This window comes from Camelus ferus, chromosome 2, assembly GCF_009834535.1.
Source record: "Camelus ferus isolate YT-003-E chromosome 2, BCGSAC_Cfer_1.0, whole genome shotgun sequence".
In the NCBI taxonomy this organism is placed as follows: Eukaryota; Metazoa; Chordata; class Mammalia; order Artiodactyla; family Camelidae; genus Camelus; species Camelus ferus.
The window spans coordinates 28,367,398-28,472,325 of record NC_045697.1 but is presented as its reverse complement, the minus strand read 5'-3'; the positions used below and the strand labels follow the sequence as shown (position 1 = coordinate 28,472,325).

The 104,928-nt window shown below is 36.8% G+C and overlaps 4 protein-coding genes, 1 non-coding gene and 1 pseudogene across 13 annotated transcripts; 2 read left to right on the top strand and 4 right to left on the bottom strand.

Moving 5' to 3' along the window:
* Window positions 1-11,232: 11,232 nt before the first annotated feature.
* UGDH (UDP-glucose 6-dehydrogenase) lies at window positions 11,233-33,086 on the top strand. 5 transcript variants are annotated; one of them, XM_032496029.1, is made up of 13 exons: window positions 11,233-11,540; window positions 12,681-12,822; window positions 14,702-14,865; window positions 20,327-20,428; window positions 23,270-23,470; window positions 23,724-23,921; window positions 24,374-24,521; window positions 26,400-26,494; window positions 27,969-28,099; window positions 28,332-28,465; window positions 28,887-28,978; window positions 29,097-29,207; window positions 31,757-33,086. In XM_032496029.1, the coding sequence occupies exons 2-13, from the start codon at window positions 12,717-12,719 to the stop codon at window positions 31,865-31,867; spliced, it is 1,593 nt and encodes a 530-aa protein (XP_032351920.1). In that variant the 5' UTR covers window positions 11,233-11,540; window positions 12,681-12,716; the 3' UTR covers window positions 31,868-33,086. The 5 variants fall into 5 exon arrangements, with proteins under 5 accessions (XP_032351920.1, XP_032351935.1, XP_032351922.1 ...); XM_032496044.1 differs by lacking the exon at window positions 12,681-12,822; XM_032496031.1 differs by lacking the exon at window positions 12,681-12,822 and having other exon boundaries at window positions 14,667-14,865.
* LOC116659419 lies at window positions 15,967-16,073 on the bottom strand. Its single transcript, XR_004314798.1, has one exon. It is a non-coding gene; the product is annotated as a U6 spliceosomal RNA (small nuclear RNA).
* A 6,766-nt stretch (window positions 33,087-39,852) lies between the features above and the next one.
* LIAS (lipoic acid synthetase) lies at window positions 39,853-52,510 on the bottom strand. Of its 4 annotated transcripts, XM_006188975.3 has the most exons (11): window positions 52,355-52,492; window positions 51,218-51,390; window positions 50,150-50,243; window positions 49,455-49,535; window positions 47,475-47,631; window positions 47,331-47,388; window positions 45,746-45,874; window positions 43,960-44,105; window positions 43,234-43,304; window positions 42,423-42,534; window positions 39,853-40,504 (listed from the first exon to the last, which is right to left on the bottom strand). In XM_006188975.3, exons 1-11 carry the CDS (start codon window positions 52,397-52,399, stop codon window positions 40,452-40,454), a joined length of 1,119 nt encoding a protein of 372 aa, XP_006189037.1. In that variant the 5' UTR covers window positions 52,400-52,492; the 3' UTR covers window positions 39,853-40,451. The 4 variants fall into 4 exon arrangements, with proteins under 4 accessions (XP_006189037.1, XP_032351965.1, XP_006189038.1 ...); XM_006188976.3 differs by lacking the exon at window positions 45,746-45,874 and having other exon boundaries at window positions 40,452-40,504; window positions 52,355-52,510; XM_032496058.1 differs by lacking the exons at window positions 39,853-40,504; window positions 42,423-42,534 and adding an exon at window positions 42,553-42,959 and having other exon boundaries at window positions 52,355-52,510.
* A 25-nt stretch (window positions 52,511-52,535) lies between these two features.
* On the top strand, window positions 52,536-56,807 carry RPL9 (ribosomal protein L9). The gene is made up of 8 exons (XM_006188978.3): window positions 52,536-52,638; window positions 53,072-53,118; window positions 53,207-53,322; window positions 53,887-53,982; window positions 55,076-55,208; window positions 56,041-56,121; window positions 56,343-56,457; window positions 56,705-56,807. The coding sequence occupies exons 2-7, from the start codon at window positions 53,073-53,075 to the stop codon at window positions 56,447-56,449; spliced, it is 579 nt and encodes a 192-aa protein (XP_006189040.1). The 5' UTR covers window positions 52,536-52,638; window position 53,072; the 3' UTR covers window positions 56,450-56,457; window positions 56,705-56,807.
* Window positions 56,808-58,732: 1,925 nt separating this feature from the next.
* On the bottom strand, window positions 58,733-90,628 carry KLB (klotho beta). Of its 2 annotated transcripts, XM_032496024.1 has the most exons (6): window positions 90,278-90,628; window positions 89,660-89,803; window positions 72,113-72,623; window positions 70,117-70,385; window positions 64,091-65,231; window positions 58,733-61,380 (listed from the first exon to the last, which is right to left on the bottom strand). In XM_032496024.1, exons 1-6 carry the CDS (start codon window positions 90,395-90,397, stop codon window positions 60,992-60,994), a joined length of 2,574 nt encoding a protein of 857 aa, XP_032351915.1. In that variant the 5' UTR covers window positions 90,398-90,628; the 3' UTR covers window positions 58,733-60,991. The 2 variants fall into 2 exon arrangements, with proteins under 2 accessions (XP_032351915.1, XP_006189050.2); XM_006188988.2 differs by having other exon boundaries at window positions 89,660-90,628.
* LOC116667825 lies at window positions 76,537-79,392 on the bottom strand (annotated as a pseudogene).
* Window positions 90,629-104,928: the final 14,300 nt, after the last annotated feature.

Sequence of the window (104,928 nt, the reverse complement as noted above, 5' to 3'; positions counted from 1 at the left end):
AAGATGTCTGTTGAAAGGGAGGAGCGAGATGTCTGGAGGTAGGAAATACAGAGGAGCAAGGAAAAATATGTGTAGTTTTAAGAATAAAGCAACCTTCATATCAAATAAGACTTTTATTCCCTTATACAAAACTCTGCTTTTTTATAGGAAATTTAGGAATGAGAAAAAAATTATTTACAATCCTTGCAATGTCTGAGGCTTTGCCTCTTAAATATATGGTTCTACACTGCTCATAAGCTCATATACTCAGGCTATGTCTTGATAAAGGATTTGAATTGCATTGTTTCTATTCATTTTGAAAAACTGAGCAGAATTAAAGAATACAAATACTACATAGCAGACTCAGCATGATGGAAGAATCTCGTATTTTGTTTTTAAAGAAATGTATATGTTACATAGTCACTCATTAATTCTGTGCCTAAAGGGGAGGCACTTTACGTACAAAAGGAATTACAGATCCTAGACTGAATGCAGCTTTCCCTGATAACTAATTAGTATGTAAACATTAAACTTTAGAATTCCGGGTATCTTAAAAGGGATTCCTTACAATTAATCTAGCAAGTACAGTTTTGTGGTGACAACATACAAAATGTAAATCTGACACCAGAACCAGCCCAACAGATGGATTAAGATTTACATCCTTGCAGATGTTCTTAGCCTTCATTTTTTTATCTAACAGTCTTAAAGACTACTTTTTACTGTTTTGTGTCACATTGCAGTTTTGTCACACTCCCTCATCTTCCTGGAATTTCACTAACAATTGCCTGTTGAAAGCTGGCTATGTTAACCAGAGCTAAATCAGAAAATAGATGGCTTAAGGAAATCTTGGGCTAAATAAAGTAATATTAAAAATTATAGTTTCTCCATTACAGAATGAGTAGGGCTTACAGTTTTCCCCCTCCACAACATCTAAGGAATTTTTTCATTACATCACAATATTTTGAGAACTCAGCCACATATGTGTAAACTGGCAACAGTTAAGGTTGAATTCTGTGTCTGCTTGTATTTTTTTAATATACATTTTTATTGAAGTATAGTCAGTTTACAATGTGTCAGTTTCTGGTGTACAGCACAATACTTCAGTCATATAGGAACATACATATATTCATTTTCATATTCTTTCACCATAGGTTACCATAAGATACTGAATATAGTTCTGTGTCCTCTTGTATTAATTTCTGATGCTAATCTCTGAGAGCATCAAAGATATTCAGAGTGTTTCTATTGAAGAGATAGCTGACATTGACCTTCTTTATCATGTATTCTATAATTTTCATCCAGCTCTCAGACTTCTACTTTCATTGTACCAATCTTCTCGTATTTAGTATTGTAATAATGTGTAGCCTTGGGGAAAAAGTGCTAAATGAGCTAGCTTTGCGTAAGCCGTACATAATGTTAAGGTAAACAGTTTATTCAGATTTTTAGTTTTTGACACAACAGGAAAAAATAGGCCAGAGGCCAAAGCATACAGTAATAACTTACAGAGATCCTCAAACTTTCCAGTTTGGGGACCCCAAAGAGATTTTGTTTACATGGGTTATATCTATCAATATACATACTATGTCCAAGATTAAAACTGAGACCATTTATAAGTATTAAGTATTTTAAAACAATAATACACCCAATACATGTTAAAATATTTTTGATGAAAATAACCATTTTCCAAAATGAAAATTTAGTGAAAAGAGTGGCATTGGTCTGCATTTTTGCAAATCTCTTTAATAGCTGGCTTAATAGAAGCAAGCTAGGTCATCATTTCTACTTCCACATTCAGTCTGTTACAATAAGTTCCCTTCTTACGAAACGTTAGTTTTCAGTAACTAAAAGACTAATGGCATTTCAACCAGCCTGTGCCTTGACTAAGGAATACAAAGCTATGTGGCCCTTCAGCAGTCTGCTTAATTCGGAACATTGCTTTCCTTGTTTATTTATCAAGTATAATACTACTTTCCACCAAACTAAAGTGAGAAATGAAATGTGTGTAAAAATGCTTTGTAAAGCATTAAACATTGTTATGTAAGGGCCTTCACCATCCCAACACACACACACACACACACACACACACACACACAGAGTCCCTTTCTAAAACCTCTGTATGGAAACCGTGAATTTCAGACACTTCCACTGAATTCCCATTGGAAGGAAGTCACCCTACTAGCAATGAACAATCACACCTTTAGGTCAGTGCCTGGCATGTGAAAAACATTAAATATCAAAATATTAAATAGAATAACACAATTTCCAATCAATAGTTTTAAATCCTTGGAGGGTAAAATGGAAAGCAAGTAAATTTTGACTAGTGAAAAAATCCATTGCAAGAAAAGCTAAAGAGCAAACTATTAGAGCAGACTGCACACTGCACTCATCTAAAGAGCGTTAAAAACCACTGATGCCGTGTGGCCACATCTCAGAGTTTCTAGAATGGGGTTAATTGGTATGAGTTTTGGCCTAAGCATCTACAAGTGATTCCAGTGGCAGCTCTTAAGGGTGAGAACCATGAGCTATAAAAAATGTTAAATACTGTATTTAGTTCTGGAGATGAAAAAGAAAACAAAAACAAAAGTAAAATTAATCATTTCCTTCATACTAACTGATTTCTATGAATGGGCAGGGAATTCACTGAAACCTTGAATTCTAGTGCAATAGAATTGTTTTTAATAGTTTTTCCTGATGCCTAAAAATAATGCTTTTTTGTCAAAAAAAAATTTTTGTGGGAATGAGGTAGGCAGGATGTCATCCTTCTTCATGGATGGCCCTAACAGAAGCCTGTTCAGTAAATGTGAAAGTTCTGTGTTAAAAAAATAAAACAGGCCAAGTAAACAAAAACACCACTGTAATAACAAGGAATAAAGGTCAAATTATTAAAATGAATTCTCGTAGTGCTAAGGTCATTTGTTTTTAGTCCTTGTCCTCAAGAAGTTTGTATTTTATTTACAGTGGGCAAATACAAAAGCTAACAAATAAGATTATCCCAGCAACTATTAATTGCTAAAGAGAAGTTAAATACAATCATGGTGAAAGAGCTTTCTGAAGAGATGATATCTGAATGAGGCAGCTACGCAAAGATCTGGGCAGTTTTCCAAAAGAAAAAAACAAGTGCAAAGGCCCTGAGATTGAAACAGACATGACATTTTCAAGGGATCAGAATAAGGCCAAATGACTGGTAGAATATGAGATCAGAAGTAAGATCCACATATTGTAGGATCTTGGAATCCAAAACAAGGACTTTAGATTTTATTATGAGTACAGAAGCCACTGGGGCAGGGGGTGGGGAATGTGTGACCTGATTTATGATTTATAATCTCACTCTGGCTGCTGTGTTGAAGATGAACTGTGTGCATCAAGAAGGGAGGCAGGAAGCCACTGAAGTCCAGATAAGAGATGCTAGGGGCTTTGAGTAAGGTGGTGTCAGTCCAAGTTTTAAGAGCTCAGATTTGAGATACATTTTGGAGGTAGAGCCAATAGGTCACAATGATGGCCTGGCAATGAATGGGAGGGAAGAGAAAACAAGAATGGCATCTAGTATGGGGGCCCGAGCAACTGGGTGATTGATGATACAAATTAAGACGGAAAAGGTTTATGGGAAGGGAAATGAAGGGTGAGAAGGAGCAGATTGCGAGCAAATATTAGTTAGCATAGGGTTAACTTGCTGGAATAAAGAGACTCCAGTGGCTTAAACCAGACAGACTGAAGTTCTCTTTCATGTAGTAGTTGAGGGATACAAGCAGTCCAAGGGTGATACACCTGCTTCAGGTGTTCAAAACTCAGACTGTCTTGTTGCTCTACTGACCCCTAGAGCAGTGGAGCTTCTCAAACTGCTTGTCTGTGGTCCCCCCAACGTAGTTGTTCTCTGCATAGTCAAAGATAGTTCCAAAACAACACCCAATGGGTCAGTGTTCCAGCTAGAGGGGAGGAGGGGAAGGAAATAAGGAGGGCCTGCCTCTTCATTTACGGGATTGTCCTAAACATACATATCCCTTCTGTTCATATCCCCTTAGCCAGGACTTCATCATGTGACCAGACCCAAAGCAGACTAGACATTGTAGTCTTCATTACAGGAAGTATCTGTCCAGCTAAAATTTGGGAATTCTGTTACTAAGTAAGGGCAGTGTGGCTATTGGGGTCAGCTGGCAGTCACTGCCACAAAGGAAAAACAATACTTAAGTGTTGGCTAAAATGATCTGACATCCAAGTGGAGATCTTGAGTAGATTAGAGTGTGTGGAGCTAAGTTTCCATCGTAAAGAGAGATACTCTAAAAGCCAAAAAAATACAGATAGTATTTGAATCTCTGGGACTGGATAAAATCACCTAAAGAGACAATAAAGACAGAGATGAGAAACAAACACATGTATCAATGGAACAGAATAGAAAGCCCAGAAATAAACCTACGCTTACATGGTCAATTCATCTATGTCAAAGGAGGCAAGAATATACAATGGGGAAAAGCCTCTTCAATAAATGGTGTTGGGAAAACTGGACAGCTACATGTAAAAAAAACTGGACTACTTTCTCAAACCATATACAAAAATAAACTCAAGATGGATGAAAGACTTACATATAAGACCTGAAACTATAAAACTCCTAGAAGAAAACATAGGCTCTTTGACACTGGTCTTAGCAAAAAATTTTTGGATTGTTTCCTCAGGCAAGCAAAAATAAATCAGACTACATCAAACTAAAAAGCTTGCACAAGTTTTTGGAAAACTAGGAAACTACCAACAAAACAAAAAGGCAGCCTACTGAATAGGAGAAGATGTGTGCAAAAGATGTATACAATAAGGAGTTAATATCAAAAAATACAAAGAATTCATACAACTCAATATAAAAAAACCCCAAACAATCCAATTTAAAGATAGACAGAGGACCTCAATAGATATTTTTCCAAAGAAGATATACATATGGCCAACAGGCACATGAAGATGCTCAACATCACACTAATCATCAGGAAAATGCAATTCAAAACCACCTCACACTCAGAATTACTATCATCAAAAAGACAAGAAATAACAACTGTAGACAAGGATGTGGAGAAAAGGGAACCCTTGCACACAGTTGGTGGGATTGTAGATTGGTGTAGCATCTATGGAAAACAGTATGAACTTTCCTCAAAAAATCAGGACTGCCATACTATCCAGCAATTTCATTTCTGGGTATTTACCTGAAGAAAACAAGAACACTGACTTGAAAAGATACATGCACCCCCATGATTATTGCAGCATTGTTTTCAGCAGTCAAGATATGGAAGCAACCTAAATGCCCATCTATAGATGAAAGGATAAAGAAGGTGTGGTATATAAATAAAATAGAATATTACTCAGTCATTAAAAAAAGGAATTTTGCCATGGATGAATCTAGAGGAGATTATGTTAAATGAAGTAAGTCAGACAGAAAGACAAAAACCATATGATCCTATTTATATATGAAATATAAATAACAAAACAAAATGAAAATAGACTTATAGACACAGAGAACAAATTGTTGCCAGAGGGGAGGGACTGAGGTAAGGGGCAAAATAGGTGAAGGGGATTAAGAGGTACAATTCTCCAGTTACAAATAAGCCACAGGGATGTAATATACAGCATAAGGAATATGGTCAATAGTACTGTAATAACTTATTTCTGTAATGGGGACAGAAAATTCTAGTAACACTTACTGTAGTGAGCACTTCATAATGTATGTAAATGTCAGATCATTATGTAGTATACCTGAAACTAACAATACTCTATGTCAACTATATTTCAATTTAAAAAAAAAAGAGAACCCCAGGACTGGGACCTGGGGTACTGCAACATTTAGAGCTGTGGTCAAGAAAAAGGAACCAAAAAGTAGACTGAAAAGGACCACCCTGTGGCAGAAGAAAATTCTGTGAGTGTAATGTCTTGGAAGCCTGAAAAGAAAGCAAATCTCTAGAGGGAGGAGGGCTCAGCGGTGTCAAATTCTACGGAGAAAAATCATGGGGATGGAGAATTGAACATTTTGACAGAAAGAATTCATGGTGAACTTGGTAAAAGATGTTTTGCTGGAGTGATAGGATGACAAACCTGCTGGAGTAGTTAAGGAAAGAACTGGGGGTAAAAAAGGAGAGACAAAGTATAAGCAACTCTTTGGAGGGGTTTCGCAATGAGCGAGTATAAAGAAATGTGGTAGTAACTTGAGAGGAATATGGGTCTAGGGCAAAAGGGAGAGGTTTTTATTGCTGTAGTTTTGCTAGATGTAAGATAAGAGTATCTGCAGAGTTGTCAGGGTATACCCACAGAGCCCCCTCCACAGTGGTATCACCCCTTTATTAGCCTCAGCACCAATGTCATCATGTCTGACAGGAAGACCCACTGAGAGCTACATGTTTTTGCCAAGACTCCCTCAAGCCTACCTATCTACTCCCTCCCTGCACTAATGGTCTCTCAGTGATAACTGGCTTTAGAGACCCTACCATGCTCTTTTCTCCTGTTTATATTGGCATCCACTACAAGTCCAAGACTCCCAGGCCATCACTCAGCCACTCCCCCAAGCTGATTCAATCTCATACCCTTCCTCATGCCCCAAACCTCCAAAACTCAAGGGTCATCATCAGCAAACGCCCCATATCTTCAACCTCTTCTCTGAGCAGTCCCTTCATCAAAATATGGCATCTCCTTAAGGGCACTGACTCTCTCACTGCCCTCTCAAATGGAGGCTGTTTTCTTTTCCAGACCATATAACCAAAGATGTAGGTGTAGAGTGAACTTCACAATTCCTCAGTGTGGCTGTCAGGCTATTGTTTTCTCCTCCCTAAAACTCTCCAACTCTTTAGAAGCTCATGCTGGCAAAGTATTCCACTTGATACCGTATTTTCACAGTCATCTATAGGCCTCTGGATTACTCCTCATTCTTTGAAGATTTTAGCATTGGACCTTCTGCCTGTCTTTTCAACACTCCTCCTATTGAGATTCTATTAGAAGGATAGACAATCCTTCTAATACTCAGTCCCTTAACCTTTCCTCCAGTAATCTTGCTTTCTACACAACTACAGCCATCCAGTCTCATTGGAAAATCCTAGACCTATAATTTCTAATTTATTGCTTGTATATTCCTAAAAGAATTTTGAAAAATGACATACTATCTTATACATATTTTTCCCTTTTAGAATTCCAATGCAAAGCATACTTGATACTCTTCCTTAACATAGGTTCATATGTGTCCTTCCCACTTCAATCACTGTATGTTGATGTCATTTAATTCTTTTTTCTCTACTTGGCCAAAATACACAAGGAGGCAGAAGAGGTCTAAGCATTGACTCATACCTTTTCACCTAAACTTACTTGGCTCCATCTGTGAGCAAACCAAATAGAATCTCTACTCCAGATTCAAAATCACCTTCATTTGCTTTAATACAATCGTTGGGTGAAGCCACTAGTGACAGCAAGATCATAATGCAATCTTACATAATCTTACAAGAGATTTTGTAAGACTTGCAGACAACTGGTTAGCTCCAAAGCATTAAGAGAACTATAACCTCAGCTGCTGTCCTTAGTACCACAATAAATGTGATTAAACACCTTAGAAATTTTGGAGAATGGCTCTGACTTTGGTCAATGCTTAGCACATTTTAAGTTGACATTCAACATGTTTCCAGGTGTAATGAATATAGTTTTGTTAATAAAAGTATTAAACATTATATAAGATGAAACCTACAAGTGGAAAAAATATTAAGATTTGATATAACTAAGTCGAACTACTTTACTGAATAACTCTTGTAAATTTTATCCATGTCAGTTTTATCCAATATCTCTTAAAATTTTTCACAGTCCTGCAAAATAGTTGTTTTTAAAAGAATCAAGGTCACTAATTTATACGGAATCTTCTATTTGGAAATTAAACTGTCCAAAATGTCCTAACTCTGAACTTCAGCTTTAACAAAAATAAATACAAAAGGAGGAAAGGCAGATTTGAATGGTCTTTATTAATCACTACAGGGGATTTCCCCAAAACCAGAATTCAATTTATCCCTTTGTTTGGCACCCAGAATTTTACCCCTGGGTAGTGGATCATAGTAGGTTCTGTTTGGGTGAAAGGTAAGCCTTTCTTTTATAAAATGGACTGTTCTTGGGCAGATCAATTTTGGGAATGAGTACCTGTGGAAGTTGAGGGGCTAGAAATTGATTCCCTTAAATATATCTGTGCAAGGCAAAACTAACCGTTACTATTGAATCCAGGATAGTGCTATCCTTGGTGTGAGATGGGGGCAGGGCTGATGAGGGATATTACTAAAGTTGTATTGCTTTTATTCCCTGATCACCTCTTGAATCTGTTCATTTCTCTAAATTTCCATGGCTACTACGCTGGACATACTGCTTCTAATTCTTGATGACGGTAATTGGCTCTGAATTGCTCTCCCTACGTTCATCCTTTAATTCCTCTAGCCACCTTTTTTGTTTTCCCTAGTTAATGCCTATGTCTCCTTTAAGAGCTCAATTATCACACCTTGAGAAAGCATCCCTGACCTGCTATGTTAGATACTTCTATTGTGTATTCCTACAAGACTATGTATTTTTCCTTAATAGAGTTGCAATTTTACATGTATCTGTGTGATTGTGTTTCCCCATAGAGAGTAACATTTATGAAGGCAAGGAATATATCATTTTTCACTCACAATTATATTCCTAGTGACTAGCACAATCCTATCACATACTAAACACTTGGAGAAAATACTTATGGAATGAATAAATCAATGATTTTTAAATTTTAAGAGGAACCAGTTTATAAATTAAAATTCTATATGAAATTTTGACATATAAAGCAGAGAAACAGATAAAAGGAGAACTGCTCTGATGTGGAGCAGAAGGAAGTAGGAGACCCAGGGCCCTGTTTGAACCTCCCACTCATTCTCTTTTTCACAGATTGACATACCACCAGAGAAACTTAAAGCTCCACAAAACATAATCTGAAAATAATTGGCCTACCTCAAGCAGTTCTCAAACTTTTTGTTCTCAGGTCTCCTTTATACATCTAAAACTTGAAGACCCCCAAAAGTTTTTTCATATTAATTATATCTATTGGTATTTACCCTATAAGAAATGAAAACGGATAAATTATAGAAAACACATCAATTCCTTCAAATTAACAATAATAAATTCATTTTATGTTAACATAAATAGCATACTTTATGAAAAATTACTTCTAAGTAAAAAATTAGCAAGAAGATTGGTATTGCTTTACATTTTTGTAAATCTATAATATATGCCTCGATCTGTTACAATATCACATGTCATACAGTCTCTGGAAAATTCCACTGTATGCTTATAAGAGAATAAGAGTGAAAAAGGTGACATATTAGTATTATCATAAAAATATTTTGCCTCCTGGATCTCCTGAAAAGGTCTCAGAGACTGTTAGCACAATTTGAGAACTGTTGTCATATATACAGAAGCTCATTCTAATGAATATTGATATTCTGATTTAATTTCTGAGAAACTATTGTCTGTTTTAAAGATTATGATTATTATCAAAATATTAACAAAGAATGTGAAGTCAATACTAGGTAGAAAAATGTTGAATTCAACATAAAGAGAATAATAATAGAAAAGTAGCTTTTATTAGAAAGCCAACTGTAATAGGAAATTTAAATCTATGTATATGTCAAGTTCAAAAAGATACCTCTATTATAGTATTTGTCACATGTATGCAATGACATATTCAGTTATCTCTACTAGCCTATGAGCTTTGGAAGAAGGAATTGGGTCTTTAAAAACTTTTTTTTAAGTATAGTTGATTTACAATGTTTCAGGTGTACAGCAAAGTGATCCAGTTATAGATATATATACATTTATAAATATGTATTTTTTCAGATTTTTCCATTATAGATTATTACAAGATAGTGAATATAGTTCCCTGTGCTATACAGTAGATCCTTATTGACTATCTATTTTATATACAGTAGTGTGGATCCGTTAATCACAAATTCGTCCCTCCCTTGCCCCTTTCCCCTTTGGTAACCATAAATTTGTTCTCTATATCTGTGAGTCTATTTCTGTTTTATAAATAAGTTCATTTGAGGAATTGGGTTTTGATCCACTTCGCATCTCCGGTCTCTAGGATAATGTCTAACACACAACAGGCACTAACTGTTGGATAAATGAACTTAATTGCATAGAATGTAAAAACCTCTACATATCTTATCATACATTCTACAATCCACAGCAAACGTGTTTAATCGACATTCAACAGCTTTCTAGTTGTCATCATGCTCCTATCAAGAAATCTATCATCTATATGGTATTTTAATGCACCTTTATAAATTTCCAATCACTTTAATGATTTATCCTAAAATGGTCTTTAATTTCAAGTACAGATTATATCACTTGTTGTAATTCTTAATTTATTAAGACCAGTTATGATTTTCCTTTTTTCTTCTTAGATTTGAGGTTTAATATGATCTTCTAGTGGGGAAAGAGGAACAGAACTGTTCGCCACATTAAAAGTGGAAGGCTCCATACGTTAATTTTACTCTTTCTTATACACGGCACTTACATCTTGCATGCTCTCTGCTATACATCACGCACGGACATCTCAGATCCTTAATTTGGCAGGAGTATCAGGAAAATGTGTCTGGAGGGCGTGGCTGTCCCGCTTCTCCACCCAGGGATCAGGGCGGGGACCACTAACTAGTCCAGTCATGATGGGATTCAGTAGCCTCCAGACGTGAGGCGCCTCCTTCCCAGAAGCGGCCGGTCGGACGTAAAGTGACTAAACCCTGGGCCGCCAGCCCGGAGGGTGCGGTAGATCTAGGAGCCTAGAAGGGCGTGGGAGTGGAGTGGGCCGCTGGCAGCGGATCGACTGGGTCTAGGGAGCCGAAAGTCGAGGCCAGCCCTCTAGGTTGCTGGAGAGACCGGAAAGGGGGCGGGGACCTTCCGGTCTCCTCGGGACGCAGCCCGCCCAGTACCTTCGTACCCCTGGCGCGCACGCGGCACCTCCTCAGCGCCGACTGTCAGCCAGAACAGGGATACAGGGAGGGAAGCGGGGGGTCAGACGGCAAGACCGGGGCTCGGACCACAGGGTACTACTGACTGACCGAGACGGTCCCGCTGACCCAGGCCCTGTCCTTGGCTGACTGCTGCGCACGCAGTTCCACCCAGCGCCACTCGCGGCAGGGGCGGGGCTGTGAGCTGGCCCGAAAGGATTTGCCCAAGCTCGGCCGGCGGGCGGGGCCTGACTCCTCCCAGCCACGGCTAGCCACGCCCCCATATCCACGCCCCTGGGCCCGCAGGAAATAGGGGCGGGCCGCGGGCCTAGCGTGGCGGGAGGTGGAGCAGGGATGCGGCTGAGGCCAGAGTCCAGGAGGGCCTGGCTGCAGGGGAATGAAGCCTCCGCCTTCTTGGGTAGAATCCTTTAAATACGGGCTTGGGCCCAGGACTCGGGGTGCGGCGCCTGGGAGCCTTAGAGGGGCGTGCGGTGAGGGCAGATCAGACCGAGCAGGGCGCGAGTGCAGAAGCTGCGGCTGCGCGGCCCAGAGCGAGGAGCTGTCCGAGCCGTCGGAATAGGAGCGGTCGGTGCTTGGTCGTAGGTAAGCGCCTTTCCCAGGCTGGCCCAGCCGCCCCGTGGGGATGCTCCTGGGTCCCGGCGGGATGTGCAAGGAGCCAGGGGGATGTGCGCGCAGCTTCCATTCGCGCCTTGCGCTCGGTCCCGGGCTTCCAATCTCACGACCCTCGTCTCCTCTTCTGGGTTCTGGGCGGGAATCGTCTTTTGGATCTGCTGCCCAGGAGGAGGGCTAGCTTGGCTTTTTATTCAAGACTCGCGAGTTTTCCAATCGCTTCTCTTTCTATTTTTCCCCACTTTCCTACTTAAAACAAATGAGATTTCCCTGGCGCCTCTGAAACCCAAATATCCACCATAGGAAGTGGTCTTCTGGTTGGGGACCCCATTTTGGTCTCAGAATCGAAGTCTTTTGTTTGTGTTTGGGGTCTGCTCATATGGAGGGCTGCTGTTTTCCTCACGTCATTGGCCGCCCTAAAGAAACTAAAGAGAAAGTGAACCAGAGAGCCCTTTTAGGGCGAAATCCTAAGACATTGATTCTATCGTGACATCTGTATGAGCTGTCTTGGAATGCTTTGTTGGCCACCACACCGTATAAATGGCTTTATTTCATGTTAGGGAAGGCCTTTCTTGCGTTTTCAGGAGATCATGCTGTGTGAAACCTTGAAAAATTATACCTCTTTATATACAGGAAGATAATGGAGTAAGGTTGAGAATTTTGGTATATGAAAAAGGGGGATTCACTGAGAGGGAGCTTTTCAGGGATATACAGAGGAGTAGCTGTTCATTGACTGCCCTCAAAGACACAGTGAGCCTTTGAGTTTCGTCAAATCCCCTAAGAAATGGACAACAGTAGTCTGGTCTGTTTCTTGGGGGTGAGGGGGATGGGGAGGTAGGTGGGAGGGGCTGTTCTGGAAATGAAAGATCTTACTGTCTTCTCTGAGACGTGCTTTTCAGTACCCAGCATCTAGTCTAAGGTAAGTGGTAGACACCCGTTACTGAAAGGATTTCATTTCTTCTCCCATTGCTGTACTTATTTCTCTAACATAAAATCTATAATTAATAAGCATACTCCATCTTCTGTCTTGCCATTTCCACAGCTTTACATGGTACCCTATAGATAATAAGGTTAACAGATTTTCTTACTGATTGAATATTTTTCCTCTGTCAGGCATCTGTTACTGTTTAATTTTTGGAAATATCTAAGATGATGTGTGAAGTTGATGTATCCAGCCATAAGGTCTGTTGCCTTAGCTACTGGATAATTAGTTTTGGAACAGCCTGGTTTGCTGTGACTTTCCCAAAACGCAGAGGTAAAAAAACTCATTTCAAACTGACTTATTCAGTGAGCAAATATTCCCATTTCCCTGACAGCACAGTAGAGGGTCAGAAGGTACATAAAAGCAGAAATTGAAAATGAAATCAGAAGAGACTGTGTTGGGCAAATTATTTATCACTAACACTGTATCAAGCTCCATGTTAAAGCTTATTGGAGGTTTTGTTGAAACTCCCAAGTGGCAGTTTATTCAGACCTGCACAGATTGTACATCTAGCTTCTTCAGTAATTTCCCCATTGTCATCTGCAAGTTCATACTTCATGTGAAATAGCAACGTGGGGATAACCGAAAAAGTGGAGGGTAGCAAAGTAGACAGGAATGGGGTAGGCGCAAGTCTGAGTGTTTACCTTGTTATACAGATTTAATTTTTGAATCGTGAATTATTACTTATTCAAAACAAAAATAAATTTTAAATATTTCTTTATGCATTTATCACAAAGAATATTGCTTTCTTTCAGGGACTCAATTAGATCCCATATTTTGTTCATACTTACTATTTTACTAAAATTCCATTTTTTAATAGTTATAAAAAGTCATTAGAGATCAGACTGTGAGTTGATATCTGCAAATCATGGCTATGAAAGATTAATTTATAAGCCAGATTACTTGTTTGTTAATACAGACCGGGAACCTCAAGTGGGTTGGTCAGCTCATTCTCTTCCGACAGGGAAGTCTGCCCAGAGAACCAATGAAGATTAGAACATTGCTTAATACATGCCAAAGGGAATTGGATCATCTTAATTCTGTACTTCGTGTATCTTCTTTCATAATAGGGATATACTTGCTAGGCACTGTAATTAGATCCTGCCTTCCAGAGTACCTTCTCTGATCCATGCAGGAATATACTAACAAATTCTTAAACTCGCTGATTGCCATTTTCCTTCTCTTTGGAATCCATGAATGGGTTAGATCAAATGATGTCTGAGATTGGATTTAGTTTTTGGCAAGGACTAAAATTCTAAGAATCTGAACAGTTTGACAATTCTTGTTCTCATTACCGAATAAACTAACGTTCTTAGTATAACTCAGTCCCTTGTCACTCTGATTAGTGTGAATCGGTTCACCTAATGGCTTTTGAAAAACCTATCAAAATCTATGTAACAGCTTTGCTAACTACAAAAGTTACTTTCCTTTAACCATCTTATGGTTTCTGATTAAAGTTGAGATAGAATTTAAGATCATTGTCAAGAACCTGAAAATAAATCGCTGAAGCCAAATTGTGTAGGGAATATAATCTCAGAGGCCAATTCTGGACTTTGGAACTAATCTTAAAACCGATTATTTTAGTCTAAACCTATCATAAAGCTGACCTTTGTGTACTAGCATTTATTTAAGCTCGAATTGCATTGGTGTGTTCACCCTTGAATTTTCCCTCAGCAATCAAAGTTACCCTAATGTGTTAGAAGACTAAGTAAGGTTCTATTTTGCTTCCTGACTTTCTGAATTATAATCTTTGTGACTCTTCTCCAGTAATACCAGTTACAATAATTTTTTCCATGTTTCATGCTAGTACAGCCGAAAACAGGCTAGGTCATCCAGTTTTTGTTATTGTTGTTGTTGTTGTTTTGTGGAGGGAGTTAATTAGGTTTATTTATTTATTTATTTAAATGGAGGTACTGGGGATTGAACCCAGGACCTCATGCATGCTGAGCATATACTCTACCACTGAGCTATACCCTCCTTCTATTTTTTAAATCATTGCTTTCATAAATCTTATTGAGTGTCAATATAGGAAATCTTTCCAGATATTTGTCACCTTGACAGTTTTTATAAAGTGTGACGAATGTGCAGTGTGATCTCTTTACATTTTCTGTTTTCAGTAGTGAACAGTCCTACTGTTTCCCTCCTAGTACAGCCATGTTTGAAATTAAGAAGATCTGTTGCATCGGTGCAGGCTATGTTGGAGGACCCACGTGTAGTGTCATTGCTCATATGTGCCCTGAAATCAGGGTAACGGTTGTTGATGTCAATGAATCAAGAATCAATGCATGGAACTCCCCTACACTTCCTATTTATGAGGTAAACAATATTAAACAACACTTTGTTCTTATACTCTTTGTTTTGTTACTATTTTTGCTAAATTTATTTTTTATGTAAAAATCTATGACTGCAACTGATAAGAAATTAAATGAAAAGATCTAAATATACAATGTTATGAACATTATAATTATGATTATGTCAAATACGCTGAGGGAAAATGCCTGGAGAGAAGTATATCAAATATTAATAATGGTTGTATTAATACAATGAGGTTGTGAGTATTTTTTTCTCTTCTCTATTTTTTACTTTTGTCTGTTGGTATGGTTACCATATTGTAATAGTAAAATTTAAAAGTGGTATTCTGTAAGAATAAAATAAATAAAACTGGATGTTTATAAAATATAAATGTAAATGTTTATATATTCATGTAAGGCTATTATATTTTTGGATTATTGTATTTATATTAGGGAAACCTTGGATGAATAAATGATGTCTTTCATATTCAGTGTTTAGTATCCCAAATTTGTTTAATTGGAATTTTAAAATTTCTATGAACTTAAAGAATTTATAGTTAGGAAAATATGCCTTTATCTTATTATTAACTATTATTATTTATTGTTAAGTTACCAACTATTAAGCAGATTCCATTTTTTAAAATTTTCACTGTAAAATGAGTTCATGGTATTATGTTTTTGAATATTATTTGACAGTATTTACTAAAGTTGAAAATATGCATAGTTTGACCCAGAAATTCCACTCCTAGGTGTATATCCAACAGAAATACATTCATATATGCACTAAAACACAGGTATTAGCAGTGCCATTGATAATGACCCCAAATGGGAAACAACCTAAATGTTGTCAGCAAATGGATACATAAATTATAGTATGATCCTGCAATAAAATACTATACTGCACTGAAAAAAATCAATGAAACTACTGCTGCAGGCAGGCAACTACTATTTCTTTTTTTTTTAAATTGAAGTATAGTTGATTTACAATGTTGTATTAGTGCTGGTGTACAGCTTAGTGATTCAGTTGTACATATATATATTTTTCATTTTCTTTTTCATTAGAGGTTATTACAAGCTATTAAATATAGTTCCCTACTGTTAAACAACAGTAGGACCTCGTTGTCTAAAAAATATGGAATGCTTTATGAATTTGCATGTCATCCTTGCACAGGGGCCATGCTAATCTTCTCTGTAGTGTTCTGATTTTAGTACATGTGCTGCTAAAGTGAACACAGAACTACTATTTCTATTTGAAATCTGAAACTCTTTTTCCTGTGACTTCAGGGCTTTTAATTGTGTGTTCTACAGATATGGAAAACAAATTTGTCGTTACCAAAGGGGAGAGGAAAGACAGGAGGGACAAATTAGGAGTATGGGATTAACAGATACAAACTACTACATACAAGATAAAAGCAAGAAGGATATACTGTAGAGCACAGGGAATTATACCCATCATCTTGTAGTAACCTACAATGGAGTATAATCTGCAAAAATACCAAATGACTATGCTATAGACCTGAAACTAACACATACTGTAAATCAACTATAGTTCAGTATAAATAAATAAATAACAACCAAGAAACCTAAAATAGAAACAACAATAAGCCACAAAGGAACTGTGAGGATGATCTGAATTTCCCATGTAATAATCTTGTTGCTTTTTAAAAGTTAAAAGTTAAATTCTTCCAAAAATATAGTGTGTTCCTCATGGATATTGAATCCAGTTGGGATATGTAGTTAGAGTAAAAGAGTTAAGATCTAAAATGATTTTTTTTTCTATATCTTACTTGGGGAAATGAACTGTGCAACCCAATTATCCATTTCAAATGTATGTCAGGCCTTTGTTCCATTTTTATTTCTTTACTTTATATTGTAAAACTACTCTTGCACATTTTCTTGGCCATACTGATATATGAAATGTTATGTGAAATGTCAAACAGGAAGAACCATGAAAGAAGAAAAATGAATGGCAGGTTTAACTGGAGTTCACACTGCTTTCTGGATTCCTTTATTGAGTAGCTTATACATATCATTACTAGTTGTAATTTTATACTTACCTACCTTGGACAAAGCAAAGAAATATTTTTATTTCCAGAGAAATCTTAGATACCTTTGTAATCAATTTCCACCTTAAATCTGTATCCTATAATGCATTTTAAAATATACAGTGAAATTGATACTTGTTTTCAGTGGTGGTATAAAAATCTATGGCATCGGTTTTTCATTGTAAATACCAGGTTTTCATATCAGAAAGTCTTTTCATGACTAATATTTAACTCCTGATCACTGATAAAGAAATGATAACTAATGTGTATTTATAATATTTAATGAGTTCTTTTGAGTGCACAACCTTCTTGAGAGTTGTTCCACCCTCAGTCTACCTACTCTGAGAATCACAGAAATATTTAGAAGGAAAAATGATAGGATTTGATTGTTGATTATATAAGAAGGATGAAAGAGAGGAAGGAAGCTAGAATGATATTCAAGAATTCAGGGCTGAAGATGTAAAGTTAAGGTTACGCAGGTAGTTTAAAAAAAAAAAGATTATGCAGGTAGTAGTTAAAATTGGAGTAGTTGAGCTCTCCCAAGAAGAGCCTGTAGAGAGAACAGAGCATGGGTCAAGGACAGAACCCTGGCAAATGCTAATATTTGATGTTGAGTGGAGAAGAAAATGCCATAAAGGAACAATGAAGAGTAGTTCAGAGAAGGTGAACCAAAACCCAGAAGTATCGTAGTACAACCTCCATAAAGATACATGTCTTGATTATGAGTGACTAACACAGTGGCCAGTACTTAATAAATGCTCAACAAATATCTGCTGAATGAATGAATAAGCTGTCAGTTATGCCAGATATAGGAGAAATAAGATCCGAGACATATCCATGCAATTCGGTATTATGGGGGCCGTTGTAACTTTTACAAGAACGATCACAAATGGCAGGAGATTGAAGAAGTGAGAAAGTGTAGAAAAGGATTAAAAGTCTTCTTTTAAAAGGTTTAATTAGAAGGAAATAAAGGGGGTGGTCACTGCAGAGGGGCAGAGGGGAAAGTGATTTCATTTATTTATGTTCTTTTCTATGGTTGATAAAGGATCAAGCATGTTAGTAAACTACAGTAGACAAATCACATAGAGAAGGAAAGGTCAAAAGCTTAAGAATAAAGGGTCCAGTTGGTGGAATAAAGTCTAGAAAGATAGCAAAGGTGATGGGCTCCCAAGCACAAGTAGAGGGATTGACCTTGAAAGTCTCTTTCTCGGAGACAAGGAAGTAAACAAGGATGGATAAAGATACAGACAGTTTTGTTGGTGAGGACATGATATAAAAGACACTGACACATTGGTCATCTCAGCTGTCTGAACGTGGGAGGCAAGATGGTTTTGAAGAAGTTATAGTGGAGGTTGGAGCAGGAATCTCAGAATGAGAGGACAAGTGAAAAGATTATGAAGGCTACATTGAAAACCCAGCTAAATATACTTAGGGTAGACGAATTTATGTTCATTGTGGTTCTTTTCTTGTTTTATTGGCTTATGTTTTATGGGTCAAAACTATATTAGTAAAAGGGTAGTCATGTTCACTGCCTGAGAAGGAAATAGTAATGACTATCATATAAAATATGGTAATAAGATATTCAAGTTTTTACTCAGAAAACAGCACAGTAGATACTGTTAATATTTAACAATTAAAACATTTTTGTTTCGTGTTACCATATTTAATGCTTTTTTTAACTTTGTTCATTGAAAAATAATAACTACTTCCAAAAACCCAAAATGGATAATTTGCTGTGCTTCTTTTGAGTAACATTTTACAGTGTGAAAGGATTTGAGTTCTTCCATAAAAAATACCATGTAAATCTTAAATATTAATTATGATAATTATATAATGACTCTAATAAGAGGTAGAACCTATATCATTAATTATCTCTACATTTGTTTTGGAGATTTACAAATACCCCAGTGATTTTAACAGAATAATATAGTTATTCATTTTGAGGTGTTATTAAGACAAAAAAAAAAACCAGTATAAATTCTGCATTGCTCTGATTTTTAGGTGACTTTAATTTAAACATTAGGAAATTATATAGGATTGAATTAAATTTTCTCTGAAAAATTCCAACTCTGTAACCATTTACTCTCACTTTCTAGAATCTAGTTAAAATGATCAAGCAAACAGTTGTTATAATTGGTGACATTCATGGTATAGTGGTTCATGTATTTTGCTGGTTCTGTTGTACATTTTAGTTAAACTAATAGAAATTTGAATTTACTTTTACACTTTCTCCATTTGCTTATGTTAAAGTGCCTCAGAACCATGAAGAAAAGTGGATTATCTCTGGATATAATTCCAGACCTTTGGTCCCTGAAGTGGCTTTTTACTTTGCTGTATATGGTTTTCTGTATGTCCATAATATTGTGGATATTGTTTGAACCTTCTCCTCCAGGAGAGGAGAAGTTCTGTTTTGCTTTGGTTTTTAAGAATTCTTAAACATGTCCTTCCTCCCATGGTTTATTTGAATCAGGATGCAAATAAGATCCATATATTACAATAGATTTGTATCTCTTAAGTGTCTTTTAAGACCACAATATTTTAATCTCTCTTTCTTTCTCTGTTTTTCGCTTTAGTTTATTAATTGGAGAAACCAGGTTGTTTATCCTGTAGAAATTTTCAGTCAGGATTTTGCTGATTGAACTGATTTGATCAAATTTAGACTTGACTTTTTTGAGGGGGTGGGGAGCAAGAATACTTGTTAGGTGGTGTTGTATAGTTCAAAATTCTTTTTGGGGGGAGGGGAGGTAATTAGTTTTTTTCTTTCTTTTTTTTTTTTTTTTTTATATTTTAGTGGAGGTACTGGGGATTGAACCCAGGACCTCATGCATGCTAGGCATGCACTCTACCAGTGAATGATACCCTTCCCCCTTCAGAATTCCTAATAATATCTCCTGTTAAATTGTATGGGAAAAGTAGCACGTTTTTAATAGAAGTGTTTCTTATAATAGGACTTAGAAAAAATATATTTTCATGTATGTATAGAGTAATTATTGACTCACAACCAGTCTAAATGGCCTGTGTTCTATGACCTAAATTCTTGGGGGTAAAAACCTGTATTCATAATGACGATGCAAAATCAAATGTTTGCTTGAAATCACAAAAGACTTTGACTTTACTGCTGATTGTGTTGACACTTGGAGTTAATTGTTAACACTTATGAAACAGTCAGGTGCGTGGTAAACAGTGACATGCGTTTAACTGATCTGCTTTAATTGTGGCAGGATCAATTTTGCTTTGTTTGTTGTGTCCCATCATGTACACTTGATGGTCTTTGGTACCAATATGATCTTTGATTTTTCTACAGAGGTGTTATTTGAGAGCAAATCTAGACCTTTAAATTATAGCATGAGCTTCCTCTTAACGAATGTAATCCTATACTATTGTCTTATTTCATATTACTGATAAAATGTATGTACAACTTCTTTTCTTTTCCCTTTTTAGCCAGGACTAAAAGAAGTGGTAGAATCCTGTCGAGGAAAAAATCTATTTTTTTCTACCAATATTGATGACGCCATTAAAGAAGCTGATCTTGTGTTTATTTCTGTAAGTATTTTCCTTTGCTGTGTGAGTTTTAATGTATTCTTGTCTATATAGAAGTTTCATTGAATTCTAACAGTCAATCTATTGGTATTAAGCCACAGCATTACTTAGTATAGAGTTGTCCAGTTGAATTTTGGTTATCACTAACTTTTTATCCAACACTTTACCAAACCCTATAATCATCTGGTAACTTCAGATCATTGAACAAATAAATTCAAAGAAAGTTCTAGTCTGAGATCTAGAGTTAGAAAGCGCTGGTAATGTGTGAACACAGTGGGTGATAGTATATATATTTCATCATTTCTTGTTTCCACTGCTTGATGGAGGTGACGTAAAAAGAATCAGATAAAGTTTGCTTGTAAACTTATAGGCATCTCCTATCTAGATGCATTTATGTTCTGAAAATCATTTTAAATTGTTTAGAACTTGGTTAGGTTGTTAGGCTAGTCCACAGACACCTGCAGCTCATAGCTAAACTGTTGTACCTTTGTGATGAAAAAAGTAGAATCAATGCTTGGGAGTACATTCTGGTAGTCTAATATTTGAACCTCAAGATAATTTTTTTCTTGCTGCTCTGGTAACCATCTATTCAAATATTCTGTGTGATAGTATAGTTATAACCAATTGGTGGCTGAGCTGGGATGTTATATGACTCTAGACGTTTAGGACCTTAAGGAATAAAGGGTAAGCCAGTGGTGTGAGCTTTGCCTGGGTTCCACAGAGCATAGATGCTGTTGAATTGACTATGCTTTGAGACAAAAGCAGTGCTGTGAAGATATGTGAACTCCAAAGGAAGTAGTAATGAAGCCCATAGTGAAAGTGTGTCATGAATTCAGTCTCTCCTTTTGGCTTCCCTAATTACTTCAGAGAAATTAGTGCCACTTCTATGACTCACCTACCCAGTCGCTACTTAATTCTTGCAGAAGGTTAGGGTAGAGGCATAGAAAAGGAGACATTATTTTGGAGTATCTAGATGCTTGGAGAAAATCAAGAAGTTACCTTAGTCTAATATTTGGATAACCAGATCCTGGAATGGGATTTTCATAGGGGAAATTTTCAGTTAAAAAAATTTTTTGTTTAAAGAATCTATTCTTAGGCAATAGAGTCTTCCTTAGTCTGATCTAGCACAGATAGCTGATTTTACACTTGTTTCTCTGCCAGTCTAGCCTGAGCTGCCTTGAATCTTTTCAAGCTATTATTTTATGTGCCTATTAGGGTAAATTATTATAGTATTACTCTCTAGATTTGCTTTTTCTTTTCTTTTTTAAATTTACATGTATACTTTTCACTGTGGAAAATAACAAACTTCTACAAAAGATGAAAACAACAATATAGTGAACCCCTGTCTACCCATCCTGCATTCTCAGCAGTTATCATGGCTGGTCTTGTTTTATTTACTTCTTCTCTCCATTTCCTCCCACTCCAGCTTAATTTCTGGGTAGGAATCGTTTTATACTATCGAATCAGTTTTTTTTTTTTTTGAGATAAAAGGATTTATTTTATAAGACACAAAAATCAAAAAGGAAAACATTAAAATTTAAAACTTTTTCTAAAAAAAAGTAAAACGCAAGTAATAAAGATTAATATTTGAAATATATAAAGAAAATTTTTAAGTCAATTTTTAAAAGGGACAAAGAGCCCAACCAAAATATGAGTAAAGACTATAAACAACCAATTTACAGAAGAACCCTGAATATCCAATATGCATATGAAGATGTCTGGGTCTCACCAGTTACCAGTATTCATCTGAAACAAAGAAATGCAGTGGAACCAGTTTTCAAGTGTTATCTTCAGAGCTCCTTTATCTGGGCAAGCCGTCTGATCATCTGTCTGCCTGTTCTCTGGCCTGTTTAATGTTATCCCATCAGCCGTCTTTGCCATTCTGTACTCCCTTACACCCTGACTTCCACATCTAAGTCTTTTCCTAAATTGTTCCATGCATACAAACAACTTTTTCCTCCTGCTTTTCACACTTCAACTCAATCTTCATGTTTCGATTTATTTTGGCTTGATTCCTTTATTTAGTCTCCTGTTAAGTTAGGAGCTTGTCAAGAGAAGAAAATTGGTGCTACTGACTGGTTCGAAAATTATTCCTATTTAGAATTTTAGACTTTTCAGAGAACGTTTATTTTTATGAGAGCTCATGTGTTAGATTTTAGAGAGCATGTTATCCTCATTTTCCAGTGAGTTCATTGAGGTCATTGAGGCAAAGGCAGCCACACTTCCCTGAGGTTTTATGATACACCTAAGCCAAAACTAAGTGCCTAGATGCTGGACTCATGATTTATTTTTCTATTTTGACAGTCTTTGTCTACATAGTATTCTGTATCCTGAAGATGCTAGATAATTTCTAGCTTTAATGAGCCAAGAAAGCATTTGCCAATGATACTGCAAACATTTTTGAAAACCTGTTGATATAGGTCTATAAAAAAGAAGAGTGAAAAGGAGTTTAAAGTTTGGTTTTAAAGACCAGGATAATATATTACATACCACCAAGAGAGGAAGAAAGAGAAAACTTATATTTCAAACTGTGAACTCCTTTCGGAGTCTCTCATCTTTCTATCTGCAGGCTTAGCTTCGAACCTGCCTGCCTGGTTCTGACACATATACAGTAACTTCTCAACAGCAATTTATTGAATGAGTTTTCCAGGTGCTTCATGCTGTTCCCTCTGGTATTGTATTTATGAAATGTAGTATTTCAATGGAACTAATAGAGGGTGGAATCAGGGCTACTCATGGTAGTTAACTTCACACTTGACTAGTCAGTTGATGGTCCAGGGCATGTCGTGAAATGAGGGAATATCTCACCAATCCTCTGTTCTTAATCCCATATACTCTCATCAGGTGAACACTCCAACAAAAACCTACGGAATGGGAAAAGGCCGTGCAGCAGATCTGAAGTATATTGAAGCTTGTGCTAGACGCATTGTGCAGAACTCACATGGGTACAAAATTGTGACTGAGAAAAGCACAGTCCCAGTGCGGGCAGCGGAAAGTATTCGCCGAATATTCGATGCAAACACAAAACCCAACTTGAATTTACAGGTATGAAAAAAAGAAGCATTAGAATCTTGTTCTTCTTATGTAAATATCCATGCTGTAAAGTTGTCCATATATTTTTTTTAATGGGGGAGAGATAATTAAGTTTATTTATTTCTTTATTTAACAGAGGTGCTGGGAATGGAACCCAGGACATCGTGCATGCTAGGCATGCACTCTGCCGCTGAGCTATACCCTCCCTCTAAAGTTGTCCATAATTAATGCCAGCTTAAAACTTTCCTTTGCTTTGGTATTCTAGGTGCTATCCAACCCTGAGTTCTTGGCAGAAGGAACAGCCATCAAGGACCTGAAGAACCCAGACAGAGTCCTGATTGGAGGGGATGAAACCCCAGAGGGCCAGAGAGCTGTGCAGGCACTGTGTGCTGTGTATGAGCACTGGGTTCCCAGAGAAAAGATCCTCACCACTAATACTTGGTCTTCAGAACTTTCCAAACTGGTTGGTATATAGCACTCAACTCTTTATTAAATTTAAAGCTGAGGACTTACTTCTCTTAACCCTGATTAGCTACACAGGTACTTTCTTAATATTAATAAAAAGGTATGTTTTTGAAGATAATATTCTTGTACATTATGAAATAATTTTCACAAGGGGGATCAAATATTTGGGTATAAAATATCCTGTAATATGTAAGAGAAAATAGAACTTTACATTACAATAGTAATTTAAAAGATCACTCTTGCCCTTCTTTTACTTTCTTAATCATCTTTCTTCTCTAATTTAAAACATCTTCCCGTCTCAGCCCATCCATTGCCTCCTCAAACTAAGCCCATCAGTAACTTTTATATCTCCCTCAGTAATTTGCATCAACTCAATGAAATATAATGCAGAAGTATACAATTCCTATTTTAGCTCACCATAGTCTTCCTTTTCTTTTTTTTTTTTTTAAGGCAGCAAATGCTTTTCTTGCCCAGAGAATTAGCAGCATTAACTCTATAAGTGCCCTCTGTGAAGCAACAGGAGCTGATGTAGAAGAGGTGGCAACAGCCATTGGAATGGACCAGAGAATTGGAAATAAGTTTCTGAAAGCCAGTGTTGGTAAATTGAAAAAATTTCTGTAATTAAAAGTAGGTTTATTTAGCTAGGTCTCTAACTTTAAGGAAGACTTTGCTTAGCTTAACTCCCTTAAAATAAAATAATGATTCCATTATACATGTAGCCTCAGCCTATTAATTTATATTGTATAATAATTACTGACTGATTAGTAGGATAAACATAGGTCAGTGTTTTAGGAGGATTATATTAGTATTTAGTTAGAACATTTAGGACAAGTAAGTTTGGGAGACCACATAGGATATGTTGTTACACTTTACTGAAGCAAGTAAGGAAAAATTCCCTATCATTTGCTTTTCCTACTAATGCAGTTTTGGAAATGCAGCCTTGGTGAAATACAGTTGATCCTCATTATTTGTGGATTTCATATTTGTGAATTAGCCTACGTGCTAAAGTTTATTTGTAACACCAGCGTCAGTGCTCATGATGCTTTTGTGGTCGTTTGCAGGCATGAACAGAGCATTAAAAATTTTGAGTCACCCAACACATACATTCTCAGCTGAAGATGAATAAGGCAATAATGTTATTTTCTTGTTTCAGCTCCCACAAAAAACATTTTGCTTTCTGTGGTTTATTTCTTGCCACATTTTTTGCATTTTTGTGTGATTCCACTGTTTAAAATGGCCTCCAAGCATATTGCTCAAGTTTTGTCCAGTGTTTCCAAGCACCAGAAGGCTGTGATGTTCCTTACAGGGAAAATACATGCTGTTTAATAAGGTTCATTCAGTCAGGCATGAGTTACTAGTGCTGTTGGCTGTGAGTTCAATGTTAATCCATCAATCATATTTTAAAATGTGTCTTTAAACAGAAACACACATAAAACAAGATTATGTGTCGATCAGTTGACAAAAATGAGACCAGAAGCTCGCAGGCACCTAATGCTGTCTTTTCCCTAGGAACAATGCTTTAGTATATGCTAATTCAACGTTTGTGGCAGATTTGTAGAACATAACTATTGGGCTTAAGGAGAACTATTTTTGGATATAAGTTAATAAGGTTGATGTCAAGGTAAATAGAGACTTTTAGAGTTTGGGCCATAGGGAGCCCTTCCTATATTTTTGGGACCTCATGCCATTTCCTAGCCTTTTAAATCTTTCTGATATTTTCTTCTAGTGACCATTTAATAAAAATAGCTACTATTTACTGAAGGCATATTATACATCAAGTTTTGAACCAGCACTTTATATTATTTATTAATCCTTACAACTTATTACAGAGGTGCTGGTATTTACATTATAGAGATGATTAAGGATCAGAGGTAATTTTTATAACTTGCTCAAAGTCATACAACTAATGAGTTCCTGATTCCAAAGCTCACGTCCACCTTCACTGTACAGTGCATTGTGCTAGAAAAGAGGTGGGCAACGATAGCCCTCAGGTCAAAACTGGCCCACAGCTTATTTGCTTATTTTTGTAAGTAAAGTTTTATTGGAACATAGCTATGCCCATATGATTGCATATTGTCTGTGACTGCTTTTGAGCTACAAAGGCAGAGTTGAATAGTTGTGCCAGAGACATTATGGCCCATAAAGGCTAAAATATTTACTATCTGGCCTATAAAAGTTTGCCAGCTGTATGGTAGAATTAGAGATGTGGGGCAGTGATACCAGATGAATAAGGGAAAAAATAGAAAATATCACCATAATAAAACTTTAGCTAGAAAACTCTTTGGAAATTATCTATAGGGTTGATTGGTTGCTTGCAAATTTCACACAATTTATAAACCCACTGATTTTCCAACATCCAAATTTTATCATTAAAAATCCTAGCATAGGCTGATTAGTATGACAAAGAAATTTGTTACATGATTCAGTTGTGTGGTTCCTAAATGAAAATATTGTCTTTTTTTTTTTCTTTATTCAGGTTTTGGTGGGAGTTGCTTTCAAAAGGATGTTCTGAATTTGGTTTATCTCTGTGAGGCCCTAAATTTGCCTGAAGTAGCTCGTTATTGGCAGCAGGTATTAATCTTTAGAGTCAACAAGTTATGATTAACTTCTAATTAAAACATGTTACTTTATCAAATGTTTTTGATAGGATTAATTTTTTTCCAGGTACTCATTATTATATTCAGTTTGTTCATTTTAGGTTTATTTATTGGGCTTCTGTGTTTATAATTTGTGTTTTTTGGTAATCAGCTGTGATGGAAGTTTATGATAAAACCAGTATTCCTTCAATTTTATGACTAAATTTGGAGTTAGAGTAAAGCAAGAACTGCCACTTTCAATTATAATTCTTCTCTATCTTGAAAGGCGTAAGATAAAAGTAAAGGAAGAACCTGTATTGTAATGCTTCCAAATGGTTGAAATTTGTTTTGTCTCTTCCCAGATTCACAGAGCTAAGATTAGAGACCCTTCTCAAGATGGAAATAGAGTTAATATTTATTGAGTGCTTCAACTCTGTGCCAGGCACCCTTTTAAGCACTTTACATGTAGTATCTTAGTTCTCATCATTAATATTATCCCCAGTTATAGACGAGGAAGCTGAGGCTTAGCGATGTTAGTAATTTGTTCAGGATACCAGCCAGTGTTCATACCTTTTGTAAATATTTTTTCCCCAAGTCTATGGTTTTTCAGATTTTGGCAGTGAGTGGGAATGTAAGAAAATGCACATTTTCAGGGAAATGTACACTTTTAAGTTTATTTCACTCAGTCCATTATGTTGGCTTTATCTTACTGTCCATTGTAGGGAAAATGCAGATAAAGACTTGGTTTTCCAACACTTTGGACTCACTTCCCAAGCTCTCAGCCTCTGAGACAGCTTATAGAAGCTTAGAGCCTTAAATAAAATTCATTCCTTATATTCATCTAGTCACCAATATGTCATCTTGTTTATAAACTCTTAGGAGAATAACAGATTAGGCAATCTGACACTTTTATGCATAACATTGAATTACAAACTTTGCCAGATGTTCGTGGTGTTATGGCTCATCCAGAGGCAGCTATAACTTTGTGCATTGTCTTGACTATTCTCTGTTCATTTTCTACTCACACTCAGTTTTGGTGAGGGGTCGGGGGTAAGTGTATGAGGGAGTACTTTGGGATTTAATTGCTTCCACAGGCTTTGGAGAAGTTGGCTATGGAGAACACTGTGTTCTGTTTGCCTTTTTTAGGCTGGCCTCATGGCTGGACCTCAGATGGGACTGAAAGCAGCTGTGCTCCCTCCCTTTACATCCGTCCCAGCCTGATGCATGGGAAGTTAAGCCAAATGAAAATTAAAATTATCAGGATGGCTATAAGGAAGGGGGGTGGATGATGGGTAATTCTTTTTTTTTTCCCCCATCTGTAGATACTGAATAGGTTGGTTAATCTTTGCCTCCTGTTAATTTATGAGGCTTGTATTCAGACAAGAATACTCACCATGAAGCCGTGAGCAGTGTGTGGCACAGGCTGCACCTCTTAACTGATCACTGCATAATTGTACATGTGATTTCAGGTCATAGACATGAACGACTACCAGAGAAGGAGGTTTGCTTCCCGGATTATAGACAGTCTGTTTAATACCGTGACTGATAAGAAGATAGCTATTCTGGGGTTTGCATTCAAAAAGGACACTGGTGATACAAGGTATCAGTTCATTAAAATACTTCAACCTTTTTGAGAATGTGAACTCCTCTCTGATTTTTGTGATGGTGGATGTGTGTGAAATACATGTATGTATGAAGTATAAAGAATAAAAATGAAGTGAGCAGCCATATCCTCACAAGAAATAGAATCTTACCCGGTACGATTAAACCCCTTAGGTATTAGAATATGTGCCATTTAAGAGCTTAGCAATACTGACTTTTTTTCCCTTCAGAGAGTCGTCTAGTATATATATCAGCAAATATTTGATGGATGAAGGTGCACACCTCCATATATATGATCCGAAAGTACCAAGGGAACAAATAGTTGTGGATCTTTCTCATCCAGGAGTCTCAGAGGATGACCAAGGTAAGTAAGGCTTTGTGTCTCATGTGTCACTTTGAGTTTGGGCCCCCAAACTTGTTTGTTCTCTAGAAACCTTTGATAATTCAGTTTGTATCATTTATATCATTGGTAGGCCCTCTTTTCAAACTCATTTCTTTAAAATTAAACTCTCAGACATTGCTTCCATCAACTTTGATTTCAAGTAATCAGCTGTGGGTTAGTCTAATGATTTTCCAACATATTCTAAAAAGCCCCAGAGATTCTAAGGAGATGCTTCTGGGGCAAGATTAGGGGTACTTCAGGCTCCCTACCACTATCCTCACTCACACTTCAACCAGACTTTTCCACTCTGTCAGACCTCCAACTCCCACTGCAATCCCAGTGTTAAAATGCATAATTTCAAATCACTCCTTTCTTATTCCAATTTTTTGTTGGATTGTTACAGTGGCCCGGCTTGTGACTATTTCCAAGGACCCCTATGAAGCATGTGATGGTGCCCATGCTGTTGTTATTTGCACTGAGTGGGACATGTTTAAGGTGAGGTGACATACATGAGATGAAGGAGGGTTTTAGAGGTGTTCTAGTATCAGTTGGGGTTGAGTATGTACGTGTGCATGTATGTGCTCTGATTGTTTCTTTGGTTCTGTCTTTACAGGAACTGGATTATGAACGCATTCATAAAAAAATGCTGAAGCCAGCCTTTATCTTTGATGGACGGCGTGTCCTGGACGGGCTCCACAATGAACTACAAACCATTGGCTTCCAGGTAAGCATGACCCTGGATTGGTTTTGTTCCATTTGTTTGGTCATTTGCTTTTTTAAAGGCTTTGAGTTTTAGAATTTTAGTATTTTCTCATTTAGCAATAACATAACTGTGGGGCAACATGTCAGTCAATTCTCTGGGAATCTCTGGGGTATTTGTGAATTAGTCCACTCCCTCCTTAAATTTATGATCTAAAGGTCATTCAGTATGGGTCTCTCTTACGTAGTATCTAGGAAGTCATCAGTTGCCTATCATATAGGGGCAAGATATGCCTTGCCTTGCCTCATATAAATGTCAAGTAAGAAAATAAATTACAAATCAAAATTTTTTTTTTCCTGGAGCCTCCAAAGCTGCTCTGCAGAACTGTCTGCATCACACTGACCCCCTCAGAAGCCAGGTCACTTATTGCTATGTGAATGTTTTGAAAAGTACAGTACTCAGTATAATTGTCACATGTTGGTACAGGATCCTGGACCCTGAGTGCTCAGCACTGTGCTGGTGCTGGGAGAGGTCTGAATGAGGTGCGAGAGATGCAGGGGCTCCAGCCCTCTTCTGATTCAGGGTTTGTCAGCTAATTATGGAACATTTAGAGCGCTGACCGAAACCTGAACAGTATGTTTGATGTTGCATCTATTTCAGTTCTACCAGGGGCCCCAAAAATGTTAAGAAAAGGAGCTACTTTCCATTTCCTCAGAGCAGTGTGGACATGGAGTGGGAGGCTTGGGGGGATGTCAGGGAGGATAAAGAAATCTGCCAGGAGGTTGCATCAGCACGGTCCCCAAGCAGAGCAGCGCAGGGCTGTGTTCAGAGCTGGCTGTGTGCGTCTGCTCGACACCAGCTGTCTTGGAGAGGTACTGAGAAGGCCCCTTGTGCTGTTCGAAGTATTTGATCTGGTTCTCTTGTCACTGACTTGTTGAAGATCCTTATTTAGAATTCAGTGCCCATTTCTCATTCATGAGAGATTAACTTACAGCGAAACTCAGATGGCATCCTTGTCCGTGCACACTCCGGCAAGGACCCTGGGGGCTCTTCTGTCCCAGCCCTCCTTAGTGAGTTAACATGATTGTTTTTCCCAGTCATGACTGAAACTCAGCAAGGTTTTTTTGTTTGTTTGTTTTTTAAGATTATCTGCAGGCACAGACACATTTTCTCTTATTCCTGTTTTACTCATCAAAAGGAGAAGATACGTAGAGGATATACATTAAAATGAGTTTGAGTTCTTATAAAAGAACTTATAACTTAACTTTTGCTAGCAAGGATTAAAAAAAATTAGGATGGAATCACTAAAGAAAGTGTATTTACAAGTCACTAAATAAGATTTATAATTGATTATTGTATAATTGATCAATACGAAGCAAAAACCCTTTGTGGTATGAGTCAGAATTAGATATTATTTTTAATTAAAAAGACATTTATGAAAATTGTGTAGTATATTTAACTCTGCTGTAGAGAGGAGATAAAGCTATGACTATTAAAAAAGGAGTGTCTTTAAAGATAAGACTGATGATTTTGGATAGCAGGGAAAAGATTTAAAATGTAATATGCAAAATGAAAATTCACTACCATTGATTTATTGAAGGCTAACTTCTTTTCTGCCAGACACTTTGCTGAGCACTATCTAGTTGAATTCTTACCACAGCCTTTTGAGGTAGGTGGGTAACACCACTCACAAATGAGGAAGAAAGACCTTAACAAGTTTAGGAAACACAGCAGTTATCAGTCAGGATTCCAACTGGAGCCTTTTTAGACTCTGAAACCCGAACTTCTAAAAACTATGCTGTTACAGCTTGTGCAAGTTATTTTAGAATAAGGAAAACAGACATTAGAATAGTGTTGGAAAGAATGTGAATTAACATTCTGGTCTGCAAGGTAATCACATAAATAAGCACAAATATGTAGTACATAATTAAGAGTTTTGATAAATGCTGTCAAATTGTATTCCAGAAGGGTTGTGGAATTTTATAGTCCCATTAGCAATATAAAAAAGAGATGGAAAGTGTGTATGTGTATTTGTGTATACTTGTGTTTATATACATAAATTATATATATAATTTATACATATAATATATAATCTGTGTGTGTTTCTTCTAGTAAGGTGACATACTACTTAGCTTAGGTAACTATACTGAAGTAACCAGCTATAATAATAAATAAAACCTAAAATTGTAACGGCTTAACATAATAAAAATGTGCTTTTTGCTCATTAAAAAACAATCTGGTCTGTTTACTGCTTGCGTGTGTGCTACTACGATGGTAGTGGCATATGCCTGCCTACTCTGAACGGGTCTGGTGCTGAGAATGACAGGAGTGAGCGTGTCTAGATACGAATATGAAAAATGGAGTGTAGACTGGTTCTAGAAACATAAAAATTTGGAAGGAACTAAAGATCTTTCATATTAACCCAGACAACTTGAGAAACTTCTGCTTTAAAAAAAAAATCACTTAGGTTTTCCTCCTTATTATACTGCACTATAGAGATTTTACATTTATGTATTGTAATTGTTAGTAATTTTCTCTCTAAAAAGATTAAAAAAAATTTTTTTCCCCTCTAGATTGAAACAATTGGCAAAAAGGTGTCTTCAAAGAGAATTCCATATGCTGCTTCTGGTGAAATTCCAAAGTTCAGTCTTCAGGATATACCGAACAAGAAACCCAGAGTATAAACATTGCCATTTTTATCTGTAATTTTTTTGGTACTTTAGGATAGCAAATATTTATCTGATATTCAATGGTAAATGAACCAAGTGCTTTTAAGGAAACAAAACTATTTTTTTAATAATCACATTTATACTAGTTGTATGGGAATTAGCGTATCTGGTAATTATGAAACTAGAATTTTTTTACATATTTTTATAATATTGTTACCTCAGTGATTGGATGAGTAGAAAATAATCATGTTGGTTTTAATGGTGTTGATTTTTGTAAAATTAAACTTTAAACACTTTTTACTTTATAAAATGTCTTTAGGCAGCAGTTTAATATCACATTTTAATGGGAACGGCACTCTTGTTTTTCTGATCATTTATTTACTTGTCATTAAATACGTATTTTAAACCATAAAATTGCTATGTTAAATACTAAGCTACACCTGTTGACTTTTCCAAAGTGTCAGGGAAATTTAGAGATTTCTGGATTAATTGAGTGAGGTGGCCTCCACTGCCATTTCTTGTCTCTCTGAACTTAGAAGGATGCAGTGGACAGAATGAGGTCCAACTTTTCCCCCCTGTGCTTCCACATTAGAAGTGACCCTACAAGTATCATTTGGTTATTGTTCCTTTGCTCCTTTTGTTTTAATGAACTGCATCGTTTTTTTTTCTCAGTCCAAAAAGATCATCACTGCCCATTTCCAATCAATCAGTAAGACTAAAAGGCAATTTTTTTTAACATGAGATCATGTGGTGAAATGAAAATTTACTTCAGTCCTCTTCACTTCTCATTTATCCTCACAGATCATTAGTTTTTTGGTCCAAGAGCCAAAAATATGTGTTACCTTTACTTTGCATTTTATTCCTGTAATTCACTGCAGTTTCCCCCTTTGCCTTTAAGTAATAAAAACAGTATAATCTCATATATAAACTTAAAGAAGTAGATATTACAAGTTATGTATGGCATAATCCTGAAATAAGAAATTTTGTGTTTTCATCTGCTTTTTTTCTTGTCTCTTGTTGACTTTGATTTTCTCTTGTGTTTATCATTATTGAAATATGTCAGATGTCCCTTTGATGCTTGTGCTCCGCTGAGAGTGTACAAATTGTATTAAACAGATGCAAGTCTCATCCTTTAGGAATTTTGAGGTTCAATAAGAATCTAGAGAGATAAAGATGAGGACAGAGACATCTGTACAGATATCAAATACATAAATAAAATACTCTGTATCAGCCACTGTGTGGGTGTATTTTTTGTCTAGTACATGTAACTAATGAGTCATGACAGTCTGACATTAAATAGGAAAATATCACTCCTTACTTTTTTGAGAAAAGGGCATTACATTGTTCTTTTAAATGATGCAAGAAAGGGAGGGAATTTAGCAAATAGACTAGGTATCAGCAAATTAAAGCTCATGGGCCAAATCTAGCTAGCTGCCTGTGAGCTAAAGATGTCTTTTACATTTTTACATTTCATTTTAAGTGGTTATATAAATTGCTATCTGGCCCTTTAAGACAAAAGTTTGCAGACCAGAGAACCAGAAGCAAAACACCAGAAAGAGACAAACACCAGAGTATTTGAACATAGATGAGCCATAAGACTGAAGTGAGGATGAGCTTATTAGTTAGAATTTGCTTTACATTTCTGCTTGAAAATATTCTTGTATTCTGTTTAATAACCTTATATTAAAGGGATTATAACCCAAAGATGTCTTGCCTAAAGGAGATAAAATTAGGCACTGGTTTTAAGTTGCAGGATCTGTCAGTGCCTAGGATTGATAAGTAAATAGTTATGCGTAAAATACACTAATTAAAAGGTAGGAGAATTGGTAACTGAGGGAAAATACAAAAGACATTTCATAGAGCCATGTAAACTGGCTATAATGGGGGAAAAAAACCCCAGTAACTGGGCAGGTAACTTAAACAGCAATTTGAGGCCTTTGTGTGAAAAGTTGAAAGAAGATGGTTAGCCTTGTTTTCCCCTATTAAGGAAATTAAAGACCGTGTGTTTTTAAAAGTTGATACAAGATATCTATTTTTATTAGCTAATATTTTATGTGAGATTATTAACTAGTACTTAAAATCAAAAATAATACATGGACATGGTTTTAAAAAATTCAAATAGATACAAAAGGGTATGTAAGAAAGTAAAATCTCTCTCCTACAGTGTGTTCTCCAGAAATTATGTTATTCAACTTAAGACTTCCAGCTTTAAATCCTGATTGCATTACTTATTAGCAAGTGATATCTTGGCTAAGTTACCCAAAAGCCTTATTTTCCTCATCTATAAAATAGAGATAATTCATCCCTAACTCAAAGTTGTTATGTGGATTACATGAGATCAATGTTTACACAAAGATCTTACTGGCAATGGCTGGCAGGTGATGGACACTCCTGTTAGGCACTATAAAAGCTGGTCCCACTAACCCAGAGCCACATGTAGGCTCTGGAATCACTGAGTACAGTAATTAACAAAGACTTACAGGGCAGGCACTCTGCTGAGCCCTTTAGGTGCACCTTCTCATCTATTCCTCATGTAAGGCCTTTGACTGGAGTTTAGGAAACAGTAGTAGGTGATGTATTTTAATCAGTAACACTAAACAGTGTTCATTTTCAGATGGAGGGCAGAAGGCTAGAAAGATTAAGTAACGTGCTCAAAGTCCCAACAGATGAAGTAGGAGCTTTTCTTACCTGAAGTTGAAAGCATCCTAATTTCAGAGGTATTACTACAGGGAGCAATGAGGCCTTAAGCAGGCTGACAGGATAGCATCCCAGGGGAAGAATCAGATGACGGATAAGGTAAAACAGCATAAGCAGCAGCTGAGAAGGACGTGAGTACATGCCCTTCCCCTCCCCGCCTCCCCCGGGACTCCCACCTACTACAAAGGGGTCTGAGGTTCTGCAGGGGTCTAGGGATGGGGAAGAGCAAGGAGGGTTCCAGACAAACTACTGAAAATAAGGCCTAGTTTCCTATGTAAATTCACTTGTTCTCACGTTTGAGACTATTTCAAATCGGGTGTCTGTGTACCCACTATAAGGCAGATGCTGTGAGGTGCTAGGAAATGGAGGGCATAGATGAATGACAGCAATCTTGCAGAGACGCTAAGACACATGAGCAAATATGAAAATAGCCATAAATGCCATGTGGGTACAAAGGTAGTTTACTCCTGCCAAGGAAAACAGGAAGACTTCCTGGAGACAGGTTGGTATTTGAGATGTGTCTTTATAATAGACATGACCTTAGCAGGGAAGGGTGGGTCAAAAGAGCAGTCTGTGTCAGAAGCAATGGGAGCAAAAAGATGTATGCAGGAAAATTCAGACTGGTTCTAGGGAAAAGCAAGTTGCTTTTTTGCTTGGAATTGAAGGGACCATGAAGAGGAATAGCTGGGGAAGACTGGAAGTTTAGACTAAGGAGAGACCGTAGAAAGCCTTGAACTTCAGGCTAAAGTTTGGGCTTCATTTAATTGTCAAAATGGAGATACCAGTGGTTACACAACATGGTGAATATACTTAATCCTACTGAAGTGTATACTTTAAAATGATTAAAATGATAAATGGAATCACTGAAGGTTTTCATTTTAAAATATACTTTCTTAAAAAAAAAAGATATTAACTTAGTTACACTAAAGAGACTGAAACTAGCTTTCCAGAGCTTGCAGCCCCAAACTAGATGTTACCATCTAGTTTATTCATACACTGGCACTGTATTAAAGTTTTAGACCAAAAACACAGGAAGAACTACATCATTAGTGCCAGTCTTGCAAAATAATACTTCTAAAGGACCTTTAAACTTCAGAGGATAGGTTGGATACAGTGCCCTCTTGCTCCCTTCCTCCCTTCCTTTTCCCTGAATATAGGTCAGAGACTACTCATTGTAGACATGCATTTACAATACACCGCTAGTAACATGGGAGATTATTTTAGGTGAATATACATTTTTCTTAATTTTAATAGGTGTTAATTTTAAAGGCATTAGAATAAACATGCTTACTAATTACATTAGTTAGTATTTAAACTTGGCTGCTCAATAGAGACTAAAAAGATAAGTGTCTTAAACAGAACAGAAATGTATTTCTCTCACACATGGAGGTCCAGGGCACTTCCGTAGTCACCAGGGGCTCAGGCTTCTTTACCTGGGCTCTGCCACCATTGACACAAGTCTCTTATCTCACAGTTCAAGATGGCTGCTCCAGTTTGGTGCAGCCATTATGGAAAACAGTATGGAGGTTCCTTAAAAAACTAAAAATGGAATTACCATATGATTCAGCAATCCCAATCCTGGGCATATATCAGAGGAGATGCTAATTAAAAAAGACACATGCACCCCAATGTTCACAGCAGCACTATATATAATAGCCAAGACATGGAAGCAATCTAAACGTCCATCAACAGATGACTGGATAAAGCCATTGTAGTATGTAATATACACACACACACACACAAACACACACACACACACACACACATATATAATACACACACACACAATGGAATACTATTCAACCATAAAAAATAAAATAATGCCACTTGCAGCAACATGGATGGACCAAGAGATTGTCATAATAAGTGAAGCCAGAAAGAGAAAGAAAAATACCATATAATATCAATTATATGTGTAATCTAAAAAACCCAACCAATCAAACAAACAAAAAAACCCAACACAAATGAACTTATTTACAAAACAGAAACAGATTCACAGACGTAGAAAACAAACTATAGTTACCAGGGTGGGAAGGGGAGGGTGGAGGGATAAACTGGAATATTGGTGTGAAGGCCAGAGGAGGAGGCACACCCAGCAGGACAGCAGAAGCTCCACCCAAAAGGAGGTGGGAGAGGGGCACACGCTAGGGCCTTAACCCTAAGTCTTTAACTTGAACAGTCAACCTTCTCATCTCACCACCTCAGAGGCACAATGACTTATATCCTGGCATTTACACCCATGTGACTACCTTTCCCAGCCCTCAGGGTCAAGGGGAAAAAAGGTAGGTGGGAGTAGGGGAGGGTTCTTTGCTGAAGAAACTGATTCAGCTGTTTAGGGAGAACTACAGCAATAAGTACAGTTCTGCACCAAAACAAAGCCTTATGCATTCTAAGTCCAACACTAGCTATCTTCAAGTTTGCCCTAAAGCAAAGCCAGCAAGTCAGAGCACTGTCTGGACTGTTGGTCATCTGTGTTGAATTAACCATATGCACTATTTTCATTCTCTCTGAACTTTCCTAAAATGGCACTAAAGGAATAAGAAAGCTATAAACTGACAAGGACAAAAAATGGGAAAGGAGGCACCGGTAGAAGAGAAATGTCCACCAATTTTCAGAAGGTGGAGAGCAATGGAAAGCTAAGTAACTTATTATAAAGAAAAGCAAGCAGAAACTCCAGTGCTCAGACAAGGAACTGCCTTCTGGATGTACGTAATTGGCCCCTTAGAAGATCCCAAGAATTGGAGGCACCACATACCACAAGAGGTGGGGTTTAGGTGTGGGCCTAAAAACAGGGGACTTTGATAGAAGATTGTACAAGGAAGAGTCAAACGCACCCAAGTCTCTACCCTACCCCACACCAAGAAACTATCTTTCCCACTCCTTACTCTCATGGGACATTAGAGGTTTACTTTCAGGAGGAATAGAATCAGAAAGCTTCGGACTTGGGGAGGGTGTTGTTCCCTGGAAAGAAGGGAACTAAATAAAAGCCTGCATACTGAACAGAGACCCACACACCCCTACCCTCTTGCTTTTACTCATTTGGCTCTGAGAAAGCCAGAAGCCAAGTTTATAACACTCAAGGCAGAAGACTTGAGGATTATAATTATTATTTTGAAAACTCGAATGACTTTAGGGAAATAATTCTGACATTTGGGAATCACTCATTGAGAAACCCAGCTCACCCCCTAAACACTCTACAGTGAAACTCTATCAGTTACATAGCCCTTCCACCCCAGCTTCCAAACAGCTTTGGAGTGGCTCATCACTTAGTGTGAAAGTGCACAGCCACGGAGTTGAAGGAAAGCCTTCAACACAAAAGGCAGAGACTAAAACAAACAAAGGAAACAGAGACAATGCTCAATGCAGAAAACCACAACTTCAAAACACTAATTATCCTTAGAGAGAAACGGAAGAACCTGTAGCCATGAAACAAGAACAGGATGCTATTTAAAAAAAAAAAAAAAAAAAGAATAATCAGAGAAGAGCTCTTGAAAATTAAGATGTAGTGGTCAAAATTTTAGCAAGAGAATGACTGTCGAATGAAATTTTCACAGAAGCCCAGTAAAAAATAATTAAAATGGTATTTTATTAGCACAAACATCTGTTAAAATATGTGTGCGCAGCTTCTGAGTGGCTGGGAGTGCCCAGGGGGTGAAGGGCACGTACTCACATCCCTCTCAGCTGCTGCTCCTGCTATTTTGCTCTACTCACATTCCAAATCTTTCTTTGGGTGTTATTTTTCACTCTTTTGCTCATGTTTCTTAATGTAATAATAGTGATACTATCTCTAAAAGTCAAGATGCTTTCGGCTTCAAGCAAGAGAAACTCCTATTCAAACTGGTTTCATTAATAAAGATATTATTTCACCAAATAGGAACTGGGTGTCAGGGCTGGCTGATTCAGTGGTTGGAGAGGGGACAGGGACCCCTGTACTAGTCAATTTCTTAAAAACCATGCACATTTGTCACTTTCACTTTCTTAAAAATGCCATTTGTGCTACAGAAAGAAAAAGATCAGATGTACTGAAATGGGCACATGCCAAATTTGAACACATTGGAGACCACTGATGCATTAACTTGTGCTGCCCAATCAAGAAATTTTGTATAGGCCTCCTGCCATGTCTGTGCATCAAAATGCACTTCTTAATGCATCATTGTTGAGGAAGGTCAAAGCACTACCTTTGCCTTTTCAAATTCGAGCCTGTCCATTCTTACGCAGTAGTGCAAGGGACAACACCTCTACAGCACATGTTCACCACACTCAAAGGTCCAGCAAGACCCAGGCAACTGGTCACATATTCTAGTCTTGGTATAATGGTCAGTTATGCAATAATGAATGGATGCACAACAAATTCTGGAGATACTATTTTGGATTCCACTTTGAATATTTCCTGCTAAGCCTCTTTCAGGTTTTTGGATTAAATTTAATTGGGGAGTATCCTGAGATTGCTAGATGTTTTAATTTCTTAAAAATTTACCAATATTTACTAATTTACTGATACTTAGCTGCATCAGTCAGAATTTTTCTCAACACTATGTAATCAAAAACAAAAGGATAAGTAGACCACTGAGGTCTGACAAAGATGGCAAATGTCATCCATGACTCTCAATTTCACATTTGTATCAAAATAGCTTCATTGTATCATTCATTATTTTTATGTATAGTTGTTACAAATCTGAATCTTTAACATACATTTGTGCTAATAAAATGCCATTTAAATTATTTTACATTGGGATTCCATGAAAATTCCGCGTGACAAAATGATTTTTTTACTAAAATATTTCAATACCATTTGCCCACACTGTGCAAAATGAGGAAACATCAGATTATGTTACAAAACCAGTCTGAAAAGTAATCCATTTTTCCTGTAAAATAATAAATTTTAAGAAGAGTAGTTGCTAGAGATGTTAAAATTTAAAGTTGATGGGGTTAATTTTACACAGTAAAATTTATTAGGATCTATAAGGAAAGTGAGTCAGAGTATATATGGCTCTCCTGAGTTAAATTAAAAGATAGTTAATTTTCAGTTACACATTTTATTTTAAAAATTAATTATATACTTAAAAATTCAAAACAGAACTGGTTACCCACATTACATATTTTACAACATTCCCACCTAAATACTTCCTTTGTGAGATATAGGACAAAAATAGGATTCAGAGTGAAAAGATGAATTTGAGTTCTAATACTTAGGAAAGAAATTCATCCTTCAGGTCATTACCATCACAGAATACAACCACCTCACCAGAGTGATACGAGGAATAAAATGAGTAGTGCATGAGATGTAGTAAACTACTATAAAATGAGAGTTAATATTTTATTCTTAGGTTTTATTTCCCCATCCTGGACAACATCATGGTCCTGGTTTCACAGAGATTCTCAACAAGTAATCAATATAAAATTATTTTGCAGGTCTAAATTAGTCATATCAATGTGAAGAATCAACCCTGAAACTCTTAAGCTTTTCTAAATTATTCCAATGATGTTATACTACTACGCAAAGGATGTATGCGAATTATAAGCAAACTGATCACAGTCTCAATCTATATTGACTCATCACAGTATGTCACTTCAGAAATGAAATGTGACAATGATGCATAGGTAACAGAGGCTTAAAAGATTTTCTAGAAGTTTTTAATGTGTTTTTAAAATTATACTGTTAACAGCAGACTCTTACAAAGATGTTTATGATTATATCATAACAAGCAATTATTTACTGGGACAAAGAAGATACGTTAAAAGTCAGATGAATTACAATAATTAAACATGCATAGCTTATTGACATTTTTCTTAAAACAAAAAGACCTGGACATGTCTAAGTCTAGCCATTTTACCATCACCTCTGTTACCAACTGGAATCACATTTTAAAAATTTCTGTGATCTTGAACATCTTGTTAAGTGTTACAGGGCTTTTGTTTTTCTTTTAGCCACTAGATTTTTCAGGAAAAATTCACCTATTCAAGAAAAATAAAAATACATTACTATCAATTTAAAGTACAATTCATAATAATTATACTTCAGTGTTCCCCTTTAAAGAAGACTTCTGTATTTACTGGTGTTTCTCTCTTCTCAAATCTCAATGTCAATAATTTTCTAACCTTATACATCCCTTGTATCTTTGACCCTTTCCCCAACCATAATGATTAGTCATTATTCTTAAAAAAATTTTTTATTATACAGTTTCTAATATCATTCTTTCTAGTAACTCAATATTATAAAGGGTGACTCTATTGTATCTATGCAGTGCTTCTGTACATTTATTCCACTTTATGAGCACTATCTGTTCCTCATCACTGACAAAGTACTACTGTTGGCAGAATTCATTTCAGAGAGCAATTCTTCTACATTATTAGCCTGGACTGATGTTTATAACGCAGACCTCACTGCAGCTGAGCAGATTCATCTGATGGAATCTCTTTAGCTTATTCCCCTTTAGGGAAGCAAGAACTCTTCATTTATAATGGACTTGCTTTTTCTCTATCCTGTAAGTTGTGCCTGTGCAATAAGTTAGCTGCTTGGGTGGGGCATTTTCATCACTTTTCAGGTCATTAGGGTTCCATTTAGTCTATCACTGTTACATCATGGTTCAATGTTTATTGGCAGAGCTCAGCACTGACCTTATGAGGAATTTGATGAACTTTTTGTCGTCTTAATATATGAGTAGAGTTGCAATGATTGTATCTGTACACAATCACCAAGAATCCCAAGGCTCATAACCTAGCCAAGTAATGGAGCGAGTAACCCATGCTGCCCTACACTGAGCTCGCCGACGTCTGATAAGAGTAGAACTGTATTATCAGATCTTAATTGATCATCTGAATCTAAGGCTCTACATTCCATAATTTGATCTTGTACTAGTAATTTTAAAAGCAATAAAGAGTTCATAATTCTCTTCCTCATAAATGTTAGAAATTCTCCTTACAAAAACCAAACCAAACCAAACCAAAAAACCCTCAACACGAAATAACAGTAAAAAACCCAACAGAAATTAAAAACTCCTTTCAAATGATATTATTCTACTTCAACCACTATGGAAGCTGATGTTGGTTCTAACCTTTATATACATTTTTAGTTTGCCAGCAGCACTGCTTAAAGAAGAATAAATCACTTATAATTATTGGTTTCCAAAGTCCCCACATCCTGTCAATCAGTGTTGAATCAAATTCTTGGGTTTCATAACTAGAATAAGCTGTTGTTAGTACATTAAAATGTCTTCAATTTCTTTATGGGAACACAATGAATATTACTACTACTTAAACATTAATTTTTACAAATAGAATTTATGTCTAATTAAACATATCTATTATTTAGACCTCAAAATGTAACACAGCCATTTAAAAGATCATTAATAGTAATAACATAGTTTAGACATAACCAAAAAATAACCAGCTGTTTATTTTTCAAACAATTATAATTATTAAGTCCAATCTGCAAGGGAAACACAATAAATGTTTTTTGGATTAAATTCAACTTTCAGATATGTTTTTACAGACCTTTTGGTGGCATTATCATATGACTTTTTATCTTTTGGAAAAGGCTTTTATTTTCATAAGTCATCTCAAGCTACTGATCAAAATAAGAGCTGAAATTACAAAGGTAAAAAATAGCATTGTAGCTAATAAAATTACACCAAACATTTCTATAGAGAAAATGATCTTATGATTTCTTTTCTTTTGCTTCTACGAGGAAAAACACAAATACATTAATGGTGCAAGCAGCAATGCAGTCAAATAGACACTCTTATGGTGCAAAGCTCTTAAGGATGTTCCAGAAAAAGCCTTTTTTCCTACCACAAAAGGCAATCACAGCTATTCTAATTTTAATGCTTAAAATTATGGTCTAAATAAAATCATCCCCTGTAGTCTAACTCACCTGCTTTATATGAAGAACGCACAAGAGGACCACTTGCAGTATAATGAAATCCAAGTTCATTTCCTACCTTTTCCCAGTACTTGAATTTTTCAGGAGTAATGTATTCCTCAACCTAGATTTGAAGATTTGGTTCTGATAAGATTCTAGAATTTTCCTAAATCACCTTGGTTCTATAGAAAATCTACTTGTTGGCCACTCTGCCAGAACATAATTACAGTGAATTAGCAAGGAGGGGAAACATATCAATTCTGTACTATATTAGCTATTCCAAAAGACAGAGAAGGAAAATGAGATTATCCGTAGAGATTACATCTGTATCATTCCTTTATTGACTAACAGGTATAATTAAGAATTAGTCATGCCTGTAAGATTCTGGAGGACAAGACTGTTACTCATCTTGTGATCTTCTGCTTAGCACTGTGTCTGGTACATGGTCACTACTTAAGAAGAGTTTCTTGAATGAATGAATAAATGTCCAATATAGAGATAGGAAGACTGACTTTTCTTTCTTACTTCACCTCTGGCTCTCATATAACTCTAAAACAAATCACAAGGTCACCAAGTGTGAATGAATGCCATTTCCCAACTTAAAAAACCTTTTTTTCTGTATGTTTATTTAAGTCATACAATTTTGGGGGGAATAAGTAAGTGCCAGTGTAGCTGCTTTATGCAGATAATAAAATGCAAACTGGAACTTGGAAAGATACATGGAACGCTATACTAAAAAGTCAGCAGCTCTTAATTTTAGCTATGAAAATAAAGACTTAATTCAAATTACCAATAAACATTTGGTAATTCATGGTAGCTGTACCTTAAGGTGGCGCTTTGTCGGCTGCATATATTGTCCTAAAGTCAGACAGTCCACATCTGCCTCACGAAGCGCTACAGGAGAAGAGCACATGTTGCGTTAGCAGGTGTTTTCACAGAGCTACCTGCATGCGCTGTTGTAAAGAGCAGCTTTTAATTACTATTTGTACTTATTACTCTTGAATCAATAAATAATCGCAGGTTGGCCAAGGACCTTCAGGTAAAATAAGTTTTCATATTTTAAAATTTAAGAAGCTCAAGAATAACAAAGTAAGTGGACTTAATGGACTAAGGATCAGCAAAGTCCAAAGCACATCACGTTACGTGACTGTGCAGTAGCAGGCTCTCCCTCAAAGGCCTGGAACCTGGAACCTTCTAGTCTGTGAATTGTCAGTGCTCGCCAGAGCTCCTGGTACCTGGCTAGTGCTCAAAAGCTGTCTGATGACCGAATAAGAAAAGTGAACAAATCATGTTTTTACTTGATAAAAGGGTAGGGAATTAAATGGGATGCAAAGTTCATATCCTGATCTTCCTGCACATCAGTCCATCAAGTTCTAAGAAAACACACTTCCTTCCCTTTTTATGCTGCGGTTTATAACTACACACTGCGTACTTTGTTCTTATGGTACTTTCACTGAGACTATGGAGGAAGCATAACAGGTCCTTTAAAATGGGGTTTCTACTATTACTCAAATTACGTGGAAAAGTTTTCACTTTTAAATGTCTTTACCTTCCATCGTTGCATATACTTGCTCATCCGTCTCACCTAAACCCAACATTATAGACGTTTTAGAAATTACATCAGGCCGAACCTCCTTGGCGTGTTTCAGTACACGTAGGGACTGGTCGAAACTGGCCCGGGGATCACGAACTTTCCTTGAAAACAGCAGGGCTGTTGTCAGCAAAAATAACCAGAAGCTCAACTAAGTACGTAATTATGCAAACAACCTGTAAGACCAGAAAAGTACATTCTGGACATTATGTTATATCGTATGGTTCATTTGTGCACAAATGACCAACTGTTACTTTAGGAAAGAAAATAAGGCTTCTCTGGGCCCCCACCTCTGTTGGCTTTAAAGACTTAAAGCCTGGAGCAGAGAAAACTAGAATGGAAGTAATTCAGGTTATAAATTCCTCATTGAGAAACCAGAGTTCTGAAGCTGAGAGTAAGTGATTACAAGCAGCAGTCAAGAGAGAAGGGGAAAAAAGTGGAAGAAAATCTCAGTACTGAACAAAGAAAAAGCTGTTGAACCTGAACCCACATTTCAGACAACTGCAACTTTCATGTTCATTTCTTTTCTAAAGACTAAGCTGCCCTCTGCTGGTGTGTATACAACATTGACATCACTTAGGTAAATATGCACGATTCTGGAATTTTCACTGGAAAGGATAATGTTTCTTAAATGAAACCAGAGAACCTGGCATCCACTTATGGTGGTATCATGAGATGTGACAGGGTTGGAACAGGCTGTGTGCTAGACTTCAACAGGGGCCAAACCATCAAGGTTTAAATGGCAACAATGCCCAAAGGGCAGAAAGTCGATGAGGTTAAACCAGCATTCATTTGAATTCTAACACACCTTTATTTTGTGTAATTGATTTGTTGCTATGGTTGTCATTCTTAATCAGAGATTAGTTCACAGGGAAGAGAGGAAACAAATTTATGAATTTAAAAATAACCACAAAACTGATAGGAAAGTAACTACTTTTTTAAAGTATTTCTGCACTGAATTTGTTATGCTCCCTAATGTTTACTTATGATTTGGTGGAAATGCTGGTTATTGTTTATCATACTTCTTTCTATGACACAGAATAATGTGTAGAACCTCATAAAATCACCACCAAATGCTTTATTAAAATAATGAAAATAAATGTATTAATCTCGCCTGAAAATTTTCATTTTTCTGAAATATGAATATAGTCATTGATGTGGAATAACAATCTGTAATTATTCCTAACCTCTAAAATTATTAGGAAGAGTAAGAAAGCATAGTATCTACTTTTTAAAAGAGATTGAAAATACATCTACATGTTTTTCTTCAGCATCGATTATTGCATATATTAGTGCTAAATGCATTTTTTAAAGTTTTTTTTAAGAACTAAAATCAAAGCAATTGCTCTTGCATAATTCTTCCTTTTTGAAAACTGTTCTTTGTAAAAAATTTGCATTTGCAAATTTGCATTGGCATTTGCAATATGATACTTAAAAAAAGAAAGAAAAAAAAGATGCTCACTATATATGTGTACCTAAGTACATACACATATATAACTATGTAAGTATATATACACTTAGATGTTAGTGATTGATATTACTGGGTAGAAATATTATGGGTGATATTTACACCCTTTTTTTTGTTGGCTACATTTTCTGATTTTTCTTTAACAGATACACACTGTTTTTGTTTAAAAAAGAAAGTTCACTTTATAGAAGACAATTACAAAGTTCTCCCCTGAAAAAAGTGAGGAAATACAGCAGATTCTGACCCTTCCCAACACCACTCTGTACATGGAATCACCTCTGTAATTCTGGAACTGTTTCTACATTATGTGCGTATACATCTAACCCTGACAGAGCAACTTTTTCTATTGCTTTAAGATCTCCTCGGAAATCAGGGGTGAGACACTCCACGAGAATTTTTGGATTCCTATGGTGAAAAAGAGAGAAGTATCACACTGAGGAAAAGAACTGATGTAACTGTTGCTTAAAATAGAAATCACCAGTACCCATTCAGTATCAGTTTCAACACAGTAAGCTTTAGAACCTTGCCAAGAACAGCATGAACATACAAATGTTTACATATGAACTGTTAAATGGAATTAAAACAAAGAAACCTAGAACATCAAATAATATATACATTGTGGTTAAAATACATCTGCATGAAAATAATGATCAGAATAAATTTTGGGATCATATACTTTTAAACTTTATTAAGCAGGTATTAAAAAATAAAATTAAAGAAATTAAAATATAAATATTAAAACATTAAATATAAAATAATTTTTTTAGAAAGTAAATTGGGATATTTCTTATGTGGATATGAATGCTGATTGCTTTAACTTTGATTTATTTTAAAATTCAAATAGTGCCCTCCTCCCTTCCTCTAGGCAAGTATTTCACAAGTGCTATGGTCTTTAAAAACTACTTTCTGAGTTGCTGAGTCATGAGCTTTGCTTAAATGAAATACAAGCTAAACATTAATCTTCCTATTTATATTCTGGCTATATATCTATGCATTCAAGCATAAAAATGTGAACTGGGTCATAGAGCTGTTCCCTTTGACAAGCAGTAGAAATGACTAGGACAGCTGACAAATTTTTTCACAAACCCAATTGCCAAGTTTTTTGGGGAGCTGTTTCATGAAAGAACATGAGAGAACAAATGTATAAAGGACCACATACACACCCTATAACTCACTGTTTTCTTAACTGCAAGTTGAAACCCATTAGTAGTTTGTGAAATCAATCTAGGGGGTTGGAAACAAAAATTTTTTAAGATGAACTATTAAAAACATAGAAAATATTGGAGAGTCACTGAAAAACACATTTACTGAGTGTGCTAGGTGCTAGACTAGTAATAAGCTGTAGGAAATGAACATAAATGCCTTTTTTAATGCTTTTTAAATAGACGGGATTAAACATTAATAAAATGTGGGTTATGGGTAAAATTCCCAGGGCCTACCAATGTTGATAACATTTATATCGAGATTACATATTCTAACAACATGAGCTTACCCTATCCTAACTACTTCTAGATGATTATTTATTTAAAATCAGTGCTAGGAAGATTGCAGTTTTACCTTTCTTATAAAATTACTCAGAGTTTAGATTGATACTCAAATATGAAGGAGGGGTTCTGTGCACTAAAGGTCCATGAGTAAGTCTGTGCTTCTGTATCCCTAAAATTTCTGCAAATACGGACCTGTATGTTTCAATATATTTTTTCTGGAGAAGAGGCTACATAATTTCCAGCAGATTATCAGAAAGGCTTATAACCCCCCAAAAGGTTAATAACCACTGCTTTAAGGTAAAGACCTTAAATAAACTGAATTTATGAGTCAGAAAAAGTCCTCAAATTACACAAGCAAATGCAAAAACAAGTACCTTTCCTTTAAGTAAGACACAGTCTTTGCAAAGTGCTCTGCTCCCCCATCAGGCATATCTAGAAACAAAAGAGTCCACTGCTTAAGATGACATCACAACTTAGTAAGAGCCAATTTCTGGAAGAGGCAATGATGACGCACTAACCATCTCGATCCACAGACGTCAGGACAACATAATCCAGACCCCACTCAGCAATTGCCTTTGCAGTATTGTAGGGCTCATTGGCATCTAGTGGAGGTGGAGTTCTTGCAGTTTTAACAGAACAAAATCTACAACCTCTTGTACATGTGTCACCCATCAACTAGAACAGAGATGTTACAAGTTAAATCAAATAAGCAGATGACCCTGAAGAATGTAATGTTGAGAGAATAAAGTTGCAATGAATGAACAATTTGATTCTGTTTGTAAGAAATTTGAAACATTCAAGGCTAAACAACATAGTTAAGAAATACAAACATATATGGTAAAACCAGAAAGAAAAGGAAATGATAAGCTCAGAATTAAAAGCAGCATTAAGGATTTTCCCTTTTTCAAAAGGGGAAGTGACTGGGAAGAGATGCACAGAGGGGTTCAAAGCTAAGACCAATGTTCTACTCTCAAACTGGAGGTGAGTGTCAGTGTCTGTTGTACTGGTAATCTTTATAACTTACACATAAACTAATAAGCTATAAAGATTCTTTTGTATCTATTTAATACTAACAAAAATGATTTTAAAAGGAACAAAATATTCAATTAACACACCAACATGCAGATGCCTGTGAAAATTAAACAGAAGGCACAGCTCCAGATGTTAAAGATGAAAGAGAAAACACATAAAAACTTTATAATCTGTTTCCTATGTGTACTGCTGTTTCTCCAGACACCGCTTCTGCCACCACAGGTCACTACGATGCTCTGCCCCTGGCCAAGTACAGCCACTGCATATGTTCTGGGGCCAATGGAGTTTCAAAGCTCCACAGGAGGGGTTGTGACTGAGGAGAAAGCAATTCTTCCCCTTTATGTTTAACTCTCTCAGAGGGGATTCACTGCCAAGGGTAATTAGGGCCAATGTCTCACAGAATTTTACTGAAACAATGAAGTCTTCCCAGGAACCAGTAATGAGTCAACAGTGGAGAACGGGACTGGGCAAGGGATGAAACCAGTCCCTTCACGGAGTATTCAGAACCACTCCTTTCTTCAAGAATTGATGTTGTATAACTTGGATAAGCTCTATGGCCAGCTCTGTATTATTCCAGAAGGAGCTCTATCTCATAAGAATCCTCAATCCTCAGTTCTTCATGTAAATAGTCTCCTGCTGGTACAACTCAACAGCTTATCAGATATTCCCAGGCAAGCAGGAACTTTCAGTTGCACATAATTTAGATTTAACCCAATACCTCAATCTCCAAACCCCTATGGGTAAGTAAATATGGTAGACTGAATGGCTAATCCCACTTCTTACTCCACCATATTAAGATTACATCTCACCCTTTTCCATGTAACTTGCAGGGCCCGCCTACTGGTTGGGGAACTTATGCTTCTAACCCCATTGATGTCTGGCTTGGCCATGTGGCTTAATTTGGCCAACAGAATGATAGTAGACATGACCAAGCAGAAGCCTCAAAAGTGCTTTAGATGGTTGGCTTGCTCTCTTGTGCTCCTTCCATTTCCCATGTTAAGAATATGCCTTGGAGAGCTGCTGGAACAATGAGAGAAAGCTCTGTAGAGTAGATCTGAACCCAACCTACTTCCTGGAGTCCAATTTAGCCCAGTCAAGATCTGCTGAACACAGGTCAACTGAAAGACCCATGAGAGAGAAAAATAAACACTTGTTATTTGGGGGCAACATGAATAACAATTTAAGCAATCATGAACACTATTTCCAAAAATTAATAGAATGGCGATCTCAAGGCAGCATACGATTAACTATCAGGTAGAGGGAAGAATCACAATAGACGTATGCAAGAAGGGTGCAATCATAACAGGCTGGATTATTCTGTCAGATTTTTTTCCACATTTCTTATAAACTCATATGAAACCAAAAAATCTCATCAGAGATTCATAATGCACATTTGTAGGAGAAAGACATAAAGTATTTCCTTTCAGTTTGTAGACTAAAGCTTTAGAATCTGAGGCTGGCCTTACCATGATAGTGGCTGTGGCGGTGGCATGTTCTCCACCTCCCCAGCACTCTCCAATATTGGGACATCGAGCTTCCTCACACACCTGTGTGTAAAAGGGAACCGAATACAATCAGGTTGAAAAAAATATTCAACAATTGAGCAAATTAGTGATCAGGTATTTACATTCTTTACAGCATATATATGAAGAAATTCACTATTCAAAAATGCCATTAAACTGCAAAACTATATAGGTGTTAGGATTCCATGCTTAAATTAAAAACTATATGATTGTATCTATTTTACATGTGCAAAGAAAAAGGTCTGCAAGGGTATATATTGAACTGTTCAAGTGATTTAACAGTTAAACATTTGAGATTGTGCATATGATGTTTCACATTTAATATACTTTTCCCCACAAATTTGTGGGAAATGTACTTAATTTGTGATATAAAACAAACAAACAAAACCCATTCCATAAGCAGCAGAAAAAGAATTTTTTTTGTACTATTGGTGAGAGGTTAAGAAATACAATTAATTGTTTCTTTCACAGGGAAAATAATTTTAAAATGTATTTCCATTACTGAGAATAACATATTACTAAACATCTTTGTTTAGTTTCCTTGCTGTTAAAGGTACATATTTTACTAATTTTTAAGTTACATATATGGTAACATTATGGCTCTTAGTAGAGGGATATTTAACCCTTTGACAACTTACTGTATGGAGATTTAAGTTTCGCAATGTATTTTTCAGTTTATTGTAATTTTTCCCCATGGGAATCTCTGTCTTTAGCCATGGAGGTAGTCTTAATCTGAGGAAAGCCAAACATAATTATGCATTAACAAATATGTTATCAAATAATTACACAGCTTTGATGTTACCTTCCTCTATTACAATTTCTAGTTAAGAATTTTTTCACCATAATCCTGGATTAACCCTTTAATTTCTGCCATAGGAGTAATAACAGAGAATCAAATTTAGGTTTGCTTAAACCACTGTAGAAAACACCCATAATTGTGTCTAACAGAGACACGCAGGCAGGGAATATCTAACTATTCTCATGTCTATCTTATGCAAAGGCACAAAGAACACCATCCAAATTTAAAAAATGAGGACGTTTTGAACATCTCATTCCCCATTGGGTAATATGAGTAAGGAGAGATCCCACAAGTGTAATTTCTGCTCTGCATTCCAGATTTTGATAGGTATTAAATGGAAAGAATCTGAAACTTAGAGGAAAGACTATGTATCCTCAGGTTCCCCTTGAATTCCACCCACCTGTGATCTAGAAGTTGTTGGGTAAAATATTTCTCAAAACAGTTTACTCCACATGAAATTCTCTCATCATTCTTTTAAATTAAAGCAAGCTATCCATAGGTCATTTGTACAATGACTAGAAGAAGCAGTAAGTTAGATGATAACATCTAGCAACAATAAAAAAATTTATAAAAAAAAAACTTATCAAAGTCTCATAGACTAGCAGCAAGGTGATAATCTTTGCTCTCTAAAGAAATTTGTTGCTGGATGGAAAATGGGAGATGGATGTATAGGATGGCTAAGCCCTAGGAAGGTTAAGAAAAACTGTCAGAAGGCACAGAGAAAAGAAAAGGATTCCAACAATTTCACCTACTTACCTGTTCAGTCTATATCTGTTATTACTTCTTTCTAATGATTTTTAGCTAAATTTAACAAGCTGTTTAAAAATATTTTCAAGGGCTTGGTTAATCTAAAAATAATGCACAATGAAGGCATGGGACATTGTAATTACCTCAAAATTTCAATTACCTTTCTCCTTTCTGGCGTTTTAAGTTTCCTTTATATTCATCCCAGGTGCTCTTGTCTGCAAGATCACCAGACACAAAATCCTGAAGGTCTGGTCCATTCTGTAAAAATTCCTTTTTTTTATCTGGCAAGGAACTTACTGCTCTGACTGGACTGTGTAAATAACTTCCAAATACCTAAAGAAAGAGATCATTATGACATTTATTTAGTGGCGTTTGGAATAATTAAGTCTTAACCTATCTTCATAACTAAAAGTAAGGGTAAAGTCAGAGAATGGATTCGGAAATTATGTAAAAATTATTTACAAGCTCTGTGTAGGAGCTTAGAATCTAAGATTAAAGAGGACCTAAGGGGAACAAACCAAATCTAAAGGAGAATGGGAGCCAACCATTTCCTGCTAGATTTAGAATAAATTTGGAAGCCTTTGGAACTGGCTAACATGTCACACTTTAATATAACCCTTTTAGGTACTAAAAGTCTGTCTTTCAAGTTCAAACTGCAAATACAGGAGAAGATGTAAGAGTTTTGGGAAACCAAACCTAACGTTTTAATTTTCTAGGTTACATGCTGTGTTTGAACAAGGAAGTCATTCAATATATATTTGTTGACTACAGGAAGCCATCGGCTTCTAGATTTGAATACACAATGTACAAGACAGGCAAAATACTGTAACACTCAAGAGTCAGTACTTGTAACGCAAAAGAACCTTCAACAATTAAAAAAAAAAAAGTGCAGTTAGAGTGCTGCACGATTGTCACTGTACTTGCCCAGGTCTCCCCCTCAAGCCTAGAACACACATTTGTGTTTTAATCGCCCGCAGTGTTGTCTAGTACACAGGAAGAGCCCAACATAAAGTAGTAACTTGGAGGGCTCACTGCAGTGCTCCAGTAAATACAGAGTACAAATCACTGATCAAGCAAGAAAGCTCTCAGCGCCGGCCAGAGAGACCTATAGACAAACCAACGCCAGAGATTTTACTTCCTGGGAGTATCGGAAGAATTAAATGAGACACCACATGAAAAAAAGCTTTAGAACGGTACCTGGCTACAAGTAAACACTCAGTGCTGGCATTATTGGGTGATCTAAAGGGAGAAGAACCCTCCCACCCCACGCCCTCATCCTGCTCGCACCGCCGCTCACCCGGGGGCTCACGGTGCGGACGGCGCCCCCGCAGCGTAAAGACATCCTGCTGTCTTTTCTCTAACAGGGCTGAGCAATCACTAATTCCCGGGAAAAGCGAAGGACAAACCGTCGCTCGCTTTATGACAGACAAGCTGACTGACCCAGTGGAACTTGAGCTGCTCCGCGATTGGCTGCTTGGGCCTCAGTGGCGTCGCGTGCTTATGACGCCATACGCAGGCCTCATACGGGCTACAAGAACGTGATGACGAAAGACGCTCTCTCTTTGCCGCATCTACTGCGAGGTGAGGGTGGTTCTGTAATCGGTGGGCTCTAGGAATCTGAAGCCATCGGCTGTGGGACAGCCAGCGGCGCGGGTCTGGCCTTCGGAAACTGTCTTGGTGGTCCCCCCGCGCGGCGAGCGCCATATGAATCTGGCGGTGCTGGGGTTCGAGCCCTGTACTGGGTTTTCAGGCCTACCCGCCGCTCCTCAGCCTTGCCAGGTCGGGTTGGTAGGGTTGCTGTGAACGGGAGTTCGCCCGCTAGGCTCGTTAATACCCGCCTAGAGCTGCTGCTTCCAGGCCAGGGCGCAGCGGGGCCGCTTTCCTTAGTGGTCCTCCCGCATCTTCCCCGGGCTGTCTCCCTGCCTGTCTCCGGTGGGAGTGGAGTTCCGGGCAGGGTAGTTTGGTCGAAAATAGGTCCTGCGCGGCCTTCTTACCCCAGGTGTTTGTGTTTCAGAATGAAGACCATTCTCAGCAATCAGACTGTCGACATTCCAGAAAATGGTACGAGACTTGATGTTTTCATTTTCTTGCATCTTTATTACATTCTCTATACCTTGTTCCGAGGTCTCACGAATACGTTCTCTCTTAGTCGACATCACTTTGAAGGGACGCACAGTAATTGTGAAGGGCCCCAGAGGCACCCTGCGGAGGGACTTCAATCACATCAATGTAGAACTCAGTCTCCTTGGAAAGAAAAAGAAGAGGGTGAGTTTTTGTCTTGACACCTCAGATGCTTGTTTGGAAGGTTGTAATTTAAGAGCATCAGATTTGGCTGCTTTAAAAATGCACAGAATTGAGGTTCGATGTTTTAACTTAAAATTTGGTGTCCAGAATTGTAGCTAGTATCAGTGTTGTTGCTTTCGAGAAATTGGGAAACCAAATTCTGAACAGAGTATAATGCTCAGTACTACTAGTAGCCATCATTAGTAGCAGGTCTTAATACTGTTACACGTTAAGTTTACTTTTCTCCTGGTTGTTTTATAAGAATCTTAGGGACATCCCAGTAGGTCTTTGAAACCTGGTATTTTAGCTTCCCAGAAGTGAAGTTTGATGCAACTTAAACAAAAATCAGTGTTCCTGGGTTGTCATTTCTTTGTGAAAGTGTGTACCTGTGATGTATAGTAACAAAAATGTTTTGAGTATTGAGGGCTTTATGTGTAGTTGATATTTTTCCCCTTGAAAATCATGGGCTTTAATTAGGACAAATATTAGAATCTATAGCCTGTTTGTTACTGGAAAGAATTTTCTAACATTTTTATCCTGTTTCAGCTCCGGGTTGACAAGTGGTGGGGAAATAGAAAAGAACTGGCTACTGTTCGCACTATCTGTAGTCATGTACAGAACATGATCAAGGGTGTTACACTGGTAAGCAGATTAAGCCCAAATGGTCTCATAGTCTTAATAGTATGCTGATGGTGTTTTATCCACACAGATAAGATTCACATCTTCAGGGTGTGTTTTTTAAAATAGAAAATGTAACACTTAGATTGTTTAAGTGCCTCTCACCACTAGGGCCTGTTCTAGGGATCCTCCCTGTCCATTTCCCTAAAGACATTTGAGGTCACTATTCTTTCTCCACGCCTCCCCCAGCCTTTAAGATAAAGTTCATGCTGTGACTTTTGAAATTTTTTTTTTTCCTTTAAAATTTTGCCCTTCTAGAGCGCACCTGATAATGGCACCTTGTACTTAATTTCATTATAATTTTATCCTTCAGTGTTTCCCCTTGACCCCAGGTTAAGCTTCTTTAGAGCCGGGCTGTCTTTTTCTTTTTCCTTCTGTTCTTGCATACCTTAGTAACTCAGTACATTAGCCTGATGCCCAAGATGAAGGGCTTTGGGATTCTCCTTTCTTAGGAATACAGTTGTTTACTGTGGACATAGGAGGTAGTGAAATACATGCTTCCTTAAACTAGGGAGACAAAAATTTTTAGGTACACAATTTTTGTAGAGCTTGGTGTAGATAATACTGTTACAAAACCTTGACAGTGAGTGCTTTGTGAGGACCATTTCGGTTTCCTTTGTTGGAGAGGAAGAAATTTTCTTCTACCCTTTTAGGGTTCTTCTGGCTGTCTAAGAATTAAATTGTCATATGGCAGATTAACAGGAGAAAAACAGTTTAATAATGTATATACATGGGATTTACCCAGGAAAACTGAATAACTTGCCAGAATGGCTGAAGACTTCACCTTAAGATCCTCAGCTAAAAACAAGGTGGGGAGAGTCAGTTATGGGGAAGCACAGTAAAGAAGGCAATTGTGATGCAGATTTAAGTAAGTCTCCATTGATAACGTCTAGAGATTTGGTCATCCTTTACCAGGTAGAGAGGGAGACTGTACTGATAACTGTAAATGTTTCTTACAAAAGAACAACTACTTGGTTTTCAGAGAAAAAAAATTGGTTTTTGTTTTCTGGTCTTAAAATTTTCTCAGCGTTGCTCATGGTTTATTTGCTTAACTTAGGGCTTCCGTTACAAGATGAGGTCTGTGTATGCTCACTTCCCCATCAACGTCGTTATTCAGGAGAATGGTTCGCTTGTTGAAATTCGAAATTTCTTGGGTGAAAAATACATTCGCAGGGTTCGGATGAGGCCAGGTATGGTTCAGAAATTTTCTTTCTACTTCTAAAGGCTGATATTTGGAATTTACTATAAATAAACCAGATTTATTTCAGAATTATCTATTTGATTATGGCTTCATATCATATTTACACCAATTGTGAGTCCTGAAGGCTTACATATTGGGGTAGTTTGCAAGGTGTGGTAGCTAGCTGTGTTTAGTTTTGCAAACTGAAATCCTAATAAAAGACCATTTGAATAGTAGTTAATGACAGACTCTGGGTTCAAAGCTCTCACTGTCAACCTGGGGCAGATAACTTCTGTGTAGCTCATTCTATTCATCGGTACAACTGGAAACATCTCATGATTACATGACTTAAAATTGAAATTCACTTAAAATAATTCTTGTCTGATACATAATACATACTGAAACATTAGAAAATTAGTGCTCTCGGTGCTTTTTGATTCCATTAAAGTGGGGAGGGATGGGAAGTACAGAGTTCTATAAGAATATTACATGTTGTCAGCTATGGTCACCAACACTTAATCCTTATGTAAAAAAATAAGCTTTGAGGGATACCAAATATTTGCAGTTGAAGTAGGACTGGATACAAAGCTTTGTACAGCTAAATCATAGCTGAATACCATCTTATAACTCCTTAATTGAATCATAGTCTTTAATCAGTCTGGAGAGATTCATCCAAGAAGGAACATAAGATTTTGGCCCACGTAAGTCAGATTCTGTTATTTTTTAAAAGTTTCATTTGGTGTGTAGAATATTAAGTGAAGTAAATTGCTACTTAAATACTGTTAAATTAAATATTCTACAAATCTGTATGTAGACACTGCAAATGCTCTCTTCCCTTTTAGGTGTTGCTTGTTCAGTATCTCAAGCTCAGAAAGATGAGTTAGTTCTTGAGGGAAACGACATTGAACTGGTATCAAATTCAGGTTTGTATGTTTAGTCTGCCTAATTATACCTACAAAATTTTATCTAAATCTTGTGGTTGAATATGTGGTATATGTTCACTTGGTGAGTTTTTTAAAACTAGGGGACTCTAGTTAAAAGCTATCCCAAAGATTCTTGGGTTTTAAGTATAGCATATAATAAAATACTTTCTTTAGATGAGTTTGGCTGATAAAGAATTGCCTTATCCTTTTCACTTTTCTAGCTGCTTTGATTCAGCAAGCCACGACAGTTAAAAACAAGGATATCAGAAAATTTTTGGATGGTATCTATGTTTCTGAAAAAGCAACAGTTCAGCAGGCTGATGAATAATATTTAAGGTAGGTTCTTGTGTCTATAAGTTTTATTACTGCTTTAGGGGGGTTTTAAAAACTTAAAACTGGAGTTGTAATGGCAGAAAATGGAGAGTTGCATTCTGTAAATTTAGCAAAATAAGAGAATTGATATGTTTTTCCTGTGAACCAATAATTCATAATCTTAAAGTGCATTTTAGGTTTATTCAGAATACAACTTTACCAGGCAGGGATATTGATGGAGATTTACAGATATTTTCATTTCTTTTTACAGTTGTCCGGGTACAGAAAGAGCAAGATGCCAGATGACTCTTCAGATTCATTTGTAATATCTTAAGGATAAATAAAAGCTGTGTTGATTGGGACTTTTTCTTAAACTGATTGTTGTTTCCAACTATTTGGTCAGTAAGCAGTTAAGTAAGTTCTAGTGTGCTAAGAACAATAACAAATAGTTGTTTTTTTCTAGTAAGACAACGGGAGTCTGGTTTTGAAGGAATATTAAGGGTATTTCAGGCAAGGGGAATACAGGTACTAGTGACAGGTGTATCAGTAACTTGTGAAACAGCACCTGGGAAGTGAAACAGTGATACAGCCTTAGTAAGAATTAGAAGATGGAGTTAATTTGTATTCATAATACAGTTGCTGTGGTCCACGGTTCTCTTAGTCTTGCCATTTACTCCTGTGTCTTAGTCCTTGATACTTTTAAAAAAAGAAACAAAACTGGTAATCTTACCGTAATCTCTTTAATTCTGTGTGTCATGCTTTAGATAAGCTACCATACTAGACTATCTTAATAGGGTAACCCCCAAACCTCTTCCTGTAGTCTTCCCCATTTTATTTGATGGAAACATCAGCCTTGAGTTCTCAGGCAAAGCGTAACATTCGACGTTGATTTCTCTTACACATATGTGTCCAATCCATTAGAAAAATCTGTAGGCTCTGCCTTTTAAGGTAAGATAAGGATTAAGCAAGAAAAAATAAAAACCATTTGGAATATATGGTGGACCTTATTAAGATCTTGATTTAAACGAATGAAGTTATTTTTTATAGTAAAGAGTTAATCTTTGCTTTGATGATGGTTAAACTTTTAAAGAAATAGATGAAATGGTAAATAAAGCTTTTGCTTTGAAATATATGAGGTGAGGTTTGGGGTAGGCGTTGAAGTTCTAGGGTTTTAATTGTTGTTGAAGCTGAGCCATGGGGATTTACTGTACTATTCCTACTTGGATAAAGTTTTGAAATTATTCATAATTAAAAGATGAAGCCAAAAACCATTTATATTTCACCTGGATTAGTGGGATAGCCTTTTAACTGATCACCTCCCCCATCTGTTCTCAGCAGTTGCCAGAAACATTTTCATACTTTCAACTTGCATCTTAACCAGTCTGACTACATTACGGCTAGATTGACCTCAATTAACCTTATAATACCATTGCCTTAAAGCCTGAAAGTTGTCATCCTTTTGGAAGTGTGGTTTCCCTTTGGAGTGACAACTTTTAAGTCTACAAATGTTTTCAGTGAAGCCTACTTTGTCCACCCTATTAATTGTGCTCACTCCTTATCCCCATCCTAACATACCCTTACCCTACTCCACTTTTTTATAAAGTAGTTTTTATAGTTTGTGTATGGATTGTACGCTTTTTTCTTGCTAGAATCTAACGTTCATGAAGATGTGGTCTTTTCTGGGATATTCCAAGTACCTGGAACAATGCCTGGCACATAGCTGTTTGCTGAGTGAATGGTGCCCAGGTTGCCAGGGAGATTCAAGTTATGGAGACTCAGTAATGGCAATGAGATTAGATGTTTTGGAAGGTATTGACAGAGTTTCAAAGTTAAATTTGAGGCTTGAGAAAGAAATTTCTAAGTAGCAAAGGGATAGAGGCGTTACAGTTGAAGAGTGTCAATGTATAAGCAGTCGCGGCTGCGGGAGTAAATGATTTCAGGAGTGAAGTGGATTGGTATGGGGCCTTCACAGGATAACTACTGAAGGTTGGCTGTAGCTAGTGATTTACATTTAATAACTTGGATGTAGTAAATGAAACTTGTTCTTCCCAGGGAAGATTTCCATGTTTTCTGTGTCTGCTGTGGATAAGCTTGTGTGTGTGTTGGGTTTTGTTTTGTTTTGTTTTCCAATTTTGTGGTATAGGAGTCCACATTGTGTAGTGGGAAAACATACCCAGAAAGCAAGCCTCCCATTGGCACATAGTTTCAGAGGATGGGGGGGAGGTAGTGTTGGCAGAACCCAGTTAAGAAACTAAACCCGTTTACATTCCACAGTTCTTAAAATTGACCAGATTGTTAGTTGAATATGAACAATCAGCATAAACCAGTTTATTTGGAATAAATTACATTGAAAATTAAACATTCAGTCACAATGTACTGACTTCATTATTCAGAGGCTTTTTGAACACCATAGTTGTGATGTATCTATGTCAGACTTGTTAGTGAAAGACAGGATTCTTTAATTGAATACAAGGAATGTAACAGTATACAAAGTAACAAGTTAGATTTTAAGATTTTTTTTCTTCTAAATCTCAAAAAAGCTTGAATTCTAAAGCTCTTGTCCTGTCAAAAGCTATCAACAGTTTCTAATTGACATTTTATGATTTTTAAATGAGTCTAAGAATAGTATAACTGATCATGAGCTGGATTAAATACTTACCTAGGGATTCTTATATGATGATGGCTTAAAAACTAGTAAAATAATTCCCAAGTGGCAAAAAGGGAAGACGGTAAACAAAATAATCATTAAAGTATTTAGAGATTAAGAAAGCAAAACCTTAATTCCAAATCTGTTATGAGTGAAAATGCGTTTTTTTCTCAAAACCCTGAATGTTAATGGTTAAAAAGTTGAGTTGCTCATTTGTTATTCCATAAAATTATCACAATGACTAGCTACTGTACTTGTGTATGGCCTCAGGCCCACTTAGTTCTGAAAGAAAAAAATATCCTTGTAAAGCATAACCTAAAAACTGCTAAGGTTGAAGGAGAGGTGCAAGTGGGGGCAAGGAGAATAGACAAAAACACATCTGCAAAATTGTTTAGTATTTGAATTGGCCAGCCAAATAGCAAATTGATTTCCCGTCACTTTTGCATTTGTTTGCATTGACCAATTGTGTTATTTCTCTCTGAAACTTAATGCTATTATTATCAGTTAGAATCCCAGTTATGTAGGAAAGAAAATTTTTCCTTTGAGTAAATTCCAGGAGGGGTGGACAATGAGTAGTTAAATACTGACTCACCTAAAGAAAGAATGTGTATAAATGGATTTACATTCAAGTTTTCTTCCTCCAACATTCAGAACACTGAACAAACCTTATGTATGGAGTTCAAGCAAGTCAACCTCTGTAAGTTCAGATTTAAGAATCTACTTAATTCTAGCTTCAGAAATTGAATGTAAGAACAGTTTCAACTCATTCAGACCATCAGCTTTCTGAATTGCATCCGAAGAGTCTCAGTTTTAGGTCCACATACAGCTGCATTCTACACCTCGTGAGGCTCCTAAGTGCCTATGGTGCCAGAACAGTAAAGCATTTTAGGGGAGAGAGTCTTACAGGATAAATGGTCCTTTGGTAACTTGGTAATAAAACTACATCTTTTTAAATGTTTAGCTTTACTAAGCATGCTACACCTTGTCACCTCACAAAATTCAAGTGAGGAATGTCAATTTGTCTGAAGAGGAGGTGGCTATACTGTGAGGTTGAGTGACTACTTTGTGTTCACAGGCAGTTGGGTCTAGCTTTCTTTCATCTTATTTCTCTGATCTTTACATGATGAGTTATGGAAATTAAACGGTTTTTTTTTTAATGATAAAAGGAGAGACAACAAAATTAGGTGTTTATTAATGGTTAATTATTTTAATTTCTATTAGAAACTTAGAGATTGATGTGCTTAAGAGTCTACTGTAACTGGCTATAGACAAGCACTACTTACCCTATTTTCTCTTTCCATTTGAGAACCACCCTGACCTAAGGGGGAAAGCACCTTGTTAGAAGTGACAATTTATTACTGGCTATCCAGTATTAAGAGTTCTAAATCTCTGTAGTCTTTTTTTTTTTTTTTTTTTAAATGTTATGTGGCGGGGTGATAATTAGGTTTGTTCGTTTATTTTAATGCAGGTGCTGGGGATTGAAACCAGGACCTTGTGCATGCTTAGCATGCACTCTACCACTAAGCTATACCCTCCCCATGAATGGAGTCTTAACAAAGTTGTACTTTTTCAAAACAATTTCTTTTATCATAAGTAGCTATTAGTGTTTTCAGAAGAAAACTAGGGAAGAATAATAGGAAACAGCTCATCAAACTCCATGAAGCAAATTTGATAGCTTACTGTCTAGGCGAAGCCTTTATCTTCAGATCCAAGAACTGAATTCACTGATGTCAACACCTAAGGGAAAATCAGAACCACACAGCAAAGACATCGATTGTCATTACCTTGGCTATCACTAATACCTTAAATTGTCTTTTTTCTACAATAAAGGTGGATCTTCTGTAAGTTAACCAGTATATGGAACTGGAGTGAATTTTTAGTTTCCATCATGCAGACAGAAAGAGGATCAGTTTAACTAGAAACTCTATTGTGGCCTTTCTTTAATGGTATGTGTTGTAAGTTCTTTGCTTTCCAAAATTTTCTTCTCCTTCGCTTGTGAAAAATGGTAACTGATAGAAGTAGAACTAGGGTGGAGAAGAAACAACATCCAAAAAATATCAGTGGTTTCTTCTGCATGAGAAACAAGCAGACGATACACTCCGTGTTTCTTTGAGTCTGACTGCATCTAGGACTACTGTTCCCAGAAAGGAAGCCATTGTTGCTGATCAGTTTGTTGTAAAACTGGATTGAGGATTTAGCTTTGAAATCAGATGTGAAGAATCCAAATCTGGGTCTAGATTTTTCTTCAGTCAGTTTGAATGCATAATAGCCTTTGATTTTGACTTTATCAGTCAGGTATGCTGAAAAATAACAGAAATGAACATTATAAATCACAAATGGACTATAAAATATATTTGAATAATTTAGTTTTCATTGAAACAAACTCAAAAATTGATTTTCATTAAAGGTTTTTTTGACATTCTTCTATGGTTGATCTTACTTAAGGTGAAAATATGTATAATAATATAAGTTTACAAAGAAATTTGAAGTAAAACTTTATAAATAACAAACACCTGGAAAAGCAGATTTAAGAATTGGAGCCATGAAGGTCACATGATACTGTTACTTCTGTTCAATGTCAAAAGCAGAAAAATCTTGCCTGTTTGGACTGATTCTAAATCTAAGATGTGCTCTTTTGTTGCTGCCCTATAACCATACGCGGTTTCCCCAGCTCTCCTACTTGACTTTTTCCTACCTACTCTCTGTCCTCAAACTTACAGCACCTCTGTCCTTATTTGAAGTGATGACCGTCCTCCTTACTTTGCTGAAAAACTAAAGCACTTAGAAAGTCAGTCTCCTACAATCATAACTACCCATATACTGGCATCTGCACTCACTCTCCCTTCTCTCTCACCGTGGATGACCTGTCCGTGCTCCTGAAAGAGGCTGACCTCCACTTATACACTGTAAGTTTATTCTTTCTTGCCCATTCAAGGACATTGCTCCATTGTTTTCCCCTCTCTTTTCTCATGTATTTTTACCTCACTACTGGATCGTTACCATGTAAAAATGCTGTAACTTCTGGTATCTTAATAACCAAAAACAACAGCCTCCTTTGACTGCACATCACCCTCTAGTTATCTTTTACATCTCTGGCTCCTTTTATTGGTTTATCATCTCTCTGACTTCTGGATATATATATATTTTTAATAGAGGTACTGGGTGTTGAACACAGGACTTTGTGCATGCTAAGCATGTGCTCTACCACTGAGTTATACCCACCCCCCACAACCTCTGAATATTGAAGTATACCAGGGCTCAGCCCTCTTCTCTGTGCTTGCTGTTTTAGGGCTCTCATCCAGCTTTATTTTAAATACATCGATTTGCTCTTGATTCCCAAATTTGTATCTCAGCCCTAGACCTCTCCTCTGAACCTGAAACTTCATCTGTTAGCCTACTTTGCATCTAGCCTACTTGGCATCTCTAATTGGATGTCTAAGAAATACCTCAAACTTAATCAGTGGAACACCAAACAACTCATCTCCAAAAACCTGTTGCTACCAGTCTCCCTCAACCTGCTAAATGGCCACTCATCCTTTCAGTTACTCAAGCCAAACTGTTGGAATCATCTTTCACTCTTCTCTCATACCCACGTCCAATCCTGTTGACTGCCTTCAAAGGTAGTCAGAACCTAGCCACTACTCACCATCTCCACTCTTAATAACCTGATCCAATCCACCATTATCTCTTACCCAGACCAGTGCAACACTCACTGTGTGAATTCTTGCTCCTTTACAACGTATTCACAAAAGAGCAGCCAGAGTAATTCAAGTGTGAGATCATGTCACGCTTCTGTTTAAAACCTTTCGGAACCTTCCTGTCTCAGAGTAAGAGCCATAGTTCTTACAGTGGCCTACTAAGCCCTACCTGATTTGCCTCTTCCCTTACTTCCTTGACATCATCTATTACTTTCCCCGTTGCTCATGATTTAACCATTTTGACATCTTTCCTGATCCTCAAATAGGCCAGGCATGCCCCCACTTTAGGGTTTTTGCATGTGCTCTTCTCTCACCTGGAACACCTTTGTTAGGTAACTACCTCATTTTTTGCCCCAATTCTCCAGATCTTTGAAGTTCTCTGACCACTCTTTTTTTTTTTTTTAAGTATAGTCAGTTACAATGTGTCAATTTCTGGTGTACAGTCTAACCACTCTAGAATTGTAACCACTTCTATCTTCCACCCTTGGGCATCCTCTTTGCTGCTCTTCTTTCCCCAAAGACCTTTTTACCTCTGACACACTATATCTTACACTTGTTTGTTGACCCTTATCCCAGAAAACCGTAGGCCCCATAAGGATGGTAATTTTTATTTTGTTCAAAGGTGATATAGTGTCCAGAATAGCTTTTGCCCATATTAGCTGCTCAATAAATACTTGCCAAATAAGTGAGTAAATTTCTGGGAGCTTTTTGCAGCTTCAACAAATTGATCATGGAACATTTAAAAATCACATTTTAAAAAAATGTGATAATAGCCAGTGCTGGGAAGAGTATGTGAGATAAGCACTCACAAACACTGGTGTTTATTATTTTTTAATATTTGACCCAATAATACCATGTTGGGCAATCCATCCTAAAGAGATCATTAGAAATGAAGAGAAAGATTTATATAGAATGATACTTATGTTTTAGTAGTTAAAAAACCTAAATGTCAAACATTAGAGGGTGGTTAAGTACACAGAGATATATCCATATGAGATATTAAGCAACCATTAATGTTAACAAGGAACTTCTAATGACATGGTACACATTTATAATGTGATGTTAAGACAAAAGTTGGCTACAAGACTATTACAGTGTAAGCTCAGTTGTATTAAAGATGTCTAGCCAGCAGAAGTCTGGGTGCTTTTGTGGGGGGAGTGAGATTTCAGGTGTTTTTAAAATACTTTTCTATACCTGTCAAATTTTCCATGGTGAAGTGACACTGTCACTAATGAACTTGTTCCCCTCATTCTTTTAATATTAACTAGGTATGTCATACTCCACTGTGTCTGAAATGCCCCTAGAAACTCACCTTTCAAAGCCTCCTGAATGTATTTCTCTAAGTAGTATTTTCGGAGTTCATCATTTTCCAGGGACTGGTCGTCGATGCCACTGGCCGTGATGTAAACATCCACGTCTCCATAGTTCTTCCGGATCCACCTCAGCACCCTGCGCTCTCCCCAGGGCATCACGGCCAGGCGGGTAGGGGAGCTCAGGCAGGTAATGTCCTGCAGGAACTGGATGTCCCTGTCCGCGTCGTAGCTGCTGCCGTTCTGGCGCTTATGCATCACGAACCTGGTGGTGAAGTGGTTCAGGGCGTAGAAGTCGGCAGTGCCCTTGACCAGCTTCCTCTCCTCCTCGGTGAACTGAGGCAGCATGGAGCGCGAGAGCCCTTGCCTGTTCTTGAAGGCGATGTACTCCCTCATGGCCAACGGGTAGTCCCCGGTCTTGAGGGGTTCTGCGAACCAGGCGATTTCAAACTGGAGGAAGCGCTCGGCCGCCCTCCAGTGCGAGTCGGCGTAGGGATTGGCGGGTTCGGCCCAGTCCGAGTGCAGAGACAGCGAAACGGCCCCGCGCTGCGCAGGCCTGTACTGCCGGTCATAGAGGTGCCAGACCCGGGCGTGGGCGATCAGCAGGTTGTGGGCTGCCCAGTAGGTGTCGTTACTTGTGCGGTTGTAGATGTCACTCAGCCGGTTAGGCTCGTTGATGGTGATCCAGAGCTTCACCAGGTCCCCCAGCTCCTGGAAGCACAGGTCTGCGTAGTCCTGGAAGGCCTGGGCGGTGGACCGGTTCAGCCACCCGCCGCCGTGCAGCAGAGGCGCGGGGAGGCCTAGGTGGGCGTGGGTCGGATAGTACAACGTGACCATGGAGGAGACGTTGAGCTTCAGCCCCTCACTGACAATACACCTGTAGTACCTCAAAGCCTGTCGGTTCACTGTGGACAGTTTGCCAGTGGGAAGGATTGAAGGCCAGTCCAGAGCAAACCTGTAGTGGGTGACTTTCATTCTTGCCAACATCTCAAGCTGTCTTTTGATGCTGACCAAATCCGTGCATTGAGCTGGCCGTGTTTTCAGCCTCACTCCTTCCACTCGGTGCAACAGTCTGTTGCCCGTCACATTCCACACATACAGGTGAGGATCGTTGAACTGTGGGGAGGAAGCCACCAACTCCGGCTGTGAAAAACAATCACATTCAGGTAAAGCACACCCCGGCAGGCAGACTCTTAGCATACATCCTCTGAGAGGAAGAAGAGCCTCATTGCATTTTGCCTCTCACTGACAATAGAGAAAATAAATGAGGCACATGTTCTTCACAACAACCTTTTCTCCTGCTGATGTCAGAGAAAAGGCCTGATGGATTATCCTCCCTTCCAGCCCTTGAAATATCCCAGGGAGACCAGAAAATGCAGAGAAGGAACGACACCCAGGGCTTGGAAGACAAGTTGTCAGAAAACACCAAGAAGCTGTCTTCCAGTTTGTTCATTCCAAAAACCCAGGTAATATATTGGAGGTCTCATGTGATTCAGTTCAACTGCATCTGGAAATTGACTCTCAGTTAAAGGGAATCACAAAAGATGGACCTTTCAAACCATACTATAAACTGAAGGCAAAGTTTAACATTCCAGTTGTAGAAAATTTCACTGTGATCAGCCTTGGGGTTAGAGGAGGCTGGCTGACCCCAACCACAGTTCCTAAAAGAGGCCAGTAGGATGGGGTAGGGAATGACCCCTTGCACTTGCTGAATGCATTTTCTAACACCCCCTATTTGAAAAGTCTACATGATAATCTTATGTGCATCAATCTGTTCTCCCCCACCCATGTGCCTGTGAGAACATAGCATTTATTCATCCAAAGCGAGAATAATGAACACCCTCCTTATACAAAGTTTTTGGAATATGAGAGGAGAGGACTGTAAACTACCCACCAGAAATTCCCCATTTGACTCTTGGATCTGACGATGTCCCATTCCCTGTCCCTCCGCCAAGGAGAGAGCCCTATAACTCTTGTTATAGTTCTGCCCCTTTGAAACTCAGGCTTAGCAACTCTGTATAGTGACGGAGCAATCTCACCCACCTCACAGGTGTGCTGTGAGGAGTCAGTGACTCTGGGCAACTGCTCTGTCAACTGCAAAGCACTCTACAAACATAAGGTACTTAAGACTTGGGTTTGATTTCCCTGCAATAATTGCCTGCTAGGCCCTTGAGTCTAAATTAAAACAGAAAAGGGCTTAAGAAAAACATTTCCAAATTCAGGATTAATAAGAGAAAGTAAAAGTTCTGTATTTGTTTTAAAGTGCTTTTTCTTCCTATGATTGAATTTAAATGCACCTGGAATAAATGGTACTTAACCTTTGGTAAATATTTTCCCTCTAATTGTTTTCTCGTGTGTCATCTTTCATAGTCTAATTACAAAATCATATCATTGCCCACTTGCCATCTGCCAACCAGTTATCTAGAACATTAAACTGAGAGAACATTGATCATGTGAGCATGAAGTTAAATCTGTATATAATTATTTGAGTAAAATCCTAGCCTAGATGGCCAGTTGCAGTGTTTTGAAACCTCAGAGCATCATGGTATGGAAAGGGTACTTACAAAGGGCAATTCTGCCATAAAGTAAGGCACAATCAAAGGAAAACCTGCCTTACTTTTAAAACCTCTGGAACACATCAGTCTTAGCAAGTGGGTGTGATTAATCTGCTACAAGAAATAATTAAAATGATGCACCCTGATCTCAACCCTAGCTCCCAGAGCTTGGTTCTATAGTACTGTTTTCCTCTAAAAGGGTCCTAGTCTCCTTGGAGAAGTGGCTTTTTCCAGGTCTGGAGCAGGAAAAGAATGAGGTAATGCTGCTGTGTCTTGTGCCAGAAAAATAAGGAAGTGTTTAAAAACTGAAAGGTAAATGTCAAAAAGACACAGGAACGGCTTGAAAGAATCCCATTGGCCAAATCTGAGATAATTTGAGCATCAAAAGTGCAATGAAACAATGACAATTAAAACACATGGAATTTAAAATAATTCACCTAATACAGATAGAAGGAATGATATAATTAGAAATTCACCATTTTGCAATCTACACAGTAATAATTCAGGCAAGGTTTATGAATCAATGTTAAGACTATTGGTTGAATGTTGCTGGGGAACAAGATATTTATATGGTCTCAAAGTACTATTATCAGATTAATTCTTAATTACAAATGGAAAAGGTACCTTTCAGTTAAGAGATCTGAAAAACACCACCTTAACCAAGAAATCTGGTGACTACAGCTTCAACTAATGTCTTCAGTAATGAAACAAACTGACTTCATGTGCCTCCTAATGTGATGTATTGGGAAATACACATCATATATGTAACATTATTTCCAGAAATGATTAACTGAATCTAATAAAGAAACAGAAATCCATAAGATACTCTACAAGCAACTGGCCTGAACTTTTCAAAAATGTCAATACCATGACGTTGGGGGATTGCTCTGAATTAAAGGAGGATAAAGATTTACAAAAAATCAATGTGTGTTCCTTGTTTGTGATTAAAAGAACATTTACTAAGTCTATAAAGGACATTTTGGGAACATTTAGGAAAACTTGAATATGAATTGTATGTTAAATGATATTAAATCAATATTAAATTTCCCGAGTCTAATAATACATAATGAAATAGGAGAATGTCCTTGTTCTTAGGAGATATATGCTGTAGTATTTTGGGGTGAAGAGTAATGATGTCTGTAGCCTTTTAATGGTTCATAAATGGAGATACAGAGAGAAAGCAAACATGGCAACATGTTAACATTCGGCCAATCTTGATGAAGGGATTATAGGTGTTTATTGACTAGTTTGAAATTTTTTGAAACAAAGTGTTGGAGAAAAAGGTTGAGGGAAATAAGATGTGTGTGTGGGTAAGCATAGTAAAAAGTGTTATTTTCATTTTGTCAGTCTTCCTATAGAGGGCATCTAGTCTTTTGACTACCCAGCATCTGCTCGTACATCCTCTGGCTGATTTTTCAAACACACTCTAATTTTTTTTCACAAACCATTCATCCTCACTCTTGGTCCAAGTTCAAGGGATGCTGACTCCTTGCTGAGCTCCAGGTATGAGCATGAAACCCAGACCTGGCTGATCACAGAATTATTTTCCCTGACACAAGTGATCAGCTCTTGCTCTTAGGAGAAGGAATAGGGTCCTCAGAGGGTGCAGACATTTACAGTGTCAGTTACAGGGAAACAGATGGGTCTTCAGATGAAGTAGAAACTTGCTGGCTGGGTCATGTACAGGCAAGAACTCCTGTCTGTCCTGGGATCTCTCTTTGCTGGTTCTGGAATTTTGGAAAATATAAACCTACTTGAAATGGTAGGGAAAAGATGGCCTGCCTGGGCCATGTAGAGAAGGAGATAGACCCTGGGTAAGTAGGTGGCTCTCTAGGGGGCACAAACTGAAGGCAAGTCACTATGTTTATAATACTCTCTCTATTTTTTCCCCTTTTATCATCTCTGAGCTTTTACTAAAGTTATGTTTAAATATCAGCAGGGGTTGAAATTCATAACCTGTGAACTTTGCTTACTCATGGTTTGGGTTCTTTTGTCTGGTCCCATGCCTTGCACATCTTGCTTTTCCATATGCCTCTAGAATACAATCAATGGTGTGGTATTGTGCGGTATTACAGCGTAATGGTCAGAAGACAGGCAGATACGAGTGACCTGGACAAGGTATGTAACCTTCCTAAACTTCAGTTTCTTTGTCTATAAAATGAAGGTTTGAAGATTAATTAGACGGAATGCATATATACAGAGCAGTTAAGTGCCTGGCACATAGTAGGAGTTTCAAAAATAGTTATTATTTTGGAAAGAGCACTGCGCATCTGGGGGTTTGAGGGTTGTCTGCAATAGTTCTACCACTATTTGTGTTGCCTTGGGCAAGTCACTTAGGTCTCAGTGATTAATTAATGGGTCTTGCTTTCTTCCTCTATAAAATGAAGGATTTGGAATAAGAGGTCTCTAAGGGCTCCCTTGGCTCTAAAAGTTGACCTTATTCATTCACTGTGCACTGAGCACCTGCCACGTGCCTGATACTGCTCTAGTAAGGCAGATAGCAGGCAGCAAAGCCTCAAACATCTCTTGCAGAGAAAGTCTACATTCTAGTAGGGGAAGATAGGTGATCACTAAGAAAAAATATAAAGTGGTTACCAGGGGCTGGGGGGTAGGGGAAATGGGGAGAAACTCGCTAAAGGACGGTCTACTGTGCAGCATAGTAACTATAGCTAATAGTATTGTATCATACACTTGAAAGTTACTAAGAGAGTAGATCTTAAATATTCTCACCACAAAAAAGAAATGGGAATCACATGTGATGGTATGGAAGTGATAGTTCATGCCATAGTGGTAATGATTTCACAATAATATAAACATCAAATCGACACACTGTACACCTCAAATTTACACAACATTGTATGTCAATTATACCTCAATAAAGCTGGAGGAAAAAAAGAAAAATGTGTGAAGTACATAGTGTATTAGAGAGTGAGGAATGCTGTGCAGTAAAAGCAAGCAGGAAAGGGGAATGAGAGGTGTTGGTGTAGGGTTATGCCTTTTGGAGTGGAGGGAAGCCTTACTGAGGAGGTGACACTTGAGGAAACAACTGAAAGTGAAGAACGACACAAGTTGGAAGGCCCAACTGGGGTACGGAGACCCAAATTTAGCAAATGACAGGAATCACTTAAATAAAAGGCCATTAACAATTTGCTTTTGGCAAAACAAAAATCTATGAAGTTTTTTCCCTGTAATTTTGACGCTGCTAACAAATGCCTCTCATGAAAATGACTGTACATTCCTGCTAGACTGGATGCTTCTCAGGGGCAGTGTGAGTCAGCACATGAAAGGCTCTCAGTAGGCATCAAATCTTTTCTTCTTCCTCCCTCTTTCTCCAACATCCCCCATAACCTCCAAATAATCATGGTCTTTGATATTGTCCAACAGCTATGCTTTAGATTTCATTGAGTAGAATGAAATAAAATATTGTGTACTCTTTGCTCTGCTTTGTGGTTAATTTGTAAGTAGCCACTTACCTTAAGGACAGATTCGGTGACGCCCCAGGAGAAGTCGCAGGGGAACTGGCCCTGTACATCTGGTGTGGACTCTTTTAAAGTGAACCCGTTGTCTTGTATGATCTGTCTGTAGTAATGTGCTGATGACTTGGGCTTCCTTTCTTTTTGTTGACTATTAAAATCCACATAAAATAATCCTCGGCGAGTGGTGTAGGCATCCTGCCATTCAAAGCCATCCAGGAGGGACCAGGCAGTGTAACCAAACACTCGTATTTCATCAAACTTTATTGCTGTACAGAAGGAAAAAAGCAGAGGTGTTCAGAGGCCTAACCACCGGTTTGTGTTCAGGACTTGCCTAATGATGTGCCAGGGGAAGCATATTGTGAAAATACCCTTTTCCCTAATTTGTAGGCCTATTATATGAGATAGAAAAATTCATGTTTCTATTTGAAAAGTGTCAGTTATTTTTATCTAGAATGGTCCTCCTAAATCAATGACACAGGTAAAGGATCAAATTTTAAATATTCCTGAGACATAGTGTGCAAGTCTGTGTCCGGGGGCATAGTAATTTCCAGAACCCTTTGGGACCAATGCCACTGCCAGCTCGTGACCAAGAGTTTCTCAAGCTTGGATTGGTTCCCATTTTGGGACAAACTATCTTCTATGAAACAATCCTCCAAGGACTGAAACATCAGCTTTGAGAATTAACATATGTGGATGTAGATTTAAGGAGGAGACAGAAGCACCAAGAACAAGAACTGACTGGGTGGAGGGGGAGGAGGTGAGAGGGCTTGCTCCACTATGCTCCAGGGAGGGTGCACTTGGGCAAGTTTCGTGACCTCAGTTTCCTCACTTGCAAATAGAAAAGACTGGAAAAGATGATCTCTCAGGAACTTCCTAGCTTTAGAACTCGATTCAATAACATCCGGGAATTAGGTAAAAATGAAATAGGCAATAAAAACAACACATACCCAGATCAATCATGAACCATTTTTTCTTTGCTTAAAAGCTTTCGTTTTTCTCATAGAAATTCCTCATTTCTGCATTTAGGGGGTTTTATCACTGACATCCTTTTCCTAAAAGATGGAAAATCCATGCCAAGAGATTTCAGTGAGATAAGTATGTTTCAGCAGGCCCTGGTTCTAGTCCATTTGGTGCTGTAGGAGAGATGGAATGATGACACCCCTCTGCCCAAGTGCATGGCGTTTGGCCCAGGCCCTGTAGGCAGAGGTCTCTGTTCTGGAGGCCCCCTTGTGCACGTGCCCCCTGGCTGGGCATGGCCTTGTTCCAGGTGCTCCTTTTGTGGATTGGGGCAACAGGATCTTGCTCTCCTTGGGGCACCTCCCTGAACACTCTCTCCTGCAGAACCTAGGATTTTTCTCCAAGCTTGTGACTTTCAAAGAGAGCTACAGTGTTGTAGAAAGATCTACCGAGAATTCCTTTATGTTTGAGTGAAATGGAACCCAGCTCTGTAGGGGACAGTATCATCCTAATTTGAGCTTGTCCTCTGCTCCATTATTTCAGTCAGCCATCTGCAGATGTCACTACCTGAGTAATGGAAAAGGAATGCAGGGATAAGCAGGAGTTAGAGAAATATCCAAGAGCAACAAAAATTGCCCAGCTTTGCCATTCATGGCCATTCTTTGTCTTTAGACGTTTTTGTCATTTCAGTCATGTAGTAGAGTGAAAGGAGCACAATTTCAAGAAAAGCTCTCAGCATCTTAGACTAAAGTACTGTCGTTAAGAGAGCTTTATATGTGTCTGTCTCAGCAGTTATGTCCTTTTTAAAGGAATGAAACAGCATCTTATTGCCAATTAAGGATGTATCTACAGTCTAAAATTATTTTGTTTTCAAACTTCTATCTAAAAAGGACAGAGAAACATTAAAAAATTTCTGTCCACATTGGACCATACAAAAGTCCAACAACAACAATAATTGTATATTCAATCGACTTCAAGTATCCTATAGCCTAAGGATTCCAAACAATTTTTAAAACTGAGCTAATGTGCAACTAACCTTGAAGAATCTGGTTGAGGAAGTTCTTCATCATATAGATGGCTGTGGTATCTTCTGTTTTCACATGATTGTCTGTAAACCAGCCATTCTCAGTAATCAGGATTCGGGGATTGCCATATTCCAGTTTAATCCAGTTCAGCACTTCTCTTAAATTGAGTGACACATTTTGTCCTATTTTAGCCATGGTGTTCTGGGGCTTGAAATTGTTGGGTCCAAAGGAAAAGGCAAAGAAGTCAGCTGTGCCTCTCACCTCATTCTGCTCTGCTTCGGAGAAAAGGGGTAGAATGGAGAGCAACTTCTTTTTCATCACCTCTGGGTAGTCGCCATCCCCGTGGATAGGGTTGGCAAACCACCCGAGCACAGAAACCATGGATTGCTGGCACTTGATTATATCCATTGTGTTTTCTGATCTGTTTGGCTCAATCCAATGGGAACCCAATGTGATCGATAACCAACCTTTCTGATGTGGGCGGAAATTTCTGTTGTAGTTATGCCAAACTTTTGAATGAGCCTAATAAAAAGAAAACATTATTAATCGTTATTGTCCTTATACACAGGGTTGTGAGTTGGCTGGTAGAAGGTTTTTTCATGGACAAATTAATGAAGCAAAGGATGATGTAGGGGAAAGCTGCCAGGGAACCCTGATGACCTCAAAGTCTGCATGCTGTTCACTTCTCCTGTGGTTCCAACCTAAAGGATCTCCTGTAGGATCGCCAAGGGGCAGGCAGAGAGCCCTTGTGCAAGCTCCACCTTAACTTCTCCTCTCCCTGGCTCACTTCTGGGCCCTCATGGGGCTGGGTGCAGGTGAGATACCATGTGGAATCTAGGGTTTCTTCCTCTCCATAAAGAGACTCAGAGCAGCAATCTTCCACTGTTCTACAGAGTTTTCTTTTGGCCCTCACTGAGAAGTCCAGGATAATACAATCTCTAAATTCTGTAAATGGATAATAATAGAGCTCATCTCTTAGGCCTGTGGTAAAAATTGAATGAGTTAATGCACTTTAGAACAGTGCCTGGCACAGAGTAACCTCTGTATAAGCCTTCGCTATTATTACTGTTATTATAAAAGGGTGACAAGCATGGCACAAAATAGAAAGCCAGTGGAAATAGTGTGGGGTTTGGGGTCAGCACACTTGGGCTTGACGTTCAGTTACTAACCATAGTGACCTTAGACAAGTCACTTAACCTTTCTGAAACCTCTTCATATCTTGAGCTATAAAATGAAGTTGAAAATAACAATACCCTATGTAAAGTTGTTGTTAGATGTAGAGCTAATGTGTGTATAGATATGTAGCATTGAATAGAGCACCTAAGAGCTACTGCTTAAACATGGATGTTATTATTATTGGTCCTCCTGGGGTTTACATTTCTGGTTGAGCTCTCTTCACACTGAGCCTCATGATCGGTTTCCAGTCTATTTAACAGGTACTTGCTGAGCCCTTACTCAGTGCCCGTCTTGCCCTGCCCTGAGAGGCTGAAATAAATGGTGCAGGGACTTGCTCTCAGGAGCCAATAATCTTAATGGGAAAATAAGACTGAAACGTATGAAAGAGAAATATATAAAACTGCATAAAATAAGGCAGTAAGTTGCCATTTGTAGCAACATGAATGGACCTAGGGATTATCGCAGTAAGTGAAGTGAGTCAGAAAGAGAAAGACAAATATAGGTCCTTGTTGTTTATGTATTTTATGTATAGTAGCGTATATCTGTTAACCCCAAATTCCGAATTTATCCCTCCCCCTACTCCTTTCCTCTTTGGGTAATCATAAGTTTGTTTTCTATGTCTGGGAGCCTATTTCTGTTTTGGAAGTAAGTTCCTTTGTATCATTTTTTAAGATTCCATGTATGAATGATATCATATGATATTTGTCTTTGTCTTTTTGACTCACTTCACTTAATATGATAATCTCTAGGTCCATCCATATTGCTGCAAATGGCATTATTTCATTCTTTTTTATGGCCAAGTAGTATTGCATTGTATTTAAAGAATAGCTAATTTAAATAATCCCGTGAAAGATTTTCTAAAGAAGTAGGTGCCTCGAGATATTATTTCTATCTACCTAGTCTTACTCAGTTTTCACCTGGAACCACTTAGCACACAAATGTTCCCCAAGGATCCTTAAGAGCGCTCTTCTCAGAGAAGTGTTCAGACCGTAGCCTCCTCTCCTGCCTCCAACCTGAGGTTCTAGCTTCTGGAAGGAATCTCAGGGGAGCCCAGGGCAGACTCGACATTAAATGGTCTCAGCTGCTCTTTCTGGGCTTCTCTGGGGCAGGAATCACAGCAGAAAGTCTTGACTGCTTTTTTCCTGATTCGAAACAAAAGCAACCATGCATTACTAGAATTCAAAGGGAGGTATTCTTTGCTTTATCCTAATCATTTACTTAATCCCTTGGTAGCCTCAGAGCTTTCACCCGTGAAAGCTGCAGTGATTAGTACACCTCTTCAAGGTAGGTGTGCACCTCTGATGTGTAAACCATAAAGCGCTGAACACACGTAAGATTCTGAGCCATAGACAGCTGCCTCGCAGATACGATGCCATCAGACACTAAAGGGAGAGTGAGATAAAATCAGTGTAAGTGTATTAAACCAGTCTTAGTAGCAATTACCTGGTTCTTATAGGAAAAAAAAGGAGGGGGGAATTTCTTTAAAATAGGTGTTCTATTGCATATTTCAGTGATTATACGAAAGATGACTTAAATGATAAAATCTTGGTTACATCAGCACTTTGATGAGGAAAAGGACAGCTTAGAAGACAACAGACATGTACCTTTGCAATAGCTTTCCAAGCAAGTTTTCTGGAGATAGATCTCTCTCCAGATACACATATGCATGTGTTGTCATGAACCAAGGTGACCTTCGTGTTCCGCCATGTCTCTTTCACCTTTGCTGCTATTTGCATAGGCTATCAAGGTATGTAGGGTTATCTTTGCTCTGGGGTGGAGACAGCCTCTCCATTCTCAGGTAGAGAATGTAAGGGAAGTTCTTTGTGCAGCACTTATGGTTATAACTTGATCCTGTTTGCCACGTAACAGTGTAAAAAGTGTTGCTCCGAAATAGTGAATTTGTCATAACTCTTGATGAAACAGGGACATCTCTGTGTGTCCTTTGGTCCTATATTCATAAAGGAGATCTGCTGGGAAAATTGAAACGGAGTTGTGGGGGAGTGCAACCTGGGCCCTGCAACCTTGCACAACAGTCATTCTGTGATTTTCCAAGGTTACCCTCTATCTTGTACAAGGCCATCTACCTTTGGAATGATTGATTTAAGGGAGCTTCAACCTTTGTTCTTTAGATTCAGTAGCTTAAAGGGGAAGTCAGCCTTTTCTTTTTGAGGCAGATAGCAGGGCCTGATGTCACTGAGAGACAGCCAGGGGCCTAAAATCTCATTCTGTTCCCTCCTCTAATCTAACATAGCAGCTCTTTGATGCTTCTGGAAGTCCGACTCAGATAAGTTCTATGGATGATAGGAAGCAAATAAGATAGCTGGACAACTTTAGAAACAAAGATGTAGAAGGGGTTAGAGGTCAGGAAGACATGGAAGGGACACTGGTGGAAGGGAGGATTTTGGAAGGCATGGTTGAAGACACCTAGCACATCACGCGTGTCTGTATTGAAGGAACCCCTGATCATTTGTCAAAAATTGAATTTCCAAAACTATGCATGATTTTAGTCACATTTTGGCTGAAATATTGTCATGTGAACTATAAACCTGTTTACTGTTAAAGCTACTTAATAAAGTAAAAATTTACTTTAAAACTCCACAATCTTAAAAAACTGTATTTCTGTGTTCCCTTCCAGCTTTTCCAAATATATTTCCCAGCTAAAATCAGCTTAACATTTTCCAGGTTATTTTTTGTCTTTATGACAATCTTAAGAGTATAACAATTCACCAATTTGATGAAATATGATGTTCTTAGTCATCTCCCTCTTTTGATAAAAATTAGCTTGGCTTCTTTTCCTTCCTTCCTTCCTTCCTTTCTTCCTTCCTTCTGTCCTGTCATAAATAATGTTGTAATAACAAAAACAAACAAACAAACAAACAAACAAAAACAAAGCGTAAATACAGGACAGAAATAGACTTACAGACAGAGAATACAGACTTGTGGTTGCCAGCAGGGTGGAGGGTGGGAAGGGATAGACTGGGATTTCAAAATTGTAGAATAGATAAACAAGGTTACACTGTATAGCACAGGGAAATATACACAAAATGTTATGATAACTCAGAGAGAAAAAAATGTGACAATGAGTGTGTATATATCCATGAATGACTGAAAAATTGTGCTGAACACTGGAATTTGACACAACATTGTAAAATGATTATAAATCAGTAAAAAATGTTAAAAAAACAAAAACAAACAAACAAAAAAATAATGTTGTAATAACTAACTTTGGGCATATAGCTTTTTTTTTTCTTTCCACGTTTTTATTTATTTACTTTTCAATAGGTCTGAATCCCTGAGGTGTACAGCATCACATGGATTCTGTGTCCAATGGCTTCAACAAGAAGGTTGCTTTGGAATTTGGCACGAACCATGCCACTGTTTCCATGAGCACGAATTAGTCACCTTTCCCCAGATTACTCTGGTTTTGTTCAGTTTTCCACCAGGAGTTACTGTGTTATTCTTTGCTTTGTACACATAAGTACATCTCTTGCCTGGATTGAATTCAGTTTCATCTCGAGTATAAACACCTTCAACTTTAAGAAGAGCTGTGTGCTCCCTCTGTTTCCGGAGACCCCTCTTATAGCCAGCACAAATGGCCTTGGACCACAGCCTTCCAGACACATTCACTGTTCTGGAAGTCCTCTTCCCAGCAGGACTCTGCCCTCTCCAAGATGGCTGAAAGAGTGGGCATATAGCTTTTGATATGTTTGAATTCTTTCCTTCTTTTAATCCCAGGAAAGGGTTACATATTTTTGGAATTGTTTTACATATTTCCAAATATGTAAGTGTAAGTGTTTTTTGACATCTGCTTTGAATCATTGATTGCTCTTTTGGGGAATAATTTAGCCATCAAGAATGATATGAAGGTGCTAGTCTCCTGCAGGGTATCACAGGGGACAGGGCCCAGGGCTTGAAAGCAGGACACCCAGGCTCTAGCACTGGCCCTGCCACTAATTAGCTTTAGATCTTGGGTAAGTCGTTTCCCTCTCAGCGGCCTCGGTTCCCTCCTCCATCATACTGAGCTAAAAATAAACACTAGAGAATTGCTGTGAAGATGGAATGAGGTAATACATGTAAAGACCCTATGAAAACCACACAAACCTAAATTTGAAGTATTTTGAAAGAGCAAGCTGGAAAGTATTTAACTTGCTGTGGAAAACGATTGCGGGAAGTCTGTGTGGGCAGGAAGAGAGGATCTCCAGATAGTTCTCCCTCACCTCCCAGGGCGCATGGCTCACATTTTCATCCTCATTTATCTTTGTGCAGCTGATTTAAGTTTGTTCATTGTCCATTCGGGCTAGGATTAAATTTCAGTTTGATTTATTTTTTCGTTTACTCAGCACTTCTTTATATTATGAAGTCTTCTACTAATTATAACTGCTACTCTTCCAGATTATTTAATATTCACTCATTCATTCATTCATTCCGCATTCCACAAATATGTATTGGGTGCTTAGGATATATGAACTTTGTTCATTGTTAAAAAAAAATCATGTGACACTTATTTCCTTAATTTTTTTTTTTGACAGTCTTAAAAATGCTCTTGGAATCAATATCTGACCCTCATTATTCTTAGGAGAGAATTTAAATATTAACAAAAGTTACTACCTATCATAAAGAAAAAATTTACCCATTCTATTTTTAATGGTTCAAATTCATGTTTTCTTTTTTTTTTTTATTAAAATTTTTTTAAAATTTGAAGTATATAGTCAGTTTACAATGTGTCAATTTCTGGTCTACAGCATAATGTTTCAGTCATATATATACATACATATATTCATTTCATATTCTTTTTCATTACAGGTTACTACAAAATATTGAATATAGTTTCCTGTGCTATACAGTAGAAACTTGCTGTTTATCTATTTTATATATACTAGTTGGTATCTGTAAATCCTAAAATCCCAATTTATCCCTTCCCACCGTCTGTGAGTCTGTGAGTCTGTTTCTGCTTAAATTCATGTTTTCTATAGTTGGAATAACTCAGTAATGGTCATATTAAAATTCATTTTCCTCCTATTTTCTTTTAAATCATTATATTTTCAACTTATTCTAGCAAATCGATTGTTCTCGATTTGTGTAGTTTCAGGATTTCCCCATGGGAATCAGGTAAAAACTAAGCTCTAACATACTTGTTCCTTCAAAAAAAGGTCCTATTACTGTTACAGAACTCTAATTTCAATTATAATATTACTAAATTAAACTAATGCCCAAGCCAGAATCTAAACCTGGCAACACAAAGGAAAGAAGTCCAGAATAAAGTTTACAATTTATTAAAATGAAGCATCTGTGGGTTTCCCTAGATATTAGAAGGGAGCTTGGAAGAAATCAGTATCAGTAAATTGGTACCTTACTGAAGTTCAGTTTCCTTGCCCAAGGAGCACATTTGCATGCCAACTCTGCAGAAAGTGGAATGACATTTTAAGCTTTCTTGTTATTGTTAAATTAACAATAGTGATCCTGTTAGTAATTTTTTTTTCAGGCAAAAGGACCACATCTCAAAGTATAATTGAAGCTAAAATGGCCTTGGTTAGAGACTTGAAGGCTTTCCTCAGGATTTAAGAACGAAAAGTTAAAGATAGTCAATATAGAAACCACTCTGAAAATTACAAATAATATAATAATTACAAAAACAAAAATAAGACCTACCATTTTGGGGCCTGCAACAAAGGCAGATTTACCATAAACCTAAGGAAGCTGAAACTTCAGGCCCCCCCTCCTTGCCTGGGTCCCCATGAAAGATGCTAGGTGGGTTGGGAGCCAGGCAGTGACTGGAAACATTTCTAGGTAAGTATTTCTGATAAATTCCCAAAGGGACCTCAGAAAATAAGGAGTCTGAATCTCCAAGACTACAGTAATTTGTGGTAATATTTTTCTCCCTTCTAAATAGATGTTTACTTCTGTACCAACTTTCATGTCCATGATTTTGTATTTTTTTCTTTATGTAAGTCTCAGGCCCATGCAACATGATCCACTCCCAGCCTACAAGCTTCTGCAGTGCAGAGACTCTGTTTTGTTCACAGTTGCACATTCGGATGCCCAGGGAAGAGCCTTGATAGAACACTGCTGACTGAATGCCCACTATGGAGCAGCTGGTTTGTTGGTCGCCTGACATATACGTTGTTGATAGTATGGCCTCTGCAAAGCAGGTTTTGTTTTTCCCAGTTTAGAGAAGAAACTGAAGTTCAGAGAGGCTGGATAGTGGTGCAGTCAGGATTTGAATCCAGGCCCCTCTGATTATTTAACAAAACCATCTTGCTTTCTGTATGTCACATCACTTTTAAATGTTGAAGCTGTTGGGGAAAGGCCATTTGACATGAACCACAACGTATTGTTATAAAATTATAGTTTCTTTCTGCTGTATTTGGTTACTAAAAGAACTAAACAGTCCTAGAATGAGGGTACAATATCCCACTCTTGCATGTTGAGAATAAAATATCTATATGTGTCTGGAATTTAGGATCACTTAGAAAATCCATGGACGATCTGCCAGCAAATTGGGGGTGTTCAGAAAACCATGCTATTGTCCAAGTGCCTAGTACAGCATGTAATGTTTATATGTAATTCCCTGCATCTCTTTCTTAGAACCAGAACTGTTGACATTGGATATTGTCCTCACTGGTGTCAGAGGCTAAATGTATCCCTTAGAGGCCACTTCTACACTTGGCTGTTTTGACTGAGGATGGTGATTTTTATGTCAGACTGAAAGGGCAGGGATGCTGTGGTTGCATAGCATTTAGTACAGCATCACCTTCAAAGAAGTCATAATTAAATGGTAATTAAAGATGAGTGACTTCACGATTAAGTCAAATTTATATTAGTTAAATTACAAAGCCATAGAAAATTAATAACATAAGCAGTAATAAGAATGAACATATATCTAGTGCTAAACATGCTGAGCACTGTTCTAAGCACTTTCCATGTACTATCTCATTTAATCCTCATTAAAATCTCGAGAGGTAAGTACAATTATTATACTTTTGGAGGAGAGGAAACCAAGAGTAGAGAGGTAAGGTAGCTTGTTCACAAGCTAAGTCAAGCCCAGGCTGTGTTGTTTCAAGTTCTGTGTTCTTGCCTGTTAAACAGAAGTAGAGGATGGACTTTAGAGAACATTTGGTCCAATTCTTAAAACTCTCTATTAGATGCTGATAAGATGCTGAAGCACAAGGCATAAGCGACTTGCCCAAGGTCTCAGCTAATGCAAAACTAAAATTAGAACTAAATCCTTCAGCCTCTAGATCATTGTCATTTCCAGACATTATACACCTCAAATTTTGTGCTTTTGAAACACACTTTAACATCTTAGGCTCAACGGGTGATTGAATAGCCTGTGAAAGTGCAAGGGGTATGTACCAGGTGTGGCATAAAAACGAGGGCCAGTGCACTGAGAAAGCCATGTCACAGAGTTTGGGTGCCAGGAGCACACTAAGAGGCCATCTGAGAGTCATAGTTTTGATTATGCCTCTATCCAGGCTCACCAGCTGGGGCACCACCTCAGTCCCCAGTCAGACAGAGAATTCATCAGCATTACCTTCTGTTCTGATGAATTTTTTCCCCTCATAGAAATTATACACAACAGCAAAACAAGTTTAGAGAAATCATTTTTACTTAATCATTTTCCTTCAACCCATGGCTATTATTTTATATTTTTATTCACTCTTCATTCATTTTATGTTGGTTAACTGCTTAAATTCAAGTCTACAAATACTTATTTGACACACGGCACCTTGGTAGGCATTTAGGAAAAATATTAACAAGATAGCTCCTGCCTTCAGATGACCTATGACCTCTAATAGGATAGAGAAGTACAGAAATACCTAGAAGAAAAACAGTACACTTTTACATTTCAACTAATCAGAAATGATCACCAACGCTTAATGTAATCATATGATTCAAAGTGTGTAAAAATATGTCTATATGTATGTGCTTATATATACATTGAAAAATATTTGGAATTGAACAAGCTGCTGCTTCTTGGGTATGGGGTTAGGGAATAAGAAAAGAGGAGACCTTTCATTTTTAACTTTACGTCTTTCTGTATTGTTTGAATGTTTTACAGTAAGAATGCATTATTTTTGAAATTTAAAAAAGTCAAGAGAACTGGTTGAAACAGATGGTTTCCATCAGTGAATTTAATTGCTCTATGCTAAGTCTCCTCACTTTCTCCAAAGTTCTGAAAATCTCAAAGGGAAAAACAGAAACTTAAATAGAAATTCAGTTATTCTGGAGTTCATTACATATTAAAGAATATTTTTCCTACTCCGGAATAATATATTGATATTCAAAGGTAAAAGGAGGAGACGTATAATACACATGTGATTAACTTGGAAGGAGAACTGATAACAGTAAACCCAGCCCTTTATTTAAGGCTTAGTCATATAATCTCTAGTCAAGATATGATGCTATAAAGAACCAATCAATGGAATCTCCAAATACTAAAAGATCCTGGTTTTCACCAACTTCAAGGCTCCCCTAAACAATTTTCAAGCAGCACTATTAGGTCACCTGGAAAAATCACTTTAATTACTTCTGTGATTCACTCTTTACTGGCTAGTAAATTGAAAGGTTCTGATCTATTCTCAGCATGCCTCTACTCTTCAGCAACAGAATTGCTGTTAATGTTCAATAATTTTAACTACTTCTTTTTCTTTTAATATGGACTATTTTCTAATGTCGTGTTTTCTTAGTAAGATTTTTTTATATGCAATTAAGTGACACACGTATTATAAACTAGTGTACTAACACTGTTTCCATTACTTACAATATTTTCTGCTCTCCAGTTGGGCCTAATTTTCCATGTATGAGAGTGTTCATATCAAATCAAGCTGTTTAAATACAATCACAATGTTATTCTCTGAACATGTATAATTACATTTATTTAAACTTGTTAATCATTCACTGAAGCATAATTTTTCTACTTAATGATTAGAAAAGGTAAATACTACTTTCTTTAAGGTTTTAGAATACCAATTGTCATCTACAAATAGTTTTTTTACAAGACTCTTACGTCTAACAATGGTATTCTGGTTATTGAAACTGTCTTTGGCAATTCTTATCTGGAAGCCATTTTTATTTTTTATTCAAATTTGATTAGAAACATCTATAAAATTGCTAGTGTTAACTTGTTTGATCATTATTTCCTCTATTTTGCTAGAGGTGACTTAGGTCCCAATGAAGATGAGTTGGGACTTTTATGGGACACTAAAATTTTGAGCAAATAAAAATTAAAATCATAGGGACAAATGAAAAACCTCATGGTTAATATATGAGTCAGGGATCAGTTGTTCATAGACTTTGTGGACAAATAAAACATGTAGATAGATTGCTTTGATCTTTAAAGTGGAGTCAAATGTTGATTGAATCAGTATCAACATAAGTGACTGCCTTGGGGTTCTAGGCTGTAAATTGCCCTTTCTCGCTGAGGCTAGGGAGATGATTCACGTGATTAAGCGTAGTCGGCTTGGATTCAGACAGATGAAATTTAAATTTTGGGTCTGACACTACGGAGTGAAAAAGCACACTTATACAGCTGTGTAACTTCAGGCAGATTTCTCTAGGCTTCCATTTCAATTGTAAAATAACTAAGAATACCTACTTGGCAGGGTTGATGTAAGAATTAAATGAGATAACATGTGAAAAGTAGCAAGTAGTTTCTGACACTACAATAGATGTGCAATAAAATCTTCTTATAATAATAATTATTTTAAGAATAGTATGATAGAATGTCAAAAAGTTATCTGTAATAATTGTCTCAATTCTCCACTTTAAGAACTGAGACCAATCTCTATCCGTTATTCTCCCCATTTCTGTGTTCTTCTTTTGTTTGTTTGGTGTTGGATGGGAAGTGGTGGAAAATAGCAAGTAAGTTTTTTTTTTAATCTCATTGACAGAAAAGCTTGGGCTGGTTTTTTTTGTTGTTGTTGTTGTTGTTGTTGTTGTTGTTGTTGTTGTTGTTGTTGTTGTTGTTTTGCTACAAGATTTAGCAAAAGCTGATTTTGGTACGTTATTGTCCTGCAACTCAACTTTAACAAAGGAGTTTTTAAAAATTCCTTTGTTTTTTTTCATGGAAAAAAAAAGATCCACTTCAGATGATCCTTGAAGATTTTGCTCCTCCCCAACCAAAACAAGCTAAAAAAGACCCCTGCTAGTAACTCCATTTCAAAATATTATACTTCGTCTTCAAGATATTGGTTGAGAGTTGGGCTGAAGAGGTTTAAAAATGACATTTATTCCATTTAAATATGCCTGTGAAAAACTGCAGCCTTCCTGTTCAAGAAAGCAGTTGCAGCCGTCTGTTTCCAAAGAAGGCTTAGCTATAAATCATGTGAATGGTGGCTTTTTCACAGCTGTTTTTGCAGTTTTAGCACTAAATTTTGGTTAAGAATTTCAACAGAGATCTTAAGAAGTGTACTAAATAAAGATGATTGTTTTCTTTTAAAAATACAAAATATTCTTTTTACTTTCTTATGTATTTTTAACCTTTTAATTGTGAAAATTGTCACAGCACATAAAAATAGAAAGAATAGTATAATGACAACTCATAGTACATCACTCAGCTTTGAGAGTAGTCAATGTTCTGCACTTTGTTTTGAGATGGGCTTTTAATGTAAAATTTTTAATAGAAGCAGGTATACACAATTGATTTGCATGTTCTGAAAAGATTATATGTTTATGCCAGAATCCGGGTTGGGGTGTGTGTTTGTGTGTGTGTGTGTGTGTGTGTATGTGTGGATCTGAAATCCACTTTTATTCAATTGTAATTTTAAATCCTTTCTGGGACAAGGCAAATTTTCTTTAAATAGAAAATAATCAATTGAATTGTTTATTGAATACCTAAAACGTATACAGCCTTGTGTGACCTTCTCTGAGAGAATGACGCCAATAAATGCTAAGACAAAGGTCCTCAAAGAGGTGGAAAAATAGGGAATAAATCAAGTCTTATCCCAGGCTCAGGAACAAATTGGTGAGGCCTTGACCTAGAGTAGAGTTTCCCAACGTTTCTTGTCCTGAAAGCCTCTTTCACAGTATTAAGCAATCTCTTGAGCCTCTGAGGAATTTAAAAAATCATTTCATCATTTGTGTGTGATATACAAAAAATATTGACCTATATTTTATTTTATATAAATCTATCTCTTTAAAGATTGTACTGAAAAGTTTATTTCAAATAAATTTAAAATATTCAGAAAATAAATTATGAGTATTTAAAACACTCATACACAAAAATATAAATGTTGGCATTTTCCCATTTAATAAATGCTTTTACATTATTAAAATTACATTATGTAATTATAAGAAAAAGTATTTTATGACGCATTTTTAAATGACACTGTGTTTGTTTTAGGACCAAATGTATACTAAAATGCAGAATAAAATTTGCATATTTGGTGGTGTTTTCTGAGGCTGATATATCTACTTCTTTTTGTATGGGATATGAGGTTGGTTATAACAAAGATGAACATTTTTTATTTTAAGTGTTACATATTTCTTTTAAGGGTATCAGAAAATACTGGTCTTTCATGTATAATAGAATATAAAATTTCCTTTCAAAATAAATGTTTTAAGGAAAAATGTTTTATTAAGTAATAGTGCATGTGGTACTTAGATATACAAACAAAAAACCCCAAAAAGCTAGCAAAAAGGCCACCATGAAGTAATGCACAAAAACCCCAAACTTTGTGAAACACGATGTTATGGAATCAAAAATGGGTAACTATTTCTATAACATTTTGTTTGAATTCTTGAATTTTGCTCCTAAAAAAGTACAAGCTTTCAAAAATTAAGTTTAGTGTTTTGTTCATAATTAACTGTATAAGAGATATGGTTTGGGGCAACTCTTTCAACAAAATAACACAAAGCTAGTGTGGACAGTCTTTATTTCCAAAGTGCAAAAAGTCCAGCTAGATATAATCATCAATGTTATTTCTTCGTTTAACATTTTTAAAAGCATTGTTTGTTCTCCAAAAACATACCTATATGCTATAAATTAGAGTTTATGTGTGCAACTTATAGGTCTGCTGAAAATCTCCTTGAGGCAATTTTGTAAAACTGATGCAATTTTATATCCCTCATACTGACTCTGTTTCAACATCCTTGTTCTTTATGCTTCATGTCTTTAACTGGTTGTTAATTATAAGTTTAAGTCAGTGGTTTTCAAGGGAGGAAAGGGGGATGAACTTTGCCCACCACCCCCACCACTCTGGAGGACATCTGGCCATATCTGGACACAATTTTGGTTGTTGTCACCCTAGGGACAAGGGTGCTACTGTCCTCTGGGGGCAGAGGCCAGGGATGCTGTTAAACATCCTACAGTGCACAGGACAGCTCACCACAAGAAAGAATTATTTGGCCTAATATGTCAATATGCCCAGGTAGAGAAATCTTGGTACTATGTAAACAGTACACATCTATGAAATTTAACAATTTAAAGCCATGAAGTGCTCAAAACTATCATGGAAGCTGGCAGTATTTGGTGGAGCAATAAACTGAATGAGTTACCATCTTATGAGCAAACTCATATCCCCCAGCTTCTCTGCATGTTTCCTCAGAGGCTCTCAAATATTTCATTTTAAGGGGGGGGTGTGGGATCTATAAATTTAAATTATTATGCATATTTATTGATTTAGAAATGGAGTGAAAACAGACACCATCACTGTCTTTGGTAATGCGAACACTTGGGGGCTTTGCTGATTGGAGGCATGAATGCATAGGCCAAACAGGTTAGAATCTGTCTCTGGGAATTTAAAAACTGAACTTGGGAGAGAGAACTCTTTCTTCTACAAAGGAAAAAAAGGGCACAAAGCTGCAAAAAGAAATGGACGTAAGAGACCGAGATAAAGGGCTTCTGAGACTGTCCTGGTTACTGGGTCCATTCATCCCTGTGACTTGGTTACTGAGTCAGGAAATTGCTCATTTTTGCTTAAGCCAACTTGAAGTACGTTTCTGTCACTTGCAACCAAGAGTCCTGACTAATGAACACACCACTGGATTAATACGGGCAATATTTCAAGAGTTAGCAAGAATGCAACGAAATATGAATTTTCAATTTGAAGTTGGTTCTTTGATTACAAGGTTTAAGATAGAAATCCTAAGTCACCCATTCCACAACCATTAATATCTAGCATGTACCTAATATTCCGTGTTAGGTGCTAGAAACATAAAACATATTAAAAATAGTTTCTCCTTGTTAAGATCTCTCAGTTGGGGGAGATGGACCATGTGAAAGGAGTGCTATAAGAGAAGCAAGCATCTTATTATGGGAGTCCTCAGAAGGGGCACAAACCCTAACCAGGCAAGACTAACTTAGAGGTGGTGACTGCCTAGATTGACTCCTGAAGGACATTAGATGGATAAAGCAGGGAGGAAGAGGATCATTCTAGCTGGGCAGAGCACTAGCGGAGGCTGAGTGCAGAGGAACAGTAAGGTAAAATTAAGGCTCTCCTAGTAGTGCACTGCCTTGAAGTGTGGGGTAAAAGGGGTCGGCATTAGCAATGGAGATGGGAGAGTGGCCAGGAAGGAGGGAATGGAGGCCAGGAGTTGTGTCTTGAAGATGTTGGTGAAGAATCAGGACTTCATCCCAAAAGCTTTGTGAAGCCACTAATGGATTTTATGCAAGGGAGTGACGACACTTGGTAGAAGTATCACTGTGAACGGAGATAATAATAGTTACCCAGCAACGTTGTTGTAAAAATTATAGATAATATTTAAAGCTGTGATTATAGTGCTTAGAGATGGTTCAGGCAAAAAAAAAAAAATGCACCCTCTTTCTATTCCAAAGATTCTTAAAAATCCAGAGTGGCACACCCATTAATAGGTGTGATTATGGCAAATTTTTACCTGAGACTTAGATTCGCTTTAAGATAATCACCAGACCCACAATAAAGTGGAATCTCAATTCCAGATCAGTTTCAGGGCTGGCTAGCTCATTCAGGTCTCCTCAAAATCAGGACATTTCGGGCTGAGATGGCGTTTTCAACGTCATTCTGGAACTAGAAAGACCCTAAAGGCTACTATAAATCTTTTCAATATCCACGAATTTCATTTTATATTAGGTTTTTTTTAACTCAGTAAACACACTTGGACTAAAAGCTAATCCCAAAGAATGCTTCTTCTAGGTTATAAGGGGACACAATAAGGAAGAAATACTTTATTGCAACATGAAGTATCAAATAATATTTTCTATGTTAAAGGAAGGACAGAGGGGACAAGTGAGAAAATCTGGTTCACGTCAGGCTGCCAAACTATTGCAAGATTTCTCTCTGGTGCCATAAGTCACTGGGTTACGCAGCGTATTTCACTTTCTGACTGATTACAAGGGACCCCCTTACGCTCCTATGTAGGTGAGTGACTTAGACATTTTAAAGGAATGGAAGAAATTATTTGGAAAACATAATAATTTTAAAACGAAATCCCTCAATTTAAAATAGTAAAATTTATCTTACTATATCAGAGAGTGCTAATTTTGTGTTAAAGGCAGTTTGTCTCAAATTAGAGGAAAATGAAAAACATCTGAGAATAGAACATTTGATAGGATAAGTTTGGAAGCAATATCTATTAGTTACAACTTTTGCCTGTGTATTTTTATCAGCTAGCCAGTTTAAGGTTTTAAATTAACCACTAAAACATATTCTTCATGAAAATTCTAATTGTTAACATTTTTTCAGGTAACAAAAACTTTTCAACAATTTAGAATATTTTTCTTTATAGAAAGGTTAAATAAGCATATACGTGCATGTATATACGTGCATAGAAAACTTTAAAAGTCTGTAAAAGATATGACTAACAGTAATAGTATCCTTGAGGCTGGGATTGTCAGGTGGAGAAGGAGAGAGAAATTTAACTTTTCACCTTATATCCTTTGATACAATCTAATGTTTCTCAATTTACATGAGCATATATTGTTTTAATAATTAAAAGAACTAAATAAGAGTATTTTTTTCCTAAAATATATATGCATAATCTTCATATTTAATAGCTGTAAGTTTTCTCCCTTTTGAGGACTACTTGCCAAATCACAATATATCCACTCATTAATAATATGTTCTATATACAACTGTATTCAAAGGTATGTAAATGACCTTGAGATCATAATGCAATCTGTTAACTGCAAGGGCAGATGTGACTGAACCCTAGTACAAAGCACATGTATAACAATACTGAAAGTTCAAAAAGAAAAGAAGGGTTAACATATTTCTGTATGTGCAAGTTTAGACATGGAGTAATTTTATGTTCCTATACATTTTTCTATTTCTATGTATTTAACATTTGATCATTAAAAAATCAGATTACTTCTCCTAGCACATTACAAAACCCTACTAATAAAGCTTTTTTCATTTTCAAAATGTAACAGGTGTCCGGAGTAATTTATTTTCCCAAGCAAACTATTTAACTGATTCTAGATGTTAGTCTCAATGAAATCTATTGAAAATTCCTGAAAGAGTACTCTTTTAAAAACATTCTTAATAAAGACATCAGCATTTAGCAATGTTGTCATTTATAAATTCCATGTTCACAACAGCTCACCTTACTCTGTAACCTTGGGCAAGTTACTGAATCTCACTAAGCTTCAGTGTCTTCATCTTTAAAATGAGGATAATAATAGACCTAGTTCATAAGGTTATCATGAGGGTTAAATACAATTATGCATGTAAAATGCTTATGTGTAGTCTGTAGTATATAGTAATCACTTAATAAATAAAAAAATAGCTATTACTTTGCTTACATTTTCACTATTATTTCAATCATTTTAACATTTCCCAACATAAACTCTAGCTTTTGAAATATACTGTTTTAAAACCCTTAGTAGATCATATTCTTCCCAGTTTTTATTACTAATTTAATTTTAACTCTTAGGACAATTAATCTCATCTTTTTTGCCATGTAACATGAAACCAACTGTGAAACACATTTATTTCAATTCCTATATTTAATATGTATCAATTAGCTAACATTTATTTATTTCACTAAGAATAGCAATAGTAACAACAAATACATGTTTGAAATGGTCATGCTTTAACATAAAATTCTGAAATGTGGTCAGAAAAGGGTTTAAATAATTAAATTTATAAAGAAGGACTAGTTTTCCATAGAATGAAAGTAAACTCATAGTCTCATGCTCTGATGTATAATTGTAGATTTTAAAATAGTTAAATAATTTAAAAAGTGCAATATTTAAGGAAAATAATTGGATTAATACATTAATAATAGTTTAGATAAATAAAACATACTACTATAAGTATGAAATTTGAGGACAGAACTTGCGAGTTAGATTAAAATTTATTTCAATAAAAAGAATTATTTAAATGGAAGATAGTTTACTTAGAGTTTCTTTTAAACTCCTGCTCTTTACATTCTGAAGCTATAATATGAAATCAGGTATACAGTACCTTGATTAGGTTGTGTCCCACGGTGTAGACAGCTGCTAAATTTCCCTTCTCTCCAGGGGCATGGATACCTGTCCCATATCCATGCCAAGCAACTAGATATGGATTGTGAATTGTAATCCAATATTTGACACGATTCCCAAATGTCTGGAAACAGTATGTGGCATAGTCATTGAAGATATCTATTATGGTTTCATTTTTCCACCCCCCATATTTTTCTTGTAGTGCCAAAGGCAAATCCCAATGGTATAAAGTAACTATAGGTTCCACGTTTCTAAGTATTAGAGCATTGAGAAGAGCGTTATAGTACTGGAGACCTTTTGCATTGGCAACAGATACTATTCCATCGGGGAAAAGCCTTGGCCAGGAAATAGAAAACTGATAAAAAGAAACGCCTATAAAATCCAGGGCTGATAAGTCTTTTTCCAGAAAAATGTAACTGTCACTGGAGCTATTCATGCTGTTGACATTTTTAAGGTGTGTATGGATGAAATGATCCCATATAGAGGGTCCTTTCCCGTCTGTCTTCCAATTCCCTTCCACTTGAAAAGCTCCAGTCCCAACGCCCCAGAAAAAGTTTTTAGGAAAAGTGTCATAGAGAAACAGCTGACTTTCATTTACCGGACTAAAATTAGGATTTCTAGACCATATAGCTCTTCCGTCCCCAGAGAATCCAGTAACAGCTCGTAGGAGAATAAACGCTGACAGGATGACAGATCTTTGCAGTCCCCCGCTGGACATTGTTTTCCTATAGCGTATGTTTCTTTCATCGGTGCTGAAGAAAATCCATTCATTCCCTGGAGATCATGCCGCACAGCCTGGCTTCATTTGCCACTAACTGCTCGACTGTCTTATCAACGCTTCAGTAAAAAAGCTTGTGATTGTAAAGCTCTGTCAATGATTAGCTTGAACTGTGAGCCTTAGGATGGGTCATGGAGAGCAACGTAATTTGAGGGAGGTGGCTCTATTACACTTACCAACACGTTTCCTTCGCTCTTATTATTGGAAAAATTACATGAAAATGCATCAGTGACAATAGTTTGAATGTGTAACTTAAACATATATAAACAATGAATAAAATGCTGTATTTTCTTTGTAGCCTTTCATATTGATCCAAGTTTTTCTGAATATTTTGAACGTAGTTGAACAAAGTATAACCCTTTTCTATTTTTGTAGTTTTTAAGTGATAATTTTATTTTCACATTTCAGGAAAAACAATCTATGTACAAATGAATAATATTCCTGTAAGCCAATAATAAAGAATTAGAAAACAGTAAGGTATTACACTTGCACAAAAATTATAACACATCTAAGAAAAATCTTATTAAATTAAATCTATTTTAAGAAAATTATTAAAATGTATTGATAAATTAAAAAAGAAGTATGGAAAAATATATAGCATTTTCTGGGTGGAAACACTGAATACTTTCCAATTTAAAGTACTTTTCACCAAAGTCCTCTAATTCCAAATTTTACTTCAATAAAACTATTGTGAAATTTCACTTGAAGAATAAACAGGCAATAATTACCAAAAAACAAAACAAAACAAAACAAAAAACCTGAAAATAGTGAAGCTGTAGACTACCTTCAAATACGAAAATATTAAACACACACACACACACACACACACACACACACACACAATTTAAAGAGCATAGCATTGTCTGGAATAAGAATAAATATAAATATTGTACAAAATCTGTAGCCTCCAAATAACCTTGAGAAAATTTAATTTAAATATTTGAAGTACCACATACTAATAAGAGGCAGAGTGGTTAGTAGTTTGGCCTCTAGGATTAGACAGCCTTAGTTTAATACAGCTATGTGACTGGGGACAAGTTCTTTGAACTTCTGCAGCTTAGTTTCCTCTTAGGCATAATAATACTATCAACTGCATGGATTATTGTGACAATTAGATGAGTTAATACATGCAAAGCACTTAGAACAGACACTGACACATAGTAAGTGCTCAATAAACATTATTTTTATTTTTATGTGAAAGGTAATGCTTATTCAGGAAGTGATGCTAAGATTTAGCATAAAATCCTATGTTTTGGTCCTGCCTACATTTTTAACTTCAGTTCTCATCAGTTAACCACATGTAGCTTCCTTCCCTGCAGCCATACAAACAACTTTTAATAAACTGGACACATTGACTGCTCTCGTCCCTGTGCTTTGGTACATGTGCTCTCTGCATAGGATGTGTTCTCCCCTCTTCAACTAGCTCATATCTACCTGCTCCTCAGAGCTTCTGTACCTCCTCTGGAAAGTCCTTCTGACTCCCCAGTTTGCCTTTATTTTTTAATTTAGATTTTTAAAAAGGTTTTAGTTTATTAATTCTCTCATGAAAAATCTGCATAATCGCTGCAGAAAAAGTCACTGCAGAATCTTTACTCCATCTGTTGTCCAATCTCCAGCTCAATGTTGCTGACTTATCTTCATCTGTTCTTCATTCCTTCTGCTGTTTTCCTGAGGTATGTTTCTTCTCATACAGGCCACATCTTGCAAATCTATATCTGGATTCATTTTGGGGGTTGTAATCTAAGGAATTGTAAATCTTGCCAAAATGGGTTTTGAATCCAAATACAAAGATGACGTCTGGTGTGGTTTTGTACATTTTGACTAGTTTTTCTCAAATTTCTGTCTTGGGTACTGTTGTCTTCCCAGGGTGAAGGACATCCATGACTGTTTGCTTCTGCTAAAGTAGTTGTTTGGTCATGAACTTCCTGGTCCAGACAGTTACAGTGTTGTTCATGACAGTTACAGGTTGATCCTCAGGCAGCCAGGGAGGGAAAAAAGCCAATTTGATTTGATTTAGATGGATCTCCTCTGTGGTCCCATGGCAGCCTGTGCTTTCTCTATTATGACACTTATCTCACAATAAATTTATCTGTATCTTTTGACTGTAATCTCTCTCTTGCTTAAAAACAGGGGCCATTACTGTTTGGTTCCCTATTGAATACCTGCAGCCTAGTAGTCACTAAAGTATATGCTGAAGAAATAAATGTGCCTATGGCATACGGATGTTTAACCTCTATCACAACATTTATCACATAATCCAGGAATTGTCTCCCCTACTAGACTGGAAGAATACCTCTTATCTAAATTTTTATCGTCACTTATCAGAGTAAATGCTTAATCATTGTCTGTTGAATGAATGGAGTTGATATAATTAATTCCCTATTTTAAAGTAAAATTTTTCCAGGTTTATTGAGATATAACTGACATACAACATTGTTTAGTTTAAGGTGTACAATATAATGACTTGCTATATGTATATATTATGAAATAATTACTTAAAGTAAAAAATTTTAACGTAGTAATTTACACCTCACAAATATATTTATTTCAAAAATATATAGCCACAGAAATGAAGATGATAATTTTTATGGTATGTATATTTTACCACAGTTAAAAAATATATATAGCCACAGAAATCCAGAAGAAAACAGAAGTAAATATGAACTATATAAGTATATAGTTTATATAATCATATATAAATGATTTATAATTATAATTTCTGAAAAAATTAAAAACTTAAAGGCAAATAACAAACTTGTAAAAATTTTTGGCCATAACATGAAGGCAAAAGGCCAACTTGTTATTATAAAAGTAATTCATGCAAATCAATAATAAAAATACTCTAAATCAAGTACATGGATAAACAACATGAATAAAAAAATATACAAAAGAGGAAATGTAACTCTATAGCTAATGAAAAACACATATAAAATAACCATACAATTTTGTCCCTTACAAAATCAGCAGAAATAAAAATGAGTGATGAAAATCAATGTTAATGAGATTGTTAAGACATTGCTAATTAGAATATGAATTTGTACAATACTCATGGAAAAAAAATTTTCAATATATCATGAACTATACATTTTTTCCATGCCTTTTAATCTAATAATTTCAGACATGTTTCATAATAAATTAATTCCAAATATATAAAATGCTGTATGTACAAATATTTGTATAGCTGTATTATTTATGACAGAGGGAAATTAGAAATAATTTAAAACTTTATTCATAGGGGAATAATTACCTAAGGCATGAAATATCCATTTGATGAAATGTGGTAGAGTCATTAACATTTTCAAAGAATATGTAGTAACATTAAAATGTTAAGGATAAAAAACTAACTGAAAAAATTCCAGACAATAAATTGAGTAATCAGTATGATTATAATGATGTAATAAAAGCTATAACCGATACATAGAATTATAAGAAAATACCCACATTTTACCACATTGTGTTTGGATGGTGAATCACAGATTATAGTTATTTTCTTTATTTTACATATTTAATTTAATATTTTTACTTTTAATGATATCATATGTCATTAGGGAATTGCAAATTAAAACAATAAGATATTGTTACATACCTGATAGAATGGTCAATATCCAAAACACTGATGACACCTAATGCTGTCAAGGTTGCTGAACAACAGGAACTCTTCTTTATTTTCGGTAGGAATGCAAAAAGGTACAGACACTTTGGAAGACAGTTTGGAAGTTTCTTACAAAACTGCTTATAAACTTATTAAAAAACATTCTTATTTTACTATTCAGCAATCAAACTCCTTGGTATTTCCCCAAATGAGTTAAAAACTGGTGCCCACAGAAAAACCTACACATGAATGTTTATGGAAGCTTTACCCACAATTGCCAAAACTTGGAAGCAACCAATATGTCCTTTACTAGGTGAATGAATAGACAAAACTGTGGTGCATCCATCCAATGGAATACTATTCAGCGATGAGAAGAAATGAGCTATCAAGCTAGGAAAAGGAATCTTAACAGCATATTACTAAGTGAAAGAAGCCAATCTGAAAAGGCTACATACTGTATGATTCAAACTATTTAATATTCTGGAAACGGTAAAAAGGAAACTGTAAAAAGATCAGTGGTTGCCAGGTTCTGATAAGAGGAAGGGTTGAGTAGGTGGACCACAAGGTATTTTTAGGGCAGTTAAACTGTTATTCTATAGGATACTCTATCAGTGGATCCATTTTTATCCAAACCCATAGTATGTACAATACAAAGAGAGAACCCTAGTGTAAACTATGAACTTTAGTTAATAATAATGTATCAATATTGGCTTATCAATGGTAATAAATGTACCGCACAAATGCAAGCTGTTAAAAATAGGTGAAATGTTGGGGAGTGGGAGTAAAGGAGTATGTGGGAACTCTGTAACTATAATTGCTCAAGAAAAGTCTATTAATTTAAAAAAGTTTATTGGCAAAGGCTATGTTTTGAAATGTGTACTATTTCCTACCGACCATGATTTATCATTAAACTATTTCAGCTTTCATATGAGGAAACAAAGGAAATGGATAATTGCCAAGGCAAGTTTATTAGGCTGATTAAATCACAGAATATGTAGATAAAAATAACAATTCCACATCCATTAGGATGGCTATTTAAAAAAACAAACAAACACCACCACCACCACCACACACACACACACACACACACACACACACACACACACACACATACGAAAATAACTAGTGTTGGTGAGGATATGGAGAGGAACGGAGAAACCGGAACCCTGGTGTATTGCCCTTTATTCTACAGATGAAGATTTTGAGACCAACATATAAGAGGCCAGAATTCATCATCTAATCATTCGTCTATTCTTTCAACAAATCTTAATTGAGTATCTCCTATGGGTCATGAATTTTGCTGGAGGTTGGAATTTAAAACCAAGAATATTACAATATTCACAAATTTTATAGAAACACATAACGGGAGATAAATAATCCAGCAATATGAGTGTGTGTGTGCATATGCATGTAGGTGGAAGGTGGAATGTAGGTGGAAGGCTGGAGTAGAGATGCCTGAAAACTCTTAGTTGAGTCCTAAAAAATGAAGAATGACAAGATGTCAGCCAGAAGGAAGAGGAAAGGTGGGAGGGAGGCTATCCCACGTAGATGGAATAGCATATTTGAAGTCCTAGAGATGAAAAAGTTTGGTGAGTGGTTCAGGACACCCAGGTCATAAGAGTGAGAGGGGAATGGAAAGAAACTATTTGCAGAGATTGGCAGGGACCAGGTCATAAACAACTTCATAAACCATGTTACTGGAATTTGGGCTTTACCTTGAAAGAAATAGGCAGTCATTGGATATATTTTAAGCAAGTGGGAAAATTAGGTTAATACTGTACAAATAGACCCCAAAATACAAAGTCAAGGCCCAAACAGAAGGTCATTTGTCACATGTTTGTCTGAAGAAGGAGTTTCCAGTTGTCAGGTGGCTCTTCTCCACAGTGATTCAGAGAACCGGGCTGCTTATATATGTGGTTCAGCTGCCCCTAAGGCCTTGCAGGGTCCTCACCCCCAGCACTCGGCAGGTTAAGGTGGAAAACTTTGGCCTGGAAGTAATGTACATAATTTCTAAACACATTCCACTGGGGAAAACTATCCCTGTGGCACATCTAGATGCAAGGTGGGTTGGGCAGTCGCTCTATTTTCTAATCCATCCACAATGCTATAGAAGGAAGAGCATACATTTTGGTGTTATCTAGCCTTCTCTGCCACAGGAGAGTGCCAGGAGCAGATCTGTGTTCTAGGAGGGTCACTCTGGCAGGGAATGAGTAATTCTGGATGGAGCCAGGGAGACTGGTTAAGAGGCTCTTCTGTTAATCCGAGTGAAAAATCATGCATCTTGAACAAAGGTAGTAGCAATTTAGATGGAGAGAAAGAGACAGATTCAAGAACTAGTCAGAGGGGAGAGTATAGCTCAGTGGTAGAGTGTGTGCTTAGCCTGCATGAGGTCCTGGGTTCAATCCCCAGCACCTTGAATAATAAATAAATAAACCTAATTACCATGCCCACAAAGCAACAAATAAAATAAAGGAAACGTCTTGTCTTAACATTTCTGATCAATAATCTCAACAGTCCCAGTATTAGAGTGTCAACAAAGTTTTCTCAAAGGAAAAACAAACAAACAAACAAAAAAAAACCCTAGTTAGAAGGTAATATCAACAAGGCCTCAAAAATCAATTGGCTGTTGAGACTGAGTTTAGGAGAGGAAGGGGCCAATGGTGACCCAGAGTTCTGACTGGACAACTGGGTGAAATAGAGAATTCAGAAGATAAAAGAAGATAGTGTTTTAAACACTTTGAATTTGAGATATGAGATATCAAATGGGTGGGTAGATGTTTGAGGAAAGATCTTTTGTGAAGGTAATAGATATGGGCATTATCAGTATAAATAGTTGAATTTCTAGAAATAAATGGAGATGCATCACACAGGAAGAAGTGAAAAAGTAGTTTTTCTGGGTCTTTAAAAACATTTTCATTGTGGTGGAATACACATAACATGAAAGTTACCATTTTAACTATTTTTAGGCATACAGCGGCATTAAGTACATTCACACTGTTGTGCCATCATCACCATCCACCTTCAGAATTCTTTCATCTTCCCCAACTGAAACCTTGTATCCATTAAACAATAACTCCCCATTTCTTCCTCCCCTCGGTGCCCGGCAATCACCAGTCTACTTCCTGTGTCTATATGAATTTGACTACTCAAGATACCTCATATAAGTAAAATCATACAATACATTTTGTTTTGTGTTTGGCTTATTTCAGTTAGCATTATGTCCTCAAGGTTCATCTGTCTGTAGCACGTGTCAAAATTTAATTCCTATTTGAAGCTGAATAATACTCCATTGTATCACATGTTTTTAAACCATTCACCATTGATGAACTTTTGGGTTGTTTCTATCTTTTGGTTCTTGTGAATAATGCTGCTATGAATATGAGTATATAAACATCTGTTAGAGTCCCTGCTTTTAATTCTTTGGAGTGTATACCCAGAAGTGCAGCTGCTGGATCATATGGCAATTCTGTGTTTAATTTTTGAGGGATTTCCATACTTTTCCACAGTCTCAATTTTTGCTGTGTATCAGAGTCATCTCTTGAGTTTTAACAAATACATATGCTCAATCTCCACCCCTGTAGGCTGATTCAGTATACCTGACTAAACATCTGACTTCTGTTTCTTTTTAGAATTCATATTTTAAAAAATACTAGAAACAAATTATTAAGAGGTGGTTTTAAAAGACTGCAAATAAAATAATATGGAGCCAAAAAGTTGAAGTCCCCTCATTAAAATTTGGAGTGTACACACACACACATTTTCTGTATTTTTAAAAAACATAAATGTGATCACATGTACACAATGCACAACATGCTTTATTCTCTTAATAATTTATTCTGAAGCTCTTTCTCTATCAGTACACATAGATCTAGCTCACTGTGTTTCAACAGATGCATAATATTCCACGGCATAGGTACACTGTTATCTTATTTATTTAACTATTTACATGCTGGTAAGCATTTAAGTTTTTCTATTTCTCATATTGCAAGGAATTCTGCAATTAACAACCCCAAGTCCAATAACTTTGCATACGTGAGAGATACAGGATATTGCTAAAACTGGAATTGGTGGGTTGAAGGGTATGTGCATTTTCTGTGTTTATGGGTATTTCCCAGCTCCCCTTCAGAAAGGCAGTTGATACTTTTGAGCTCCTATCATTAGTGCATGACAGTCACTTTCCCCAGTGTTGGGCATTATTTGTCGTTCTCTTTTTTGTCAATATAGTAAAGAAAAATGGCATTTCATTTTTGCATTCATTTGGATCTCTCTGATTACTAATGTTTTCATGTACTTACTGGTCCTTTGTATTTCCTCTCCTGTGAGTTGCCTTTTCATCTCCTTTGCTTATGTTTCTATTTTTTCTTTCTCTAAAGAATTAGAGGAGGAAGCTTATTATATATAAAGCTTTAAATCCCTTGTCTGATATATATATACAGCAAATGTTTTCTCCTAACAGTTTGTCCTTTAACTCTTTAAAAACAGCTTTATTGAGATATAATCCCCACACTATACAATCCATTCACTGAAAATATACAATTCAACTGTTTTTAGTATATTCAGAGTTGTGCAACCATCACCACAATTGGTCTCAGAATATTAATGTATTTACATGTGCAAAAGTTTTTCATTTTTGTGCAAATTATTCACTTCCTTTTGGGTTTCTGGGATAGGAAAATAGTCTCCAGTCTAAAATTATAAAGGTATTCTCCTATATACTATTTTTAGTGTTTTTATCATTTTGTATTTTGTGTGTGATCTTCTTAAAATTAATTTTTGTTTTTATTAAGGTATTTACTCCCCTTAGTCCCCTCCCCCACTTTCAACTCTGTAGTTGTTCTTCTAGAATTTGTATATCTCCACATTTGTACATGCATAGTATTCAGGTACTGTTATCTTTCAATTCCTTTGTTTCAAACTATTGATATCCTTTCATGATAGATAAAGATTTAGGTTTCTCATATCACCATTTTCTGTTGGTTAAAAAATTACCATTTTGGTTAAGTTGATATTTAGAGTTTACATTATTTTTTATATAAATATTATTTATTGCTGAATATTGTAAATGATAGTATACTATGATCATTTTCTCTCTTTGTTTTTCCAGTGGTTTAATAATAATTGCTTTGTTTTTCATTTGCTTGGCTGTCTTTTGTACCTATTGCTAAGTCCCCACACCTGCCAATAGCAGGTACAAGGCCAATCTCCTCTATTATTAGTTTCAATCTTTTTTTCCTGGAATCCCCCCTCCCAGAGACCTTTGTTTCTCTCTATCTACTGATGCTCTGGGCCTGCTTCCTTCTGCCTGTTTGTGTTTTTGGGACTTCCCTTTGCTGACATCTTAGGAATTCCTTTACCTTTTCCTGATTGGATTCCATTATATGAATCTAATTTTTTTAACTTTTCTTGGTTCACTTCCTTCTTGTCATGGAGTGAATGCCCCAGTAGCTTTGTCCAGAGGGCATGGTGATGACAGCCCTTGCTAGCCTTTCTCCTGAGCGACACTGCTGCAGTCTGGACCACTTCCCTCCACACCTGTTCCACAGCTGCCACCTGGGGATTCCCCTTCCTTTTTTTCTGTGCTTGATCACCTGTTTTCTTTACCTCCATGCCTTCTTCTTCTTTGTGTACTCCCTCATTCTGGTAAAACACATTTTCCAGTAGTTTCCTGAAAAAAGCTACAGAGGGAATACATTTTTGGGGAGAGGGCAAATTACATGTGTTTTCCGCCACACGTTTGTTTGGTTGTTTGGCTGGGTTAAGAGTTCTAGGTTGGGATCTTCTTTTTTTTATTCTTTTGTCTTTCTTCAAAATTTTTTAAAGGCTGTTTTCTTACCAACATTCTATTTTGTATATCCAAACAGGAGAAAAGTTCAAGAATATTAAATGATTAACGTGTTTGTGGGCTATACTTGAGTGTGTAAAGCACTATCAATAAAACAACTTGAAAAAAATTGAGGATCATTTTCAAACAAACTTTTGAAAGGAGACAGAGGTGATGCCTTCTCTGGCAGTAGATAGGTAGGACCATCTCTGGTATCATGAGTGGCTATAAGGTCAGCTCCACATTCCCTGGACTGTCTCTAAATTCACAAGTGTGAGAGGCCATGGCATTGGCAGTGGTAGTGATAGCAGCAACGGAAGCTGCAGTTTCCAAGTGTGACCTTAAAGCAGAAAGTCTAGTGATGGTGTCTGAAATCATTTCTTCAGCCCCTGCCCCTCCAACATATTAAATGCCAGATTCCTTGTAAAAAAATATAACAAAACAATACTCTTTTCTGAGTGAAATACCCAGAGTGATTTCTGTTTCCTACACTGAAGGCCAATAGAGGCAATGTTCCTCTTTGTGATTATATCTGTAAATAGCCCATCCATAGCTGTTGTATTTTCTGAATTGCTAATTATTTGGAATCTAAATCTGGTTTTTGTTCTTTCTGCTGACTCTTACCATCATGCTGGTGTTTGGTCATCTCTGACTGTGAGCAGAGGCTTTGCACTGGTGATGAGGTAGACTATGCAGATATTTGAGAGAAGAGCCTCCAGGTAGAGAGTGAGTAGTGCGTGAAAAGTCCTTGAAGCAGAAGCATGTCTGGTACCTTCAAGAAATAATGAAGAGGTCAGTGTGGCTGAGAGTAGTAGGCAGTAGTACAGAGTGGTAATGGGACTAGATAGTGTAGGGGGATGGGGATGAATCTGTCTTTTACTCTTAGTGAGAAGAGGAGCATTGGAGAGTTTTCAGCAGAGAGTGACATGATTTAACTCATATTGCAAAATAATCAGTCTGGCTGCTGTGTTCAGAATGTACTGTAAGGGGGTCAAAAGCAGAGTCAGGGCCAGGGGAGAGCTAACTGTGGCTTGACCTGCACGTTACTGGTAGAAGTAGTGAGATTTGTTAGGTTCTGGTTATTTTTTGGAAGTAGCGCCAACAGAATTTACTGATGGCTTGGATATGAGTGTCTGTTTTGTATGTCTCTGCATGTGTGTGCGTGAGAGAGAGAGAGAGAGAGAGAGAGAGAGAGGGAGGGACAGGGAGTGGGAGAGGGAGAGAGAAAAAGTCAAGAATTACTTCAAAATTTTTGACCTGAGCAAATGGAAGGATAGAAGTGCTATTAACTGAGATGCAAGTTTCTGAGGGAAGATGAAGAGTTTAGTACTGGACTTATTAACTTTGATGTATCTATTAGACAGCCAAGGGGAGATATGAAGTTGAAAATGGATTTGTAAGTCTGAAATTTATAGGAAAATTATCAGTTGATGGAAATTTGGAAGTGTCAGTGTTCATACAGTATGTAAGGCTATGAGACTGGATGAAATCACCAGGCATTGTGTATAGAAACAAGCCGTGGGGCAATCAAACACTAAATGGAGTGACAGAACCCAAGTCCGAGGAGTGGCTACTGAAGAAGGAAGAAAACCTGGAGACTACAGATGCCCTTGAAGCCAAGGGCAGAAAGTGCTTCATCAAGAAACACTTCTCATGAAGAAGAGCTTTGTTGAAATCATAAAGACTTATGTTCCAAATTATTAATAATTTATGAATTACACCTTCACTTTTTTAAAACAAAGAATCCTTAAAAATGTTACTAAGATTCATAGCCATGTTATACATTATTTGGGCATAAATATAAATTTTCTGATTTCTTTGCTCATGACTATTTCTTTCATTCCACGTTTTCAACCACGTCTAAAAGCCATCTCAGACTTAACACATCCAAAAACCAAATTCTTGTTTCCTGTCTCAGATCCTGTTTGTTCAACCCCATAGCCATCCACCTTGGGGTCATCTTTTTCTTTTAACTTAAAATAAATTATACTATAGAAAAGTTGCAAAGCGATACAGAGAGTTCACACACATTCTTCACTCAGTTTTGCTTCATGTTAACTTACATGATCATTTGCAATGGTCAAAACCAGAATATTATGCTATGCTACTACTTAATAAGGTATGGATTTTACCTTACTTCCTTCTAATGTCTTTTGTGTCGAGGATCCCACATTACATTTAGTTACTGTGTGTTTTTAGTCCTCGCCAATCTGTGATAGTTCCTCCATCTTTCCTTACTTTGACACTGTTGCTTAATCTTGGTCAGTTAATTTGTAGAATATTTCTCAACTTTGGTCTGTCTGATGTTTTTTAATGATCAGATTTAGATTATGCATACATGGTAGAGAAAGAGAAAAGAGGTAGTATTCAATTATAATGTGTTTCCACATACAGAAATGTTAAGTTTTACAAATCATACTCTTAAACTATAACAAATATTTTCTGAAAAATGTCTAGAGAAGCCTAGGCATTAGCGATATGCTGTATTTACTTTACCAATTACAGTGTTTTTCACTATCCCAGAGCTAATGATAATATTTATATAAAGGCATCAAACTAGGTATAACATTTTAAAATATAGAGTCCAAAGCACTTGACTTTGCCTTAAAGCAAGGTTAGACCTTCCTATATGAACTAGCAGTTTAAAGATATGTTAAAAAGCATTGCTTATTTTCTTTTTATGGCAATGAATCAGACTTCACTTGAATAAGATTTTGCTGTATATTTTATGAAAAATATGAATTTATTGGAATTCCTTTTTCATGCATCTTTTCTATTCTGACTTGTGTTCATTTAAAAGTTTTTTTTTACCTCTAATACACACAACCTTCTAAAAACAGTGATTATATTCAGTTTTATTTAAGTTGCATGTGAAGAAAGATGACCTGTAAGATTTCCATGGAAGTTCAAAAATATTTTCATTTCAAATGTTATTGAAATATGAACTAAAATTTTGGGTGTTATCTTATTATAGAAACTCAGATTCTCAAGAGTCTTAAAGGTATATAATATCCAGGTATGTGGTCCTTCCTTACTACAGCAACAGTTCTCAGATAGCTGATGGCAGTTTCTTTTATTTGCTATGTCTCATTATTTCTGTGAAACAATAACAGTTCTAGAATTACTTTGATTTGTAGGACTTGGAGAAGGAAAGATTATCCTAATCATAAAATCTACTATCACCACAAAATGCTATTGGCATTCCTGTTGCTCTGTCTATAAATACCTTTAAAGTTGTCGATGAATATTTCAGGGAATTAATCTGCAATTGAAAATACATTATATATATTTATATATGTGTGTGTGTGTGTGTATGTATATATAATCAAATGTGTATGTCAATAGTAAAGTTACAAACTTTTTGTTAAATTTACAATTTAAATGTAAATGTTTCTTCTAATCTAAGTGAAGATACTGCTTTATTAATGAAACAAACTTTTTTGTATTTATAGGATATCATCAGGCAAGTTTATAAAAATTTAATTACTCATGCATAATCATATTAAGAAGATTAACTGGATATCATCAGATAATTAAGATAAATGACATAGTGCCTAATTTCCTAAGTTAGAACATGTGCACTTTAATGCTGACAGATTATGACCTAATGTTATGTTCATAAATGGATTACAATATCAGTATCACTGTTCTGGATCTCTGCAGGCATCACAAACACAGAAAAAGACAAGCTGCCTAATGGGCTGTTTTCTATAAGGAAAATGTTCCAATAAATTCTGACAAAGCAGGACATGCTAATATTTGTCCAGAGGGCAGAAAGTCACATTTGTTGTTGCACAGTGAAAATTCGATTGATTTCTGTTAACTTACAAAAGTCTGTGGGAAAGACAATGTAACTATTGTGGTTCTGAAAAGCATTTCAAACTGACTCCATTTGTAAAGAGTTCTTCCTATCACACAGATAAGTTAAGTAAGGCACAGGCATTAACACTGAGAATTTATATTGTCCTTTGCAATTGTTTTCTACTTACACATGGCACTAGTTAGTTAGATTATAAAGGATGACCAAAATTCAAGTCATGCACTTTCTAACTAACACAGGGCTTTTAGTCAGTTTCAGGAGGGCAACAATTTAACTCTGTATATGTTATGGAAAGAGAGCCAATTATTATTCACATAATCCAATTATTCACAAATTTAGAAACATACTACTAGACACATTCATGTCAATATTAATAAGTTTTGGGAGAAAGAGTTCTTCATGGAACGTCAGCAGTTCTTCTGCCAGTGGTATATCCTTAAGTGGGGGAGGGAAAGAGAGCCCTAACTTTCACAAAATTGGCTTTGCTGACAAAGTTTTCCCTGAAGTCCTTTCTTTTAAGGATTAAGACAAGGCCAGTGAGCATTAGGTGATCAGATCCAATATATAATGTATTTCTTAAAATGTGTCTTCTCTGTGATAGGTCTCAAACTATTATTAAAAGAAAAAATATTTTACAAAATATTTTAGACTTTTAATAGACACTCTTAATTCTGGAGACTGCAGTGCTTATCCAATTGCTGTATTATCTGTTACCAATGTTACTCTACAAATGAAGCATTAGTCTTATTTACTCATCAGCTGGTTTCAGAAACATTTATACTAAGAAGACCTGAATTAAAGAAAGCAGACTAAAGAAAACATGAGGAAATAGTTTTGATGAAAATACTTTTAAGAAAACACGCGAGGAATCTTTGTTAGCTAATGTTTTACATCACTGATAAATGATTTTTCTTTGCCTCTCTAAAAAACTATCTACACAGCCCTCATTTGTTCTATTCTTTCTTCATGTATCCTCAGTCTCTGGGAGATGCATCACTGCAGTCTTTCAGTTAATATTGAGACATGGGAGTAGTTATGACCTTTTATCATCTTATTCTTATGGTCAAAGAAAGGCCACATAGAAATGGTAGGTGTACACAGGCTGGTCTTTTGCCTCGAAGAAATTCCAACTAGACACTGTTATGGAAAAGTGCCCAGGAAGGATTAAAGTCCGATGTAGTTATTATGTAGAAACAAACTTAACAGGAGACTGCTGCTCTGCTATAGACAAAATTGAA

Bases quoted from the DNA above. Each gene is read 5' to 3' on its own strand.
- UGDH (XM_032496029.1), top strand. From the start codon at position 12,717: ATGATGTGTGAAGTTGATGTATCCAGCCATAAGGTCTGTTGCCTTAGC. The intron at 23,922-24,373 runs GTTGGTATATAG...TTTTTTTTTAAG, and splicing joins CTTCAGAACTTTCCAAACTG to GCAGCAAATGCTTTTCTTGC. The intron at 28,100-28,331 runs GTATCAGTTCAT...TTTTCCCTTCAG, and splicing joins AAGGACACTGGTGATACAAG to AGAGTCGTCTAGTATATATA.
- LIAS (XM_006188975.3), bottom strand. From the start codon at position 52,399: ATGTCTTTACGCTGCGGGGGCGCCGTCCGCACCGTGAGCCCCCGG. The intron at 50,244-51,217 runs GTAATTGAAATT...GGCTTTCCTCAG, and splicing joins AAACGCCAGAAAGGAGAAAG to ATTAAGACTACCTCCATGGC. The intron at 44,106-45,745 runs GTGATTCCATGT...GCTGTTTTCAAG, and splicing joins ACAGTTCCAGAATTACAGAG to GAAAGTTCGTGATCCCCGGG.
- RPL9 (XM_006188978.3), top strand. From the start codon at position 53,073: ATGAAGACCATTCTCAGCAATCAGACTGTCGACATTCCAGAAAATG. The intron at 55,209-56,040 runs GTATGGTTCAGA...CTTCCCTTTTAG, and splicing joins CAGGGTTCGGATGAGGCCAG to GTGTTGCTTGTTCAGTATCT. The intron at 56,122-56,342 runs GTTTGTATGTTT...TCACTTTTCTAG, and splicing joins TGAACTGGTATCAAATTCAG to CTGCTTTGATTCAGCAAGCC.
- KLB (XM_006188988.2), bottom strand. From the start codon at position 90,397: ATGTCCAGCGGGGGACTGCAAAGATCTGTCATCCTGTCAGCGTTTATT. The intron at 70,386-72,112 runs GTTAGTTGCACA...CCTTCTGTACAG, and splicing joins CCTCAACCAGATTCTTCAAG to CAATAAAGTTTGATGAAATA. The intron at 61,381-64,090 runs GTGAGTTTCTAG...GTTATTTTTCAG, and splicing joins CATTCAGGAGGCTTTGAAAG to CATACCTGACTGATAAAGTC.